The sequence below is a fragment of the Mustela putorius genome, unplaced genomic scaffold (assembly GCF_011764305.1).
Source record: "Mustela putorius furo isolate JIRA1106 unplaced genomic scaffold, ASM1176430v1.1 tig00003869_pilon_pilon_pilon, whole genome shotgun sequence".
Lineage (NCBI taxonomy): Eukaryota > Metazoa > Chordata > Mammalia > Carnivora > Mustelidae > Mustela > Mustela putorius.
Window position 1 is genome coordinate 12069073 of NW_025422021.1, and position 140186 is coordinate 12209258.

At 40.1% G+C, this 140186-nt stretch overlaps 2 protein-coding genes and 1 pseudogene across 2 annotated transcripts; 1 reads left to right on the plus strand and 2 right to left on the minus strand.

Annotated features, from left to right (window-relative positions):
• Positions 1-3850: 3850 nt before the first annotated feature.
• LOC123387981 (26S proteasome complex subunit SEM1-like) lies at positions 3851-4093 on the minus strand (the record flags this gene model as incomplete). Its single annotated transcript, XM_045066733.1, has 1 exon — positions 3851-4093. A coding segment is annotated over one exon (243 nt), but the record flags the coding sequence as incomplete, so codon positions are not given.
• A 47870-nt stretch (positions 4094-51963) lies between these two features.
• On the plus strand, positions 51964-118407 carry LOC123387982. Its single transcript, XM_045066734.1, has 9 exons — positions 51964-52221; positions 90030-90143; positions 92340-92462; positions 99796-99912; positions 113235-113345; positions 113678-113791; positions 115219-115335; positions 116752-116904; positions 118294-118407. Exons 2-9 carry the CDS (start codon positions 90120-90122, stop codon positions 118315-118317), a joined length of 783 nt encoding a protein of 260 aa, XP_044922669.1. The 5' UTR covers positions 51964-52221; positions 90030-90119; the 3' UTR covers positions 118318-118407.
• LOC101692303 lies at positions 56456-57039 on the minus strand (annotated as a pseudogene).
• Positions 118408-140186: the final 21779 nt, after the last annotated feature.

Here is a 140186-nt window from a genome sequence, read left to right on the forward strand (position 1 = left end):
CTCCTCTCTCTCCGTCTGCCTCTCTGCCTACGTGTGATCTCTGTCTGTCAAATAAATAAATAAAATCTTTAAAAAAAAAATAAATAAAATAAAATAAGAAAGTTGAAAAGGAAAGAAGAAATATTTTTTTAAAAAGAAAATTTAAAAAGAGAGAAATTAAAATTAAAATTAAAAAAAGAAAAAAAAGAAAACATTTTAAAAAATTAAAGTTTTTAATTTAAAAAATTGAAGTTTTAAAGACTAAAGAATCATGGTGGAAAAAAGCATGAGTTCTATTGCTTGCTATATTCCCCTTGTGCTATAGCTTTGTAGTTCTCATTGATGGATAAACTTGGTGCTGGCTGGACTTTCTTGCTGATCTTCTGGGGCAGGGTCCTGTTGCAGTGATTCTCAAATGTCTTTGCCCCAGGCAGAATTGTACTGCCCTTGCCTGGGGACAGGCTAAGTAATCTGCTCCTGTTTGCTCCACTGCTCTATGTGGCTTTTGTTTCCTGAAGGCTTTCAGGGCAGCTTTAGAGGATGAGAATGAAAATGGTGGCCTTCTAATCTCCAGCTTCAGAGCTGAAAGCTCTGAGCTCCACTCCTCAGTGTGCCTCAGACAAAAACAGTCAATCACTGCTGTCTTCCTGGTCTCTGATTGCGCTCTGTGCTCACCTGGCGTGTGACCTAGGGTTTCTAGCTCTGGCATGTGACCCCGTTTGGAGTCTCCAACCCAGTAGATTACTGTGGTACGCTTCGGTGCTGCTCTTCCTGGGGGAGGAAGGGGAGTCTCCCCAGATCTGCAGCTTGTTGGGCCCCTATTCCAAAAGCAGTGGCCTAACTGTGCCACAGATCTCGGTTTATGGCAACCTGAGCTGAGAGCCCACTCCTGGGCAGCTGACTTCCCTGCTCTGATACCTGGGAGCTCTGCCACACTCAGGCACCCCCGGTCTTTATGTGACCCTGGGAATATAGCAAGCAATAGAACTCATGCTTTTTTCCACCATGATTCTTTAGTCTTTAAAACTTCAATTTTTTAAATTAAAAACTTTAATTTTTTAAAATGTTTTCTTTTTTTTCAGCCTGTCCCCACACTGTCCCAGTAAGGATTTCATAAACACGCCCCCCCCCACCCCTGCTTAGCCACTGGAGCAACATCCCTTCGTGGAGCAGAATTCTAAAAGTTCCAATTTTGTGCTCTGCTGCTCTATCAGTTGCTGGTAGTTGGCTGACAGAGGCTCCCTCCCCCAACCCCAGGTCTATCTTCCCATATATTGCCTCAGATTCATTTCTCTGTGTGTTCCACCTTCCAGAAAGTGGTCGCTTTTCTTTTCATAGAGTTGCTGCTGTTATTCTTTTCTTCAATCTCCTGTTGAGTTTGTAGGTGTTCAGAATGGCTTGATAACTATCTAGCTGAATTCCTGGGATGAAATTTAGATCTCCTACTCATCTGCCATTTTGCTAGCTCCCCAAATTAATGATATTATTAAGATACTCCTTACCGTTTAACTTTTATTAGAAAATTAATGGCGGGGTGCCTGGGTGGCTCAGTGGTTAAGCCGCTGCCTTCGGCTCAGGTCATGATCTCAGGGTCCTGGGATCGAGTCCCGCATCGGGCTCTCTGCTCAGCAGGGAGCCTGCTTCCTCCTCTCTCTCTCTCTCTGCCTGCCTCTCTGCCTACTTGTGATTTCTCTCTGTCAAATAAATAAATAAAATCTTAAAAAAAAAGAAAAGAAAATTAATGGCTTTAGGTGGAGGTAGCTAGAAATTTTTATTGAGTTGACATTTTCTTATTCAATAGTAAATTTTTGATGCCAGATTACATTATTTTGGTAAGAAGTTTCCATATTCTAATGACAGGTCTGTGGCTCAGGTATACTTACACTCTGAAAAGCCTCATTCAATTTGGCAGGAGTGTGGCTGAATGCATATGGTGCTTGGCAGTTCTCTCACTAGGATTCCAGACATGTGAGATATTTTCTCCCATGTTGTGTACTTTTTGACTTGTAGTCTGATAAAATTAGATCTTTAGCTTTGACAGTGCATCAACTTGCCAACAGTTGTAACTGTCTCACATAAGTCTTAGTTTTCTTAATAATGTTTAATGTTAATAAATAAGATTTCTTGATAGTATTTAATTTACTTTCTTAATATTTTTAAAATAGCATTTAAAGCCTTTTAGAATTTATTTCATAAAATAAATAAGAATTGTATAATTCTTATAAAATGCATGACCATAGAAATTTAAAAAGATTTATTATTGTGAATGAATGAATTAATATGGCTCCCACTTCAAAAGAGAAATGTACCTTCCATATTAAATGAAGACAATTAGGTTATAGCTACTTTACAGACTCTCTTTAGCAGACATTTTAAAAAAAGATTATATTTATTTACTTGGTAGAGAGAGAGAGAACACAAGCAGTGGGAGCAGCAGGCACCAGGAGAGGGAGAAGCAGTCTTCCTGCTAAGCAGAGAGACTTTGCGATGCTTGATCCCAGAATCCCGGGATCATGACCTGAGCAAAAGGCAGACACTTAACTGGCTGAGCCACCCAGTTGTCCCAGCAGACATTTATTACTTGTCTGTGTTTAGAAAAAATTATTAGTGATATGAAAAGAGACTTTTATTTTAAACAGAGACATATAATAAATGTACATTAAGGAGTGCATCTTTTTTTAAAAAAAGATTTTATTTATTTATTCCAGAGAGAGAGAGAGAGACAGAGGGAGAGAGGAGCAGAGGGAGAGAGACAAGCAGACTCTGTACTGAGTGCAGAGCCTGATGCAGGGCTCAATCCCAGGACCCCAAGATCATGACCTGAGCCAAAACCAAGAGTCTGATGTTCAACTGACTGAGCCATCCAGGTGGCCTCAGGAGAGCATCTTCACAATGACTTAAATCAAAATTAAGTCGTCTTACATATTTATAATTGCAAATTGATTAAAAGATCTAAGTGGAAAGACTATCTGGTCTAGAAAAATATTCCTTCAAGAATTAGATTTTTAGGGTGCCTGGGTGGCTCAGTGGGTTAAGCCGCTGCCTTCGGCTCAGGTCATGATCTCAGGGTCCTGGGATCGAGTCCCACATCGGGCTCTCTGCTCAGCAGGGGCCTGCTTCCCTCTCTCTCTCTCTGCCTGCCTCTCCATCTACTTGTGATTTCTCTCTGTCAAATAAATAAATAAAATCTTTAAAAAAAAAAAAAAGAATTAGATTTTTAGGGATGCCTGGGTGGCCTAGTCAGGTAAGTATCCACCGTCAGCTTGGGTCATGATCCCAGGGTCATGGGACTGAGTCCCTCATCAGGCTCCTAGTTCAGCAGGAAGTCTGCTTCCCCCTCTGCTTGCCTCTCCCTGCGCTTGTGTTCTCTCCCGGTCTCTCTCTGACAAATAAATAAATTTTTTTAAAAATTAGATTTTTAAACAAGCGGTTATATTTAAAAATGTATTACAGAACATGCTAAAAATTTGAGTAGTTCAAAAAGCATAAGTGAAAAGAAAATCTTTCTTCGTCCTAGGTTCCAATTTCCCAGTCTTCCAGCTCCAGAAGCAACTTCTGTTGCCAGTTTCTCGTGTAGGTTCCCAGATATATCCTGTATGCATGTATACCTCCTTTTAAAAAACACAATAAAGGGGAATATAATCCAAACATAGTGTTGCATTTTATTTTCTCACTTATGTATCTTAGTCATTATTTTTAATCAGTATAAAAATATATAATTCATTCTTTCACTACTGTGTAGTATTTTGTCACATGGTTGTATCCTAACTTATTTATTTTTTTTTTAGATCAAAACATTTATTTTTTGTGTTACAAAACAAAAATAAATAAATAAATAAACATATTTTTAAGGTGTCCCATCCTGGGTTCTCTAGAATTTGGTAACCAGTTCAACCTCAGTTTGCTTCAACACTTCTGGATGCTTATAACCTTGTTTCTCTGGTTCACCGCAGAACTGACTGGAGAAGTTACCTTCTACATTGTCATCATCCAGGTTATTCTCCCAGAGGTTTGCTTCTTCATCTTCATTTAAACCAGACCAGCCTTCGTCAGGGAACTCCCTGAACTTGCAATCCTCCTCCTGGAGACCCAAGGCCACCAGCTGCATTTTCTCTTACACTGCAACCTTCCATGCCAAAAACCTCTTAAGCCTGCGGCAAAACTGCAACCCTCACTTTCCCTCACCACTTGCTGCCTTCGAGGAGACTGGTTCTACCTTAGAGATGTGGGATATTTCACTCTCTATATTATATGGGTCTAGGATTCTTTTCCTAGTCAAGGAAAATCATCATGAGCATCCTTGTAGAGGTGTCTTTGAATAGAAATGAAAGCATAATGGTACAATTAAATTTTAAATGTGAAATTATTTGGTGAATTGGTATATGTATTTAAGTTTTGAAATATTTTGCCTACTTTCTTTCAAAGAAACTGCCAATCTACAGCACTCCCCACAGGGGCCAACTGTCACACCTCACTCTTGACAACACAGTGTATTATCAAATTTTTTGAATTTTTCAATTCGATAAGTAGAAAATAGTATTTTATTGATATTTTCATTTTTATTTCTTTATGAGTAAGGCTGAACATACTTTAATATGGATAAAAAACATTTGTTTCCCCTTTTCAATTATTCATTAAATATTTATTGACCATGTACAATATGCCATGCATTGTGCTAGATAATATAAAACTAAAACAAATACACACAACCCGTGATTTGTTGAACTTCTGTCTAGTTAGGGAGGCAGACATAAAGCAATACATTACAGAAGAAATTATTTGATTACTGTTGTGATAAGAGTAGGATGTTATAAGAGGTTATAAAAGGGGGCCTATCCTAGTCTAGGAGGATAAAGAGGATTTCTGGAGAAGTAAACTGAGACTTAAAAGGCAGGCTGGAATTAACAGGATGCTAATAGCAACATCTCAGTGCCTTGGTCCCCCTTACAAACTCTTCTAGACCCTAAGGAATGACTGTGTTTCCTTTTTATAGTAGACTCAGGCCCACCTCACCAAGAGGTGATCAGGGAACAAGATGGGAAAGCAAATCTGACTCATATTCATTATTTGATCTGGAGAGAAGTTTGGTGGCTAAGTGGCTGAAATCTAAGTGGCTAAGTGACAGGATTTTGTTTAAAAATATATGTTAATTTTGGGCACCTGGGTGGCTCAGTGGGTTAAGCCTCTGCCTTCGGCTCAGGTCACGATCTCAGGGTTCTGGAATCGAGTCCCACATCCCGCTCTCTGCTCGTCAGGGAGCCTACTTCCTCCTCTCTGCCTACTTGTGATCTCTGTCGAATAAATAAATCTTTAATAATATATATATACGTTAATTTTAATATCCTATTTGTTAATTTGTCAAAGATCAAGAGATAAATAAATTGAGTTCTATTTGATAGAACAATAAATTTTTCCTTGCTCCACCATCTTACATTTCTATATACTTCTATATATTTTATGACTATCAAAAATCAGATTGCTGTACTGTATGTTGGGTAATTGAATTTAAATTAAAAAAAAAATCAGATTCCTTCACCTGACCTTAATGTTGTCCAACGGTTGTAAAATCTTGGAAGTTTGCTGAAAAGATCTCTTTTCCCCAGTTATAGCCCTTTAAAATATTGAGATCTTGAGAGTAAAATTTCATATTTGAATTCTAGAGAAATGAGAGTTGGAAGACTTTTAAAAAAAATAATAATCAAAAGAATGAAATTGGCTGTCAGCAAAGAGCTGGAATATCATACTTCTGGGGAAAGAATACTGGGAAGTCATGTGGCCTCAACCTAGCCCTCATCATGTCACCTTGTAATCATACCTTTTTCTAATCCTGTCTGAAACTATCTGAGGATTGCATTATGTAATTAAAAAGATTCAGGTTGCTCCCCACTATGAGCCCTTGGAACCTAGGCCTGTAGGATATACATGGTTATGACTAGTATATTAGCTTTTTGAAGACCACCTGGTTTGGCTTTTGGGGGATGTCAGTAGCTACTTTGATAGCTATATGAAGTACTTAACCTTTCTGTATAGTTCCCTTGCAAAGTCACCTTCTGTGTTTGTGTTTTGCATATTTATTTATTTATTATTATTACTTTTTATTTTTATCAAAGTAATCATCCACATAATGAAATGATATTACCTTGCTTCTCGGCAACTCTTATTCCTACTCCTGAAAACTACCCACTATCTACTATTTTTAAAAATTTTTTTAGTTTTTTAAAAAAGACTTATTTATTTATTTTGAGAGAGAGAGAGTGTGTGTGTGTGAGCGAGCGCAGGAAGAGGGGCAGAAGGAGAGGGAGGAACTCAAGCAGATTCCCAGCTGTGTGTGGAGCCTGATGTGGGGCTCAATCTCACGACCCTGAGCTGAAATCCAGAGTCAAACACTTAACCTAATGACCACCTGACCACCCCAAATATCTACTATTTTAACAGTTTTCTCAGGTATTTGCCACTTTGTTTCTAAATGTGGAATTTATATTGCTCTATCTTGATTTAATAATTTTAGATAGTATATTATATATGTCCTGTTACAGTAGATGTGGATTTAGCAATTTAGTACTCTGAGTATCAGGCTACACCCTCCATTCCCTATTCCCCCACCCCATAAAAACCCCAAAACAATTAGAATGCTTTCAAATGAGGATTACAGAAGACCCTGACTCTACTGGCTTGATAAAGACATTTGTTATTTCCATTTAACAGAAATCTAAAGATAGTATCTCTTAAGGTTGCATAATTCAGTGACATCATCAAAACCTGAGTACTTCTGATCTTCGCTTTCCTATCCTTGGGGTGTTGACTTTGTCTTTACATTAGCCTCATGATTGCTGGATGGAGGCAGCAAATTTAGTTGTCTTTAACATATATTCACAGAAAGGAGACTAACTCTTCCTTGCATTTTAGTTTAAGAAGCTCCTCAACAGAATTGAACCTATACGTCTTTCTAAAACTGCCATAACTGAAGGGATAGATAGGATAATCATGATTGGGACTAATTAGATTTACCTTTTGGGGCTGGTATTGGGATCAGCCTACCCCAAAGGAGAGAGAAAATGGTAGATACCTAACAAAACCTGGGTAGAAAAAGGTGGGTCAGGGAGGGAAGGAATATTGGGTAGACAGCAACATTCCACCATCATAAAAGAGTCATAATTTTTAGTTCAATCTGTAGTCATAGATAATATCATACTGTATAAATATTGTTTATTTGAGCCAAATAATTTATTATGATTTAATTTCCTTGCTTTTACAGTTCTTGTGCTTATTTTTCCTGGATTTGATGATTATAACATTCGTTTTACTTGCATACCTTCAGTATTTATCTTTAATTTTTTCCATGAGATTTGTCAAACCCCTCTCAATTACTTCCCCAATGGTAAGGAAGTCAGGTGGTTTATTAACTCTCTTGTTTTTTGGGGAACTTTCCTCTTGGGGACCTTCAGGCTGGTTGTTCTCTAGGTCAGCTGTTATCCTGTAACTATTCTTTGACGCATTCCTGAATTAGACACCCTGGTTTTTGGAATCCATGATTTCTCTTTTTCTTGATTTAGTTACTTAATTTGCGGGACACATAGTAATTTTCTAAGAAAGGAGGTAAATTTATTTAGCCTTTGTGTGTTCACAAATGCTTTTTAGTGCACTCTAAAGCCTAACCACATAGAAATTCTAGGTTGAAAGTCATTATCTTTAAAAATTTTTAAGACTTCTGATCTTTTGGGGTGCCTGGGTGGCTCAGTAGGTTAAGCCTCTGCCTTAGGTTCAGGTCATGATCTCAAGGTCCTGGGATTAAGCCTTGGATTGGGCTCTCTGCTCAGCAGGGAACCTGCTCCCCCCCCGCCCCCACCCGCCTCTCTGCCTACTTGTGATTTCTCTCTCTGTCAAATAACTAAATAAAATCTTTAAAAAAAACACTTCTGATCTTTTGCCTTCTGTCATTTAGGGTCATTATTGAAAAATTCAAGGCCATTCTCATTTCTTTTATTCTCTCTTCTGAAGACTTAGGGATTTTCAGCTTATCCCCAGTAGTCGCTAATTGTGTGAAGTGAAGTGGTCCTGGGAATGGAACTTTTGAAATTAACCCTGCTGGGGATGCCTGGGTGGCTCAGTCGGTTAAGCCGCTGCCTTCGGCTCAGGTCATGATCCTGGGGTCCTGCGATCGAGCCCCGCATCAGGCTCCTTGCTTGGTGGGGAGCCTGCTTCTCTCTCTGCCTCTGCCTGCCACTCTGCCTGCATGTGCACTCTCTTTCTCTCTGACAAATAAATAAATAAACTCTTAAAAAAAAAAAAAAAGAAAGAAATTAATATCCTGCTGGTCATTTGGCAAGGCCTTTCAGGCTATAGGCTTATGTCCTCAGTACCACTAATTGTCTTGAATTACTTCTTAGAGTATCACTCTTTAGTTTTGTCTTTTTCTCTTCCTGGTATCCAGATCTAGTAGATGTTGATGGCCAGGACTGATGATCTAATTTACTTATTGTTTTGTATCTTTCTTCCATTCTCCTGCTTTCTTTTTCTCTACTTTTTAGGAAGACTTTATTTTCCAACCCTTCTTTCACTTAATTAAAAATTTACTTACTGTATTGATTTTTAAATTCCAAGAAGTCTTTCCTGTTCTTGGGTTACCTGTTTTCTTTGCACCTGTTCTTTTTTTTCAGGATACATCTTCTCTTAGTTCTCTGAGGCTATTCTTTGTAAGTTTTTTTTTTTTTTTTTTTTTTTTATCTCTTCTCTCTATTGTGTTCTTCTTTTCCCTCCCATCCCTCAAAATTTTTAACTTTCCTTCTCCCATTCTTTTCATACTGTTTGCTTGTTAGGTCTCTCTCTTCCATCTTGTTATTGTCCAGCAATATGTTAAGTCTAGGGTCCAAGTTATATTTAAGCCCTAAGCAGTTGGTTGACCACTTCTTCTATGAGGTTTTTCATGATTCTTCTAACCTATGTGTTTTTACCCTTCTAATCCCCAAAGCACTCTCCATCTTTTCTATGGCATTCACATTCTGCTTTACATCAGTTTCCTCTAAGCTATAAATGTAGACTCTCCTATGAGATATGGATTCATATTCCTGGGATAAAGACTTCAGCCGAAGCTGGATAACCCCAGAGAATTTTGGGTTTCTTCCATTTCTCTGTCAGTGCTGTTTATCACTGTCCATTTTGGAACATGGTTGAAATTCCTGGATTATCCTTACCAAGGATAGAATAGTTTGATAAATTTACTAAGTAAAAGTTATAGGTATTTTCTTTTTGTATTTTTATTGATCTTTGGGCAGGGTAGTTATCCTTTGAGTTTTTGGGTTTGCCAAGAATCAGGGAGTAGCAAATGATACTCCAAGAAGCCACATAAGAGGGCTTGCTAAAAACTGGAGTGATTTGTGCATTCATTGTATCAAACTGTGGTGTATAATATATGCCTCTCAACTCAAAATGAAAATATGATGAGAAAAAGTGTTTCTCTGAAGGATGATGGAGAACTTCTGAGCAAAATGGTGCTTTCTAACAACAGTTTTGATTAAAGAGAAAATATTTCAAAATGAATACATTTTTCTCAACTCCCTTAGCAATAGTCATTGCTCACTTGGTTTTATATATATATATATATAATTTTATTCTTTAAAAACATTTTATTTATTTATGGGGGGGTAGTGAGCATGAGAGAGAGTGAGGACCAGCAAGAGGAGAATCAGAGAGCGAGGAAGAAGCAGACTCCCTACCAATCAGGGAGCCCTACATGGGGCTGGATCCTAGGACCCACAGACCATGACCTGAGCCAAAGGCAGATGCTTAACCGGCAGCCACCCAGCTGCCCCAAGGGGGGTAAAAGAAAAGAAGATAAGAATGATTTCAGTACTAATGGATTAAATACTTAACTTCTCTGTTAAGGACTAGAAAGAATATTTACCTTGAAACATTGTTTATATAATTATGTATCATGGAGCAATGGCTAGTGTGAAAATTAATGATGTTTTAATTAATGAATTAATGAATGAATTAACGATGTTCAAGTGGTATAAAAGAGTTGATAGAAAGCTTGTTAAGATTTTCTGAAAGACGGGACGCCTGGGTGGCTCAGTTGGTTAGACGACTGCCTTCGGCTCAGGTCATGATCCTGGAGTCCCGGGATCGAGTCCCACATAGGGCTCCCAGCTCCACCGGGAGTCTGCTTCTCTCTCTGACCTTCTCCTCACTCATGATCTCTCTCACTGTCTCTCTCTCAAATAAATAAATAAATAATCTTTAAAAAAAAAAAAAAAAGATTTTCTGAAAGATGGGGGCACCTCGGTGGCTCAGTGGGTTAAAGCCTCTGCCTTCGGCTCAGGTCATGATCCCAGGGTCCTGAGATCGAACCCCGCATCAGGCTCTCTGCTCAGCTGGGAGCCTGTTTCCCCTTCTCTCTCTGCCTTCCTCTCTGCCTACTTGTGATCTGTCTGTCAAATAAATAAATAAAATATCAAAAAAAGGAAGATTAATAAATGGAAGCATATCAGACATTAGGAATCTAAGTTCACACAAAATCTGTGGGACTCCAAGCTGTACAACTCATTTATCTAATTTGCAAATAATAACACTTAACTCCTCTTCTAGGTGAGTATTCCAGCTCATGGGCACACTTAGTCTCTGCTGTCACCCAGCATTTCCTGAGATGCCCAGCAAGCCACAAATCTTGTAAATCAGAATGTATTCTTTCAAGCTCACTCCATTTCTTCAAAGTTTTTATTTATTTATTTAACAGAAATTTATTTTTATTTATTTTATTTTGTCTTATTTATTTATTTATTTAATAAAAATGTACATGCAACATGTGGCTCAAACTCACAACCCCCAGATCAAGAGTTGCGTGCTCTTCCAACTGAGCCAGGCAGGCACACCAAGCTCACTCTGTTTGAACCATCATTTATTTCTCTTGATCACTGCTCTTGACTTGGTGTCTTTGTGGGGGGGTTTTTGTTTGCTTGTTTGGTTTTTTGTTTGTTTGTTTTTGGCTGTGAGCCTTTTTACCCCTTGCTTCCATTGAAGATACCGATGGAGCAGTAGGCATCAACTCACTACATTATTCTCCATACATCTTTCTGGGATTGCAGACCTATGGGTACGCAAGCTCTTTTGATGCTGATAGGGGAGAGGACCCCTGGTCTTTTTGCAGATGGAAGAGCCAACTTATTTACCCCTTCATTCTATTGCTTTTTCTCCAGAGAGTTACATCCTGTTTCTATTGGGCTTTTTGTAGACCCCTGTCTTCCAGGACTCACTTATACATGCATGTATTATACTGAGGGTAAATAAGAAAAAGATGGGATAACATTGAGTCATAACTGAAATGTGTTAAGATTCAACTTTCTTTACTGCCCCCCATCCCCCGCTAAACATAAACCTATGTTGTTCATGAGTCCTGCTTCCTCTAATAGTAGAAAACACTTGTAATAGGATCCATAAATGGAAGCTAGGCTGGGATCCTAAAATGACAAATGCCAGATGGCAGAGTAGATTGTGAGATCGCAGAGTAAAATCTGTAAAATTTCAAAGGAAGTTTCTATACTTTTTTGGTATTGAAGTTCTAAAGGATAGCTTTGGAAATGGGAAGAGAAGGTTGGCTAGAGGATGTCTTTGAAGAGAGTTCTGTTGGAAGCTCTTCCTGCCTTGTTTTCCCTCATCTCAAACCTGGCGAGAAGAGTTCCTTAGAGATCTTGATATGTGATTCATGCACAGGAGGGTGGCAGTGTGGACTGGTGTTTGACTTCTGACTATAAAATGTAAAAGGCAGGAATGTGGACTATCCAGCTGATCCAAGGTGGGAGCAAAGGATGTGTGTGTGTGTCTGTGTGTGTGTGTTTATTCCAGGAGATATGGTCATTGGGAGAAAGAACAGACCTGGGGCTCTTTTAAATCTTGTTTAAGCCTGGATGGAGTGATGGAACCCAAAGGAGAGAATGGGCTATGGAATGCTGAGGTGGAGCAGCAAGGCAGAGAAAAATGCATCCACTAGGAGTAGAAATGAAACTAAACATTCCCAGTGAGGATTTCTGAAGGGGCTCATAAAAGCGCCTGTAAGTTAGAGCCAGTTTTAGCCATCTGTCAGACCGGAGGGCAAGGACCATTGACAGTCTTGATCACATACTAACTTTCCTATTCCCTCTTCCCTGCTCCCCTTTCCCTTTTCTCTTCCTCTTGCTATGACCATTGAGGAGTCAGGAAACACAGCCAGCAAGGCAGCAAGATGGGGGTAGAAGCCTATGGTAGGGAAATAGCATCATGTTCCATTCTTTGGGTCTACCTACAAACACTCCAGTTGAAAGAGGGGAGAAGTTAAACTGTTAAATCAAATTAAATTGGTAATTACTTGAGGTCGCACACTCTCATTTCCTGAATTGAGACTTTGTTTGCAAGTTGATATAACCATTTGGGCTTTTTACTACCCAACTATGATGGAAAAGTCTGAGACTGCCTGAATTTCATCTAGGGTGGAAGGAGGGAACCAATGAGCAGACTCTTCTTTTGCATTTGAACTTCCCTCCTTCCCCCAACTGAGAAAGGTCTTTTATCTTCCTTGTGGAGGTAAATATCTTCCCTTACTTTCTATATGGAACTGTTGCTATGGCAAATATAAAATTCTTTGCTTAGTCTTTTGGGCTTTGGCTGATACCTTGCAAGTCAAACCTTAGTGCAATTCAGAACAAAACCATCACTGTATCTTATCAAGCACTTGCAACTTAGTCCCTTTACTTTTTTATTTTTTCGAAAAAGACAAAACGTTTTATCTTAAAAACTGGAAAACCATTGAAAACCAAAAATGTCTGTTATATAACCATGAACGTTAAATACCTGGAAACTAAATCTTTTAAAATGTGGTAGGCACTTCTAAAGAGTTAAATATTGCAAATCATTCCACCGTGTGTGGAATGAAAAATACCAAGAAGATCCAAATAATTATTCAAAGTCACCATCATAGGGTTCAACTTAATTACACAAGTAAAAGTTTTGTCCAAGATGCTTCTGACACATGAAACTAATGGTGAACTTCAGAAATGTCAACAAAAGTATTTTCCTTTTTTGCCTCTGAATGTTTAGGTATTGCTGTATTGTTGGCTAATATCCGCTATAGATACTGGCTGTAGGCCAGCCCATGGGTCTTCTTCAAGCACCGAAGGCTTGAAATAACATTCCGAATGAGACATCCTTTTTTCTCTACCACACCGGGAGCCAAATGGTGCCAATGTCCTTGGAAAACCCTGGGGGTGGGTCTGCTGCTGTCCTGGGGAGTAGCTGAATGATGGCTAGGACCTCGCAGGGTACTTGGAGTAGGAGCCAGAATAGCTGCCAGGGGAAAAACACCCGAATTAGGCCCCCCAGGGAAGCTGCCGCCATCTGGTGGAGAGTGGCTGCTCCGGTAAGACTGAGACCTGGCCATACCGCAGGTGGGTGGTATGTGATAGGAATGGTCTTGGGAATCTCACATTGTCCTGAGGGGAGGGCAGCCATGGTCCTCCTCTGCTGGCGTGCCCCAGAGACTGCTTCGCTTAGTCCCTTTCCTTTTGCTTTGAAACACTGGTGTCTTCTGAGAGCTGATAAAGCAACTCCATTGGGCTCTTTGTTCTAGGCTATAGGTAGGAAAGAAGCCTCAGGGAAACTAGGAATTACTAAAGGTTAGGAGAGCAAAACTGCATCAGTTTAATATTTTAAAAATATGATACTGCGACCTGCCAATATGAGGCAGGCCAAAGGCATATATTTTCACTGGTCTTGATTTTGGCTTCTTCTTTTTTTTTTTCTTTTTTCTTTTTAAGATTTTATTTATTTATTTGACAGACAGAGATCACAAGCAGGCAGAGAAGCAGGCAGAGAGAGAGGGGGAAGCAGGCTCCCTGGTGAGCAGAAGCAGATGTGGGACTCGATCCCAGAACACTGAGATCATGACCCGAGCCGAAGGCAGTGGCTTAATCCACTGAGCCACCCAAGCACCCTTGATTTTGGCTTCTAATGTCAAGGAAGGACATGCCATTTGTAAGGTCGTCTTTGAGCTATACAAACAGGCATAGGTATATCAGCTAATTCCATTTTAGCAGTTGTGACTAGAGAGAATTATTGCTTCCTTCACTTTGTGGTGTTGTGAGATCTTGGTTGGTGGAACGGAATAGGATAGAATAGAATAGAATAGAATAAAAGTAAGTAAAATCAAAGCCAAGTGACCCAAGAGGAGATGCTGGAGGAAAATGTTTATTGTCAATCAATATTCTAAATTCTAAACGCTCATCTGAACTTCAAACATCGTACATAAGAGTCATTACTATCTCAGTTATGATTCTAGGAGCCAGGAGCTCTTTTTTAATTCAATTCTAAACATCCTACTCTTGTGGTTAAAAAAATTTTAAAAAAGAATGAAGTGTAGGTGCAGATAGAGCAATGTCTCAAACAGTTTTGGGCTGTAGCTCCTCAAGGAGCATGGAATACAATGGTTCAACCAGCATTCTGGAACTAACTATATGTACCATTAATCACATAATAGTATTTATTACTATTGTAGAACATGGAGTGACATCTTAATGGTACGAAACTGGGAAAGTCTTACTGGTCAGGCTCCTTGAAAGATCTTTGATAATTTGTACCATTCTTTCAGACTGTTTACTTGGATAACAGTTACCTAGCTGTTACTTCATTAATCTCAAGTTGGTATAAATATAGATGTTGTAGGAACAATTTTGTGCTTCATTGAAAAACTGTGCACTGCGCACTACGCACTACGGAGGGGGCCCCTTCTATGTTATCTCCTTCTGATTGTATGGGAACTTTTTACAATTCTATAAATTTTAAGTAACTGATAGTCATGTAAACAAAATTCTTGTCTATAGACATGTAAATTTTGTCTTATCTAGTAGAGGTTCCATGGACTACCCTCCACTGTGGAAGAAGCGAGTTTTGCCTTCATTTGCTCATTCATTTCTCATTTCTTTAACTCCATGTATATTTGTGCTTTTTTGACTTCTGCTTGGAATTGGTTATAAAACCTCCTCAGTTTCCTCATTGAATTCAATAAAAGCTTTAATACACATTCATTTTTGTGTCTGTATGAGAGTCATGGTTTTACCCTTTTTTGAAAGTGATCTTTTAACAGTGAATTGTCAAAATATTAGTACCTAGAAATCCCTGTTTTGCTAACTAACCAATGACATGGAGCTGTGATTATTGTGGCAGAGGTTTGATACAGAACTATGAGTTTTTTGTTTTTTGTGTTTTTTAAAAAAGATTTAATTCATTTATTTATTTGTCAGAGAAAGGGAGAGAGAGAGATCAAAAGCAGGGGGAGCAGCAGTCAGAGGGGGGAACAGCAGGCGGAGGGAGGAGCAGACTCCCTGGGGATCAGGACCTAGCTGAAGGCGGATGCCTTAACTGACTGAGCCACCCAGGCGTCCCCAGAACTATGAATTTTTAATCAAAATTTATTGGTCATTTGCCTTGGAAAATCAGTGGCTTTGGTGATTATGCTGTGCAGCCTGTTATTTATGGGCAGCAGGGCAAAGATTGTGCAGCTCTGGACCAAGAGAATGGTCCAGTCACAGGAATGACTGCAAAACTACTATGGGATCCCTCAGGAACTTTCTCTGCTCACTCTCCCCTTACTGAACAACTGGACGAGCACAAAAGAACCAAATACCAACATCAAATTACAGTAGGTCAAAGCCACCTGTCCTCCCTGTGCTTTAGGACATCCAGAATTACTTCCCTTCAGATAACATCAGTAGAGATCATCTCCTAGGGACTTAGGAAAATGTAAAGCCCAGTTTCTGATTTTTTTTTTTTTTGATGGCAAATTAAAAAGAATCAGAGTGGTTCCTTGGCATGAAAATCTTCTCTAAACATACAATATCATTATAGCTGTAAGTCATGAAAAAGGCCTGATACCAGTTGGCCTCCATGACCTTGTCAACATTGATGGGAACTTGTGTGGAAACCAACTTTTGTCTCCTTTGAAGTCTGAGGTTTCCAGTCAGCTCTAGCTGCCTTGCTAGGGCTCTGATGCTGATTATTTCTGATCTCTACCCTTTAGGATTCTCTTAGCAATTTGGCTGTTTCACAAGTGTGGCCAGGGGCAGGTTTTACGGGTCCTCACAGATAAGGTAGAATACTTGGCTGTGCAGTGTCTGACATAGAAGGAAACAATGTCAATGAAACTGAAACACTGCCACTAGTTGAAGTAAAAACATATTCTAAGGGAGTGTGTTATCCTTATGTACCTGGCCTCACAGACTCATTCTGCTTCAGACAAACTCCACTTTCCATCCTTGACACTGGGTGGGTCACCACAGGAACAGAGAAACTGTGTGTGATCACCTTAAAGTCTACTTAGAGCAAAGATGTCATATGGTTCTGGTACATTGCTCTGCACACTTTTTTGGTGATGGGAACAGAGTTTTCCCCCATCTAACCTCGATGATAGTTGTATAAAGAATTGTTGCACAGTTGGCTCAAATGAAACATTCATATTTTATTTTTGAATTTAGGAGTGGTAGCCACTTTGCAAGAACCTTGCACTTATCTTCTGCTATGGGTCTGAATTTTCTTAAGCTGTTTCCTAAATTTATATAATTGGGATCATAGCTAAAGCTCCAACTTTGGAGATAGCTTCGTTCACTAGAGCGAGTGCTGGATATTTCTTTTAAATTAAGACTTTAAAGCTACAGTAAAGTAAACTGTTGCAAATGTATGGTGTGATTCCCATTCTGTAAGATCTGCAAGGTTAACTCTTAGAACATCATGGTTAATTTATGCTTTCTATGTATCTTTTTAAAATGTCTGTAAAAGCGGGATTATGGTGCTTTTTCCATTTCTCTGAATTTAGAGAATTAGGGTGAGCTCATTAAAATTTCATGTGAATTATTGCCCTCTATTGAGGCTTTATATCAATGTCTCTGAATTTTACAAAGCAAGGAGGGAGGGATCGTCCCATTCTGATCCCTGGGTATCAATAGAGATTAAAAAGATTTTTGCTTTCTTGATGCTCACAGATGTTTTCAATTCAAATGACTGCTTTGTCATTCAAATATAGCCTAAATATCTGTTGGAGTTTTTTGTTTTTTGTTTTTTTCCCCTAATGGTGAATCACAATTATCCATCCAAGGGGTCCCTGGCTGGCTCATTCAGTAGAGCATGTGACTCTTGATCTCAGGGTCATGAGTTTAAGCCCCATGTTGGATATAAGGATTACTTAAAAAAAAAAATCCATCCAAATTAAATATGGTATTTTCCAAGGTAGTGAGTAATTTGTTTGTTCTTTAAGTCGTTATTTTAGGGAGATAATAGGGTACTGTGTGTGTTGCAACTAAGGCAGGCTTAGATGTGAAACATGCTGGAACCTCAGGAACATGGGCTGGCAAGAAACAAAAGCTGGCATTGAGATGAGACAGAAATGAAAGTGTGCTGGGTCTAAAGGGTGTAGCAATATGAGCTTGTCAGGCAGTTAGGGAATTAAGGTACATATATGTGTAGCAGAGTGCTTCTGTGGGCTCTAATATGTGCTCTACTTAGTAAGTAAGTCTAGAAGCAGGAGGCTGTGTGTGTCAAGCCAGTGGTTCCTGGCAGGACCCCTGCAAGATTATAATAAAAAGGATCCAGAATCTAGGGATAGATTAGGCAGGAACTAGGCAGGAAATCATGATGTGAAATATTTTAGATTTGGAGCCAGACTCAAATGGTTACCCAGGCATTTTCCCTTCTTAGCTGTGTGACATTAGCAAGTTACTTAAGCTCTCTGAGTCTCAATTTCTGTACAGTGGAATAAGAATCACCACCTCACAGATTATTGTAGGGATTGGAAATGCCACCTGTAAAACACCCAGCACAGTAGTAGATCCACAATATGGCATCCATTCTTAATTGGTTAGGATATCAGTCCTAGTAAGGGATGAGAGCTCAAAACAGTTGAACCTAGGCAGATGCTCAGTCTTAAGGACTGAGATGACTTGGTTAGGGAGAAGTCAGGTCAGAAATGCTGTGACCTGGCTGTCTGGGATTCCAAGGCTCATTCCAAGCAAACCATACATCTTTTCTACAGGCTGAAGGGCCTGGGGCTGCTGATAAAGAAGGGCTCAAAATGGGCTGAGGACAAGGGCCAGCCCATGTCATGGTCAGAGGACAAAAAGGGCAATCAGTGAAGGCAGAAATGTCAATTATTTTTGTTGGCAAAACCTGTAGCCTAGTGGAATTGTCTATGGTCTTGTCTCTAAAGGGATCAGATCTTTCTTTTGGTCTGGGAAGATACCGAATTCTCGTGCGCGCACGCGTGTGTGTGTGTGTGTGTGTGTGTGTGTGTGTGTGTGTGTTGCAATTTTACTGTTGCAGGAGGAGAGGGCATTAGCAACAACGATTGTTATTCATGGGATCCTTTCACTAACTTGTATTATCATTTATTGCATGCTATCCTTGTAATAAGTGTGAATATTATCATTTTTGCTTAATACATGAGGAAAACAAGATATAGGGTGATCAAGTGATTTGTTCACATCCCATTTGGAACTAGAATCTAAGTAGCATTGCTTCTAGATCAAAGCTTTTCCCCTTGTAGAGATCTAAAAAGATGTTTTGGAGGGATTTTTGGCACTGGTAATTTACAGGACATATTTTCCTCTCTAACTTGTGTGTGTGTTTGTGTGTATGTGTGTGTGTGTTTTAAGCTGTATAATGAGAGTAGATTAGTAATTGTACCTTTAATTGTAACTCTATTTAGATTACAGGTGGGTACAATTTATGGGGAATTTTATGGCAGAATTTAAATTGCCAATCCCAGAGAAAACTTTCCTGACAGCACACTTTTTGAGGTAGTTAACAGCTCAGTAAAGAGAACAGGATTGTTCTGGATTTGTCTGTAGCTAGCCGGGTCCCAGACTTAAAAATCTGGTTTTGGACTGTGTCTTCCTAGCATTAGTGGCCTAAGTGACCTTTTGAAAGCTTCTTTCACCTCTAAGGAATACTAATACTGTGTGCCAAGCACTGTGTTTTATGGACAGTCTCATTTGTGGGTATAATCATGTCTTTGATGGAAGAGGATCTGGAGCCTCAAAGAGATTTGCCAAGGCCGCACCAGCCATAAATGGAAGAGCAGTTTCCAATGCAGGAAAGGATTGGGTCTTCAAAGCCCTTGCTTGTTGCACTGTGCCAGATCACCAATCAGTTAGTTTCTGTCCTCTTTACTGGTGAGAAAACTGTTAGGGTAACGTTCTCCAGAGCAGCAGGGGTAGGGGGGTGTCCCCCTCCCAGGTATGTGCAAAACACTCCATTGTGAAATGAAAAGAATGTCTCCACTTTGACTGGTATTTATCTCATACTTTAAGCATGTTTTAATTCGGGCATATTTTATAGTGTCCGTAAGTCATCATTGTATGTCTCTATGATTTATAAGTAATTTACATATATCATGTATGGAGGTTTATAGGATATGAAGTACACCTGTTTCTTCCTAGAAGGAGAAAAGTTTGGAGAGCCCTGGTTTTCAACTTAATTTAAATGCTTGATTTAAAAAGTGATTGTGAGGGTAAATAGTCCATAAAATAATTGTGTAATAGAAATCCACTTGTAAATATATTATTTAGATTATTTGATCTTTTGGGTTATTTATACTTTCAGCTTATCTAGGGCCACTGTTCACCTGCAGCAAAACAGGTAGCTGGAAAATTGATTCAAGGAGAGATAACCTGCTTCACATGGGTTTGACTTTAGTCACCTTGCTGTTTCTGGTATTCTGATAGTAATAATAGATACTGTTACATGTTTACTGTGCCAGCTACCATGACAAGTATTTTAAGTTGTATCTCATTTAATCCTCACAACAGCCCTGCAAGGCAAGATTAATAGCTCTATTTTATAGATAAGGGATTTGAAGTTCAGCAAAACTCTTAGACTTGCCCAAATTACCTTGCTAAAATTTGCACTTTGATATTTCTGACTCTTAAATTCACAGTTCTCTTGTGTGGTAATCTGTGTTAAACACGTCATATGTATTTGCTAAAATATTAACTTCCTAAAAATCAAGTTTTTTTTCTTTCTCTTCTTTAGAACCATTAAAATGGATACCACAATACACATCTTACCTAAACTGTATCACAAAACTGCTAAAGTGCTCATGAAGAGATTCCTCTACAAAATTATATATTTTATGCATTTTAAAAATCCTTCTCTTTAAATAGAGGTACAATTCAACTTTGATAAGGCTCCCTAATTAGCATATTTTTAAACAATTATGTCACCCTCAAGATTTCAAAATTAAAAACATTAATGTTTAAAAAATCATTAATGTTTAATTATATAAGTAACTTACTAATCAGAATAGGTATTTTTGCTATTTGATACAGAAAAAGTTAAGGACATAAATTATCTTGTTGTCTAATTAGGTTTGCTATATATTTCTAATTTGTTCCATTAGTTCCTACTAGAAATTGAATACATTGTTTTGTCAGATGAGGGCAAATTGCTTTTCTTTCTTTAGTTGGAGTATACTTTACATTGGTGTCAGGTGTACAACTTAGTGATTGGACAAGTCTATATGTGATACTATGCTCACCACAAGTGTGGCTACCATATGTCATACATACAGATGACATACATGATGTCATCTGTACATCATATGATACATCATACAATACAATACATCATACAATACATACATACATCATACATCTGTTACAATACCATTGACTATATTCTCTATCCTGTGCCTTTCATCCCTAAGACTTATTAATTCCGTAATCGGAAGACTGTACCTCTCACTCCCCTTCACCCTTTTGCCCATCCCTACACCCTCTTTCTCATTTGGTTTTTAATGTTAGGTATAAAAATGCAACAACAGGGCGCCTGGGTGGCTCAGTGGGTTAAGCCGCTGCCTTCGGCTCGGGTCATGATCTCAGGGTCCTGGGATCGAGTCCCGTATCGGGCTCTCTGCTCAGCAGGGAGCCTGCTTCCCTCTCTCTCTGCCTGCCTCTCCGTCTACTTGTGATTTCTCTCTGTCAAGTAAATAAATAAAATCTTAAAAAAAAAAATGCAACAACAAAAAGAGGATATAAAAATAAATCTATTAATTATGTAGGAAATAAGACTAATTTAATCTGGCTTTATAAGTTACAATACACTCTCAATAAACAAGTCATAGATTTCAATAACATTTTCAAATGAAAACAGATAAAGGGAGATTTTAGAAAATGGCAATTTACACAGAGAATTTCAGTGGAAAAAAAAGGACAGGATTAAATTTGGCCACTGGGTGTCAATCTTGATCCATATTCACAAGCAGTTAGGGAAAAAGAAATAAATCTTTAATGACTTCAGATTTTCTTTGTAATTCTCCATCCAGAGAGTAAGGGGAACAATTTTATTTAATAACTAACACAATAACACGCTTTCTCTTTCACCACCATGAAGATTTTAATCTTCAGAAAATCGAAGGAGAAAATAAAGACTAAAAGCAAAAGAAGCGGGTTTATTGAAAATGGACTGACATTTGCACTTTTAAAATCTTCTTGGGCTAAGCTTGACTAGCTGTGTAAGACCTCTTTGGGTGACTTCATTTCTGCATGGTACTTTGTGTGAAATTTCAAAGTTCTATTGGTCAAATATTGGTCTGAAAAATACAGCTCTCAATTAAATGTTGCATTTTATTTCATGAATACCTTTTCAAACCAGAAAAAAGATAAAACTACAAAAGGCATAGAGTGTATAGGTGGGTATCTCAGTCCACTGATCCCCTTATCTTTACCTTCCAATGTATCCTTCTAGAATTTAGACATATGTATGAATACAAAAGCATTTATGTATATGTACCTTCTCCCTTCTTAAAAAATATGCAAATGGCACAGTATACACATGAAATTCTGAAATTTTGATTTTTTAAAATGTTTTGATAATGTATCTTGGCAGTTGCTTCATATCAGTCAACATAGATCTGCTTCATTTTGAATTGAGAACATCCTTTTAAAAATATAATAGTGCTCTGATGTTCTCATGTCTTAGGATTTTAAAAGTGGCACCAAAGGCAAGAATTCGGTCACACATGCCAATCCAGATTAGGGGAAATGGAGCGCAGAGAAGTTGGACTTCCTTACCTCTGATGGTGTGCAAGTCTTTGATGCACCTTCTCCCCCTCCTTCGAAACCCATCCAACAACTGAGAACATACCATTGACTTCTGTTTATCTTACACTCCCTGATAAATCTCCTTAGAAGCTCGTGGTTCACTTAAGCCAAGCCAGGGCCATATTATGGCCCCTAAGACAAACCGTAGCAATGTTAGGGCCCAGAATAAAATATACCATAAAATTGGATAAAGTTAGGTATTTGTGACTAACATTTTGAGAACCTCATTTGGACAGAGACAATGCAGCTTGATTTCATGCATTTCTGAGCTACTGACTTGGATTGTGCATATTTTCATTTGTTTGAATTTAGCAGTTTGAGACTTAACTCTGTCATAAACAGAACGGTCTCAGGTGAGTCTCTGTTATTATTGCGGGTGTCTGTGGTCCCCAAATTTATCCTTCCATGATGTTGAACTGAAACCGAAACCATTCTGGACAAAATACCAGTAATCTTTCTGAAACCAGTGCAATCATCACATGCTGAGATACAACTTCAAAGAGTAGCGAATGATCCCTAACTTTCTGGAGTTACTGCATTCTGCTGTGGGATTCAACATCCCCTCCCATTCCAAGCACTGTGGGAGGCTGTACCCAGGGTTTGAACTCATTTGGGTTTGAGCTCTTTTAGAATATTGCTCATAACTTTTGGAATCCTGAGGCATTAGAGATGCCCTGAGGGTTAAGTGCCAGGAGATACCTGTTACCAAGCTCGGTTCTCTTTCTCAGCATTGAGAAATGCTGAGTAAATGGCTCTTTGAAAAACCTCAGGGCTTTACTATTCTACCAACAGTGTGAAACAGGCCCTTTGGAGTGTCTGCGATATTTCCTTCTAAGAACTAGGAGACATGGTTGGTGCTTGTGTTCAGAGGGGAGTGCTGCAAGTTTTTTGCCCTGTTAGGATGTTCAGAGATTGCTCTTGATTTGTAGCGAAGTCCCTGCTCAGAAGGTTCTTTAACACATTGGCTGGGAATGACTTAAAGTTAGGGCTGCCTAGCAGGTTGATCTGTAGGCCTCTGGGAGCAGTATTTCAATGCCCCTTTAGAATCTTGTGGCTCTTACTAGGGCCTTGAGAGCATTAATGCAGCTTTGGAAAGGATCTCATACAGAGGAGGAAGGCCAGAGCTGCCAACAGCACAAAAAAGAGTGGCTGTATTTCCTTGCCTCCCAGGCCTTCACCACCAATGATCCAGAAGAGTGAATTCCCTTCCTGGTACTTGCGCCGAGGAACTTTGGCCTCTACTTTTGCCTTTGGCTGCTAACTGCTGCCAAACCCAGGGTCAGGCTGGCCTTTCATAAAGGCACATGTGGGATTTAATGCCATTTCTTATGTGTTGTTGGGGTAGGTACTAACAGGGTTTTCATCTGTGAAACACAAACGATAATGATGTCTGTGGAAATAAACGAGAGGATGTATGTAAACAGGCTGATGCAAGGTCAGTTTGTTGTGAGCACCCAGATGGCGGCCACTAATATTAAGAGAGAAGGTTGCTTTAGTGACTCCCGGAATAGGGTGATTTTAGTTGTTCCTTGTCTTCGAAAGGTCCTGCTCTCCTGACTCTCTGATATGTGAAATTCTGTAGCCAGATATTCACTCCTTAACATCAAAATGTCTTGGTCAGTGTAAACACTTCTGTGAGAGAGCATATTCAGGCTTGGCAGCCATTTACACATTACAGGGAATAAATTAATCTTAATAACAGGTTTTGATAGGGAGAGATAAGGGCACTGAGCACTTTGGGAAAGAGAAGAAGTTTTCACTGAGTAGAGAAAAAGCAAAGATTATCAAGACTCAGGACACTATAGGTAATTTCTATGTAGGGCTCTCTTATTTTCTTGAATTCTGTGTCCCTTTGGGAAGAAATGACCCATAAGTATTTAGTCCCATGGTTCCTTCTTTTTGTTTGTTTGTTTTAAGATTTTATTTATTTATTTGACGGACAGAGATCACAAGTAGGCAGAGAGGCAGACAGAGAGAGAGGAAGGGAAGCAGGCTCCCCGCCGAGCAGAGAGCCCAATGCGGGGCTTGATCCCAGGAACCCGGGACTATGACCTGAGCCGAAGGCGGAGGCTTTAACCCACTGAGCCACCCAGGTACCCCCTCCTTCTTTTTGTTATTAATCACTCATTAACTTCTTTGCTTAACTCAAAGTAAGACTGGAACCAGCATGAGAGCAGGGACCCTATATATGTTCTTATCCATGTATACTGCCATAGTGCCATGATAAATAATTCTCTTTGAAGTAAGGTAAAAAGGCACAGTATTTTATAAACCTCTCTCTATAAAATTATGTTATGTATATAATTATATACAATTGAATTAAAGTATGTATTTATAGTCATATATAATTGAATACATGTTCAACTGAAAGTATATGAACATATTTGAATATACACACACACAAACACTTGAAATTGATACGTCATTGAAAGTGTATATCCATATTTCCGTTCTATTGAATATATTCTTTCAGAAGAGATCTTATATCTTTTCTAGTTAAATGTACTTACTTTACGAAGAGGAATTAAAGGGCCAAAGTGGAAAGTTATTCCCTCTAGATTTCACCACTAATTAGTGGCAGAGCCAGGATGAAATCTGGGGTTCTTTGTTCCAGAATGGTATTTACTATGTAGTACTCAGAGCAGCTGAGCAGTCAATGAATGCTTAAGATAGCTAGATTGGTTCAATACATATGTGCAGATTTTATCTGGAGCCAAGTACTCAAAAAGACATAATTTAAGTTCATTAAAATATATACTTATTAAAATGAACCTATGTGGTTAGAAATCAGAACAGTGGTTACCCTTCGGGGAAGAGAGTGACCAAAAGGGTCGTGAGGGGAGCTTCTGGGATGTTAATGATCTGACTCTTGATCTGGTGCTGGCTACATAGATTAATTTATGAAAAATTCATCAAACTGTATACTTAGTGATTTGTGTATATATTTTACTCTTTTAATTTAAAAATTTTACTTAGAGGGATGTAGATTGGCTAGCTGCCATCTATATGTAAGACCCTGAATAATATGTTTTACGGATGTTAAAGTAAGAGTTGAAGCAAGTAGTGATGGGGCAGGAGTTCACCTCTGCCTCCACCTCTGTCTTTCATTCTCTCCTGGTTTCTCCAAAATAAGCAAATTTATTTAAGAAATGTCACAGATAAACATCTATCCTGCGGGTATTGCCCGAATTATATGGAAAAATACGGGGCGTGTAGGTTTGTGATTATTGCCAGGGGCCCAGGGTTAGAAATGCCTGTCTCCTGTTTGGTCACTCTATAACCTTTTTATGTGCCCTTATCTGATGTTCTTTCCACCCCAGGCAGTTAAGAGGATGATCATTTTTCCTTTGGGCTTTCCAAGGACGTTGCTCGGAGATGGAGGCGGGTGACAGATACACAGCCATGAGCTGAACTGAGCTATTTCAGATGTTCTGCCTGTTTCTACACTTCTGTTCCTCTTCGCTGTGCAAGGCAGGTCCAAGCATATTTTTCATGAATGTTAGCACAGAAGGGAGTGGGAATTAATGGGTTTTTATCAAGAAATAGGAGGAGGAAGTGGCTGAATGCTATTGATGTAAAACTGACTATAACCTGCCACCTATTTCTCATCCTTTGATCTTTTGCCATGATTTTCACCTTTAAAAGTTTTATTTAAGGCTTTGCCTTAAATAAAGAATGCCATGGAAATATGGCATTCTTATAGGCCCACTGGCGCAAGTACAGCTCTTGCAGTTTTATAGATTTTTAAAATCTAAATTAATTATAGAAAATCTGGGCCATTTTATATTTAACATAGCTAACAGTGTTCTATAAATATAGTAATAGCTGTCCCAAGGTTCTGTATTCCCATTCATTAGCCACTTTTTTTTTTTTTTTTTTTTAGATATGACTACGCACCATAGGAAGCTGCTCTTTTTCTTTGCATCCAAAGTTGCTAAAAAATTCTTTTGAAGTGCAAATTCCTTTGATTTCACTCTCCCTTTTTGGTTGAAATAAGAAAAACATTAATTTAAAAAAGTATATATGCCAATTTTAGCAATGAAAAATGTTCTCTGTACATAATCTGAAGCATTCAGAAATAGGAAGACCCTTGTCAACATTTTAACTTGGTTCATATAAGCATTCACTACCTTTGGCTCTCTCTTTTTTTTTTCCAGCTTTATTACAGTATAACTGACAAGTAAAACTGAAAGATATTTAAACTTTACAATGTGATGATTTGATATACTAGACATTTAAAAAATATTCCCTCCATGGAGTTCATTATTACATCCCTCACCTCATGTATTAATCTTTTTTTTAAGAACATTTAAATTATACTCAGTGGATTTCAGTTATACAATACAGTGTTATCAACTAAAATGATCATGTTCTACATTGAATCATTACATCCTCAGACCTTATTCATCTTATAACTGAAAGTTTGTATTCTTTTACCAAACACTCCCTATTTCTCTTATGCCCCAGCCCCGGGCACCCACTTTTCTGCTTTGTCTTAATGAGTTTGGCTCTTTTTTGGATTCCACATATAAATGATTTCATGCAGTATTTGTCTTTCTCTGTCTGGCTTATTGCACTTAGCATAGTGTTTGAATCCCTACTTAAGGTGTGCTAAAATTCCTAGGTCTCAGCTCCGTGCATCTCAAGCCAGACCAAAGATACCTATGAGTAAATAAAAAGACAGAAGTTCAAAGAGTAAACATTTGAATTAAGGCTGTTTAAAATTCAGATTTTATAAAATATTTGCTATATAGTTGCTCACATAGTTCAGCAATTCCACTTCTGGTCAACTCAAGATGTATCAAGCTCCATGTTGGGCATTACACAAAATAAGGACTTTCAGAGTTGCATTTCTGTAGAAGGGAGGTCATTCTCGACTTGAGAATGAAATCTTTGCATTAAATATAAATCCAAAGAGAAAATGGATCTCGGAAACTAATTTTGTTCTGCACTTTTAGTCTTTCAGTACATATTATTTGAAAGCCATGTCTTCATGAATGTAAGGCTGCATCCATGATAATTGAAATTACAAAGCTTCAAACACATTCACTCTTTTAAAAATTATATAAGCTGAAAGGGGAAAACAAGAAGAGACAAATGAAAATATTATAGTTACTAATGTGAATGTTGTTGAAAATGAAGTGGAGACACAGAGTATTGGCTCAGTATTTATTTTGAGGCCCAGAGATTAATTTTTTTTCCCAATTGGGTGATAATGGGAAACTTCTTTTAAAAATTTTGTGCTTAGAAGCACATCCATTGAAAGATTCTGGCACTTCTACTCCCATCTACATCCACATTCCAACCCTATCTCTAGTTCAGAGATCTGAGAGTCAGAGTTAAAGAGAGATTTTAGAAAATAGGTTTTTTTTTTTTTTCTTTTTTGCTGTAATTCAACCTGAGGGCTTTTCATTTAAGTTGTTGTTCCTGGGGGAAAACAAAAACCTACCACCAAACCTGATAATGCTCTCTTGGCTGGCTGCAGATAAGAGAGTTTTTACCATAAAGGAATGAGTTGATTTGGATTTGGCTTAACATTACTCCAGTGAATTTGTTGTCAAAGGAGATATGCATGAATTTAATATAATTTCCAGTAACTGGTACACAACATTTTTATATGTTTACCCTTGCTGTCAAGGAATAAAATCTGATTTAAGATCACTAAAGGTTATATCATATACATATATCTCCAATTAAGTAATGAGCTGTTTTTCTACTACCATATACTTGTGGGCATTATTCCTTTCTCTTACTGTGTAGATTAGAAAGCCATTTACTTTTACCTAAATCAGCAAATGTCTATCAGCAATTAAAATGTAAGAATACTGAACAAGTCTTCCTTTTCTCCCTGAATCATGGTACACATAGTTTAGCCTGTGCATATTGTCCCATGTAGTGTTCTTTTTTTTTTATTAAAAAATTTTTTTTTACTTCTTTATGTAGTGTTCTTTAAAAACAAGTACATGTCGGGGACGCCTGGATGGCTCAGTGGGTTAAAGCCTCTGCCTTTGGCTAGGGTCATGATCCCAGGGTCCTGGGATTGAGCCCCGCATCGGGCTCTCTGCTCAGTAGGGAGCCTGCTTCTCTCTCTCCCTCTGCCTGTCTCTCTGCCTACTTGTGATCTGTCAAATAAATAAATAAAATCTTTAAAAAAAAAAAAAGTACATGTGGGGCACCTGGCTGGTTAAGTTGGTTAAACGCCTGCCTTCAGCGCAGGTTGTGATCTCTCAGGGTCATGGGATCAAGCCACGAATCGGGCTCTTCTTTCAGCAGTGAGTCTGCCTCTCCCTCTGTGCTCTCTCTTGCTTTCGCTCTCTCTTAAATAAATAAATAAATACAATCTTTTAAAAAAAATAAATAAAAAGCACATTTATTGCCAACATTTGAAAATTGGGTGTTTTTCATAAAAAATCCAGATTACTGGCTTCTGTTATAAAATTAGGGGCTGGGGTAATACTAGGAATTACTTTTTTCAAGACAATGATTGACTGAAGCTGAATAGTAGCCAAGTTATACACTGTGGAACAACGTGTTTTTTTTCTTAAATATGACCCATATTAACTTATTTGTGTTACCAGCCTGGGCCCTGTAGACTTTGAGTTTGAGACTCCTGTTTGAGGGAGGAATTGGATTAGGTTAGATAAGAGTTTAAAGAGGGCAAAGGATATTTGGTGCTGCTGTTCAGAAAGCCCGAATGACCCTAGAGCTTCATTACTGAGTCTAGACTTTGGTTCAGACAGATGTAGGTCCCAGTCTTGCCTTGCCATTTCCTATATCTTGGAACTTGGGGCAAATTCCTTAAATATCCCTAAACTGCTTCCTCTTATGTAAATGGAACTAATAATATCTCCCACTTAAGGTTCTTGTGAGGACTGTTAGAGTGATTATTTCCAAAAGTCTGGCAAATCAATAAATCCCCTAGCTATTTTTAAGAAATTGTTTACAGACCATTTACTAAAATTCTGAGAAAGGTGGTACATTTTCATATTTTAGTTGCTCATCTAAATATTATCTATGTTATCTGATTATCACTTTTAATCTCCAAGTTAGAATTTTATTTTTTAAAAAGATTTTACTTTTAACTAATCTCTGCACTCAACATGGAGCTCAAACTCACAACCCTGAGATCAAGAGTCAAATTGTCTATCAACTGAGCCAGCCAGTTGCCCCTCCAAGTTAGAATTTTAAACCATTTCCCCTGCAATATAATTCTTTCCAGAGAATCGTAGTGATGGCTTTTAGGCTGAATAAAGCTTTCTACATTGTTTGGCTAGATTTCTGTATTCACAATAGCCATGCTTAAAAGTCAGCATGCAGTGAAAGTCATTGTAACTTCAAAGGTCATTCCTAGAATGGATAATAAGAGAAATGTTAAAAACAAGACAAAACAAAACAAAAACTGAAAATAAACTCACAGGAAAGGGGTAAGGATCTTTTGTATGTGTGTATGCAGAAAAGGGTTAAATCAATTTTCCTGGACTAGAAAAATAGACTTGACCTAGGAAAAAACCCTTTCATAGGTACATATTTTACAAAGGAAACTTATTATTGCTAACATTCATGGAACTATTCTTATTCTTGCTGGCTGCAGTGAACTGAGCCTTCACTTATTTAAGTGAGAGAGAGATGATGTTGGGGCAAGTGGTTAGTCAACTCTCCAGCAAGGGAAGTGTTTAGTTAACACTCTAGCAAGTCTATCCTAAACATGGCTAAGAGTATCTACAACAGTATAAAACATACTTGAGGGGCGCCTGGGTGGCTCAGTGGGTTAAGCCGCTGCCTTCGGCTCAGGTCATGATCTCAGGGTCCTGGGATCGAGTCCCGCATCGGGCTCTCTGCTCAGCGGAGAGCCTGCTTCCCTCTCTCTCTCTCTGCCTGCCTCTCCATCTACATGTGATTTCTCTCTGTCAAATAAACAAATAAAATCTTTAAAAAAAAAAAAAAAAAAAAAAAAAAACATACTTGAAATGCCCTTCATACTTTATATAGCATATCTCACTTGGTTATAACAAATATCTCTGAGACAGATGTTATTATTATTTCCACTTTATGGATTAGTAAAGGAACTGAAAATAGGAATGAGTTTTTCCTAACAACTTATCATGTTGTTTTGATATTCAAAAGAATATTGAATCTATTTCTGAATTCTTGTTTGACAAGGTCAATAAACAATTCAGTAAAAATCACTCACCTGCTGTTGGTTTGCATAAGAACTTTGGCCTTATGGATATGATGGGGAGGGTTGGGTCTTTGGACTATAGTGGTCACCATTATCAATCTACTTTTTTTGCTATCTGATGCCTCTGTCACAACCTGGACCTTCACTGTTTGGTTCCAGGTAGACCATTGAGCAATCCTTTCCTGAGGCCCTCTCTAATTTCTGCAGACTTGGCCATGGAGATCCCCACTGCTGTTCCAAAGCTCTTGTCTTCCACAGGCATCCCTCTACCCAACCACCTCCTTCAACATCTGAACTACTGCAGAGAAGCTAGTGGAGGTTTCCCTTCCTCATAGAACTCCATCCGTCTCCCAGTCTTGTAAGAATCAAATACCTGGGACTCCAAACAGATCTTCTCTTTTCCTTGGAAGCATAGAAGCCTTAATTTCATTTCCTTGCATGGGCCAAGCCTTCGCAAAAGAAAGCTTAGGAAACACACAAAACACTATTATCTCTCCTGAGGCAAAGGAACCTAAAACTCAAACACAAAGACTTGGCTGTATTTCTAGACTAGAAAAAGGGATCATTTTTTTTTCCTTTTCTTTTTTGTTGATGAATTCACAGCAACCCAAAAGACAGAGATGAATGATTTATAATTCACACTGGTGCAATACTAGAAAGCTTCCAAAGCAAGTGAGACTGCTTTCTGGATGCTTCTGTTTTCATCAAGATTAATCCATTGACCCTAATGAATTTTGATATTTCATGAGTCAAAAAAAAAAAAAAAAAAAAAAAAGAAGAAGAAGAAGAAGAAAGAAAGAGAAAAGACATCTTCGGTGAAGATATTTGAAATTAGACACTATATTAGTTCTTTGATATGTAAAGACAATACTACTTAGCTCTTAATGAAGCTCTTTTAAAACAGCTGACTTTTCACAGACAATTCTTTTTTTAAAATTTTTAATTTTTAGGGACGCCTGGGTGGCTCAGTTGGTTAAGCAGCTGCCTTCAGCTCAGGTCATGATCCCAGCGTCCTGGGATCGAGTCCCATATCGGGCTCCTTGCTCGGCAGGGAACCTGCTTCTCCCTCTGCCTCTGCCTGCCATTCTGTCTGCCTTTTCTCGCTCTCTCCCCCTCTCTCTCTGATAAATAAATAAAATCTTTAAAAAAAAAAAAGAGTCGGGCGCCTGGGTGGCTCAGTGGGTTAAGCCGCTGCCTTTGGCTCAGGTCATGATCTCAGGGTCCTGGGATCAAGTCCCGCATCGGGCTCTCTGCTCAGCAGAGAGCCTGCTTCCTCCTCTCTCTCTCTGCCTCTCTGCCTACTTATAATCTCTCTCTGTCAAATAAATAAATAAAATCTTAAAAAAAAAAAAAAAGAGTCTAAATTTTTAATTTTTAATTTTTTATAAACATAAAATATATTTTTATCCCCAGGGGTACAGGTCTGTGAATCGCCAGGTTTACACACTTCACAGCACTCACCAAAGCACATACCCTCCCCAATGTCCATAACCCCACCCCCCTTCTCCCAGCTCCCCTCCCCCCAGCAACCCTCAGTTTGTTTTGTGAGATTAAGAGTCATTTATGGTTTGTCTCCCTCCCAATCCCATCTTGTTTCATTTATTCTTCTCCTACCCCCTTAAGCCCTCATGTTGCATCACCACTTCCTCATATCAGGGAGATCATATGGTAGTTGTCTTTCTCTGCTTGACTTATTTCGCTAAGCATGATACTCTCTAGTTCCATCCACGTTGTCGCAAATGGCAAAATTTCATTTCTTTTGATGGTTGCATGGTATTCCATTGTGTATATATACCACATCTTCTTTATCCATTCATCTGTTGATGGACATCTAGGGTCTTTCCATAGTTTGGCTATTGTGGACATTGCTGCTATAAACATTCGGGGGCACGTGCCCCTTTGGATCACTACGTTTGTATCTTTAGGGTAAATACCCAGTAGTGCAATTGCTGGGTCATAGGGCAGTTCTATTTTCAACATTTTGAGGAACCTCCATGTTGTTTTCCAGAGTGGCTACACCAGCTTGCATTCCCCCCAACAGTGTAGGAGGGTTCCCCTTTCTCCGCATCCTCGCCAGCATCTGTCATTTCCTGACTTGTTAATTTTAGCCATTCTGACTGGTGTGAGGTGATATATCATTGTGTTTTTGATTTGTATTTCCCTGATGCCGAGTGATATGGAGCACTTTTTCATGTGTCTGTTGGCCATCTGGATGTCTTCTTTGCAGAAATGTCTGTTCATGTCCTCTGCCCATTTCTTGATTGGATTATTTGTTCTTTGGGTGTTGAGTTTGCTAAGTTCTTTATAGATTTTGGATACTAGTCCTTTATCTGATATTTCCTCTGCAAATATCTTCTCCCATTCTGTCAGTTGTCTTTTGGTTTTGTTAACTGTTTCCTTTGCTGTGCAAAAGCTTTTGATCTTGACGAAGTCCCAGTAGTTCATTTTTGCCCTTGCTTCCCTTGCCTTTGGCGATGTTCCTAGGAAGATGTTGCTGCGGCTGAGGTCGAAGAGGTTGCTGCCTGTGTTCTCCTCAAGGATTTTGATGGATTCCTTTCTCACATTGAGGTCCTTCATCCATTTTGAGTCTATTTTCTTTTCTTTTCTTTTTTTTTTTTTTAAGATTTTTTATTTATTTATCAGAGAGAGAGAGGGGGAGAGAGCGAGCACACAGACAGAATGGCAGGCAGAGGCAGAGGGAGAAGCAGGCTGGCTCCCTGCCGAGCAAGGAGCCCGATGCGGGACTCGATCCCAGGACGCTGGGATCATGACCTGAGCCGAAGGCAGCTGCTTAACCAACTGAGCCACCCAGGCGTCCCTTGAGTCTATTTTCATGTGTGGTGTAAGGAAATGGTCCAATTTCATTTTCCTGCATGTGGCTGCCCAATTTTCCCAACACCATTTATTGAAGAGGCTTCACAGACAATTCTTAAACAACAATCACCCCTATTCCCATCCCCCTTTTAGCTTTGTTTTTATGACATTTCTTGAGTACTGAAAGTTAGTGGTTTTTGTCATTGATTCTTTTTCTTTTTAACTTTTTTTTATAAGATTTTGTTTATTTATTTGACAGAGATCACAAGTAGGCAGAGAGGCCAGCAGAGAGAGAGGAGGAAGCAGGCTCCCTGCTGAGCAGAGAGCCCACTGCGGGGCTCCATCCCAGGACTCTGAGATTATGACCAGAGCCAAAGGCAGAGGCTTTTACCCACTGAGCCACCCAGGCGCTCATGTCATTGATTCTTTTTTTTTTTTTTTTTTTTTTTTTTAAAGATTTTTTATTTATTTACTTGACAGACAGAGACCACAAGTAAGCAGAGAGGCAGGCAGAGAGAGAGGAGGAAGCAGGTTCCCTGCTGAGCAGAGAACCCGATGCGGGGCTCGATCCCAGGATGCTGGGATCATGACCCGAGCCGAAGGCAGAGGCCTTAACCCACTGAGCCACCCAGGCGCCCTGATTCTTAATAGTCACATATCCAACTTCTGAGCCAGAGGAATATCTTTAATCAACAAGGGCTTACAGATTTATGGGGACTCTTGGATGACCTGAGGGTATTTTTGGCCCCACTCTCAGCTATAAATATAATTCAGACAATCGGTAGCTCGACTATGCAGTAATAAGTAGAGACCTCTCATAACACAGTTCTAGCCTCCTCATCCTTCTTGCAAATTACAAGGGCAGGCCTTTTCTGAGGTTGATGTTCCCATCTCGTTAAGGACCTCAATAGGTTCTGATGAATGGTGGTGAGAAAAGAAGGTGCACAGAAATGGCAGTTTACACTATATGGTGAAAAATGGGGGGCTGTTAATAGAATGAGCCCTGGGGAAGACTGAGGACTCTGACAGGAAGAGAAGAATGAGTCTGTTCTATCTCTGAGGAACTCAAACAGGAGCGCCATTAATACTGAGTAGAGATGGGATTTGAAGCAAGGCAGTGTAGGTCTTGATTGTGACGGTTGCCTGTGATCGGCTCATCAGCTTTATCACTGGGAGGATCTGGGGGAGCTTGCTGAGAATGTTTCTGTAACCCCCGTAAGGCTTCCCTGTGAAGTTCTGGCAGCGTATGGCTAAGCAAAGCTTGTCCACGAAGCCCCCAGTGCTCTGAATGCCTATAAGGGCAGCCGCAAGAGCTCAACATTTCCTTCTCTGACCTCCCCCATGGTTTATCAAGTAAAACAGTTACCTTAATCATCTCAAGTTCCAAAGGTTGGAACTTTGCTTTTCCCTAAGAGATGATTTTCTGAGAAGATTCTTAACTAAACAAACACCTTGGTGAAGGGGTAAAAAATTGACTACTTAGTGACCATCCATCCAGGGGGCTCAGGACCTTTGGATTACTGACACAGTTCATCTACTTTGGCAGTCATATAGGATTTCCAGGGACAAGCACATTTTTACAGTCTTTTGAGCCACCAGATATGCGGTTGTAGACTTGAGATATTAAAAAACAGGTACAAAATTCTGGGGCATTTTTTTGGGTCCAGTGACACATCTGAAGAACACATTCATAAAAGTTCATGTCTGTTTTGTTCAAATTACCAATAATGTGGCTCTTTACTAATCCAATGTAAGTCCTTCTATTTCTTGGAATATACATTTATTTTTTAGCACACTTTGCTCTACACTGAATTCCACTGCAATACACTGAATTCCAGAGAAGAGTGTGGAGTCAGAATTAAAATGCTACTGTATTTAAAATTTGATGTTTGTGACTGTTAATGATTGTAATAAAGAGGGAGCAACCCCTAGACTATTCACATTCTTCCTTCCCAGTAATTCCTTCCGGTTATAGAGTTGGACTGTCTTATCTGCAAAGCCTTTTTTGACTGCACACTCTTCCCTTTGTTTGGAATTTTCTTTCCTAAATGATCACTTATGGAAACCCTTTGCCATTCTTCAAGGACCAGTTTGAAAGCTCCTTCTGTCCTGATATCTTCTTTGATCACCCTCCTCCTTTGCAAGCTCCCTGAAATCAGCCCCTGGTGGGTGTCACTCACAGGGTGTTTACCCCAGCCTGCCTGAACTTGCTGCTGTTTCCCTATGCATTTCATGTCACTTCCCAGAGCAGGGGGTTGGCAAGGTCTTTCTGTAAATGGCCATAGAGTAAATACTTTAGTCTGTGTGGGCAACGTGTTCTTGTTCTCTGTCAGAGCTACTCAACTCGAGCACTGTAGAGTGAAAACAGCCACAGGTAGTATGTAAATGAACTAGTGTTCTAATGAACTTGATTCTTGGACACTGACATTTGAATTACACCTAATTTTCACATGTCATGACATACTGTTTCCCTTCTGATTTTTTTTTCAACCATATCAAATTGTAAAAAATTGGGACGCCTGGGTGGCTCAGTTGGTTAAGCGGCTGCCTTCGGCTCGGGTCATGATCCCGGCGTCCTGGGATCGAGTCCCACATCGGCCTCCTTGCTCAGCGGGGAGCCTGCTTCTCCCTCTGCCTCTGCCTGCCATTCTGTCTGCCTGTGCTCCCTCTCTCTCTCTCTCTCTCTCTCTCTCTCTGACGAATAAATAAAATCTTTAAAAAAAAATTGTAAAAAATTCTCCTTAGCTTCTGTGCTATACAAAAACAGGCATCTGGTAGCTCTGGCCTGCAGTTTGAATCTGTACAAGATTGTTAGTCCCTGGAAAGCAAAGACAACAACATTAGACAGTTTTGTGTCCATCTCATACAACGCTTGCCATAAAAGCTTTCAGTAGCCAAGTCTGTATTATTTACAGAATTAATGTGGAATAAAAGAAGGCACATCTACATCATTGAAAAAAATCAGAAAACTTGCATGGTTTTGTGACCATTTCATTTATTCTCTTATTCTCTCAGCTACAAGGAAGTGTGGAGAAAAAAAAAGTGATCGATTTTGCTCATGCAACTTGGCAGAAGCAGAGTAAAATGCCAAAATACAGTACATAAAGGGCCCCATGGGTAATGTGGCAATCACTTCACCCTAAGGTTTATTAAAAAAAGAAACAGCACTGAGTTCATTTGGAGTATGCATGCTTTAAATTACACACTGGCTTTTGAAAAGTGGATGTGGAGGCGTTTTTATCAGTGTGCAGAAAAAGAGCAAGAAATGCTCTTGAAAACATTATGCATAGTGAGGCCCCTCAGGAGGATAAAAACTAGAGTGCCTACCTGGCTTAGTTGATAGAGCATGTGACTCTAGATCTTGGGGTTGTGAGTTCAAGCCCCATGTTGTGCATGGATCGTACTTTTAAAAAAATTAAATGTAAGGAGGACAAAAGCACAGAAAGCTCTGAGATACTTTTCAGTATATGTTGATTGCCACATAGATTTTTACAAAAAGCTAGTAGAGTAAACTGGCTCTCTATTGTTGGCTTTTCATTTCTTTTTCTCTTATTGACTTTTTAAAAATTGTAGTAAAATATATTTAATGTAAAGTTTACCATTTTTAGTAACTTAAAGTGTACAATTCAGTGACAGTAAGTACATTCACAGGGTTATACAACCAATACCACTATCCGTTGCCAGAATTTATCATCATTCCAAACAGAAACTCTGTACATGTTAAGCAATAACCCCGCATTCCCCTCTCCCCACAGACCGTAGTAAAGGCCATTCTGTTTTATGTCTCTCTGAATTTGACTTCTGTATGTAGGCATCTCATATATATGGATTCATATAGTATTTGTCCTTTTGTGTCTGACTTATTTTACTAAGCATACTGTTTTCAAGGTTTGTCCATATTATAGCATGTATCAAAACTACATTCCTTTCGGGGTGCCTTAGTGCAGAGTCTGATTGAGACACTCTCTTCCTCTGCCTCCCCCACCCCGCCCCAGCTCTCTCTCTCTCTCTTTCTCTCTTAAATAAATAAATAAATCTTAAAAACAAACAAACAAACAAACAAACCTTTCTTTTTGTGGCTGAATAATATTCCATCATATGTATATATCACATTTTGTTTTTTCATTCATCTGTTGATGGACACTTGGATTATTTCCACTTTGGGGTATTGTAAATAATACGGAAGTGAACACTGGCATACAAGCATTTGTTTGAGTCTCTGTTTTCAGTGTTTTTGGTTATATCCAGGAAGGGAATTGCTGGTTGTATTACATTTCTATGTTCAACTTTTGACAAAACACCGTACATAGTATTTTCCACAGTGGCTAGGTTGTTTTATATTCCTGCCATCAATATACTAAAGTTCTGATTTCTCCACATTGTTAATTTCTGGGTTTTGGGTGTTTTGTTTTGTTTTAATTATGATCATCCTACTATGTATTGAAGTGGTATCCCATTGCGGTTTTGTTTTTCTTTCCCCTAATGACTAATGACATTGAGCATCTTTTCATGTGCTTTTTGGATATTTGAATATCTTCTTTGGAGACACATCTATTTGTGTTCTCGGCCTATTTTTGAGGTGCTAGTTGTCTTTTTGTTGTAGAATTGTAGGGGTTCTTTATATATTCTTTATCACATGTATGATTTGCAAATATTTTTTCCTATTCTGTGGGTTGTCTGTTCACTCTGTTGACTGTGTTCTTTGATGTACAGAAGTTAAAAAAGTTTTTTTAATTGAAGTATAGTTGACCTATGGTATATTAGTTTCAGGTGTGCAACATAATGATTTAACAGTTCTATGCTTACCACTATAAGGGTAGTTACCATCTGTCATATATGTTATTATAATATCATTGACTAGATTCCTTATGCTGTACTTTTCATCCCCATGACTATTTACTTTCATTTATAAAATAAATAAGAAATTTCAAAATTTTTGATGAAGTCCACTTTATCTATTTTTTCTTTTGTTGCTTGTGCTATTGGTGTCATATATTATTTTATTTTATTGTTACTTTTTAAAGATCTAGGTGGTAAAGCACTTTTATAACAGATCTTTTAAAAAATATTTTATTTATTTATTCATGAGAGACAGAGAGAGAGAGAACTGGATTCCAGGAGCCTGGGATCATGACCTAAGCAGAAGGCAGATGCCTAACCAACTGGGCCACCCAGGCATCTCTCCATATGAATTTGAGGGTTGACTTTTTCATTTCTGTGAAAAATATCAGTGGGATTTTGGTAGGATTACATGGAATCTGAGGATTAATTTGGGAAGTCTAGCCATTTTAACAATATTAAATCTTCCAATCCATGATGTCTTTCCATTTATTCTTGTCTTTTTAAGTTTGTTTCAACAGTGTCTTGTAGTTTTCTTTTTTTTCTTAAAGATTTTATTTGTTTATTTATTTACTTATTTATTTATTTAGTGCAAACAGGGGGAGGGACAGGGGAAGAGGGAGAGAGAGAATCTCACAGACTGCCTACTGAGTGCAGAGCCTACTGTGTGGCTTAATGCCACAACCCTGAGATCATGGCCTGAGCAGAAATCAAGAGTTGGACACTTAACCAACTTAGCCATGCAGGCACCCCTGTAGTTTTCAATGTACAAATGATTTGTCCCCTCTTAGTTAAGTGTATTTTTTTAATTTATTCTTTTTGATGCTATTATAAGTAGAATTGTTTTCTTATTATTTTTGGATTATTCTTTATTATTATTTCTTTTTATTAATTTTATTATTTCTTTATTTAATTTATTTTAATTTATTATTATTTCTATATATTCTTTATTATTATTTTTTATTATTTTGGATTGTTCATTGCTAGTGTACAGAAATACAAATATCTTTAAGTGTTGACTTTGTAGCCTGCAGCATTGCTGAAATCACTTATTAGCTCTGTGTGTGCATGCTCATGCACGAGTGTTATTCTTTAGGGTTTTCTTTTTTTTTTTTTTTTAAGATTTTATTTATTTATTTGAGAGAGAGACAGTGAGAGGGAGCATGAGTGAGGAGAAGGTCAGAGAGCGAAGCAGACTCCCCATGGAGCTAGGAGCCCGATGTGGGACTCGATCCCAGGATTCCGGGACCATGACCTGAGCCGAAGGCAGTCATCCAACCAACTGAGCCACCCAGGCGTCCCTCTTTAAGGTTTTCTATATACAAGATCATGTCATCTTTGAACAGATAATTTTTCTTCTTCCTTTCCAATTTGGATGCTTCTTATTTCTTGCCTAACTGTGTTAGTCAGAACTTCCAGTACTATGTTAAATAAAAATGGTGCGAATGGGCATCTTCGTTTTGTTCCTAGTCTCAGAGGAAAAGTTCTCACTTTTTTCACCACCAAGTATGATATTAGCTGTGGAGTTTTCATATATGATCTTTATCATGTTGAGGAAATTTTCTCCTACTCTAGTGTATTGAGTACTTTTCCAATCATGAAAAATTGTTGGATTTTGTCAAACTCTTTTTCTGCACCAATTGTGATTATTATGTGGTTTTTATCACTCATTTTACTAAGGTGATGTATTACATTAATTAATTTTTATATGTTAAGCCACTCTTGCATTCCAAGGATAAATCCCATTTGGTCATAGTGTGTAATTCTCTTATTATGTTGCTGAGTTCAGTTTGCTAATATTTTGTTGAAGAATTTTACATCAACATTTATAATGGATATTGGTCTATACTTTTCCTTTCTTATAGTGTCTTTGGTTTTTATGTCAAGGTAATTCTGGCTTCATAGAATTAGTTAGGAAATGTTTCCTCCTATTCAATATTCTTGGGAGAGTTTGAAAATGATTGGTGGTAATTTTTCTTTAAACGTTTAGTAGAGGGGCACCTGCGTGACTCAGTGGATTAAAGCCTCTACCTTTGGCTCAGGTCATGATCTCAGATTCCTGCGATCGAGCCCTGCTTCGGGGTCTCTGCTTGGCGGGGAGCCTGCTTCCCTTCCTCTCTCTCTGTCTGCCTCTCTGCCTACTTGTGATCTCTGTCTGTCAAATTTAAAAAAAAATAAAATAAACGTTTGTTTGATTTCACAAGTGAAGTTGTCTGGTTCTGGGCTTTTCCTTGTTGGAAAGTTTTTTTGTTTTTTTTTTAAAGATTTTATTTATTTACTTGACAGAGAGAGATTACAAGTAGGCAGAGAGAGAGAGGAGGAAGCAGGCTCCCTGCTGAGCAGAGAGCCCGATGCAGGACTTGATCCCAGGACCCCGAGATCATAACCTGAGCCGAAGGCAGCGGCTTAACCCACTGAGCCACCCAGGCGCCCTGTTGGAAAGTTTTTTACTACTGATTCAATTGCTTTTTTTAAAAAAGATTTTATTTATTTATTTGACAGAGAGAAAGGCAGTGAGAGAGGGAACACAAGCAGGGGGAGTGGGAGAGGGAGAAGCAGGCTTCTTGCTGAACAGGGAGCCTGATGCAGGGGACTTGATTCCAGGACCCTGGGATACTGACCTGAGCCGAAGGCAGAAGCTTAACAACTGAGCTACCCAGGCGCCCCACTAAAAGGGTTTTATGAAAAACAAATGAACTTGTTTGGGGTGCCTTGGTCGCTCAGTGGGTTAAAGCCTCTGCCTTTGGCTTAAGTCATGATCCCAGAGTCCTGGGATGGAGCCGCACATCCGGTTCTCTGCTCAGGGGAAGCCTCTTTCCTCCTCTCTCTCTGCCTACTTGTGATCTCTGTCTGTCAAATAAATAAATAAAATAAAAAAAAATGAACTTGTTTTATTAATTTTAATTTGTAGGGCCCTATTTATAATACCCTTTCTCTTCTGTTGTAAGCAATTACCTAATTGTTGGTTGAAATAACTATGTGAACAAGAAGGTACAGGCACCTGGGTGACACAGCCCAAGACTTTTGGTTTCAGCACTGGTCATGATCTCAGGGTCATGAGATTAAGCCCTGCCTAGCACTCTGCACTCAGCCCAGAGTCTGCTTGGGATTCTTTTTCTCCCTCTCCCTTTCTCCCCTCAAATAAATAAGTAAATCTTAAAAAAAAAAAAAAAAAAAAAAAAAAAGAAGGTATAGTAGAGAGAAGCCTTCCCTTGACTGGTGAGTGAAGATAGGAGCCCAGATGAAAACCAGCCAACTCTGAGGCAGCAGAGGCAAAGGCACTCAGGTATGGAGAACCCCCTTCTCTTTATCTGCCCACTGGAAGAGGCTGTGTTGGAAGAAAAGAATTTGCAGTTCTCTTTTCCAAAACCTGCATTACCAAGGTAAACTTTCCTTTACAAAGGAAAACCTCCGATTTTCCCATTTGAGAAATAGTGAGGATTTTTATTTTAAAGAGTTGTATAAGTAATAAAGAACTTATTCTTTAAAGAAGTTTTTTAAACAGAAAGAATTTTCAGTTTAAAATTAGATTTAAAACTGAAAGAATTGTTCGGTTTTAAAGAACAATTCTTGGTGCTCTTCTATCAAAAAGTTTTCTGTCTCTTTACCCACAATTACGAAGATCACTGGGATGAGATGGGATCAGGGGCAATGTCCCTTTGCAACTCACCCTCTCAAACATTATTAATGGTAGGTTTTATTTTTATTATAATTTTTTTTTCAATTTAGGGAACTTTAGCTGATTTGGGGGGATGGGTAAGCAAAGGTCATTGCAATGTGTTTCTTTCCAACGTGTTTCTCCCATCAGCTATCTGCTTCCATGTCACAAAATTCAAGTGGACTTCATCCAAATATAGCCAGTGACAGTGTAATTTATAATGGATATGGGGAAAAGTAAATGGCCTTTCATAAGATTTCAAAAAGACCATATATAATTGCTATGCTTTTACTATAATTAAAAAAATTTTATTTGCCTATTTTTCCTTTCAGTTTGAAATATTTCTAGACTTAAATATTATTTTAAAGTTATCGCCTTTATGATGACCAAATGTACATATTCTGGAGCATAAGTACATTTTTACTTATACCTTTTCTGGTATTTTATCCAACTGTTGTCTAATAATATATTCAAATATAGTGTGTTTTTATTTTTGTGACATATTTGTTAATAAAATGGTTCCTGTTAAAACAGGAAGAGAGTATACTACAATTATTAGGCAAGACATCTTATGCATTGAATTGAAAAATTAGAATTTTGGAAAACTTTATCTGCCTTTGGGAATGTGATAGCTTAATTATACTCAAAGACTTTTTTTTGTGTGTGTGATGAGTTTTGTGGTAATTTTAACCAATGTGATTTAAAACATTCTATAATGAAATACATCAATATTTAGAAGAGCTGTATAACAGTGAACTAATATTTTTCAAATGACTAGAGTATAATGTTACCAAATCCATTCAAAGTTAAAGACCAGTAGATTTTATATAATTGAGGGTGGGACGTTCATTGATATGGTTTCAAATTCCTTATTGTACTTAACTCTTAGAAACACCTTGTTGAGTTTTGGTGTAGTATCATAGAATAGTTACAATTATATATGAAGAATATATTTTATTTTTTTTTTTTTTTAAAGATTTTATTTATTTATGGGGGGGGGCGGAGAGAGCGAGCACAGGCAGACAGAATGGCAGGCAGAGGCAGAGGGAGAAGCAGGCTCCCTGCTGAGCAAGGAGCCTGATGTGGGACTCGATCCCAGGACGCTGGGATCATGACCTGAGCTGAAGGCAGCTGCTTAACCAACTGAGCCACCCAGGCGTCCCGAAGAATATATTTTAAATTTTAAAATTTGAAATAACTGTTTAAAGGCATTCGAGAATAACAGCACATTCATCATTTGAGAAAACAAAATCCAAGAAAGGGAAACACTTGAGAAGGCTGGAAATTTTCTGCTACTTTTTTCCTTATAGCATTTCCAGTTTGTAAGCTCAATTGATCTGAGAAGTCTGATATAAAGTGGATGCTAACATGTTAAGAGTTTAATGAGAGTTTTTAGGAATATCCTGCTGCTGCTGAGATACACTGGAGTTCCGAGCCACTAAGAAGTAGTATCCTGGAAAATGCTCAATATTTTCTATTGAGATATTTAAAGAGGTTCGGGCTAGCAGTAGGACAAACCAGGACTAGTTCAGACCTTATAAAGACTGAAATCCAGTCTTGAGACCCCTCATTCTGGTTAGATCAAAGATTTACCCCTATCCTAACTGTTACTTGAAGGAAAATAAATTCTCTTTGGAAGAGAAAGCATCATCTATAGCTTACACAATTTGTTATACTCACATGTATTCAATTAAAATTTGCCAGGCATACCAGGAGCTAGGATGAAATGACTGAAAAATAAAAAAGATAAACAACTGATAGTTTTAAAAGATATAATCCATATATTAGAGATGACAAAATAGACAATTTCATGTGAAAGCAGGGCTCTTTTTTTTTTTTTTAAAGATTTATTTATTTGACAGAGAGAAATTACAAGTACACTGAGAGGCAGGCAGAGAGAGAGAGAGAGAGAAGGAAGCAGGCTCCCTGCTGAGCAGAGAGCCCGATGTGGGACTTGATCCCAGGACCCTGAGATCATGACCTGAGCCGAAGGCAGCGGCTTAACCCACTGAGCCACCCAGGCGCCCCAAAAGCAGGGCTCTTGAAAAAAGATTTGTATGGAAATTCTGGAACTGAAAACATAACAATGGAAATAAAAAATGTAATAAATGAGCTTGACAGTATATAAAATCCAAAGTCACCAGGAAGAAGAAAATAGTGAAGAAAAGCGAAGATATAAAAAAAAATGCAAAACAGAAATAAAAATATAACTGATTCAAAAACAAACCCAAAGTTGGCTCTTTTAAAAGACCAGCAAAATTGGCAAAACTAATAAGGAAAAAAAAGAAAAAGGAGGAAATAATCAGTACAGTAATAAAAAGAGGAATAATACTACAAATCCTGCAGATTCCAAAAAAGATAAGAGGATATAATGAACACATTTATGCCAATATATTTGAAAATATGGATGAAATGGAAAAATTCCTAGAAAAGCAAAATTGCCAACACTGACACAGAGAAAATAGAAAAATCATTCCCTTGGTGGCATAGTGATTATATTGGACCCTTTATATATGGCGGGAGAAGCGATTTGTTCTTTCTAGAATCCACTGACACACAGAATGTGGGTTTTGTCTGCCTTCTCACAGTGCTTCTCTCAGCATCATAAAGCTTACAAAATGCCAGATTTACTAACGTGGGATCTTGAATAGTGATGTCTTCAAAACAAGCAACTTATTTACAAGTGAAGGGGGTTTGATACTGGGTATTTGACCTTGGAATAAGCTTTAGTTTTATTACACAGATTGTCCGTGACTTATGATTATGTGACTTACAATTTTTCAATTTTATGATGGTAGAAATAGATATGCATTCAGTTAAACTGTATTTCAGATTTTGAATTTTGATTTTTTTTTTTTCCTGAGCTAATGTATGTAGTATGATGCTCTTATGATGCTGGGAAGTGGAAGCTTCAGCTCCCAGTCAGCCTCAGCTCCCAGCCAGCCACAGGACGCTGAGGGTAAACAACTGATTCATTCACATGCCGTATTTGATACTTTATTGCAAAATGGATGTTGCATTAGATGATTTTGACCAACTATAGGCTAATGTAAGTGTTCTGAGCATGTTTAAGGTAGGCTAGACTAAACTATGCTGTTAAGTAGGTTAGATGTACTAAATGCATTTTCGATTTAGGTTATTTTCAACTTTCGATGGGTTTATCAGGAGGACATAACCCCATAATAAGTTGAAGAAGATATGTTTACCTTATCACACAGGAGGAGCTACCTTAATAGTATAATAGAATGATCTATTAAATTTTGATTTAAATTACCAGCTCAAGGACAAAACTGTGGGGTGGGGATATTATCTTCTAGGATGTAGTATGTGGCAGATATATGATGCTCTGTCCCCACAGGGTGGAAGAAAGACTGGTGTCTCTCATCATCACCTTAAGAATTTGCTGACAAGAATGTCATTTAGGTTCTGCTGATTACTAGATGGAATGATTCTACCAGGGGACACAGTAAAAGTACCACAGAACACTAGAGTATGACAGCTGCCTGGTCACTTGACTCCTTATACAGGCTTCATCTTACCTTATACTGGAATCATTATGCTTCTGGTGTCCTTGGCATATCTTTTACTTTGTGCCCCAGAGCTTTTCCATTGCTGTAGACTCTGGTGCATTCAGCAAGCACATGCCTACCCCAGGTGACAGGGAAGGTAATGCCCCTGATGATAACTTTTTTTTTTTTTTTGAGAGAGAGAGTGTGAGAGAGCATGTGTGCGTGCACAGGGGGAGAAGGGCAGAGAGAGAAGAGAGAGAATCTCAAGCAAACTCCATGCCCTGTGTGATCTCATGGCCCTGAGATCATGTGACCTGAGCCGAGATCAAGAGTCTGACAAGTGAAGGGGGTTTGATACTGGGTATTTAACTAACTGTGCCATCCACAGCCCCCCGCCTGATGATAACTCTTAACCAACAGGGTATGGAAGCTAAAGGATAAACACTTCTCTCGGTTGATCCACGTGGATTATTCTGAGACTCATTCTAAATTCTCCCTAGAGGATCTTGGGATAACTAAGTGCCAGATACTACAGTGGTGACACCAATACAGCACACCCTGAGGATGCTTCCTATAGTGGACAGGATCTCAAGAAGAAGTTGCATCTTGTAATGTCTCATTTGAGTGGAATGCCAGAAGCCAAATGCAGAGTTTATGGTGTCCTATTCCATTCATTCCTTCATTCATCAAACATTTATTGAGGGCCTGCTATGTATCAGGTCCAGTGCTAGGTTCTGGGGATTTGGTGATAGAGACAAATCCAGCTCCTTTAATGGGGATCCTGGTTGAATTCTGGTACAGTCCCCAAACTTTTGTAAACTGAAGACTGGATTTACATATAATTATGTTCCTGAGTCCTGACTTTATATAGGCCTTTTCTTCATGCAAATACTGCTTCTTAGCACATATTTTTCTACAACCTCCAGCCCTTTCACAATCTCTGAGATAAGAGATGGACTGTGAGACTGATGGAATTGTATTGAAATTCTGGCTCTCAAGAGTCATTATCCAGGCAGATGTTTTTCACTGACCTTTACCTGCAGGAATTGCTCCCAAGAGAGAGGAATTCAAAAGCAGTGAGGCTAACCATTTTGACGTGGCTGCTGTATTCCTAGCCTTCCTCACAAGGCCCTGTGAGGTCCCCCTGCACAGACTCTTGCCTCTGGGACTTGATGAGAACATTTACATATGATCAAGTCTTTAACTCCTAACATTTTCAGCAGAGTCCTAATTTTACTGAACGTTTTTATTCAGTCGGTGAGACTTGCTAGATTCCCTGTTGTTTCTTTCAAGCTCTGCCAAGACTTTTCACGTGACTGTATTTGCAAATCAGGAGGATTCTCCTGTCTTAGTCTATCTGGTGTCTCCATGTTTGTTTTGGATACCATGGTTCCGGCATTCATTGTCCCTTTAGATCTTGCTGTAGCTTTCCTGGCCCTGGCTACCTACAGGCAGGCTTATGGCTTCAGGACTTGGTGGGGGAGGGTCATCAATACAATGTTCTTCCCTTTTGGATTGCAGTTACTACATCAGAAGCATACTGGTAGGCAAACTACCTTAAGATGTCTTTTTGGTGCTTTTTGATGGTTTCATTCTGGCTCTGTTTTGCATGTGGCAGAGATCCACTCAAGCTGCAAGCAAAAGGATGATTATTTCAAGGATATACTAGGTTAGGAGCTAGAACTGGAGTCAGGAATTTAGGCAGCTTCACGAGCCTCTGCCTATCTCTCTCCTAGGCCTCTTAATCTCACCCTCGAGGCTGGGAAAGCAGATAATAAGTTTGAGGAACTAAGAGGAGGCCAGTGTGTCTAGACTGTCATATGAGAGTCAAGAGATTGCCAGGGGCCAGATCATGCAGAGGCTTGTAGATTATGCTAAAAATTTTGAATTTTATTCCAGAATAATGTGAAAACTACCAAAATGTTATAACCAAGTGATCGATGCAGTCTGCATGACTGCGATATATTATTCTGGTTGCAGAGGGAAAAGCTTTGAGGCAATCATGGGAATACAAGTGGGATTAAAGCTGGGTGAGGGAAATAAAGAGAGCTATGAGGACATGTGGAAGGGACCCCTAAGTCACTATCAGGGGTTTTGGAAGTCTTCCTGGAAGAAGAGATATTTTAGATGAGATTGGAAAGTTGAATAGGAATTAACCAGATGAAGGAATGAAGGGAAAGCATGTTCTAGACATAGGGAATAATAAGAGTAAACACAGGAGGCAAGAGAGGAACTGTTGATGTGGAACTTCAGATTTTTCAGTTTCTCAAACTTAAAAATAAGTCACTTGATTTTAATATAATTTCAAACTCACATCAAAGTGGCGAGAATAGGGCAGGAAACTCCCACATACTTGTGGCCCATTTGTGCTCTCTCTTTGTACACATGCACACACACACCTTTTTTTTTTCCTGAATTATTTCTCTCTCACATGCACACACACACATTTTTTTCCTGAATTATTTCAGAGTAAGTTGCAAAATCGTATTTCTGTACCCCCCAGTACTATAGGATATATTTTCTAAGAACAAAGACCTTCTCTTTCCTAACCAATGTCAGACAACTTAACACAACGGGATACTATTAGTATCTATAGTCCATATTGAAATGCCTCTGCTTTTCCCAATAGTGTCCTTCAGAGCTATTTTCCCCCAGTCCAAGTCCAACCCAAGGCCATGTGTTGCATTTAATTGTCATACTTCTAAAAAATTCTTCAGTCTTTGTCTTTCATGACCTTGCCATTTTTGAAGAATACAAGTTGGTTATTTTATAGAATTCCCACCTCCCATTGGGTTTATCCGATGCTTGCTTATGGTTAAGTTACACATTTTTGTCAATAATACCATGAGGCATCTGCCATATTTACCAAGTTTCTAGCTTCTGTAATCTTAAAATGCTTTTACATCTGCCCTGCAGGGATATGCTAGATACACCTTGTTCTGGACAACCTGATAATATGACCCAGTCACCTTGCCTTGACCTCCTTACTGCCTCCCTCCTTTGAGAGTTGGCCCAAGGGAGGGCTTTTCAAATACAAACTGGTCAATCCTAAGCCAGTTTACACTGTTCCTTCCAGCTGGAACCACAGTAAAGGTGCTTGTGCACTTTTCCCTCCTCTCTCTGGGAGGGTTCACTCACTTCTGTGGCCCCCCAGTGGTGTGACCTGTATTCCCCTCTCTTGGGGATCTGTAAGTGTAATAAATGATCTTTCCAGTGGCAGCCATCTCCTGATCTATTGACCTTACTATACCTAAATAGTAATAAAACCTATTAAGATACCTGCCAGATTCCTCCATGTTTCTTACTACTTTCTCTTTTCAATCAAGAAATAATTTGTAGAGAGCTACTTCAAGCTTTTTTTAAAAAAATATTATTTATTTATTTATTTGACAGAGAGAGAGATCACAAGTAGGCAGAGAGGCAGGCAGAGAGAGAGAAGGGGAAGCAGGCTCCCTGCTGAGCAGAGACGCCCCCCCCCCCATGTGGGGCTCGATCCCAGGACTCCGGGATCATGATCCAAGCCGAAGGCAGAGGCCCAACCCACTGAGCCACCCAGGCACCCCACTTCAAGCTTTTTTGACTGAGATCTATATAGGGTTGACACAGCACACAACACACACACAGACGCGTGTGCTAGACAGGAGTTTTATAAAACAATACATATCCTTTCCACATGGAAGTTTCTATTCTATTTAATTTGAAAATAATTCTTGTCTAAACTACTAAATTGATTTCTTACTCTCTAATTAGTAATGACCTCTGTTTGAAAGCACTAGTCTAATGTAAATATCACTTTGGATCATCTCATTGCAGAATGGAAAAGAGATGGACAGATGGTAGGGGCTAAAACTGACAACAAGGAACTTGGGAAGACTCTTGCCACAATTCAGGTGTGAGAGTCTAGGTTGCTGCGGGCAGTGAAGTTCAGAGAAATGGGTGGGCTTGAGAGAGAATAAAGTGGATTTAAGTTTACAGAAGGTCATGATTGATTGCATATAGGAGTAAGGAAGAGGGAGGGGTCAAAATGACCATTCAGGCCTTGGCCCCTGGGCTGGAGGGTGGTGCCTTTTTCTGAGATAAGGAATAAGAAAGGTTTGTGGTTCAGGCTCCCTGTGTTGAGTTTGAGGTATTAAGGACAATGGATTGGAGCTGTTCGGTGGGCAGATGGCTCTACCTCTCTTAGGAAGCAAATCTGGGCCGGATTAATAGAAAACTGAAGTTGAATTTTACTCAAGCAGATTTTACAACTTCATACCCACTGTAGGAAGCACAAGTTGGTTCAACACAGGAACAAATGCTCTGAAAACATTTTTAGTAGTTTGTTGTTGTAGCGGAAGTAAAATAAATATACACAAGTAAAAAATGTAACAAAGTAAATTACATACATTTACTAGGATAAATTTCACTTTTCAGCACTTTCCTCTGTCTCTGGTTAACTGTGAAGTCTTTTACGCATTTATGTAGAGTGAAATGCAAACACTCGTGCAGTATATAGAAAAAGTCTGGCTTAAATCACAACTGTGCTAACTTGGGTTTTCCCAGATTCTGGTCCTTAGATTTAATCCTCCAAAACTAGCAGCAAGTTTTCTCAGGTATGGATCGCAGATAAAGAGGCGCATGGTACGGGCTGCAGAAGATGCTTGTTTTCAAGAGACATGCGTTTGAGGTTGAATCTCATTGAAAAAAAAAAATGAGATTTTTCCAGTAGAAAAGAGTGTGGATGTGCGAATTTACATCCACAGTGCTGGGAATAAGGGACCGGACTCCGTCAGTGGACCCTCATTCCCAAGCCCACCCTTTATCTGCTCCCCTCCCTCGCGTTCTCCCTCCATTCTTCCCCTCTTCACCCGCGTTATTCTGGGATTAACGGCGGGGTCGGCCTCAGACACAAGCGCAGCTGGCTCCTACGGTCAGCCTGAGCCCTGCTGTGCAACCACGTCAGGAATTCCAGTAAGTTGGCAACACTGGAGCACAAAGACAACAACAATGAGGAAAACCCTTCAGTGCAGAAAGGAATGTTTGGAGCCCGGGCTGCTACAGTGAAAGGACACACGCACACACACGCACACACACACACACACACACACACACTCACGCCCGCACGCCGGCGCTCACCCTCTTGCACTCCCACGAGTCCACGAGCGCATTGGGAGCCGCCCAGCCCCTCCCGCGCAAGCCTCCCCCGCGCCCGCCGCAGGTCTTTGTAACCCGCGGTGCGGGGACGCTCATTGACTATGCAGCGCGGCCTGGGCGGGCGTCGGAGCCGCCTGACCCCGGCGCGGTCTTGTACCACCGCCCCGGCCGCCCGGAACCGGCATAAATCAGTCGCAGAGACTGAAGTGCCCCTTCTCGCCCCCTCGCCTCTTCCCTCCTCCCACCCGCTTCATCCTCTACACTTCCAGACTTCTCTGCCCCTCAGTCCCCAATCCTGTCTCCTCCTCGGCGCCGGACAGCGCTGGTGTAGTGCAGGGGAGGCAGGTAACCTGCCAGTGACTCCGGTCAGAGCAGAGCACTTTGGATTTCCAAATCCAGAAATCTCGGAAAGCAAGCCGCGAAGTAACTGTCGCCCTTTCGCACAGCTCTGCTTTTTTTTTTTTTTAAAGTCTAAGTTTTCTCTCTCTGCGTCTATGTCTGTTTCTTTTTTTGTCTTTCTAAAGTAATACCTGTCTTCCCCCACCCTCTTCCCCGCAAAGCTTCATCAATCACCAAAGCCCATGGAAGGTACGCGCGATCCGTACTTTCAGGGGTCGGTCAGCAGAGCCCCAGACGGTCGGTGCTCCAGGACAAGGGGTGGCAGTAACGGGCAGGTTCTCGCCCCTGGAAAGGGCGAGGCGGTGGGCCCCTGCACAGGTCTAAGCGCGCCCAGGACTGTCGCCTCTGCTGTTACGGCCCCTCTGGCTGGGGGAAAGGACTCCTGTGGTCCTGCTGCCGGGTTAATCCAGAGCCCGGGACCTTAGATCTGGGGGCGACACCGGTCCGAGAACGGCCCCTTCTCACAGACAGGTATCCCAGGGCAAAGAGATAAGTTGCATCATCCTCACCATTTTTTTTCTGTCGGCTCTAGCGTCACGTACGGTCCTAGGACGATGTTCTGAGGGTGAGTGTAAGGTTCATTCGAAGGGCTCTTGGGGGCCGGAGCCCCCGGCAATCCGTCTAACGCTGCCTTATAGGAGGGAGCTGTAGGGCTTTCTGAAAACACAGAGCACCCCATCTCAGCGTCTCAATTCTATGGGAGATACCAGGCTTTCCGAGAAGCTTAGGGATTTCAGGTGGAATGGTCACAAATCTCTCCAGGAGCTCTCATTCCGTTCATTTCCTTTTCCCTTCCCTTCCATCTCTTATTTTTTCTTCCTTTTAAAAGACTATCAATGGCAGATTTTTCCCGCGGACTGCCTTGCAAACTTCGGTGCGGAGGCAAATCCCACAGAGAGGCTAGGGCAGAGCACGCCTGTGCCTGTGTCGGGCAAGTGTTCCCATGTGAGTGTGAGACTGCGAGGAGTGTGTAAATGTAGGATGTGTAACTGAAAAGTGTGCGTGCACATGTCAGTGTTTGTGTGAGTGTGGACTACGCGCACGCGTGTCTTAGGAATGTGTGTGCCGGCGCGCCTGTGAGCGTGCGAGGCCGTCAGGTTGTGTGACAGTGAGGAGTTGGACTGCGTGTGTGAGGCTGTATGAGGACGAGTGTGAGGCCGCGCGCGGGCGTGTGAGAACGGTGCCTGTGTGAGCGCACGTGTGTTCGAGTCCCTACTCCTCCCCGCGCTGCAAAGTGCAGGGGGCGGGCCCGGCGGCAGGGGGCCTGCCCCGCTGGATTCCCGCATGCTAGTTCCGGGGCGGTCGGGTCTCCAGGGCTTTATGCACGGTCTGGAGGGTGGGGACTGGCGCGGCTAGAAAACGGGATGCCTCGGCGCCCGGCTCGGCTTTTCCCCACTAGGAGCCTGCCGAGGTGCAGGCTTCCGGGAGCGCGCGCTAGCAGAGGCGCGGCGGGTGCTGTGTGTTACGCGCGCCCACCTTCTGGGGAAGGAACCGCAAGGCCCGGGCCGCGGATGGTCGCGGGGATGGAGCGCGGGGCGGCGGCGGTGGCGTGCGCGTTGCTGCTGGCTTTTGCCGCCTGCCTGGGGCGGGCCAGGGGCCAAGGTAAGCACTCACTGTCCGGAATTCCGCGCGGAGCTCCGGACTTAAACCGGCAGTGGCAGGGGTCGGGTCCGTAAGCGCACTGAGGGGACCGCGGCCGGACAGGGGCCAGGGCAGGGTGGCGGCACTGGAGCGGCTCCCGGCGGGGCGCTCAGGTTGCTCAGCGAGGGGCGAGCTGGAGCACCCCTCCTTCGTCCGCCCGGCAACTGAGCAGCCGCAAACTTGAGAAAGTAGCTCCGCGGGTTTCGGTGACAGCGCACAGACGGGGACCCCGTCTTTGTTCCCACGGGACTTTCTCCCGACCCTCCCGAAAGCACTCCGCAGTTGGAACCCGGAGACTAAGGTTCTCCCAGCCAGTGCGCAGTCGGCCTCCCATACTGATTTAGTTTCTGGGTGCCTGCGGGGCTTCGCCGCGGTTCTCCGTGCGCGGTGTTCCACCTGCAGCGCTCAGCCGGGGAGATCCCTTGGCCGGGCTAGAGCACTCCCCCCTTCTCCTCAGCGAAACTTGGTCCCACGTTGACCCTCAAGAGACCGCATCTCGATACAGATCATTTACGAGCCGAGATAAGGCCCGGAGGCGGGATTGGCCGAGAGAACAGCAGATATACTGGGGCATTTTCTTTGAAGGGTTTTCCTTTTCAACTGGGAGGTGGGGGCTTTTGTGTTGATGAATGAGGCCCCGTCTGTGCGGCCAGAGTTTTGAGGGCTCGGATGGAGAAAGTTTCTGGGATGAAGCACTTAAAATTTCTCTCAGGTTGCTAGAGTTTACATTTTTACAGATACAGGCAGAGAAGAAAGGGAGGAAGAAGTGGAGGGGATAAAAACAGTAAGGGGGAAGAGGAGAGAGAAGACAAGTAGCAATGAAAAGGGAGAGAAGGAAGGGAGAGAGGGAATTTGAAGACAGATAGAAAGTAGCGCGCGGACTGGGGTGGGGGTGGGGGGGGAGACCGACCAGGGATGAATGGGAAGGGCGAGGAGGAGGCAGGGGAACCCGCGAGCTCTCTCCAGGCTTTGCGTTGCTAGGTAGCAGCCCGGAGCTGCGTGTGACCGACCACCAGACAGACAGAACGGACACGGCTGCCTCCGCAGGGACTAATCTGTCTGTGGGGACGGGAGAGTTCTCCCCCCCACTTCTTTCGCCTCCTGCTCCTTCCCTCCCGTCGGACAACTTAATTGCTCTACAATGAAAATGAAACCCCTATTGTTGTAGGATTAGCCAAAGCAATAAATTGATTTCCCTGGATCACATATTGGGGTTGACGGGTAGGGACTGTAGAAGCCCCCATTTACGAAGGAGAGGGAAAAGCCTGTGGATGGGCCATGGCATGTATTCAAATGGTTAATCTGCTTTCTTTCCTCAATTCTTAGTGTAAGCTCCTTAGAGGGAATCAACTAAGTAATTATACAGCAACTCCTAGCAGTACCCATTTCAGACTTCCTGAGAAGAAGTTTGGAAACGCCAACAAACCCCACTGGTCTTGTAAAAATCTTTGGAAAGGGAGGGGAGGCAGGGGGAGACTTAATAATAATTCTTGTTTTGAACACCTTTTCTCAGTGTTGTTAACACAGAAAGAGGATTTATTATTATTGTGGTGGGTTTGCCGCAGTGCTTAGGGTGATAACATCTTACGTCCTAAATATAGTCTTAGGATTTACTATATGCTCCTGTCGGTGCCTGGCAAAAAGAAATCTTGTCGGGGTTCATCTGGGATACATCTGGATTGTCCCTGTATAATCAAACAGATACTTTATCCCCTGGGTTGATGGTTTAGTCACCAAATAAACTGTATTTACTCTTCTTAGTAGGTTACATCCATACCTCTTCTTTAATAATATTATGTACAGTAAGAGTTAACATATCATAAACATACACATGTGGCAGACCCTGTTCTTAGTGCTTTATACTTACTGATATTTAATCTTTATAATGATGCTTTGATATCAGTATTCTTAAAATCCCTATTTTACTAATGGGAAATGGAGGCACTGGGCAATGAAGTAATTTGTCCCAGGTCATACTGTGGGCAGAGTTGTGAGGCCAGTCCAAGAGAGGGTATAATTTCACTGCTTATATAGTATGCGACTCTCTCCTCTATTTCCCTCTTTTCTTTTGTACTAAAAATGTCATGCTCCCTAGGTTACTACCCATGTGTAAGGTTTCTGAAGAAACTGACTGGCATTTTATGTCTTTGCCACAGAAGGTAAAATCTACCTGCTTTGCCATAACAAATTTTTTCAGAAATTCTTTTCAGGTTTCTATCACTTTATCCCAGGAGTCCTCATTCTCAGTCTTCCTACTTGTCCTCTGAATATCCTCAGCCTGGAAGGTTAAGGAGATTTCTAGATTCCTGTTGTATTGACACTGTTCAGATAGAGTGTGATGACCTTGTAAATGTCCTTATACCACATTTTAGGTAAGCTCTTCCTGCAAGGTTTGCATCATTAGATCTTGGAAAAGAACTCTGGGTATTTTATGGTTAGTGTTTAGAAAAATTATAGCATATCTATAGCTAAGATTATTTGTGTATTCATCTTTTGCATAATGCTTTGAAGAAAAGTTTGGAGACCCTGACAAGCTCTGGGGCCAAGCTGACAGGATTTCAGCAATGGCTCTCCACCTTCTGGCTGTGTGACCTTGGGGAAGTCAGGAAACTTGCATGGCTCAGATTGCTGATCTGCCAAATTGATGGGATAACAGGAGTAATCTGTTCTGTGGCATTTATTAACATAAAGAGATAAAAGGGCGGAACGTGTAAGGCCTATAGACAATGATCGTAACTAGCAGCTATTATATTGACCAATACTAAAGGTAACTTTTTGGGAGGGGGGTTACTATTCATATTTCTAATTTCTCAATGTGCATAAGGAAGTCTTAGGCATGTTTCACTAACATTTATTTGAGGAATTCCCAGCTCTCAGGATACGACTGGAAGGTTTTTTGAGAAAATGGTATTGATCTTAAAGTTACATTCTTTCCTCCAATAGAGGCTTGGTTATGCCTTTTACAGTTAGTATCAGCTTTATGACAATTACATCTTCAGGTGAAGTTTACATATTTGAAAGGATTCTGAGGCCGGTAATAAGCATGCAACATTTTGTGTCTGCAACATTTTGGTTCTATTACATCTCTGATACCACTGCTGCTTTTACTTCCCAGCAGTTGGCTTTTTTCCCCCTCTGCTTGAAGTTCTTACTGTCCAGTTTTTATAGGGCTTCTGCTCAAACTCCCTGATGCAATCTTGTGCCTGTCCTGTTCTAATAGAAACTTACACTTTTACAGATGGAGGAAATTTTAGCTATCAGCTGGTCTACTTGCATTATTTTATAGATAAGCAACTAAACCCTGGAGGGAAGAAGAAGGGGCTGAATGGAGTGAAAGGGGGGTGGTGAAGCCCTTCACCTAAGGGCATGTTGCCAAGGTTAGAACTAAGATCTAAACCCGTCTCCTCTTTGTGACCTCCTAATTGATCATTTTTAGATACACGTGCTTGGACTGTCCTCAGCCTGGTTGGTTGAGGAGGCCTGTAGATTGCTTTTCTGTTGATTCTGACCTGACATACGAGGAAAGTGTGATGAAAAGATCACCTTGGTCAATCCCTCTTAAAAAAATTGGATGGGTCACATATCTCAGTTCTAAGAGAAATCTCAAGTCTAAGAGGATAGGTTACTATAGCCATGTCTTTTCATCTTGGTCCAGAATTTATTCCAAGTTGGTGTTCCAGCTTCCAAAGACCATATCTGTAGATCTATTTTTCAAAAATCTTGGGTCATCAAAGCATATTCCTAGGTTTTCAGGTTTCGTAGTATAGACTGCTACATGAATAGGTTTTTAGTCTTAATTCATGGTAATTGATCATTGTCCATGTTCTCTAAGCAGGTACTCTAAGAACACTGACAGGTTTTATTTTATTAAAAAAAAGTATTTAATAAAAAAATTTACAATAATGGTGTCAAGTTCTAAGAACCCCCTGGCCAGGATCTCACCAATGTTAGAAAGATTTGACCTGTTTCAGCCTGAGTTTTAAAATGGTCAGATTGGTGGTTGTTCTGAAATATCAAGAGACATTTCTTTCTTTCTTTTTTTTTTTCCCCTAAAGAACTTTATTAATCTTGATTCAAACTTTATCCCTAGACTTCTTCAGCTTAATTAGCTACAAAGAATGAATTGTATATAAGCAAAAACTGAAAAGAGCTGCAGTGTCCAAGGTTCTTAGGCTTAAAAATATTAGAGATCTAGATTTTATCAGATCCATGCACAAAATTTTAAAGAGCAGTCATAATATAAAATAGCGGCTCCCAGTAACTTCTTTAAGTTTTATCTTCTTCAGAAGTTGACCCAATTCAGTTTGCTTCATTCTTGGAAGCTTCATCAAAATTCTCCACAAGATCTGGAACTTCATCATCCTCCTCTCCAGTAGCAAGTGGTGCTTTTCCATCCACAGATTGTTTGGGCAGAGCTTCAGCCAGTCATCTTCAGCTAGTTAGACTGTCTGCACCAAGTTGGTTTAAGATACAGGGTAGCATTTCTGTCAGCTGCTTTGTCTCAGCATGGCCTGTAATGGTGAAAGTGTTCGCTGCCAGCAGTGCCTGAACTTTGGGGTTGTTAAAGTGGATCACTGTTCCTTGGTTTGTGAACATACTCACTTCTTCAGAACCAGAGATACTGTTTACCCCTAACTTCTTTAAGGAGAACTGAAGTTTATCATCTGCTGTAGCTGTTCTATGAACCACCTTCTTTTGGTGAGCAGTTCTTTTCCCACCAATGCACACTTGTGCTTGCAGTTTGGTGAGTTTCTCCTGGTTCGTGATAGTTTCTTTCATCTTGTTGGAGTGGAAATGGGACCATGTTGGGGGACGAGGGGTTGATGCTCAGGGGGTCTCCTGGCAGACCAGCTGAGATTAGGTGCACACATCTGGGGAGGCAAGTGGCAGCTCCAGAGACATTTCTTTGATGCTTCATGTGTTCTGTTGGGGTCCATGGAAATGTTTCCTAAGCAATTTTTTCACAATCTCAGCATTGTGAAATGAAGTGGGAAGAGTGTGAGATTTTAGAGTTAGAAGATCTGGGTTTGAATCCTGACTCTGCCGTTTACTATGTGGGAAATTCAGGACAATACTCAACTGTTCAGGTCAGTTTTCTTATTTGTAAAATGGGCACATATCTACCTTAAAGGGCAGTTATGTCAATTAAGTGAGATTAGTGTGAAATGTTTTACAGATTGTGAGGTCTCACATATATATTTCTATCCATCTTTATTAACCTCTTCAAGAATTTAACTGTTTTTCAAATTTGAGAAGAAGATAATGTAGTATCTTGTGGGTTTGTTTTTGTTTTTTTTTGTTGTTTTTTTTTTTTTTTGTTGTTGTTTTTAATACAGGTGGTTCTTTGCATCTGTGCATGCTGGTTTATCATTTTATTTTATTTTTTTATTTTTTATTTATTTATTTATTTATTTTTTAAAGATTTTATTTATTTATTTGACAGAGAGAAATCACAAGTAGATGGAGAGGCAGGCAGAGAGAGAGAGGGAAGCAGGCTCCCTGCTGAGCAGAGAGCCCGATGCGGGACTCGATCCCAGGACTCGGAGATCATGACCTGAGCCGAAGGCAGTGGCTTAACCCACTGAGCCACCCAGGCACCCCTGGTTTATCTTAGTGGCCACAACTTGACATATTAGTCTAGACACTTAGGTTTGTAAATGACAGAACTCTAAACTGCTTGGAGCCAAAAGGAAGTTTATTGAAATACGTAATTGAAAAGGTAAAGCTCTTAGATTGAACTATATGGGATTGCTGTTTTTCTAGACAGCCGAATATTGGCAATTTCTTTTGACTCAACATAATATAAAATGGGGGCTCAGACTATGTCAGGCTGATTTGTTTTCACTATCTCCTAACTCTGGGATGACTCTGTTCTCGAATGTTTTCTTTGCTGTTCTAAGATGGTTGTCAGTGGCTCCTGGAGCCACATCCTTTCATGGAATGACCACTAGGGAAAAGCAAGAGTTTTTGTCTTAATTGTTCCCAGCAAAAGTCTTCGTTGCATCTTGGACTCTTAGGTCCTTGGAGAACCAGTCACTGTATCTATGGTATGAAGTGTGGTCATGGCTTAGGCTTGGATATATGCTTGGTCCCAGAAGTCATGCACTAAGGTTGGACTGTAAAGGGAAATTGGGGAGAGTGACCAGGTGACCAGAGGCTGGGCTCCAAAAACAACACGTGTCTAGGACACCTCATCAGGTATAACCAACTGATGTTATTTTTCATGTAGTTTTTTTTTTTTTTAATTTATTTATTTGACAGACAGATCACAAGTGGGTAGAGAGGCAGGCAGAGACAGACAGAGGGGGAAGCAGGCTCCTGAGCAGAGAGCCGGATGCGGGGCTCGGCTCGATCCCAGAACCCTGGGATCATGACCCGAGCTGAAGGCAGAGGCTTTAACCCACTGAGCCACCCAGGCGCCCCTGATGTTATTTTTATTTTATACATGAGGGCAGACTTACAAGGCTATAGAAATTTCTCAAGAGCACACTGTCTTGGGATAACTCAGTGAATTGAAAGGGGAAAAGTATTGAAAATATTAAGGCAAAAGACATAATGCTCTGTGTTCCTGTGATCATGTTACAGCTTTAAGTTTAGGAGAACAGGGGAAAGAAGGACTTTTAGAAGGTTTACCTGTAGAGGTTTACTTGTAGCTTAAAGTAGTGTTACTTGGAGCAGAACTTGTGGTGGACAGGAAAGTTCTGGAAAATAAACTTAAAGAGCAGAGTACAGGAGCTCTTGAGTCCACTGTGTGATTTCATTTTTCAGTGAATCCTAGGCCCTTTCTCCTTTCCCAACTAACTCTGCTCTCTTGTTTATATTCTTAAGACTTTGTCCCTTTTGCAGGCAGGAGGCCTTGGCTATGAGAATGGGGTGGAAAGAGAGGAGAGGAGGGTCTGGAGACATACTGAAATGCTTCTATGGAGACAGAATACATCTTGGTGCAAATCCAAGGGTCTTTAGCATTTAACCTAAGGACTGCTTCTTTAAATGGTAGAGCAGGTGTCTTTCACACCTCCTTGGATTAATTCAGAAATGCCAAATAGATGAATTCCATGCCAGTGGTTACTTTGCTGGTCTTTTAAGTTTTATTTCTGATAGCACGGGCTGAGAAACATTATCATTCAAAAAGTAAGATATGGGTACTTTTGACTTAGGACAGTGCCAAAACACAGTGTAAGGAAATAATAAGTCTCTCCAAGAAAGGTGACAAGTTAGACAATGAAGTTTCATGTTGAAAGCTCTATGCTTTTAGTCATTAGCCCTCAGGTCATGCCTGACTCCCAAGGTTATTGGGAACAGGGAGAAATGAATGAAAGGAGGAAATGTAATTACCATTCTGTGCATTGAAAAGTTAAGCCACTGTTACCATGGATACAATGGCTTGTTTATTGTCCAGATCTCCAGATCCAGGTTTGTAAGCAATCCTAGAGGTCTCCTTTAAGTTCATGTACTATCAGTCAGTAACAGATGAAGATTCTTTCTTAGTAACTTTGACAATAAGTCTTGACTCACTGATTTACTGATTGACATTAAGTAACAACATACCTACTTTTGACTGCCCAGCAGGTGTTAAGGAAGCATGAAAAAGGGGAAGAAGAAGACAGTAAACTACAATTCTGTTATGCTAGACTTTCTTGAATTCCTATATAGAAACATCCTGTCCTATCTGTCAGATTTGCTTGCCACTTTGGGCCCAGTTTTTGGTTTTTATCTTATTAACAAGGAGAAGCTTGGTCGAATAAAGGCTGAAAAATCAAAATAATTTGTTTCATAGGAAAATCTTCAAATAAAGTTGAATTAAGAATGGAGGTTGTTGTTATTGCTATTGTTGTGGTTGTTTTTTAATCTGAAATATGTCAGTCTTAACCACGATATAATCTCATTAAAGGAGAGGAGAAAATGTCAACATGTGCTTCGACACTGGTTTTAATTTTGATGTGGGGAAGGGTGTGGAGGATACTCTTTTCGTTGTGAGAAACCAGAAACTGAAAACCCACCTCAAACTGACTTAAACAATAAAGGGTATTTATTGGCTCATGTTAACTAGAAAATTCTGAGGCAGAGTGGGGTTCAGGTGTGGGGCATTCAGGGCTCCAGTTCTCTTTCTTTGTGTTTTTCTTGACTCCACTCTCTTCTAGGTTTCAGCTTTGTTTTCAGTCTGGCTTCCCTATTATTATCATAGCTGCCAGAGCAAATGGGGCTACATGTTGTCTGGATCATATCTAAGGGCAGTTCACCTGTGAGATTTTGGTTATGTTCGCAAAAGCATTATTTCATAACAGCTTACGGAATGCTCTAACTTCTAGAGACCCTAGATAGAAGTCGTCAGCTCTCACAGTCACCTAGGGAGCTTTGAAAAGTAGATAGATTCTTAGGCCAAAACCCATACTTACTAAAGCAGGAGGATGGACATGTTTTTAAAGAGTTTCTGGTTGATTCTGAGGACAGACAATTTGGGAACAACTGATCTAGGTAGCCTTTCATTTTTTAGGTTTGTAACTAAAGGTATACTAATGTGCCACTGAAAATTTCTTCCAGTGGCAATTAAGGACACTTTGTTAAATCCGTGCTTTCTTTTGGGTGGGATGTTACAAGGTAGCTACAGTAAGAAGGGAAACTAGTCTTTCGTACCTAGAGCCTCCCCCATTCCTGGGCATCTCCTTTCCTGGCTGACATGACTGCTGCTCCCTAGAGCCTCTGTTTGTGTCTTAATTGTGTTCTTTGCTCTTTCCCTGGACACCCTTGAAGTCCTTCCTTGCACTCTAAGAACCTTAGATTCTTTTAGATGAACGGCAGCGGTTGGAGGTCTTCTAACCCTTTCTTACCCAAATCAGACAGATTTCTCTATAACCACTGTAATCGCTCTTCAATTTATCCCAGAGTATCCCAACAGAGTCTGCTGGCGTCTAAAGCAGCCATCTATCCAATGGTTGGAATGTGAGTGTCAGAAAACCTTGTAGCTTGTTTCTTTTATATCCTAAGCCCAATTCTTTGTTGACCCCACTGGGACTTAGAGTCGGTGATCCTACCACGTCTATGCTATCCCTCAAATCCTGCATTTTATTTATTTCCTCGGCTTACATTTTTATGACTCATCATTAACATCACTTCCTTGCCTAGAAGGCCCCCTTGTCTTGCTCTCCTGTGCTCTGCAAAAGCCCAGTCCTGGTTAAATCTAATATTCAACATCTGCATTGCTGTAGCTAAATGTGGCAGGAGAAAAACACAAAACTGTGTTGACTGGTCTCACGATAAATTTATGAAACTAATCTCAGCCTCAGACTTGCTTCCTGGCTAGGACATTTGCTTTCCTACTTCCTTACATCTCTCTCTTCAACCTTGCAACACCACCTGCTCAGATGACATTGCTTCTTATAAATGTGAAAGTAGAAGCAGCCAAAGGAGAATTCCACAAGCTCCCATAACTCAGCCATCATCACCTGCATGCATTCTGTCCATCTATTCTATCTTCCCGCCCGTTACTGTGGATGAAGTTTTCCATGCTCTGAAGTTCAAGCCATTTATTCATGTTTTAGATTGAATTCCATCTCATCTCACTAATTGTCTCTTCTCTTTGACCCACATTCCTTTCTGTCACCCTGTTTTCTTTGTTGAACTTTATGGCAAAATTCCTTCCCAGATTTGTCCATATCCACTATAATTTCTTCCTCCAGTTTTTCTCAAATCCCATACCATTCAAGTTTTAGCTCTCACTTTTGATAGATAACATCTTTCGCCATGGTCACTAATGATCCCCATGTCGTTAAATCCCAATAATCCATTCTCAGTTCTTGTTTTATTTAACTGATCAACAGCATCAGACACAGTGTATCCTGCTTTCCTCCGCAAAACATGGAATTTGGCTTTTAAACTATATTCTCTTGGTTTCCATCTTTCCTTGCTTGCCTCTGCTTGCTGTCTTTCTGGTATCTCACGCTTGTTCCTGTCCATCTCCCTGATTACTTTTCATCTCTATCTACCCTGCTTCTTTGGAAACTCATCCTGTCTCATGGTTTTATCATCTGTATGTTGACAACTTCTAAATTTATGACTCTCATCCAGACCAGTACCCTGTATCCAGACCCATATATACAACTGCGTATTTGACATATCCACCTGGCTGCCTAATAGTCGTCTTAGATTATACCTAAAACTGAACTCCTGATCTTCACTAATGCCCTAAACCTGCTTTCTACATAGACGTTTCCATCTTAGTAAATCGCTGCCCCATGCTCAGGCTAATTCCAAACCTTGGACTCTGGTTTAACTCATCTTTTTCTTTTATGCCTCACATCCAGTTCATCGGAAAATCCCATTGTTTTCATCTTCAGAATGTATCTGGAATCCATTCACCTTTCACCATGCTGATCCAAGTCACAGTCAGCTCTTACTTAGATTATTGCAACAGCTTCCTTACTGATCACCCTGATTTCCTTCTGTCCCTCTTCTGTCTACTCTCAGCACCTGTTCAGAACATCAGTTAGATCATGTTACTCCTCTGCTCAAAAGCCCCAGTAGCTTCTGTGACACACAAACTGGGTTGTTCAGAAACAGATGCTGATGTTTATTAAGATCATTACTTTTGAAGGGAAAGAAAGAAGCAGGAATAGCAGAGGAAGAAGTGAAACTGGAGAAGGCTGCAGTCTCAACCTTGTGGGAAATCTGGAGCAAGGGTTGGCTCTGAGTGTTCTGAGAACACTCAGAGTGTACTGCAGAAGGCTGAAATGGCCTTCTGCAGTTACTAGATGTGGCCTCCCCCTATAAGAGCATAACCTTGGACAAGGTGCCCTTCTGTAACTGAGGTGGACCCCAGCGGAGCTGAGTGAATGTAGAAAGTTCTTGAAGGGGACTTTGGATGACCCAGCTCTGGGTCTTTGTTTCTTCCCATCTCATAAAGAGTCAAGAGTTCAAATCCTTAGAGTGACCTACAATTCCCTAACCATCTATCCTTCACATCAGTTCCCTGACCTCACCTCTTCTCTTCTCCCTCACTCACAGTGCTCTAGGCATGGAGATAATTCTTGCTTCCCACCCTCCCCCCCAACATAGGGCGTTCCTTACTTACAGCTTCTATACTAACTTTTCCTCTTTCTGAACCCTCTTGCCTCAAATTGTGCATGACCTGCTCCTTGCCTCTTCCAGGTGTTTGCTTGTAGGTCACCTTCTCTGTGTGGTTTTCTCCAGTCTTTCCTGATTAACTCTCTTCACCATCTGACATAATGTATGTAATTTACTTGTTTACGGATTTACTTTTGTCTTTCCTTCTCTAATATCTCAATTTCATGAGGTCAGGAACTTTTTTTTTTAATATCTCTTTTGTTCATTCTTTTATTCCTAGTATCCAGAATAGGGATAAATAAATAAATATAAGTTGAACAAATGGATAAATGCCATCATGGACTCTATGAAGGGGCATTGTCAGCTCCTGGCCATGTCCCTGGTATTGTCAGCCCTTAATTCCCCCAGGCTCCTGGGGGCCTCATCAGAGACCCAATGGAGAAAAAAAAATGCTATCTCCATCAAAACAAGTGGCTTAGCAACGCTGTTTCTCTCCATTTGACTCTTCCCTTTCCTCCGCCTTGCTGACCCCCAACTACTGATGATTCCAATTCATTTGAGAGTAGCTGTGCAGCAGTCTAACTTTTCTAACTTTCACTTAGACACTTGGTTACCCTGTGAGAGTCTCCGGTACACACAGAATGGGTCATGCTAGTTTTAGAACAGATTTGATACAGTAACTTTTACACAAAGATAAGCCAAAGTTTTTAGACATTATGTTAGTGGACTGTCATTCTGTGTTTAAACAACACAAAAGAAAGCTGTCTGAGACCACAGCACAGTGAAAACAGCCTTGATCAGACAAAAGGGCCTCTTTGAAGAGGGGAGTGATTTCCCAACTCAGGGAGGCAGCATGGACTACTGTGGAAAGAACATTGCATGTCAAGCCAGGACATTCATGGGCCTTGTTCCTGATGAATGAAGGAAAAATGAGCTCAACCAAAAAAGGCTCAGACTGCTGAAAAATGCCCATGGCTGCTTGTCCTGTGGGCACAACCTTTCTCATTCCAGATCCCATTCTTTTGAGGACTCCATATGCAACCATGACCAAGTAAGTTAGAGGCAGAGGAATGGCTCAGTTACATCCCTGAATGGGTAGTGAAATTGCAGGAATGAGCTAAAACAATTATGGATAAATATTTTGGAGTGCTTACGTGTCTTTCACTGTCCGAAGGGTTTTATAGGTATTAATTTACCTACTTTGCCATTAACAGTCTGAATTTATGGATAAAGGGTCAAGGCAAAGACAGGTGTGATAATTTACTTAACGCCTCCAGTTACTAAGTGGTGGAACCAACTTTTGAGCCTAAAGCCTTTATTCTTAGATATTGTGACTGTGGATAAGTTGGAGCAAGTAGAAGATAGTGCCTCTGTACACAAGCAAACAAAGCCTCTTTTAATGGTTCATATTATATTAAGACGATGTCATTTCAGATGCTGCTACCTTTGCAACCCAGATGTGGACATTTCTTGCTACTTTGGCAGTCATTCATTCAATACATGTTGATCAAGTGTTATGCTTCAGGCATGATGTAACTAGTTATATATTGCAGGATAGAGAAGAGAGCCTGGGTGGCTCAGTCAAGTATCTGATTTTGGCTCAGGTCACGATCTCAGGGTTGTGAGATCAAGCCCCACGTGGGGCTCAGTGCTGGACATGGAGCTTGCTTAAGAGTCTCTCTTTCTCTCTCTTCCTCTGCCCCTGCCTCCTGCTTGCTTGCTTTCTCAAAAAAAAAAAAAAAAAAAAAAAAAAAAAAAGATTCCTGTGACATAGGCCTGTCCAAAAGATCTTACTGTTCAGAAGAGTATGTTTCTAGTTAAACCTACTTTTTCCTCTATACTCTTTAGGTACCCCTTGATTCTTTCCTGCTGGCTTCCTCCTCTGCTACCATTTCTTATCTAGTAATATTCTATTCTCTGTAATTACTTGTCTTTTAACTCAAAAGATGACACCCAATTAGTTCTGTACTAACTTCCTTTTAGGGGTGGCAGTGAAGTACAGAGTTAAAGGTTGTTGTTTTTTAATATGGATGGAAAAAGTTCTTACTAAGTTCTCTTATTCAAATCCTAGAAGAAAGGAATGAACAACCAAGTGAGAATGGAGTCTTTCTGTGTCTGAGGAGGCTGCTCCTGTAGAGATGCGGAAAGCATTTGCCTGTGGCTGGAGGTGCTGAAGGTCTCTTGGTCCCCAAGCATCTCTCACCCTGGCCAAAGACGTCTACTCAGGCACCGTTACAACCAGTCCTTTGGAATAAGACATTGTTTCCCCCTGAAACTCTTCTTTATTTTTATTTAAAAATTTTTTTTTTTTTTAGATTTTATGTATTTATTTGACAGAGATCACAAGTAGGCAGAGAGGTGGGCAGAGAGAGTGGGGGAAGCAGACTCCCTGCTGAGCAGAGAGCCCGATGTGGGGCTCAATCCCAGGATCCTGAGATCATGACCTGAGCTGAAGGTAGAGGCTGAGCCCACTGAGCAACCCAGGTGCCCCTGAAACCCTTCTTTAAAATGCAGAAATGTTTATACCTATAGGTAAAGACTTGGTTTAGATAGCAATGCACTGTCAAAGTTTTCTAGAGCAAGGTTCAGTGAGAATGAGACCCAAAGCTAGTACATTATGATGTGGGAGAAAGAAAAGGAAGAAGCTGTCAGAAGGTGAGAGATAGTCTTGAAAGGGAGTCAACTTCATCTCATAATTGGGTTGCCTAAATCACCTTTTCTAGAGAAAAAAAAAATATTATTGCTTGTGCCTTTTCTTAGGACGACTGTATGGAGATTTCTGCTGTCAGTCTGTAAAATGGATTTCAAAGATAGAACTTCTTAACTTCTAGTATGGTTCTCCTTCCTCAAGGTAGCTCTAGTTGAAATAGGATTGTTAGGAAGAAAGGAGAGGTTGACCCTAAAAACAGAGCTGTAAGACTCTCTTAGTCAGTCATTCCTTAGGGATCCATCAGTGTCAGGTAAGATGGAGAGGAGGCCTTTGGGTTTAACGTGCATGGTAGTTCTACTTTTTGTAGACAGCATGATGACTGCTGATAGGAAATTCTGGTTTTGCTCTTAGTATGCAATCAATAAAAAGAATTTGCAAATGAGTGAGGTAAAATACAGAATTTTTTTCAAGTCAAATTGCCAAATAGTTAATTTTTATGTACCAAAACTGAATTTTTTTTTTCCAGCTCACTTCTGCCATAAAAATTTACCTCTTTCTAATATTTGGTGCAGTGAGGTGTTGAAAGAATTTGCAAAGTAATCATTGGAGGCTGAGATTCTGGAGAAAAACAAAATTCATGGTTTAAAAATTGAATGTACTAACTGGAAGACAGTGGAAGTTAGAAGATTCTTGCTGTAAATAATTAAACCCAGCAGTGCAGACAAGAGAAAGCGTGGGACTCAAGCCAAGGAGGGTGCATCTTATATTGAATGCATTCACTTCCTTGTAAGGGAAATCAAAGAGCTCTTTAATAGTTGTTGCTGATTGTGAATATGTGCAACAAAATCTTACTGTAATCCAGATTTATTTTTCAAATACTTGGCAGTGATGGAAGGAATGAAAAAGTGAAGGAAGGGGAACGTTGTTTATGAAGGCCCTTGCACTCTTTCACTTGACCGAGTGCAAGCATGATTTGTCACCGTGACCTGGGACTTTGGTTCCCTCCAGAGCCCTCTTGTGCTGTGGGTGCATTGACAGATCAAAGACAATTGGCTTTTTTAAAGATTTTTTTATTTTTCCGAGACAGGCAGTGGATCTACTAATTGAGGACTGGGTAGCCACAAGACTCAAGGGATGTATTCTTTCTGATCTTCTCTAACAATGTTGGCTTTCTTAGATTCCTCCCCATCTCCTTTTTATTGAGGCATTTGGGGTGAGTGGTTGGCCTTAATTTTTCTATCTGTGAAAAGGGGAATAAGGTTTCCCAGTTCTCACAGAAGTAGGCTTGAATATTGGCATTATGAAGTGCTTTGCTTTATTTTATTTAAAAAATTTACATAGACTAAAATGGACTTTGTGTAGTATACAGTTTTATCAGTTTTCTGCATGGATGTATTTGTGTAACCATCACCACAATCAAGATTAGAACAGCTCAGTAAGGGATGCCTGGGTGGCTCAGTTGGTTAGGCAGCTGCTCAGGTCATGATCTTAGGGTCCTGGGATCAAGCTCCTTAGTCAGCCGGGAGCTTCTCTCTCTCTTCCTCTGCCTGCTGCTCCCCCTGCTTGTGCTCTCTCTGTCCAATAAATAAACAATCTTCAAAACAAACAAACAAACAAACAAACACCAAAAAGCTCAGTAAAACCCTGCTCTCCTCCACCCCTCCTTTCCCTCACACAGTTTTTGTGGTCACGCCCTCCAAATAAGTTTTAAAGTTAGTTTTTTGAAAACTCACTTCTCATATGAAAGTTTCAGTTGCTGTTGCTTTGTTTATTTTTATTCAAAAAGTGTTCTTAGTTCATTTTTGAAATAATTCAAATGTCATGGATGGTAAAGTTGCAAGGCTGCTTTTTCTTTATTATAAAAGGAAAAAAACTCTGGAAAGATGGCAATTCTTTCAGTATACCTATATAAACACACACACACACACACACACACACACACACCCAAACTTGGCTTGTTGCTAGATTGGAATCTGCAAAGAAAACATGCTCAAGAACTCTCCCTTGAAGAGGGGTACAGAGGTTTATTTTTTATTTAACGGTTTACCCCTTGGCACCTGGGAAATGATTAGTTGATGTTTTCAAAGAAGATTAAGTCAGTGTGGTTAATTAACTGTGGTAATCAGGTGACTCAAATCAATTAACTCCTTGTTAACAATTTCCATCAATTTTGTAAATAAATGGCAAAATGTACTCTTGAGATTAAAGGCTGTTTTCCTGATTTATTTTATTGATGACAAATCAGAGATTTTCTCCTTCTCATCTCTTTTCCTCCCTGCCCACCTTACTTTTACAAATGAGAACTCTCAAGGTAGCTATAGTTTGAGAGGAACATACCAGGGTATCTCTTAATATATGGTTTAAAGAATAGTTAGGCTGAACGACAGCTTTGCTCCTTCATCTTAGCAGATTTTGAAAGAATCATTTAGGGAAATGAAACTTATAAGTAAATGTGTATATAGTAACATTAAGGGAGAATGCAAATAGCAAATGATCAGACTCACTTTAGGATAAGCTCTTACTTTTAAGTTCTTTAATGTTTTATTTTCTTTCCTTTTTCTAACTTAAAACTGATAGGTATAATAAGATGAAAAACTTTGGCTTTTAGCTAGAAGTAACCATTAATGGATATCTTAGGTGCTCTAATATTTAAAGGGAATTTATAAAAAACACTGGGATTTATCAGTTGTATTAGTCTATAAAACTTGATTGCAGTTTTATTTTTTATTTATTTTTTTTTAAAGATTTTATTTATTTGATAGAGAGAGATATCACAAATAGGCAGAGAGACAGACAGAGAGAGAGATGAGGAGAAGCAGGCTCCCCGCTGAGCAGAGAGCCCCATGCGGGACTCGATCCCAGGCCCCTGGGATCATGACCCAAGCCGAAGGCAGAGGCTCAACCCACTGAGCCACCCAGGCGCCCCTATTTTTTATTTTTTTAAAAGATTTTATTTATTTATTTGACAGAGAGAGATCATAAGTAGGCAGAGAGGCAGTCAGAGAGAGAGAGAGGAGGAAGCAGGCTCCCTGCTGAGCAGAGAGCCCGATGTGGGACTCGATCCCAGGACCCTGGGATCATGACCTGAGCCACCCAGGTGCCCCTTGATTGCAGTTTTAAAATATCATAGAAATATACAACTAAATGTTGTTTTTAGACTCTTTGTAATTGAAAATTTTCTTCCCCGCTTACATGATTTTGTTGGTGTGGGTCTCCAGTGAAGCAAATGAGCTGGCACATTAAAAAATGGTTCCCCCAGGACTTAAAATATGCCATCACATTTTTTGAAAGGCATTGAACAGTCTGGGGATTTGTACGGTAGGACGGATGATTTAGTGTTGCTTAGGATCGTTTCAAAAAGGAATATTTGGCATCTTGAATAACTTCTGAGGAATTAGTATATATTTTTAAAACTTCTGTCTTAAAATAACCCACATTTTATGATGAGAAAATTCTTACAGTTTCCTTGAAGGTGTAGAAGGTAGCCTAAATTTGGGGATGAACCGAAGCCAGTGATAAAAACTTAAAGCCAAAGTAAAACTTTGGGCAGCCCTCTGGCCATGCCCCCACTGCCCCTTGTCCACCTACTCAAGGATTCTTAATCTCAAGGGCCTCCCCTGGACATGGTTAACCTGCAGCCAAATCCTTTCAGGTGCTAGGACACTGCTTGGAGTTGGAGTTCAGAGCATTAACTTGGTCACCTTCCAGATGTGTACCCCTGGACCACTTGATCTCTGTGAGCTTCAGTTTCCTTAGACTCTGCAGTGGGTGTTAGTGATTTCTACCCTGCAGGCTCCTGAGAATAGTTAAAAGATGTTGTGAACATGTAAGGTCTTGGCACTTGGTGAGCATTCAGTAAACACTTGGCCCCACAGGGAACCTGGTGTGAAATCATTCATAGTTGACCAGCTCTTGGTTAGGTCAGTGCCGCAGAACAGTGACCATGCTGTGGTCTTTTGAAATAAAGGAACCACTTGTCAAATAATCTATCCAAATAACTTGCTGGGGAGAAATATAGCCCTTTTTTTTTTTTTTCAAAGTAGGGGAAACTATGAGACAAGGAAGCATTAGAAGACAGGCCTTAGAACCTGTCTTTCTACCCCAAGAACATTTTGTTCTTCACTTCTCAGGTCTTCAAAGCACCGACCTAAAATGTCATGTTATGGAAAATTCCAGACTTCTTTTTTTTTTTTTTAAGATTTTTATTTATTTATTTATTTGACAGAGAGAGAGATCACAAGTAGGCTGAGAGGCAGGCAGAGAGAGAGAGGGAAGCAGGCTCCCGCTGAGCAGAGAGCCCGACGCGGAGCTCGATCCCAGGACCCTGAGATCATGACCTGAGCCAAAGGCAGTGGCTTAATCCACTGAGCCACCCAGGCGCCCCAAATTCCAGACTTCTGAAAGGATGCATATTTCCATTTCATGTGTTCTGTATCTGCTTCCTGTAAACCTGGCCCCATGCAGAGTTTACACAGGTGGAGAAAACATGTTAAATTTTTGTGCCACAATGACGGCAACAGGTGCTATAATAGAGGTTTGGGAGCACAGGAAAGGAGTGATGAAGGCAAGTAGACCTCAGGGGGCCAAGAGGAGATCACAAAGATTGCTCTTTGAACTGAGTCTTGAGGAGGGTGCGTCCGCAGGAGATGGAAGAGTGGATCTGGTGAGACTTTGGAGGACTTTCTATGTCACGAAGTTTGGTGCCTTTGAAGAAATGTAAGGTGTAAGGTGGGAAGTGCAGCGATCTGGCTTTGTTTTGTAAAGATGATGCTTGCTGCAACGAGGGAAGGCATATCCACCAGCTAAGTTAAAGGACAGATGGTGAGAGTGGAACTAAACTTGTGGACCAGGATGGGATGAGAAAGGTAGAGAACCACCATGGAATATAGAGAAAGCTTTTATTGGTGGCTCTTTTTGATAATTCCTATTATTTGTTTTAGAAGTTGAGATGCCTTATCTATAGGAATATTAGACATATCTTTTCAATGTATATGCATGCTATATACATTCATAACTACCCCCATGTCTTTTTTTTTTTTTAGATTTTATTTATTTGACAGAGAGAGAGACAGTGAGAAAGGGAGCACAAGAAGGAGGATGGACGGGGGGCAGAAATAGGCTCCCCACTGAGCAGGGAGCCCGACATGGGCTCGATCCCAAGACCTTGAGGGATCATGACCTGAGCTGAAAGCAGAGACTTAACAACTGGGCCACCCAGGCACCCCTGAATCCCTGTGTCTTAAGCAGTTCTAGCTTATTGGCCATCTGGGCCTGCTGTGTATGTCTTAGGTTTAGCTCATTGATTCCTGGTTGGTACAGCTCCCTTAGGGAGCATCTGGAAATGTGTAGCCTTTTTTTGGGGGGGGGGTCATCATAATGCCTGAGTGTCACTGCTCGTAGCGTTTAGAGGATTAGAGGACAGGAATGCTAAATCAGATGTTATATATAGGACAGTTCCATGCTACTAGGAGCTGGCTAGCCTTGAATGCCAATGTCTCTGTGAGGGTCATTGTCTGTATGGAGGGTCCATCTTGGTTGACAGCTAGTGAAGGAAGGCATAATACTACTACTAAGAGCTGACATTTATTGAAACCTACTATATGCTTGTGATATAGTCAGCATAGCTCTAGTGTTCTAGTCCAGGGAGGTTCTATCCCCATTTACAAATGAGCAAACTGAGGCTCTGGATCTTACATGCTTAACTGTAATAGTCTATTAATTCCACATGCCTTACTCTCTCAATTCTGTAACTTTTATTGACTACGTACTCAATACAATCAATCAATCAATTATAGGAGGAAAAGGAGAAATACATCTGTATTGTGTGCTTATCATTTATTAAATCTCAGAATACGTCTCTTGGAAACATTTATCTAACTTAGTAGAATATGGGCAAAGTATCACCTCTGAGTGTTTTTTTAAAATATGGAAAATACTTGATCACATTTACGGGTTAGGAGAAAACTCTTCATGAGAAACTCTTACTTGATGGCCAAGCAGTTGGTGCTCTATAGATGTCTTGTGAATTGAACTGATTCCGTGGAGGCACTAAGTGGCTTTAGAGGGTAATATGATCTTGCAGATTTGTTTTTTTACTTCACATAAGAGGGAATCTGCTTCAGGCACTCAAGATCTTCGTAATTTGAAGGCATATGTCAGTGATATAGGATGAAGGATGTGTCTCTTTCTTGGACATGCCTTCCACCTTCTGGCCTCTGTGGCCATTTCAGCTTGTTTCATCTGCCAGGCGTGCCCTCCCCTCGACCTGCGTATCATAGCTTCTATGTTCCTTCCTCCACAGGGCCTTCCTCCATCTCATCTGAATGTTCTCTAAACCTCTCTTATCATCGTACAGTGAATTACAATTATTTATGTGTGTATTTTATTGCTTCTTCTAGAATAGGACCACTAATGCTGAGTTATGCCTGCCTCCTCTGGTATCCTGTGTCTGGCACAAAGCCACATGGAAGCAGGAACTCAAGAAGGCTTTGTTTTAGTGGAAAGTCAAAAGAGCCACATGAGCATAGTAAAGGGACTCCGTCACCGAGGGAAGGTGATAGGACTGTTGTTGTAGAGATTTTGTTTGGCTTGAACAAGACAAAAACGTTTGTTCCTCTCATACCTAACTAGTAGCAGAAGGCTGGTTTGGTACTCCTGTGGTCTTCCTGCTCCACCATCCTGTGGTGGTGGCATCCATCCCTAAGGTCACCTCATTGTCCGAAACAGCTGCTGTAGCCACAGCCATCCTAGCTCCATGCTAGTGGAAATGGAGGAGCAGAAGGAAGGGTGTGCTTTCTGTGTTTAAAGGAGACTTCCTGGAAGTCCCGTACAATCCTGCTGCTTACATTTCATCTCATTGATTAAGACTTCTAGTCTTGATTGTGACCACAGTTAAAACTGACTGCACTTCGCTGAGGTCTGGGCAATGTAGCTAAAAAACCGTGTTCACCTGAATCAAATGGAGATTCTGTTTCTGAAGAGGAAGGGGAGTGAATCCTGGGTTAGGCTACTTTGGTCCAGGTGACACTGAGCATCTGTTCAGCTTTGCGGATCACATTTTGGGAGGGACATAAGACTATTTCAACTGAATTTGGAGGAGAGAAACAAGGATGATGAGAGAACTGGAAACTATTCATAGGAGGAATGATGGAAAAACTGGGGCTGTTTCTTTTCTTTTTTTTTTTTAAAGATTTTTATTTATTTATTTGACAGACAGAGATCACAAGTAGGCAGAGAGGCAGGCAGAGAGAGAGAGAGAGAGAGAGGGAAGCAGGCTCCCCGCTGAGCAGAGAGCCCGATGTGGGGCTCGATCCCAGGACCCTGAGATCATGACCCGAGCCGAAGGCAGCAGCCCAAACCACTGAGCCACCCAGGCTCCCCAAGGGGGGCTGTTTCTTTTGGAGAGCAGAATCAAGGGAACAATGGTTAGCGCTCTCTAAATATTTGAAGGACCATCATGTGGATAAGCCTACTTTAAAATCATTCTAGGGGATAAGAGGGAAAATTGCAGTCACATAGCATGCACCAACAGAATGTTGGAATTCAACTTTAAGGTCTTTTTTAACCTTCAGCCTTACACAGTAGAGATCTATTACTGTGTTATATGCATCCATGAGTCTCTGATTTTGCGGCCAGAAATACTCGTGTTCTCTGGTTTCTTTACACCAGAATCCCCCTTTCTTAATGGTTGAAGTGCTGATACAGCCAGCGGTATATGTATGATGAAAAGCTAAGGATTTTTCCTCGTGTCACACGTGGCCTCTGTGTCCTTCACGCTTGACTTTTTTCAAAATGTCATTGAGTCAGAAACGATTTCCACACTGTAGGCAAAGTGAGAATTTTTAGATTGTAGACACTTAAAATGAGGGTTTAGTAGTTCCATATTGTGTAACTCCATCATTCAAGAAATATTGTCACTGTCAACTTCTTTGGACTGAGATATCTGTGTATAGGTATGTGGTATTGAGTTAATAAACAGGATTTCTTTTTTTAAATTACTACTAAACATTTTAAGTACCCCTAAAATGTAATTGTTGAAATGTCTTAAAAACAGTTATTATCAACTAGAGAAATAAGCTTGCAGAGAGTTAATTTATTTCACTAAGTAGTAATGTATTTTTCAAAGTGCATGGAATAGATGTGTGCCTGAAAACTTGCCTATCTTTGTGATTTAAGTTCTATTTCTCTAGTTCAGGTTCATTTTGAATACGTTTTTTCTTCGGTATAAAAGCCACCCAGGCACCCCAGGAGAGAGTATAATTTAAAAATAAAACTGATAATTTAGTAATAAGATAATATTTAAACTTTTGTATTAGATCTGATTTTTAAAAATTTAGCTATTATAATCAGGTTAGTTTTAAAAAGATTCTCAAAATGGGTTGCAGCTATGAATATGGATATGCTAGAGTATAAACAATTGTGTATGAAACAGAAACTATAAAATTCCAAGGGAGACAGTACAGAGTTTTTTTTTTTTTTTAAGTTTTAATTTATTTATTTGACAGAGAAAGATCACAAGTAGGCAGAGAGAGAGAGAGAGAGAGAGGGAAGCAGGCTCCCCGCTGAGCAGAGAGCCCGATGCGGGACTCGATCCCAGGACCCTGAGATCATGACCTGAGCCAAAGGCAGCGGTTTAACCCACTGAGCCACCCAGGTGCCCCGAAAATACAGAGTTTAAAGGATCAGAAAACACTTGCCTGAAACTATAACAATCACGAACATTTGTTGAACATTTAGTAACGTGCCACGCTCATACTCCTTTCTCTATCTCCATATTAACCTTACGAGAAGAGCTCTTTATTATCCCATTTTTAGATGAGGAAACTGAGGCATAGATACTTAATAACATGCCTGCCACATTGTTGGTAAAGAGAGCATACACAGGCTGTACAACACCAGGGACTTAAGCTCTGGAATGTTTCTTGGCTTCTAAACAATCTTCCCTTCCTCCCTCCTTTTTTACAGTACTATTATCAAGCACACTGCTCTCTGGTTATTCAGGCTTTGTCTCTTAACCTTCTATGGAATAGCTGTTACCTTTTAGACACACTGGGTTGGATGGAAGAAAGGAAATATACTTAGATTTGATTCCTTCGTCAGCCAGTTTTGTAACGCTGGGCCTCCCTGTGTGTACGTATGTGTATGTGTGGGTACATGGACATGTGCACATATATTCCCCATTGGTGGAATTGGTAAATCGTGCATTTCTAGTAGGAGTTCCTTGAGTTACAAATAGTAGAGTAAGGGGTTTCAGTTTACAAAAGAATCCAAACAGCAGTATTTCAATAAATCATGCTCATTTGTTATCTGAGTCTCTCTAGGCCTTTGGAGTCATTGCTTTTGTAATATTTCTTTAGGACCTTTTTCTTTTTTTTTTTTTTTAAAGATTTATTTATTTGTCAGAGAGAGAGCGAGCGAGAGCGAGCACAGGCAGACACAGGGGAAGGCAGAGTCAGAGGGAGAAGCAGGCTCCCTGCGGAGCAAGGAGCCCGATGTGGGACTCGATCCCAGGACGCTGGGATCATGACCTGAGCCGAAGGCAGCTGCTTAACCAACTGAGCCACCCAGGCGTCCCAGGACCTTTTTCTTTAGCCAGAGTAGTTGAAGACACATTTACTGATGCAAAGATGTCACCAAATTCTCCTGGGAAGCCCTTTGACTGTATTTTAACTGGCCTGTGCATTTATGGAGAAATGCTGTCTCACTGCTGAGAATTTTGGCACCAGCAAAGATGGCGGCGGACACGTACCACCACCTGTGTGGTACGATATTAGGAGCCCTGATAAGATACTTTATCCTCCAAAAATCTGCCCCACCAAGCTGGTGAGGAAGGTATTTGTGCATTAGAGAATACTTAAAATGCCACAATTAGAAAATTCATTCCTTCGAGGGCTTCCTACTTTCTGCTGAGAGTGCAAATACCCACGGAAGGGCTTTAAAAATCACTTAAACTTTGCTGTTAATAAGTCACTGGGAGCAGATTTTGGGGTCAGGGTCGAGAACCATGAAAGCTCTAGCCATGTTATGGGAACCCAAGGGACGGAGAAGGAAAGGATTTCTAGAACAAGAGTGCGGGAAATGAAGCAGAGGTTGGGCCATTGAGTTAGATAAGGCCCTAATTGCCTCATTCCTGGACTATCAGAAGAGCCTTTCAAGTTTAAGTTGCTTTTCCCCCTTTGTAACTTTACCCACTGAGTTTAGTGAAGTGTTGAGTGCCCTTAGTAAACAGTGAACAGAACCCTGCACGGGGAAGAACTGGCTTTGCCTCGTTTCTGGCTGGAGATGGGATGGCTGTTTTGGTTTGCTTGAAGAGAGCCAAATTGTTGTGGGCTTGTCTTTAGTGTGGAGTCCCGACAGCTGTTAAGTTGACTCCTTAAGAGCACGCAGATTCTGTGAGGTGGAGGGTACTTAGGAAGGTGATAAGGTCTGAGGGAAGCCTAAGGCTGGGGTCATGACACCACGATATTTTATTCTTTTTTTTTTTTTTGGAAGGGTCAGATACTTAGGTTTACATAAAGCCCTTCCCATTGAACTGGAAGGTAACAACTTTATCATCTTAAGTTTTCTGTGAATGCAATATAAAGGCACAAATTATTTTAGTCAGTGTGTTTGCATTTTGAAGCATTTATCTATTATACAGGAGAAAGTCTAGAGAACTAGGATAATGAGTATTTCAATACTTTTAAGAAAAATTTAAAAGATCTTTCTTTCAAATTTAGGACGTAGAAAATTTCTGAACCTTCTTAATGGAAAGCTTTTTAGTTTAGTTTCAGTTGGTTAAAATCCTGAATTTATTTACATCTTCCATTTCTTTATGTCCACATATAGATGCAAAAACTGAGGTCAGTAGGAAAGTTGTATGAATGACTCTAAAAAGATAGTTCAGGGGCGCCTGGGTGGCTCAGTGGGTTGGAGCCTCTGCCTTCGGCTCGGGTCATGGTTCCGGGGTCCTGGGATGGAGCCTCTCTGCTCAGTGGGGAGCCTGCTTCCTCCTCTTTCCCTGCCTGCCTCTCTGCCTACTTGTGATCTCTGTCTGTCAAATAAATAATAAAAAAAAAGATAGTTCAATGTGTAGTACAATGATTCAAGGTCCACTGTGTGGAAGCCTTTATATTTATCATCTAGTGGGTTTATATGTATGTGTTTGTGTGTTGAGATTATAACCTTAATAGTATTCCACATACAAATTCCAGAGACTCACCGGAACCAGTGATTTTATAATAGAAGAAATAATAAAAAACGTTCATTGTTGGAAAATAGAAAGATGCATAAAGAGAATCAGTGGCAGGCTTGGTTTTGGGTCTACCTTGACCTTTATTTCCTAGAATAAATCTTGATTTTCAGTCTTGTCCTTGACTCCAGACTGGGCCAGTGGATATTTGTTCTTGTGCAGGAAGCCAGGCAACCACTGTCCAGCCTTGCTCTCAGTGCTGAGCTTCCTACAAGCAAGGTGGGTCAGGGTTTGGAATGTTTCTCTCCATCAGAACAAACAGCTCTTATCTGGTGGAGGTATTGATCCCCGAGTATTTTATTGCTTAGACTTTTAGAATGTTCAAGTTGGATGATGGGTCAGAGTACCCGAGGGGGAACCAGCCCTCATGGAAGGACTGCTGTACCTCTAGCATTGTGCTGGTGGTTTACAGGGATGTCTGTAGTCCTCACCAGAACCTGATTTGCAGGTAAGAAATTTTGCAGGTAAAGGAACTGTGTATCAGAGAGTTTAAATCCAAGTCCACCAAGCTCAGTCAGTTAAGCAACAAATATTTATTGAGTGAAGAGTCAATAGTCAATGAGACAAATAGTTCCTACCCTCACAGAACTTAGAGTGATGTGAATACAGTCAGTACTATTGCAAGGGTTGACACCCATGTGTGTCTCTTGGCTCTTAATCTAGTATTTTCTTTATTAATACCTTATTTTAGCTCTTTCTGGTAAAATCTGAATTTCTTATTAAATTTAATTAAAATATTTTTAAATTATCTTAGTATCTTAGGACTCATTCTGTATATCGGCTCATTCATTCATTGCCTCAGGACTGTAACCATAGATACCCGATTTCTAGAATTGAGACAGACAACTAAAAACTGTTAACTATTATTATTATTTTTTACCAAATCCCTAATACCAGTTTATTTTTTTGTGATTAATATAGACAAAATTCCAATAAGTGATGGATTTAATTACTTGTGTGTCAGTAAAGGTTTTGTTGTATATATTCTCTAGTGTAGCTTATTACTGGAACCATTACTTTTTTCCAGCATTAAAATTCCAAGATTTTATTTTAATGCATAGTTAAAAATTTATAATGACAGTAGCCTTTTTTTTTTTAACTGTCATTACTTAACAGTATTTATCATACAGATTAGGTAAAATCTTAGGAAATAGCTCCACATTGTTTTTCCTGCTTCTGACAAACATCACAGATGGACTTAAGCTGCTCTTAATATTATTTAAGCTACTCTTAATATTAGGACATTATAAATTCACCATATGTAATCAGAAACCCAGACACCATTTTATTACACACGAGTATCAGTTGGAGACAATATAATAATGCTGATTCTGTGTCAATAAGCTATTGAGTTGTTTCAAGTCATCATAATCACATAATAACACAAAGTGATGACATTTATAGAGCCTGAAAGTGATTTGGAGATCTGTCAATGCTCCTTGAGCCCAGGCATGACAAACTAGGGCCAGGAGACTGCTAGCATAACAGATAACCTGCTAGTGAGGCATGTCTTCAAGTTCTTTTTGCTCAGTCTTTAAGATCAGTATAGCAGAGGAGACAGGATATTTAGTTCATTCAAACATGCAAGTCTTGGGGCACCTGGGTGGCTCAGTGGGTTAAGTCTCTGCCTTTGGCTCAGGTCATGATCTCAGGGTCCTGGGTCCTGGGTCCTGGGATCCCAGGGTCCTGGGATCAAGCCCTGCGTCGGGCTCTCTGCTTGGCAGGGAGCCTGCTCTCCCCTCCCCCCCACGTCTGCCTCTCTGCCTACTTGTGATCTCTTTCTGTCAAATAAATAAATAAGATCTTTAAAAACAACAACAACAACATGAAAGAAAGTCCTTGCAAATGTAATGGATACTATTTTATAGATTGCCAAGTTAACAAACTCAGCTCTACCTTTGACTCTGTGTAGGGAGACCGAAATCATGGTTCTGTTGTATTAGCAAATCTTATAATAAAAATTACAAATTTTGATTTGTGGAATCAGATGTTCTTGTTTTTAGCCTTTTTTGGGGTAAGTGGTGCGGAGTACTTTTTTCGCTTCAGAGTAGTGCTGGATGTAAATGTAATGTTTTATATAACGTGGGGTCCCATCCTTTACTGACTAAACAGAGAATGACCCAAACATACACATAGGCTCCCAAGGATTTGGGGTTGACTTTGAATCTTTCTGGTCTCTCATGCCAGGTCAATAAGGGAGATGATTGTTGAATTGTTAATTAGATCAGAAGAAACAGTGATAAATAGCGGGATCCATTATCAAAGTCCACAAATCATCAAGATTTCAAGCCTTTATCATTTTTTGGAAATCATCTTGGATTTACCCATGTATTATTCTAATGCCTCACATATTGTTTATTTATTGAGCAGCATCTGGGTACTAGCAGGTACTTTACTGCGCATTAGGATTACCGAGGTATTTATTCCTTCCACTAGAAACTCACAGTTTAAAATAAGGGCTCTGTTGATGGTAGAATCTTTTATTTATTTATTTTTTTAAGATTTATTTATTTATTTGACAGAGAGATCACAAGTTAGGCAGAGAGGCAGGCAGAGACAGAGGAGGAAGCAGGCTCCCAGCCGAGCAGAGAGCCCGGTGTGGGGCTCTATCCCAGGACCCTGAGATCATGACCTGAGCCGAAAGCAGAGTCTCAAACCACTGAGCCACACCCAGGCGCCCTGACGGTAGAATCGTCATCGAATCCTGCCACCTTGCCATCACTCTTCTTTTGGTCACTTAATCTCATCTACTTCTGTTTAATTTTCGTGTATCAGGTTATGGTGGGAGGATTTTGAACATCTGCTTATAAACTTCTTTCTGAGCTATAACTTGTGATTAGAAAGGGAAAAAAAACAAAAATATTGTGTAAAACCAATTAAAAATATGTTTTTATTAAAAATATTAACTTCAGTTTAGCAGATGATTAATTAACAGCACTTCTTGCCCAAGAACAGGCTTTTAAATTAATTGGTAGAATTATTTTTACATTCTTGATTTTCACTATTTAAGAGTTTAAGAAAATTCTTTATGTCAGAGATCATACATGCCCATAGCTACGTCATCCCTCTGTGTACCTCAACTGGTCTCCTAACACATGAACTGTGATGAAAGTCAGTGTTTGTGTAAGTAACAATGTAATGAGCCTTATAGAAGCATCAACATTCCAGATCATAGTTGTCAACATACTTGCTTATTGACCTGGAAACATTGGTTACTTCAGAGTAACCTTTATATAAACTGATCTTTGCTTTCTGAAAGTTTACACATTTAGAATGAGAGGTAATTTAGGTCCTAGCATGAAATTTGTGACCTATAAATCCACTTAGCAATCATGTACTAGTCCAGTCGGGGTTTGGACCATAACTAAATAAGAACGAGTTACCATTTTGTATCAAATTGAGATTAGGGTGCAAGATGCTAGGTCTTGTTAAGTTCAGTGACTGGACACTGTTTTTTTTTTTTTTTTTAAGATTTTATTTATTTATTTGACAGAGATCACAAGTAGGCAGAGAGACAGGCAGAGAGAGAGGAAGGGAAGCTGGCTCCCTGCTGATCAGAGAGCTGGATGCGGGATTCGATCCCGAGACCCTGAGATCATGACCTGAGCCGAAGGCAGAGGCTTTAACCCACTGAGCCACCCAGGCACCCCTGGACACTGATTGTTAACCTTAACACCTCCCCTTGATGTTCCTAAGTAACATGGAATAAGGGAGGAGGAGTAGAGTAAGGCGTTGGTATGATTCAGTCAAGACTGATGTAATTGTTACAACTGATTCAGTCTGTGACTTAGAGAATCACCAGTTGAGAATCAGTTTCTCCTTCTGCTGCTAATTGTCACAATTTCCAGTATCAAATGCCATTGTTCATTTGATAACCTGGTGATCTCATCTGCTTGTTAAAATGATCCAGTGGACATCGATGTTTGCGGCTTTAACACATATGTATCAATCTGATTTATGGTTCAACACTTGGGCCTAATGAATCAGAAAAACCCGGATTCCCTGATACGATGCTGTCTGTAAACACTGTGTTTGGGTTGAGAGCAGGTCTGTCGCACCTTTTATAAGTCTTAGGCGGGAAAGCTGCCTGCTCGCACATGTGCGTAGTCCCTTAACTTCTCACAAGGGCTTGTTTTCTTTCTTAGTGTTTGATTCCATTCAGCCAATTTCCAGTAATTTACATTTGCTAGTCATATAGGAGTACTTTGGGCTGTTGGGGTTGGAAATCAGTGCTTAAATCAGGGTGATTTATAGTTTTTGTACAAGGCCTGTTAAATTATTAAGTGCTGAAAGGTGTTTTACTCTTTTCTTATGTATAGTTTGATTCATTAGTTCCTTATTTACCCGAGAGCAGGTGACTTAAATTTTCTTCTGTTTGGATAGTGTTCTTGATAGCGTCCTGTAAGTGTTGCTCTTTGGCCAGTAAAGAGGTAGATAACCAGTCAGGCCCTTCGGAGGGAGTGGGGATGAAGGTCTTGGGCTTAGTTTTCCTCCACGTGGAGGAGTCGTCCCTCCACAGCAACCTCAGTGTCTTAGCTGATAGAGAAAGCACTACATGAATTATTTGGGGAAGTACAGAAAAGACTAACACAAACACAGCGTCCGGATTTTGGTACTGGCTGACAAGTTTTCATGGCTGAGTGTTCTTGGTAAAAACTTGGCAATTCTTTTGAATGTTTTAGGCATTCATGGGCTTGCCAGTTTATTTTGTAGTTAGCAATTTTAAGTGTGTGTGGCAGGGGTTGGGAGAGGACAATGGAAGAAATTATTTCTTGTTATGATCAGTGTACCGGTGGGAAGAGTTTGCCCCATAAAGCAGGTGGGTCAGTGACTTTGTTTTTCATGACCATGATCCTTTTACATTAATGAACTGCTTCAGGCTTTCAGATTTTTGGCTTGGTTTTTTTTTTTTTTTTCTATGGGACTCCCCCTCCACCCCTGAAGGGTAAGCCTGTGGACGCATTGTGGAGCATTCCAGGGGGAAGCAGGCCTCCCTGGAACTGAGATTCTTTATCACACTCCCAGGGGAGTTCGTTTCAAGTTGGTGGTACTAGGAGCTGCGGCATGATATTGCCCAATCCCAGGCTCCCTTATTGCTGGGTGGGAGGGAGTGGGATTGCTGTTTAAGAAATTTTTATTATCTTTAGGAGGGAAGAATTTATTATAGGGGTTTTCTTAGAAGATCTCTTTCATGTGGGTTAAGATGTTTTGAACTCTGAATCTCCAAGCTGCTTACAGATTCTAAGTTGTTCTCAACCGGGGGTGGTACCACCACTCTCCAGGGATGTTTGGACACGTGTGTGGCTGTTCTCTGCTGTCACAGTGTCCCAGGCAAGGGCACTACTGCCATTCCACATATGGGGGCCAGAGATGCTATACATCCTGCTTTGCCCAGGGCAGTTAAGTTACTCTAAATGCCAGCTGTGTCCTCTCCAGACCCCCCGAGAAGTCTGGTTTTATTTGTAAGCCTTTGCAGTGCTGATCCAGAGTCTGGTTGTCAGGACAGGAGGGGCTCAGTGAAAATGAAGTGGAACGTGAGAGACCAGGGGGAAGGAGAAGAAGGCAGGTCGCTCGTGTTTACGTGAAAATGGGGAATTGTTAGAACAGGTGGAAACAATTTCCCACTTCTCAGATTGAGAGGCTACTCTGATGGCATGTCACATTATTCTGCAGGCTTTCGGTCATTGAAAAGGAACTTTTTTTTTTTTTGAGGATTTTATTTATATCATAGAGATCACAAGTAGGCAGAGAGGCAGGCAGAGAGAGACGAGGAAGCAGGCTCCCCACTGAGCAGAGAGCCCCATGCGGGGCTTGATCCCAGGACCCTGAGATCATGACCCGAGCTGAAGGCAGAGGCTTTAACCCACTGAGCCACCCAAGCGCCCTGAAAAGGAACTTTTTAAAAATTATGCAGCAGTTTTTAAGATCAGCTGTCTTGGAGGCTGACTGATTTCTTTAGGCTGGCTGCTCAGAAATATTCAGCTTGGTGGGGAAAGGACACTAGGGTACCTTGGGTGTACCTGTAGAACCTGCTGGTCATTTGTCATGCAAGTGGACTAGGCCTGGGACCACTGGAGGGACTGCAAGATGAGACCCGTCATTGCTAGCAGCTTTTTTTTTTTTTCTCTAAGACTGATTTATTTATTGGAGAGCGAGAGCATGTGCGTGCATGTGAGCAGGGAGAGGGGTAGAAAGAGAGGGAGAGAATCTGAAGCAGACTCCCTGCTTAGCAGAGAGCTGGTCACCGGACTTGACGTGAGGCTTGATCTGATGACCCTGAGATCGTGACCTTGAGATGGTAACCTGAGCCAGAATCAAATCAAGAGTCAGAAGCTTAACCAACTGAGCCACCCAGGTGCCCCATCTGGTAGCAACCTCTTAGTGAATCACTGACCAGCTTACTCAACTGAGCTCATTCATACTATGTGTACAGACTCAGTTTCTCGGGAATGAAGTGGAGCCCCAAGCCGTTTTCATGACCAGAGTTTGTATCCTCAGGCTTAACGTTTACCCAGAGCCACTGGTGAACTCTAAGCTTTCTTAGAGTCAACCCATTCTTTTGCTTCATATTTATGGTACTTTATTCTCCATCTCTCCAACCAGGTCCTCCACTCACAAAAGGTTCCTTGCACTTGTCCTGCAGAGGCCTGCCCCTTAGGCCCTCACCTATGCTGGGCTTTTCTCAAATTGTTCCGACCCTAAACAAAGCGCTGGTCCCTCTTCTTTGCTTATCCTGCTCATCCACAATGGCCCAGTGCGGTTTTACCCTCCATCCGGAGCCTTCTCTAATTACTCCAGCTTGTGATGGTAGTTTTTTTTCTCCTTGAGACCAGTTGATTCTTTCTGTCTGTGCTGCTTATTTGGAACCAAATCATCTATAATCTTATGGCACGGCTTCAGAGCCTGACTACCAAGGTCTGAATCCCTATTCCTCTGCTTACTAGTTAGTTGAGAGATTTGGTCAAGCCTCAGGCTCCTCATCTGTGAAATGGGGCTATTAATACTAGTCCACAGAGTTGTGGGATTATAATGAAGAAATTTTTGAAAACACTTAAAATACATGGCTAACTTATATAATAACTTCCGTCCTCAATAAATTTGTAAGCTCTGTTAAAAAAAAAAAAAGGACCATATCTTTCTTTGTTTCTTCCACAGGCCCTAGAACCATGTTTTGCTCATAGTAGGTATACATGTTTTTCTATGGCTTTAGTGAATCTGACATCATATGCTTTCGTTTTTTTTTTTAAGCTGCACTTAAGTGATGTGTGTACATGATCACTCATCAAGTGGCTTCGTGAGTTTTGCTTCAAAGTCCTTGAATTCTTGAAATGTGTCCTTAATGTTGGTTTGCTCTAATCAGACATCAGGGCTCTGAGATAATAATTTGGGGAAAAACAGTCAACTCAGTGGTTTGTAAACTGGCTTAAAGAAAAAGAAAAAAAGAACTCTGGCCTCCTGTGTGACAATCTTTTAGGAAAACCGGGCAGCTAGAATGATGTGCAGAAAGAGAGGTTTGCTGCATATGTCTTGCTTGGGTTCCATCAGTTGGTCTTGCCGCCCATCAGTCTGGTTGATACTACACAGAACAGGGTCTTCCGTACCATTCGTTACGCTTGGCTATCATGACTGCAGTGTGAAGTTTGGGAAAAAAGCAAGTGACTCTCAGTCTTTGAAGGGAAAAAGGCATTGTGGGTATGGATAAGGTGTGAGAATTGTACGGAATCTTCACCCAACTTATAAACATCAAAAGTATGTCAAGGCAATAAAAATCAAGTACAGAAAAAGTGAAGTAAGAATTACGGATGAATTAAGGAATTGCCTCTTGCATTTGCTTCTTTGAGCTCAGTGAAGGTAGGACTATTAAAATGTCATGTAATTGAACATGACACATCTTAAAAAAGGCACATGCGCTCCTCAGGTAGACCAACTGTCTGGAAGGACCAGCACATGTTAAGAGGATCTAATGGGAAAATAGGATTTGCCATAGAAATTACCTTACTCTGTTAACTTTGGACAATGTTTCATTGACTATGACTTGCCTTTCCCTTTAGAGAAAAGAATTTATGAGAGAAGAAAAGAAACTCAGCTAGAAAAGGGTAAAAGAATCAAACCTTTCACTATGACCCAATATTTTTCTTTTTCTTTTTTAAACTTTTGGGGCATTCCTTTTTCAAAGTAATTTCAAATTATTCCAGATTTTATTTTCCTTTCTGTGGATTTAAGATAGCAAACAAAGTCTTAATAAAGTATTACTGTTTGCCTTGATGGTTTTATCTATGTAATGGTTTTATCTATATAATGATACCAAGAGGCTGAATTTTATGAAGAGAAATTTTCATTATCTGATGAATATGTGTTGACTATCTGCATGTGCCTAGCACTGTGCTATGGGCTATGAAGAATACAGAAGTAGTGTACTTAATTCAGTACTGTTACCTGCACTGGAAAAATGAATGACTTCCTCCTTCCTCTAGGCATTAATGGTTTTCTTTAATATCTTAACACATTCTTAGATCAGGAAGCTTGGGATATGCTATTTATGCTAGGATTACTCTCGTTTTTCTCCATTTTGGGGCTTTAATATGTTTGGAAAACAAGTTTATTCCTGTGTCTAGTATAATTTTTCTTGAAGATTGAACCTCTTTTTTTTTTTTTTTTTAATTTCCCTGGGTTGGTTTTGATTGCAGCAAATTTTCCTAAGCCCAAGAATTATTATGTGCAATCTTAGTTGCCAGGTAGACTACTCTTCTCCAACTGAATTATATGAGCATATGGGATGAGATGGATTCCACACCAGCCAAGTTCATGAATTCAGTTAATGTGGATAGCATCTTTGGAAAATATTTTTACATTTATTCTTGAGCTTGGTGAAATCCTTTCTTTTTCTTTCTCTTTTTGTTTCTTTGGTGTAAGGGGACACAGAGCAGTGGTCATTACAGCACAGATACCAGAACTAGAACTGTTAGGTCCAAAGCTTGGCTGTGCATGTTTGCTGTTTGATCTTGGGCAAGTTACTGAACTGCTCTGTGTCTCAGGTTCTTTGTGTGTATAGTGTTCATAATAATGACATCTATCTCATAGGGTTTTTGTGGAAGTCAAATGACTTGAAGTTTTCCAGGTGCTTAGAATGGTGCATGCCATTTATGTGCCCCATGAGTATTCTTCATCTTTGTACCATCTGTTTTGATTCTTAGAAAAGGCCAGGGCTGGTGCTGGGGAAGTAGGGTGTTCATTTGTCTTAATGGTTTCTTGTCAATGCCTTCCTGGTTCTTAACAATATATACATATTAGGGTGGGGGTTGTGAAGAGGGGGAGAGAGAGGGAGAGAGAGAGAGAGGAGAGCCCCAGAGGTAGAGAGAGAATCTTAAGCAAGCTCCACTCCCAGCATGTAGCCAGATGCAAGGCTTGATCTCACAACTGTGAGATCATGACCCAAGCTGAAATCAAGAGCTGGACGCTTAACTGAGCCACCCAGGCACCCCTTACTTAACAAAAGATTTTTTATTTCAGTGTGGATTATGATGTTTTCCTCCTTGGCTCTTACTAGAGGGAAACTATTTTAAAGTTCTGAAAGTTATTCTTCGCAAAATTACCTCTAGGTTAAAACTGGATGGATTGGATATAGATGTTTAGAGAACACTTGTTGAAAAACAATTTTCATTTTGCTCTATTTAGATTTTTTATTTTCCTCCATAAACTGTTTAGCTCCAGTGTGTGAATCCCTTTCCCTGCTTTTTTGGATTTCAAATTATTAAACTGTAAGGAGTAGATAGCTTTGGTGGGGTTAGGAATAAAGGCTACTTATTTAAAGCAAAACAAAACAAATACGGGGCATACAGATCAAGTGAAATCAGGGCCACCTGCAATTGTTATCAGACCTGACCCAGAGCTTTTCACTAGTAATTTGCTTTTAAATAGCACATACTCCCTTTGTAATAAAATGAATGACAGGCTTCTGACACAAGTGGAGCATTTTGCTTGATTGCTGGGAGGCCACCCAGCAATGATGAAGCATTGGTTTGTTTTTTCTGGAGAGGTATTTCCAAACAATAGTCATTTGGGAGTTATAACAGGCGTGGAAGGGAATATTGAAAAGGTGAATTTGACAGATGAATTATCATGGATCTGTTGATAAATTGAGTAAATCCAGCTTGATATATTACTGTAGATAATTGATTTGGGAGATGAAATGTGAAAAAACACTAACGAGGAAGAGTTAATTAAAAAATTTCCCCCATCAACTTTATTTTTTTATGTGTTTTATGTAATTGGCTTTGAAGTGATGTAAAAAATGACTTCTGGGTATCAATTTTGTGTTCTTTTTATGATGTGTTTAACTTCATACTTTAGGAAAAATAAAATCTGACTTGTAATAAAAGTTGCTTAAGAATTGTATTTATTTTATAACAGGCAATAGATTGTTTTGAGAAGTTATTTTCTTCTCTCTACTCAGTTTCTAAGTTTATGTTTTTCTTTTTTTCATAGCAATATGAAACTTTTTGTAAGTAGACTGACCTTTAGATTGGTACAGTTTTTCAGCCAGATATTATTTGATACTAAGGGAGACAAATGTACTGAACTTACAAATGTATTACGTTGAATTACTAACAATAGACCTAATTGATAAAAATGATTTAATATATGTTGTGTTAATAGCTAAACCTCCAAAGCCCCTAATCTCCCATGGAAATATTGCTTTGTAGAACAAAATCCAATGAGAAGTTCTGGGATTCCAGAGTGAATTTGTACATTCCTTAGGGGCATTTTTGCAAGGGAGGTTGTTGTGTTTTGAAGGTAGTTGATAAGAGACCTGCACCACCAACCCCAGACCTGCACCACCAACCACCATCGTGCATTAGTCTCTACAAGGTATTTGGGTGTATGTATTCCTGTACCACTCGGTACCACCATTTAGCCACGGGAAGTTTCTGACCATTTGCAGCATACATTATAAATCAGGATGTCACTACCAGACAATCAGATTTGAACATTCCATGAACAAAGGAGCCTATATCCCCTAGGAATAGATCACTTAACTGTGTTTATGTCATGCTGTTGATATGCCTGCATTTACACAAGTCAGGATAGCACATTGTTTATTTACTTTAGGAGTAGATAATTGATTTGTCTATTTACCTAATTTTGGGTTAATTAGCCAATAACTGAAATAGGTAATTTAGCACGATTGCTTAAAATACATAGGGGAAAATAAGTGTATTCTTCCAACCCCTAGATGACTCCTCTACCACCTTGGGCTTGTGAAGGAATGATTTTGAGTCTTCTCCAAGTTGGGCTGATGTTGGCTGCTCTCTTTAAAACAATTTCCTACTTGGCACATAATACATGGGGAAGTCGCTGGTAAATATTGGGGAAACTCAGAGGATTTCCAACTCTCGAATTAGTCCTCTGGGGGACCTGGGAAAATTGCTGGATATATTGGTTGAATGAAATAAAAGTATTTAAGTTAGGTTCTCTTTCTGGTCTCACTATGGTCTCACTAGGAGATATCACTGCTACTTGGGAATGTAGTAACTTTGGGGGCCAAATTTGTACACTCTGGTTGGGTGCAGAGATTTTTCTTTTCTTTTTTTTTTTTGGCTTTAAAATTTTTTTTTGTTTGCAGAGATGAACTGAGAGATCTGGCGTCTTACAGAGTAGTTAAACAAAACGCCAAAATACTGGTCTAAATCTAAGAATAAAGAGCCATAATTGCTATATATTATTAAGTATTAAAAAGGCACTTAAAAAAATAAAGGTCAGGGAACTGAAAGAAATAAAAAAGCACAGTCAAGCAAATGAAAATTACTCACGATGTTATCAATCAGAGATAACCAGTTAACATTCCAGTCTTTTCCTACACTTTTTTCTCAACATGTAACTCTGTTCTAGGTAAAGTTATATATCCTCATCTTTGTTACATATTATAAATATTTATCTAAATCACTTAAAAGTACTACATAACCATTTTAATGAGTTCTTAATATGTCAAAATAAAGATACAAGAAAATTTTAATCCTTTCCTTATTATTGAACATCTAGAAAGTTTGCAACTTACTGTGATGTTGTGATTAAAAACTCCAGACATAAATCTTTGTCTAATTCACTGATTAGTTCCTTAGGAGGGGGGGAATATCTAAAAACAGAGGAACTAAAGGGGATGCCTGGGTGGCTTAGTCAGTTTAATTAAGCATCTGCCTTTGGCTCAGGTCATGATCCCAGGGTCTGGGATCAAGTCCCTCATCCAGCTCCTTGCTCAGCAAGGAGCCTCCTTCTCCCTTTTCCTGCTTGTGCACTCTGTCTTTCTGATAAATAAATAAATACATAAAATCTTTAAAAATAAAGGGACTAAGAATAAGCAAGATAGGGGCGCCTGGGTGGCTCAGTGGGTTAAGCCGCTGCCTTTGGTTCGGGTCATGATCTCAGGGTCCTGGGATCAAGCCCCACATCGGGCTTTCTGCTCAGCGGGTAGCCTGCTTCCCTTCCTCTCTCTCTGCCCGCCCCTCTGCCTACTTGTGATTTTAGATTAAAAAAAAAAAAAAAAAAAAAAAAAAAAAAAAAAAAATTATATGCTGTCAAATTTCTTTTTAGATTGATTACATCTAGGTACACTCTGTAGTCAGCTGTGTACAGAAATGACCTCTTCCCGCAGACCCTAAAATGGATAAAATAATAATCATTATAAAAACATTTTCCTGATTTTGTAAACAATTCACATTCCTTTGATGACTAATTCATTGCATAGTTTTTCATTTTATAAAACATTTGTATTTCTTTGGTTAAATATCTGTGTGGGTAAGTTTTTCAACTGGTTTTCTTTTGCTTGTGAAGTTGCAGAATGTGGAAGTGAGCATTTCCGCTGTGAAGATGGGCAGTGTATCTCTGCATCCTGGAGATGTGATGGGACCAAAGACTGCTTAGATGATTCGGATGAATTTGGCTGCCGTAAGTGAGGAGGGGCTGGGCTAAGCTCTTTCCAAATAACAGAAGTACTTCCTGGTGAATTCAGCTGTATCAAAGGCAAAGAACTGTGCCTTTAGTGATAGATAGATTTGGGACTGGGCTTAAGTCTTTTGAGATCTCTGTGGTTGAAGAGAACTGATGGCATTAAGCATTCCATTAGTTCCTTTTGAGGGAGGGGTTCAATTCACATCAGTTTCTCTCTTACCCATGACCTTGACCATGGCCATGACCATGACCATGACAGGAAACAAATTTGTGAGTAGTTTTCTGAAGCCTATAAGCCTGTTTCAGATTATTCACTCTGGAAATTTTGTGGACCAACTGTGATTTGTAATGCAAGGAGGAGTCTGGTTTTGTATAAAGGATGTAGTATAATTTAGGTAAATTGCACAAAAAGATCACAGAAGAGGCCAGTGTGATTTTAGGTTTAAAAAAATTATAGTTCTCATAACTGGAGGAAACGGACTGAGGGCTGCTGGAGGGGAGGGGGCTGGGAGAGATGGGGTAACAGGGTGATAGGCATTAAGGAGGGCATGTGATATAATAAGCACTGGGTGTTGTAGATGAATCACTGAACTCTACCTCTGAAACTAGTAATACATTATATGTTAATTAGTTGAATGTAAATAAAATAAAATCTAAGAAGAATGAAATTCATTGAACTTTTCAGAACCTCAAAAATTATAGTTAAAAGCATAGTAGTATTATAAACCCAAAGTTTAATGAAAAAAAATCACTTTTTTTTTTAAAAAAGATTTTATTTATTTATTTGACAGAGATCACGAGTAGGCAGAGAGGCAGGCAGAGAGAGAGAGAGGAGGAAGCAGGCTCCTGCTGAGCAGACAGTCCGATGCGGGACTCGATCCCAGGACCCCGAGATCATGACCTGAGCCGAAGGCAGCGGCTTAACCCACTGAGCCACCCAGGCGCCCTGAAAAAATCACTTTTACATGTATTTCTTAATTTAGTTCTCTTAATATTCCGGGGTAGGTTTCAGATTAGGAAACAAAGGTATAGTGAAGTTAATTCATCCATTGAAGGCTTCTTTCCTGCACAAATCCCAGCCCTTAATATCTGTTGCTTTCTCAGCTTGCTGTATGTGATTAGTTGTAGTCCTGTAATTTCTTTCATTCTGATTTTGTGAAAGACAAGGGTTATCATCCAACACTCAAGAAATCAGGTGAAAAATTTATTAGTTTTGAATTGTTGGTCATCTAGTGGACAACGGAACAAACTCTGGTGTGTCGTTTGGATCATGATGCATTTGAAAATGAGAGAAGGATGAGGAATAGGTCTGTACAGTACTTCTCAAACTTCCATGCACAAATTGAGTGCCTGGGGATCTTGTTAAAGTGCAAGTTTTGCATCCATGTTTGGAGTGGGACCCGAGAGTCTGCATTTCTACAAGCTCCCACGTGATGCTAGTGCTGCCAGTCTGTGAATCACATTTTGAGCAAGGGAATAGCTCTATTTGTAGAGACATGGTTATGTGTTATCCATTCACTTCCTCTGGGCTTCCCAGGTTCATTTTTAGGTTAAATACTAAGAGCAGAAAAGCAAGAAATGCGTATTCTGGGATAGAGGAATAAATGAATAGGTATACAAACATTACTTTAGAAATTGTTAATGTAATAACTATGTTCCGTAATAATGACCATAACAATGGTGCCAATGACAGTAGAGATAGCAACTAACATTATACTGCACTTCCACGTTTATTATTTAACTGATTTTTTATAGCAAAGAATGAGACAAATATAGTTCCCATTTTACGGTGTGTACATGGAAGCTCAAACTGCCAAAGATCATAAGGCAAGAAAATTGTAGAAATAATAATTATTCAATTCAAAACATTTCACATAATTTAACAATAACTCATGGTTAATTTTTATTTAAATTTAATATAGTTTGTCATAGCTTTGTATGGATATGTTTTGGCTTTTTGTTTTATTCTTTGTAGTTGTGTGTTGCTTTGGATTGTCAGTTTGTTGTGAGGCCATTGCTGAGATTATTTGGCATTGAATGCAAGAGTCCACAGATTCTTGCAGGGGATTGTTTATTATATATAGCAAATAGATTAAGCTGGAGTTAACATAGATTCTTTTGAAATAAACACTGCTTGTTGGTATAGTAGGGTGACTGTTCGACATAATGAGTCCTTTTCTTAATTTTTTTTAGCTCCCCCTTCTTGCAAGTCGAACCAGTTCCTGTGTCAGGGTGAAGGTCTGTGCATCCCTAACCTCTGGGAGTGTGACGGTGACCAGGACTGTGAAGATGGCTCAGATGAACATCAGCATTGTCGTAAGTGTTTATAAGAGGGATTTTGTTTTGGCCTCCTAGACACCTAAAATCTAACCTGTTATAAAAGCAATAACAATGGGATGATTTAAAAATGCTGAGTTGGAATTTAATCGACAGAAGAACCTATGCTGCCGTCGCACTCAGGGTTAGAGGATACTGAGAGTCTGAATGTGCCGAGGAGTTATAAACGTACCCCAGCTGTTTGGAAATAGGATAGGTTCCCAATATATATATATTTTTAAAAACTTTATTTATTTATTTGACAGAGAGAGATTACAAGTAGACAGAGATTACAAGCTGAGCAGAGAGCTGGATGCGGGCCTCGATCCCAGGACCCTGAGATCATGACCTGAGCCGAAGGCAGTGGCTTAACACACTGAGCCACCCAGACGCCCAGGTTCCCAATATTAAATTAAGATTGTGTTACATTCAATAAAGAGACAAAACATTTCATGGTATCTATAGGTAGGGTCTTCCTTTGTGTGGTTGGCAGTGGGATGGATCCTTTTGCTCCTGCAGTGCACTCTCCATTGAAATCTCTCCATTCTGCCTCAGTGTTAAACTATCTTCTTGGTGATCAAGTGGAAGTGGAGCTAGTACTAGGTCTGTTGGAGGCAGTGTTGGTTATTGCTTCAGGAACTGCTGGTAGAGTCTGCATAGGATGAGCCGCAACGAGAAGGAATGGTAGCCATCGGGATGACCTGGGCAGTTGCTGCATTCCGGGGCACTGAGGAGGTTTAGGGCAGCAAACTGGGAGAAACTCTTAAATTCTGATTCCTTTGGGCTCAGACTGGAAAAGGATTTGACATGGGCGTAAATAACTTGGATGAGAGAGTCATCTTGGGGAAGCATTGTGAGAAATAAGCCATGTGTATCATTCTTTTGCTTTCTCTGTTAAGGATATTTATATAATTTAAAATTATTCTGTATCAATAGGGATGTTTTTAGATGCAAAGAATTAAAAACACTACTCCAAAAAGTTAAGCAAAAGGAGAATTTATTATCTCACACAGCAAGAAGCCTAAATCTAGTGTTGTTCCAGGGTTGATTAATTCCCAGTTTCAGTAACATCAGCCAGTTTTTCTCCCACTTTTCTGCTCTGCCTTCTTCAGTCGGCTGGCTTTCTGTGATTGCGTGAAGGCTGTGGAAGTCCTGGATTTTACATCCCTCTAATTCTAATCTGAACATCTAGAAGAGAGAATATGATATCCTTCCTCCATGTATATTTTTAAATGATACTCCCCTCCCCAACAAAAAAGAAGACCCCCAAATAAAAAAACCAAAGCCCTTTTAGAAGTCTAGGTTGGACTGAGGTGGAAATTGGAGAGAAGATAGCACTCTGTCAGGAACCACCTCAGGCTCTTGACCCCAATTGTCCTGTGAAGGAGTCCAACTCGTCATTGTGTGGTGTTTACCTTTGAGCCTACTGCACATTCTGTTACAGTACATGCACACCTCACAAAATCATGGACACTTGTTTTCACTTTGTGTTGATTTTTAAGATGTCAGCCAAGATCCTGTTGGCATTTTTATAGTAATTGCTGACAAAGATCAAAGAAGAAACATGTTTTTGATGACTGCTTCATGTGAGAACTTGTTCAGTTGTTATGTGACTAGCAGTGGAGATTCTGTCGCCTTAAGTAGGGCCTGGATAAATTTATAAAAGCTTGGAATTTAGCCCAGGCCTTTGGACTCCAGCATTGAGTGTGAACTCTTTTCAGTCAGGCCGAGGGTCTTTTGAGGAAGAGACTAGAAATCCCCAAAAAACCCATGAGTTCGACTTTGATTTAAACCTAAAATGAAAACTGTATGATTAAGCAGCCTGTTAGGGCTTGTCAGTAGTGGTCAGGGGGTCTTTAAGCAAAGGGATGGTGATATTTGGGACAAAATGTTGAAGGGGAAACTAGCAAATTATGTAGGGCAGTGGAGGTGACAAATGACAGTTCCGAGGAAGGCATGGGCAGGAGCTAATCAAGGCCAATCAGGAGCATGGCATGTCCAGATGAGGTCCGGTTGTGTGTCAGGATGTGAGGTAGAATGGCGAAAAGAGAGACCCGATCTGAAAGAGGGAGATGGGGCATGGTATCTCAGAAATACTGACCAGTGGAATCGAAATTGTCAGGCATAGTAGGGCAACGGAAAAAAAACCCTGTGTTTGTAGGAAACAATTTTCCTACCCCCTCAGTGGTCCTCCTGGGAAGAAGGGATCATCTGCAGATAGTGAGTACTCAGTGGGAACAGGATGGGGCTAGATCGTGAATGTCAGGAGAGCAGTGACTATGCTTTATTTAGATTGCATCTTTAAGACTTGTTATTTTGTCTAGCGGATAGTAGGTTCTTGATGGGTACTGAATGAATTAATGAATGATGGGTTACTTATCGTTTGGCTAGATAGGCCATTTTGGTTCCATTTTTCTCTTGCTTCCCACACAAAGTAGGAAGAAAGCTGAACTGTAGATAGTGATACTATGTAGTGGATGACCCCTTGCTAATAATAATACTTTTCAGAGGGGATACAGATTCCTAAGTTAGGACAACTTGGAATAAAGATATTTGGGAGTAGAGATGGAGAAAACTTGATGGCAGTAATTTATAAGCAATGTTACATACCACTTTAAATGACTATGGATTTCCTGAGATAAATCTTGCATTTTTTTTTTAAAGATTTTATTTATTTATTTGACAGAGAGAGAGATCACAGTAGACAGAGACACAGGCAGAGAGGCAGGCAGAGAGAGAGAGAGGGAAGCAGGCTCCCTGCTGAGCAGAGAGCTGGATGCGGGCCTCGATCCCAGGACCCTGAGATCATGACCTGAGCTGAAGGCAGCGGCTTAACCCACTGAGCCACCCAGGTGCCCCAAATCTTGCATTTTTTAAAAGAAGATTTTGTATTTATTTGGGAGAGAGAATGAGAATGACTGTGGGAAGGGGTAGAGGGAGAAGGGCTTGATTCCAGGACCCTAGGATCGTGACCTAGCTGAAGGCACATGCTTAACTGACTGAGCCACCCAGGTGCCCCTAATTCTTGCATTTAAATTTTTTTTTTTTTTTAATTTGACAGACAGATCACAAGCAGGCAGAGAGGCAGGCAGAGAGAGAGGTAGAAGCAGGCTCCCCGCTGAGCAGGGAGCTCGATGTGGGGCTCCATCCCAGGATGCTGGGGTCATGACCTGAGCCGAAGGCAGAGGCTGTAACCCACAGAGCCACCCAGGCGCCCCGTAATTTTTGCATTTTTAATGATAGAAAATTCTTCATTAGACATCCATTAGCTACAAAATATGCCACTGCTGTATTCACTAAGGTCACTAGAGAACTCCTGATTATCAAGCAGAGTGTATACTTTTTCCTTTTTCATCATTGGATGAACTTTTCTGTTGCATTTAACTCTGGCAATCACTCTCTCCTTCTTGACACTAGTACCTTGACTGTCGTGACTCCTCACTCTCCAGTTCTTTCCTGAACTGCTTTGATCTGCTACCAAATCTGTGAGTATGGCTGTTACTTAGAGCTGTGCACTTAGCAGCTCTTCTTACTCTCCACTTTTCCAGGATAATTTCAACCAATCTTACGATTTCAGTGACTCTGGATAGGCTGATGTTACCCAAATCTATGCTAATGACCTAGATTTCTTGCCCTCACTTCAGTCTTGCATATTCTTGTATAGCTACCTGTTGGAGATCCTCAGGATTCTTCAAGTTCAAGTGTCCAAAGGAGTTAATCATCTTCTCCCCTGGCCTGGTTTTTCCTTCTATATTTTCTGGTCTACGTGAATTATCTTTTCATAGAAATTAACTTCAGAAAATACAACATCAGCCTCAAACTATTAGAAGTAGGCAGATCTAAGCCATTTTCCTTGTTAATCTGGAATATTATAAAACATATTTCATAATGAAGGCATCTTATTGGAGGAAATATAAAGATGGCTGTCAGTGACATTAAAGATGTAATCAGTTAGCATGGAAAGGATATCCTAATCCCTTAGGCACCTGAGCTAGAAATTTGGAATTATTCTTCATTCTTTTACCCATATTTAGTCACCAACTCTGGCCTAACATCTCTAAAAGTTCACCTCTTTCCTATTTTTATCATTACTGCCAGCAATCTTTTTTTTTTTTTTTTTTAAAGATTTTATTTTTTTGACAGAGAGAGAGAGAGGAAACACAAGTAGAGAGAGGGAACGCTCAGCGGGGAGGCTGGTGCAGAGCTCCATCCCAGGACCCTGGGATCATGACCTGAGCCAAAGGCAGACGCTTAATGACTGAGCCACCCTGGTGCCCCATTGTCAGTTATCTCTTATCTGGGCGACTTCAACAGCCTATGCATTGGCCTCCCTGCCTCTAACCCTGTGCCTTCTCGGGTTCTCCCTGACAATGATGCTAGAAAGATTTGACTAAATCCCTAAAACATTTTTGTGTGTATCACCTCAAGAAGAAACCTCCAACTCCCTAACTTGGTTTATGGTGGCTTCTAAGCTACAGCTGGTGCTTACTTTTCCATGTCTATCACTTGGCCTTTCATGCCTTGAAATTTCCATGTGGGGTCACGTCAGTGCTCGTAGTTCCCATGGGCATGTCATGCAGTGTCCCTCTTTGAGCTCTGTGCATGCTGCCTGAATGCTTGTTGCTGGAGAGTCCTTTCCCCCTTTTGACCTAGCTAACCTAGCCGCCTCTCCTGTAGGACCCAGGTACGGTGTTACCTCTTAAAGACACTGTCCCTCTTCATGCTCTTATCTCAGAGTGAATTAGGCGCTCCTCCCTGATCCTTCTATAATTAATTCCTTGGATGCCTGTACTTCACTTTCATCATTGTTTTCTCATTAAGTCTTTGAAGTGTTTTCTAGAAAATAATGAGCTCCTTGAGGGTAGGGACTGTGCCTCATTCACCATTGTATTCCCATTGTAGGTATACTTTGTGGTGTGTAATAGGCCCTCAGTAGATGTTTATGTAACGAGTAAGTGACTCCTAGCCTCAGACTGGTTGATGGATCCATATAATTTTAATTTATCATTTCTCTATGTTTGAATGAGCTTTTATTTTTTATTTTTTTTAAAGATTTTATTTATTTATTTGATAGAGAGAAATCACAAGTAGATGGAGAGGCAGACAGAGAGAGAGAGAGAGAGGGAAGCAGGCTCCCTGCTGAGCAGAGAGCCCGATACGGGTCTCGATCCCAGGACCCTGAGACCATGAACTGAGCCGAAGGCAGCAGCTAAACCCACTGAGCCACCCAGGCACCCTTGAATGAGCTTTTATTTTTATTTTTAAAAGATTTTATTATTTATTTATCAGAGAGAGAGAGAGCACAGGCAGACAGAATGGCAGGCAGAGGCAGAGGGAGAAGCAGGCTCCCTGCTGAGCAAGGAGCCTGACTCGGGACTCGATCCCAGGATGCTGGGATCATGACCGGAGCCGAAGGCAGCTGCTTAACCAACTGAGCCACCCAGGCGTCCCATTGAATGAGCTTTTAATTACTCCCTCCTAAACTTACCCTTTGAAAGTGTAAGCACAAAGTATAGAATTACTTTGGGCTTCAGTTTAAGAAGAAAGCCAAGAGACTTCAAATAATATTGGCACTTGATTTAGTTTTTCTTCATATTTTGTTTGAAAAGCTGTTTGGGAATAAAAAAAAGTTCTTTAATTTTATGTGGAAATTGGCAATATACACTTAAGTATTATAGGGGCATTTTATGAGGAAGTATCCATCTTTTAGCCTTACTTAGATAAAACTGCGTCTACTCGGGGCAGAATCCAGATATGTAAGTGACTTCTAGAAAAGTTGCTCCATCCTAGTTTTATTAATACAAGGTACTGGGAGAAAATACGAAGTTGCACTGTCAAAGTGTCAGAAGTTGACTAGAAAAAATCTTGTTTGCTATTAAAGAATTACATAACAATTTATAATGAACTAATTTTATTAAACAAAGAAGGAATGAAATGACACGAAAGGTATAATCAGTTAAGCGTGGGAAAGGGTGCTAATTATGGATAGTTTTTAATGTCTTACTTATCACATGGTAACCTTTATATGTTTGAATCTTCAAGTATCAACTCTAAAGCGGTGATTGATTATCCACCTGTCTTTTACAAAGGTTTTTCTTAGAGTTAGATGATGGCATACCACTTAACTCATGCTTAATTTCACCAGAAAACCAATTTTTTTTTTCAGAAAAACAAATTTTGCTGAACTTGAGTATCATTTCTCTTTAGAAGTATAGGAAACTGTGTAAAAATTCAGGGGAAAAAAATTTTACTTCCATTTGATGATTGTAATTTTTTTTCAGTGGAACACATTTTCCCCATTCCCCAAATCCCATGATAATTCCTGCCCTGGGCTCACAGAACAGCATTCACATGATGCTTGTACACTCAATTCCTTAGATGTGATCTGTTTTATCCAGAGGCAAATTTGTTAAACTACCGATGACTTGCTTTTGCGTAGTGTGATCAACATAGGATAAAAACAGGCTAGTTAAAGTTGTTTATAGAAGTGATACACCTCCAATGTAGAAAGTACTCTAAAGACTACTAAAGTACTCTAAAGAGTACTAAAGAGATTTTTAGTACTCTAAAGAGTTCTAAAGAGTAGAGAGAACTCTAAAGAAAAAAATCACCCATATTTTTATCACTCAGAAATAATCACTGTTATAACCCTTTGGCATATATCCTTTTTGTTTAAACAAGTATTTCAGTGTTTTAGTGGGGAATCTTACTGATCCCCAGCTCCTACGTATATATGCAAAATTTTTTCATTCCTTTTATCATATAGATTATTGTATTCTCAACACATGTTGATAATATAATTGTCTACACTAACATGCCTAAGTGTTGATGGGATTCCATGAGCATTTTTTTAAAAAAGATTTTATTTATGTATTTTAGAAAGAGTGAGAATGAGAGTGAGAGAGAGCACATGTATGCATGGGTGAGCCCGAGTGGGCGGTGGGGGGCGGGGGGAGAAAAAGGAGAAGGAGAGAAACAAACTCCCCTCTGAGTGTGCCCTCTGAGTATGGAGTCCCTGCTTTGGGGCTCAGTTTCAGGAGTCTGAGATCATGACCTGAGCCAGAATCAAGAGTTAGATGTTCGACCAACTGAGCTACCCAGGTGCCCCAATTCTGTGAGCATTTTAATAGTATCCTGATGATACCTTTACTTTTGCATTGTGAGCTGTCTACCTTGGTGTAGCTGGGTAACCTGCTTCCTGAGCCTATGAATTTTATGCTCAATATATTCTCCTGCCTTTGCTTTCACATTTCCTCACTCATCTTTGGTAAATGTCAGTGGATTGGTCTGTCTTTGGCAGTAATTATAAAGTAATATCTTTTCCCCTTCACAGCTGGGAGAACATGCTCAAGCCATCAAATTACATGCTCCAATGGTGAATGTATCCCAAACGAATACAGGTGCGACCACGTCACAGACTGCTCAGATGGAACTGACGAGAAAGACTGCCGTGAGTCCCTTACAGTCTTTGCACTGTATTTGCTTTCCCCCTTTGTCCCTTTGGCATTTTAATCAATTTGTTAGATTTGTTGATGGACAGAAATGCCTACAATATGCCTCTTGTTATTGAAATCTCTTGGCAGATTCTTTTGTGGATTAGAGGTGATCTTCTGATAGGAGGCTATTTTTAGCAAGATATTGTAAGTGTGTCCTGCCTTAGCACATCAAATTTCTGTATTTTTTTGAAGTAAGGGACTTTTAACATTAACATAGAATCCTGAGAGGTCACCGAATACATTGAATATAAGATCCAGTTTTGTCAGTTTGGGTTTTTAAAAAAATTATGATGGTGAATTTCTGGGTAAAACGTCTCATTAATTTTTCTGCTCTTACGGACTCAGCAATTTTTCAGTTTGGAAAACAGTTACATTTTGAAAATGGCTTTCTCCATTGGCGGCTTATTACATCAGTTTGCAGCTGATCACCACAAGATAAGGCATAGAAATCCCAGTATTCTATGGTCTAATGTTGAGATTTTTATCATAACCAAAATACGAGAATGCAGTCATGGTGTACCATGAACATCTTAAAAATTTTAAGTAAGGAGTAATCTGTCCCTCTTGAGATTTATGTGGAATTGTTAGATTACAAGAATATAGAAATGATTCTACTGTGTCAGTAGACCTTGTAGTCAGTCTAATCGAGGTCCATCAGTCCTGTGGTCCATCTATGTCTTTAGCTTCAGACATACCCAGTTTTGCTTAAAAGCCCTTGCAAACATATCACTTACAAGTTTATCCAGAACTCCCTTGAGTTTTTATGCATTTTTTCCCTGAATTTCATTTGACAGGCTGCATTTCATAAGTTTACCATGAGCTGAGTGATGTTACTTTCTTTTGCTCTTAAATTTGTGCTTCAAGCTTAGGGAGTTGTCTTAATATTTGGTATTCCAGTAATCAGTGGCTAGACTTTGTGTACCTCAGAAAACTTGATCACAAACTTCTTAGTTATTATGTCTCCCACTGAGATTTTAGTTTTAATTCATCCTTACGGGACACCTCCTCTACTGTTTGGTCATTTTGATTTGATTTAGTTTTCTGGCCTGTTCCTAAATTTCTTCCTTTGGTTCAAATGGTTTATTTTGTTTCTTTTTTTTTTTTTTAAAGATTTTATTTATTTATTTGACAGACAGAGATCACAAGTAGGCAGAGAGGCAGGCAGAGAGAGAGAGAGAGAGGGAAGCAGGCTTCCTGTGGAGCAGGGAGCCCGATGCGGGGCTCGATCCCAGGACCCTGAGATCATGACCCGAGCCGAAGGCAGCAGCCCAAACCACTGAGCCACCCAGGTGCCCCTATTTTAAGTTTCTTGATGAGAAGACCATCTTCTGTATATTTTGTTCCATTTCTCAGTCAGGTGCTATGCCCTTGGGAGGGAGCTAACATAAACTGGTTATGAGCAAATCATTCCACTATACTGTTCAAACTGTACTCTTCATGGAAGAAATACTAGTATATGTGAAAAGGAAAGGTCTGGGTCCAAACAGGTCCAGATTCATGTTGGATCCACATCATTATCACAGAGTGCATTTTATTTTATTTTACTTTTTTAAAGATTTTATTTATTGAGACAGAGAGAGAGAGTGAGTGAGAGAGAGAGCACTAGGAGGAGTGGGGAGGGGTAGAGGCCAACTCCCCGCTGAGCAGGGAGTATGATCTGAGTTGAAGGCAGTCACTTAAGCAGCTGAGCCACCCAGGCACCCCAGCACACGGAGCAGTTTAAGAAACACCTCTTCTCCTTCATGCTTTCTTTCTTTGAGTCTATTTTCCTTTGAGAGGACACTGTGAAATTTGTCTTTGTGTCTCCATTTCCCAGCAGAATTGCTGGTACAGTTGTATAATTTCCAACTTAAATGTTCTCTCGGAGAGAGATTATGTTGCCTCTAATTTGGGTCTCTTTTCTTTTTTTAAGATTTTATTTATTTATTTGACCAAGAGAGAGAGACTGCAAGAGAGGGAACACAAACAGGGGTAGTAGGAGAGGGAGAAGCAGGCTTCCTGCTGAGTAAGGAGCCCAATGCTGGGCTCGATCCCAGGACCCTGGGATCTAAGCTGACCTAAGCTGAAGGCAGGTGCTTAACAATGGAGCCACCGAGGCGCCCCAGGTCTCTTTTCTTTTTTCCTTCCTTCCTTCCTTCCTTTTTAAGCTTTTATTTATTTGACAGAGAGAGAAATAACACACAGGTAGGCAGAAAGGCAGGCAGAGAGAGAGAGAGGGGGCAGCAGGCTCCCCATGGAGCAGAGAGTCTGACAGGCGCTCCATGCCAGGACCCTGAGATCATGACCTGAGCCGAAGGCAGAGGTTTAACCCACTGAGCCACCCAGGTGCCTCCCCCCACCTTTTCACTTTGAAAATTTAGACTTAGTACTGGCTGTTATAAAGATGGTAGTGTCTGTCTGGATGTCACAAAATAACAAGTCCATGAGTCAAGGCCTCTCAGTACTTTGTAAAGCAAACAATAGGTTCTTCATTGTGGCAAGTGAAAAAATTATTTTTGATTATTAATAGTTGGGTTGTCTGGGTGGCTCAGTGCGTTAAAGCCTCTGCCTTCGGCTTGGGTCATGATCCCAGGGTCCTGGGATCAAACCCCGCATCAGGCTCTCTGCTCAGTTGGGAGCCTGCTTCCTCCTCTCTCTCTCTCTGCCTGCCTCTCTGCCTACTTGTAATCTCTGTCTGTGAAATAAAATAAAAACAAAATCTTTAAAAAAAAATAGCGATGGTTCACATATTTTATAGTATTTTATAAACTGCTAAGTGTTATATGAATTTTGGTTATTATTCTTAATTAGGTTCCTCAATGAGGACAATAGGGCAGGTGTTAGTATACTCTCACAAATAAAGAAACGGAGACTGAAAAGAGCAGAATGGCTCGTTCAAGGTTGTACAATGTGTGGCAGTGCTAGGGCTAAATCCAGCTTCTGGTTCCAAGTCTGGTGATCGCTTTTCATGAAGGACTTTATTTACAAAAGGAGAAAGTTCTAGCTTGTGCAAGTTTAAGAGAGAACCAGAGGCTGTGCCACAAGCCAACAGTCTGTGTCTTTATCCCTAATTTACAAGTGGATAAAAATGAGTGCTTTATTGGAAATGCAATGGGAATGAAGGAAATACTACTTTGGGGAAAATAAAAGGCAGCTGAAACAGACTGTTTGGATTTATTCCATGTGAACACCCTGCAGCCAAGTCTAAAGTCACCAGTACAACTGCCCCACGGCTTTGCCAATAGACCTTCCGGAAAAAAGCTGGCAGTGTATGAGTATGCCAGCAGCTGGTATAGAAAGGAATGAAGAAAAGGAAGTGAGTGAGCTTTATAAAATATCTGAGCAGGAATTTTTAATCAAGTTTTTATTTGTTTTTTTTTTAAGTACAAGGAATAGGTGAAACAAGGATTTGTTATTAAGGAAAGAGAGCCAGATTTAGATGATAGTTAATTGCTCCTAGAATCCTACAAGTCATGAATCCTTCAGGACTCATAACCCTGAGATGAATCTGACACATGTAAATGGGTTTTATAATGAAGTATTCTTTCCTGTTTCTCTTCGCCTTGTTTATTTATCACTATGTGTTACTGATGCAGGAATACCAAAAAAAGTCTAACCAATCAGGAAATTAAGAAAAGAATCTTCATACTTCTTTGTGCTTTGATCTCCTGGCCACAGCCAGTTTGGGACAAGAAAGAAATGAATGGCCTGGGTCAAAGTCTTCAGAAAGTGCTAATATAGAGAGACAGATTGGCCTCATTTTGTTTTCCCTCTTTGTTCGGAACACTTGTGGAAAATGGGGAGGGGAATTGCCATGCACTGGGCACCAGTCCCTGGTTTGTACGATTTTTACATTAATACCACAAGGTGGGTGTGATGACCATCTCTTTTACAGAGATTATAAAGATTGTCAAGAATCAAGTGTGGAGGAGCCAGGCTTTTAACCTAGGTGTAAACCCTATGCTCATGCTTTTGTAATACTTTCTTTAGTAATGGGAGTTTACAGAGTATTTTTGCCTGAATTACTGTTGAAAGCTTTTTATTTTGGAAGGTTTTAAACAAAATCAAAAGGTAGGGTGAATTGTAAGATCAACTCCTTTGTACTCATCACTCAAGTTATATCAGTTACCAACTCTTAGCTAATTTTGTCTTATCTATAAAACTCTCTATTCTTCTCCCCATTATTTTGAAGCAGTTCTCACAAATCACCTTAATTTTATCTTTAAATGATTATTTATCTCCAAAACATACGGACGAAAACCTAGCATAACATGACAATCTCATGACCATACCTAAAAGTTAACAACTGTTCTTTAAAATAATTAATTTTTAAAATTTCCCCAGTGGCTTGTTATTTTTTATAGTATTTTAAATCAAAGTCCAAATAAAATTTATGCATGGGAGTTAGTTGCTGTCTTTAGACTTGAAAGTTTGCCTTCCATTTCTGTTTTTAACTCCTTGCAATGTTTTTGTTGAAAAAAAAACAAGCTACTTGTCCTGAGTTTCCCACAGTCTGGGGTTTGCTCATTGCAACCCTTGATGTCCTTGAACATGTTTATCTGTCCCTTATATTTTTTGGAAATTGGTAGCTAGATCTAGAGCAAGGTTTGTCAGCCTTGTTGCCCATGGCATAGAGGCCAGATAATTCTTTACCACCGGGCGGTGTCTAACACATTGTATAATGTATAACCGTAACGCTGTCTTCTGTCCACTAGAAACCAGCAGCCCTCCCATTTATGACAATCAAAAATGTCTCCAGACAAGGCTAAATGTCCTCTGGGAGCCAAATCTCCCACCACTGCTCCAGCTGAAAGTAACATTGGTTTAGAGGCTTGAAAATGCAAGGATTTCTCCCTCTCTCTCTCTGTGTGGAGGGGCAGAAATACTTTGAATATAGGCACATACTTCCACTGGGAGGCACATAATGTCTAACTCAGCCATTGAGGATGGTTGTTAAGACTCCTTTGGTCATAGAGATACTTAGCTATTTTAAACATCCCTTCAGGTATCTAGTAGCTGTTTATTAGTTTTAAATTGGAATGTTAGAATATGATGGATTAGTTAATCCATCATTTTTGTGAGACATGACACTTTATTCTGTTGTTTCTGTGTCCTGATACATGGGGAACATTACTGGTACACAAATGTACGATCAGCCTATGAGGGCGACTTTCATTTTTCTATTGCTCAGAAATTAGGTTGTCTATAGGAAGGGGTCTAAATATATTAGCCACCTAGAAACCACTTAAATATAGGAATGGTGTTGGAAAAACTCCAAAGAAGGACTTAATTCTTTTCCCCCAATACTTGAAAGGATCAGGAAGCTTAACCCTATCGTTCATAGTCCTGCCTGTCAGATCAGACCCCTAGGTTATGGTGCCTACCCTTTCAAGCTTCTAAGATCAAGGCCTTGAGCTCCAGCATAGAGCACCTTGTGTCTGTCGCAGGCATTCCTTGAACAGAACAAAGAGGAGTGTGTAAGAGCTCTCTCAGAGAGGTAGGGGGATGGGAAGGAAGAGAATGGGTGAGACTGCCAGGAGGGCAAGCATAGTGAGAGCCCTCTGAAAAGATTATCCTTGAGATAAATTTTGGGTCGTACGAAAGCTGCTTTTATTACGTGTGATCTTTTTGTCTGCTCTGTTCCTAAATGCATAGGATATTTTCAGTTATTCTCGTGTTTGAGAACTATTTCTGAATGTGTAGATGTGAATGGGTGTGTGTGTACATATATATTATAAAAAGCTGTGAAACAGGTAAAAGTTCATTTTCCCCAAGTTATTTTATACTTCAGTCCAGCCATCTCTAAAATGGTCCCTACTATGAAATAGCTTGTCAATTAATTTTTTCCCCCAAAGAACAGGAGATTCAAAACTGCAGTCCATTTTACTTCTAATGGGATTAGCATCAAGGAAAAACCACTCATGCGGAGTCCAAGATAAACATCAGAACAATGCAGCAATTATGGGTCATTCAGTTAATATATTGCAGTGACTTTCGGTTGCTCAAAAATTGTACAGTTTCTTCCAGTTAAGCGAAGAGATTATTTTGCTTTTATCAAGTACCACATTAGAGTGATTTTGGTGTGAGTAAAACTATAGCTAATTATCACTGGTTTGCAGTCCTTCTCTTTTGATACTTTGGAAGGCCAGAGAAAGGGTAAATAAAATCCCTGTTAACAATGAAGGCTTTCTGGCTGGTAATCAGCAGTATTTGGTCTGCCTGCAACTAGGGCTGCTTTGTCTGTGAAGTTTTATTTCTATTGACTTTCTGTTCTTTAGAATTCACACATTTGCCTTTATATATCTAATTGCTGAAAACTCCAGCCGGGGAAACAGAGGAATAAAGAGTCATTCTGTGGACCAGGATGGCTTGTGAAGAATGTGCTTTTCCTCAAACTCAGTTACACATTTATGCTGCCCAGGAAGCCTTGCTCCCCCTTGTCCTCTCTGTACCGCAGGTGAGAAAGCAGAAGCAGGGAGACTGACCCTGTCTTATCTATCATATCATGTCCCACATGTACCTTTCTAGTGTTCTTACAGTTCAGGTAGAAGTCAGAGCCCAGAAACCTTCAGGAAACAGAAGTTTCCTGTTTAGATCCCCATCATACAAGCACATTGTTTATTCAGAGACCCTAAGGCCCCTCTCAGCTGTTGTCCAACTTCTTGGCCCCCTTGTATAACCAAGTTCCATAGAGTTGTCTTTAATATCCCTGTCTCCCGTTTCCTCTCCTTTTTCTTTCTTAGACTCACTGAAAACAGCCCTTGGCCACCAGTCTCCTGAACGCATTCCTGGCAATGCACCTTTGCCACCAGTGACCTTCGCTTCACTAACCCTAGGGGCTCCTGTTAAACCCTCACCTTATCAGAGAGGGACTCCCTTGTCATGCTTATCATTCTGCCCTGCTGTATTTTCGTAACATTTTTCTCTATGGGACATTTATTTTAATGTCTGTCCTTCCACTCTCCCAGAGAAAATGTTGGTTCCATGAGAGCAGGGATTTGATGCAGTTCGTCATTTCTCTGGGACCTCGTACTCCTGTAGGCGTGCACTAATTATTTGTTGAATAGAACATTTTTTGAAAAGCTGTGGGAATTTCTGCTTCACTCATACTTACCTCTTCAGCCAGTTCTTAGCAAAGTGTCAAGGAAGGTGGACTTCAATAAATATATGTTGGGTAGAATGAAATCCTATTGAAAAGGAAGGTAGTGCTCTGTAGGATAACTGGTTTTTAGCACAATGGCTTTCACCCAGCAATGATTTGCCAGTGAGTCCTAATCTATCTGGAACCCGGTTCCTGGTAGGAGAACTGAGCCACACCATTTCTTTTTCTTTCTTTCTTTCTTTTTCTTTTCTTCTTCTTTTTTTTTAAATTAACATACAATGTATTATTTGCCCCAGGCATACAGGTCTGTGAATCGTCAGGCTTACACATTTCACAGCACTCACATAGCACATACCCTCCCCAAAGTCCATAACCCAGCCACCCTATCCCTACCTCCCCACCTCCCAGCAACTCTTAGTTTGTTTTGTGAGATTAAGAGTCTCTTATGGTTTGTCTTCCTCCCAATCCCATCTTGTTCCATTTTTTTCCTTTCCTACCCCCCCAAACCCCCAACCCCCTGCTCTGCCTCTCAGCTTCCTCATATCAGGGAGATCACATGATAATTTTCTTTCTCTGATTGACTTATTTTGCTTAGCGTAATACCATCTAGTTCCATCCTTGTCCTTGCAAATAGCAAGATTTTTGTTGTTTTTGATGGCTGCATAGTATTCCATTGTATATATATACCACATCTTCTTTATCCATTCATCTGTTATGGACATCTAGGTTCTTTACATAGTTTGGCTATTGTGGACATTGCTGCTATAAACATTTGGGTGCACATGTCCCTTTGGATCACTACGTTTGTATCTTTAGAATAAATACTCAGGAGTACAATTGCTAGGTCGTAGGGTAGCTCTATTTTCAACTTTTTGAGGAACCTCCATACTTTTCTCCAGAGTGGCTGCACCAGTTTGCATTCCCACCAACGGTGTAGGAAGGGTCCCCTTTCTCCACATCTTCTCCAACGTCCATTATTTCCTGACTTGTTTATTTTAGTCATTCTGACTGGTATGAGGTGATAGCTCACTGTGGTTTGGATTTGTATTTCCCTGATTGAGCCACACCATTTCTGGTTATGGTTTCAAAGTGGCCACCCTCATAAGTCCGTGGGGCAGGTAGTCTTCCTCATGTTCAAATTTGCTTGTTCGTTCTGCCTAGATGAGTCATGCAAGTAACATAGGGAAGAGATAGGTGTTGTGTACCCCGAATGAAAACCCACAGTCTCATAGTTCCTTTCTAGAACCAGTACCACTAAGTCTGGTGCACATATAAACATTCGCTCACCCATGAGAAGACACCATACTTCTTTGCCCTATTCCTTGGAGGGTATGGTACACAATTTTCCATCCATCTTGTTGTTCAGTCGCTCTTATATTAGGGCTAAAGTACAATTTTTATTATTTTTTTAAGAATTTAGAACTATAGGGGCGCCTGGGTGGCTCAGTGAGTTAAAGCCCCTGCCTTTGGCCCAGGTCATGATCTAGAGTCCCGCATCGGGCTCTCTGCTGAGCAGGGAGCCTGCTTCCTCCTCTCTCTCTCTGCCTGCCTCTCTGCCTGCTTGTGATCTCTGTCTGTCAAATAAGTAAATTTAAAAAAAAAAAAAAAAGAAGTTAGAACTACATAAGTCTTTGCAGATTTGGGTGGTAGTTCTGTGCATGGGAAGGAGGAGGTAGTGTAGTTCAAAATCTTTGCAGAATGTGCCTCTGAGGCACATTTCTAATTTCGGTGTAAATCAGGTCCCTGTGGATAGAGAGGAGATAGGGATTTGGGACTTAAGACCTAGCAGTTCAAAGAAAGCAGGGTAAGGAAAACTAGATAACTTAATGCGTTTCCTTTTTTTGGCTTGGGTTCCTCAAAGTGGCGTAATCTATCCTTGCTGTTAGTCCAATTATTGTAGCCCTTGGGATGACTGTGTTTGCTTTTTGTTCCTAAGGTGTTGAATGGCTATTTCCATTTTATAAATCTTACTATGTCTATGCCTTTAACTGAAAGCCATTCAAAATTATTTTTGGGAAGAGACTTTTCTCTTGAAAGATGCTTTACTCTTGTTCTCTTGTATATTACTATAGTTCCTTGGTGCTAGTCTGTGATGGCACTCACTTCAGGGACTTGAATTTGACTGGGAGGGACTAGAGTGGATCCCCTGCTATTTTGTGGTCTGTTTTTTGGTACTGACTCTCTTGTTTGTTCTGGTCCTCCCAGAAAGCTCTGTTTCCCAGCAGAGAGGTTCATGGAATTCCTAGACCATACCAGGCTAAAGTCCTTTGTAGACTATAGCATAAATCCAAGTTGGTCTCACCTCTCCAGACCCCGAAAGAGGAATGGGAAACTAAATGGAAAAAGGGAAAACTTTGTTTTTTTCTCTTGCTTTATTTCTCTTTCTTTTTAAGCTACATTTTTTTTAAGAGTTTCTATTTCCTTACATTCAATTTCCTTTTGTTTCTGTAACTTTTTTTTTTTTTTTACATGCATTGTGTAACCAGATTGCCTGAATTTGAATTCTGACTCTCCCATTTACTGGTTGCCAGAACTTTTTAAAATTACTTAACCTCAGAAAGACACGTATATGAAATCTATAAAATGAAGGTAATAGTACCGACCTCAGAGGGCCGTTATAAGGATGAAAGGGGTTCATATACACTGAGTACATAGAAAATTTCTGGCACATAGTTTTCAATATATATTATTATTATTTTTTTTAAAGATTTTATTTATTTGTCAGAGAGAGCGAGCGAGAGCGAGCACAGGCAGACAGAGTGGAAGGCAGAGTCAGAGGGAGAAGCAGGCTCCCTGCGGAGCAAGGAGCCCGATGTGGGACTCGATCCCAGGACGCTGGGATCATGACCTGAGCCGAAGGCAGCTGCTTAACCAACTGAGCCACCCAGGCGTCCCTCAATATATATTATTGATGACTGTTATTGTCATTGCTTATTTTTGTGGCTAGTACCTGCAGATAAGTGCTGGTTGCCACACTGGCAGACTTTTTTTGGCAAATCATTCTTTCACAGGATTAGCGCTCCTTAGACCCAGAGTAACTTAAAAGGATGAGGCTAGGACCTTGTAAAGTCTCGGGTATCTCAAGCAGGACTTTTATCAGTAATTTCTGGTTTTCCTTTAAATCTTGGCTTAAGTTTCATAATCTACCTTCTAGATGCCTTCCCTTTCTTTGTAATCACTTTGTCGTCTTTTCTATATGCTTTTTGGCCGTTTTGCTGAGTTCTGAGCATAGAATGTATTTAAAGACTTCTTGTCAAGATAATAGAGAAGTAGTGTTAATATTTATATCTTGCTTTGCTGTGAATGATTTCCATTCTGGAAGGTCCACGAGGTCTTCAAGTCACTATGTTCTCCTCGGTTATCTAAACAGAATTATGGCATGGAACTTTCTTGCTCCAAATAAAGTCATTAGTAGAGAAAAAAATCTTTAAAATCTTCAAGCATTTGTCTTGTATATATATTTATGGGAATTTCCCAACTTGGGGGAACAAATATGTACATTTGGAATGTGGAGAAAGTAAGGAAAGGAGAGGGAAGAGATGGTATGAGCAAGTGTGTTCTTGCATTTAGATGAAAGTTTAGAGTTCTGGGGCTAATTAATAGTTACCTGTCAATCTTTCCATTGAGACAGAACTTAGAAGAGCAAGTTTCTCTCTCTCTGTGTGTGTGTGTGTGTGTATTATCTCTTCTGTTACGCTTCTCTTTACTTAAACTCTTTCAGGACATTTCACCTACCTGATGGATTTGCTGCATGGGAAAAGGTTTACAAGGTTAGACTCTGACCTCCTCAGCAAATAAACCAAAAAAGATTTTAGTTATCTCCCAATCCCAAGGTATTATGACTTCTTATTTCCTGGGGTAGATGAAAACTCATTAACCATTTTGTAATAGAAATCTTTGAGGGAAATAGAATCTGTTCATTTCTTATTTTGCTTAGTGTGAATGATGTGGAACCATTTCCTCTGTGAACCCTTTGGAGAGTTCCAAATATTTTCAGTATTTAGTCAAGTCAGGTAACTCCATGCAGTGTTTCCTATGGGCATATACCTGAGTTAACTACACGTAGAAGAGACCAGAAAGCTTGTAGGAGTTGAGACAGGTCCTTCTTTGGCTGATTGAGAAGAGATTCATTATCAGCGTGGACAGAGACAAGAAAGCTATTTGCTCCTCATTCCGGGTGTCTAACTGCTGACCTCTGACCATAACAATACTCTCCCTGATGACACCAAGCTGGCCTTGTCGTTTGTTGGGGGGAATGAGGCGTGTCAGTAAACTTTTATCCTGTCAGTGGATACTGCTGTGGTTCTTCCCTTCTCAGTTTTATGGCACTGGCTTTCAAAAAGCAGAATGGGGAGAACAAGTGATCCACTTTGTGTATTTGTCCCAGATCCTTTGTATCTACCGTAATAACCTCAAATGAGGTAGTCAGCATCCACGCTCAAATAAATTTTCCTCTATACACAGATACCTTACCTACTGCAAAAATGGTTTTTTCTAAGATCTCTCTCCTGCTTGCTTCTGCTCTTTAAAGGCTAGACAGCATACTGACTCTAGGAGCTATCTGGCTCATGGGGGAGGGTGACTGCTGGCCAGACTCCACTGGTCTCTTGCATCTCTTGAAGTGAGAATTCATAAACAGAGTTGTGTGACCCTTTGAAGGCACATTTGTAATGCATACCATCTCAGTGATGAAAAGACAGCAATAACCCTCAGCACTAGCTGGTTCTTGGACTTTTAAAAAATAAAATTCAGAAAAAATTTAAAACCTTCATCAGCTATTTTTAAATGCATTCCATTTTAATATATGATTGACTAAATATAACTGGCAGTTTAGGTATTTAAAGACATAGTCCAGTTGAACTTCTGGAGATGAGAATAATTGGGCTGCTTCTTTAAGTATACAAAAAAATGGAAAAGTATCATTTGAGAGTCCATCTTTTAGTAAAGTGTGAGTTAACACAGTACAAGTTTAACATATTTTCAGCACAGAATTTTTTATGCACTGCTCCTACTTGAATGCATATTTGAGACTTTCCAAGAAATTACCCTCTGTGTCTGTGAAACCTCAGAGTAGGTTCTTCAGTGCAAAATTGAGCCTTGAAAGTGAGACTGTACTGTCTAGTTTTTGAGACCTTTTCCTTTTCCTCAGGTAAAGAGGAATTTGAAGATTTATGAGAATCGTTATGAGAACAATCTTGAATGACAAGAAAAATCGGGCCAAGAAAGTATCAATTTGTGAGGAGGAGGATGTTAAACACCATAAAATGCAGAACTTAAAATATTTTGAAAGCTTTTTAACTAAAAAGTTCATCTGTGATAAGTCAGTAACAGTATCTAACATTTCAAGAGTACCTTGAGTAATGGCATCCATTCCCCACACTAAGGCTTGGGGACTCTAAAGTGGGTAGGACAGGATCCTAGATCTTTAGAGGATGTCATGTGTGGTGGGGGAAACATAAACAACCAACAGAATGAAGCCTTTATTTGGGATCATGAGAGATACCCACTTCAAGTCTGGGGACCCATGAGGGCGGGACTTGAAAGGACATCCTGATTTTTCCACTGCCACTTAGAAAACCCGAGTTAAGCATCTGTTTGGTAGCATATATGTATAATGTGCTAACAGTTATTGGTGCTTTTGAGAATGCTTTAAGAGAAATGGTCTTTTGAGGTTCTTCTACCCTGTGAAGTGAATTACCCAAATGTATGGATAAAGAAGTGGTCACCGAGAGGATAAGCAGCTTGAGTAAGAATAAACAGGAACTAAGTGCTGCCCCAGGTCCCAGCCTTCCTGACCTACAAGCCTGTTTACTTTCTACAGCCCTCTAGCAAAAGAAACAGCCCTTCATTTCTCAAAGCACGTGTGGTGGCACACTGGCTTCCTGCGATGTTATCTGCATTATGTAAAAGAAGGTTCCCTTTGGAAATAAGTTAAATTCCTTCTCATTCCTCAGCTCTGAGCTCATAGGTCACTTCTTCAAGGAGACTTCCCTGGGCTCCAGTCTCCCTCCACTATGCATTCTCCTAGAACTCCCTGCTTCCCGCATTAGCATACCACCCCCTTTGTAATTTTGCAAAAGGGTCATGTTCAATATATGCTCTGCATTCAGTGTCTCGCATGTAGCAATCACTTAAGAAGTGTGTGCAGAAGAAATGTCTTTATTTAAGATTTGTGTGCTGTTTCCATTCTTTTAGACTACCAGACGTGTGAACAGCTCACTTGTGCCAATGGAGCCTGCTATAACAGCAGTCAGAAATGTGATGGGAAAGTTGACTGCAGAGACTTCTCTGATGAAAACAATTGCAGTAAGTAATGTGTACAGATCGTGCGGTGGTGTGCTGGGGCTTACTCATGCTGGCAGGTTCCACAGCCTCTTGCTGAATTTGCGTTCAGTGAATTCATGTTGGTAGCTTGAAGTCAGCCACGGTGGGAGTATTTGCACCATGGAAATTGGCAAACACTCCCAAGTCAGGGCCTTTTTGTTCCTGGAGGATTGGTGGTTAAACATTTACCAGCATGCTGCTGCATAATAAAAATCGCTTTTCAAGCTTGAGATAGAAATCTTCCCGGGAAATGAAATGACTGCAGTGGAACTGAACTTCTCTTTCTGCTCTCCCTTGCTACCCTTGTGACACAGCTAAGGTATGTGCATACCACGAGTTCCAGTGCGACAGTGGGGTGTGCCTTCCTCACTCCTACGTCTGCGACCATTATCTGGACTGCGAAGATGGCAGCGATGAGCATTCTTGTAGTACGGTGATTTCCTTACTCTGGGTTGGGTTGCTAGGAGTCCTCCTGTTGTTACTTTCTGACGACTGTACTACTCTTTTTGAACAAAAGGGTCACTATGTCTGATGGCAGATGGAGCCAGAAGATCATTTAGGGCCCGTGGCATGAGCTTCAGTAGCGAAGCGAGACCTGGACTCCTTTACTGTCCCAAGAGTGTGGAAAGTTGAAGGATTGCTGATGGATAGTGTGCTTTTTTTTTTTCCTTAGACCACAATGGGACAGGGTGAATTGTGTCACTCGGCTCTCAAATTACCCATACTTCAGGAATGGGTCTGATAACCTTGATAGGAGAGTGAGAGAAGGACTTGGAAGGGAGGGGAAGTTCCCTAAGATATGTGGTCCCAGCTCTCCCCTTTACTTTGAAATTTCTTTTCTTTTTTTTTTTTTTTTAAAGATTTTATTTATTTATCAGAGAGAGAGAGCGAGCGAGCACAGGCAGACAGAATGGCAGGCAGAGGCAGAGGGAGAAGCAGGCTCCCTGACTAGCAAGGAGCCCGATGTGGGACTCGATCCCAGGACGCCGGGATCATGACCTGAGCCGAAGGCAGCTGCTTAACCAACTGAGCCACCCAGGCGTCCCTACTTTGAAATTTCTTACCACACTGAAATGGGAGGGATAGGCAAGTCAGTGTGGGTACAGATGGCTTTCGTTGCCTCTGCTTTTTAACTCTGACCCAACTTTTTTTCCCCGCAAGTCGTTGCCTGCAATGCAGCCCACCTCTCACTGTTGCCAGCTCTGGACTCATTTTGCTGGAATCCGTAGTTTGAAGTCTCTGTGAGAGAGTTTTACTAATTTCACAAAATTAGTTGGCACCTTTTTGTGGTCATTTATTTACTAGTATATTATGATTTGTCACCACACCCGTTTTGATTGGTTGGCACCTCTGCCTTGTTAAATATTTTCAACATCACTCTGAACTTTTTATGAGCCATGCCTGATTTCCCTTCTGGCCCCTGGGCTTTTTTCAGTGAGAGTATTAGAGAGAATGTGACAACATGGAACGGGTGACTCAGAAGCGTTTGGTTGTGGATAGCAGTTCACTGCTTGTGATAAAGTAAGGGCGCGCTGGGCATCGCCATGCCTGAGGCACGTTTATCAGTCTGCGTTCTTGTGTCAGCCTACAGCAGACCACCTTGTTTGTGATCTTGAGAAGAGCGTAGACAGGCACCTGAGTTTATTTCCTCGACCCACAGGTGCTGTTCTATTTTCTTCCTTTTCTCCCCTTCTTTGTCCTTCTCCTCCCCCTTTTCTTTCCCACGTCTTTCTGTCAAGATACTTGACAGAAGTTTAGGCCGTGAGGTTTGACAGAAGTTTAGGCCGTGAGGTGAACTCTTTGATTTTTCCCAAGCAGTTTTTGTCTTTGGAGTGCAGCTGTTGTTTCTTTCCAGGCTATGAGACCTGCAGAGGCAACCAGTTCACTTGCCACAGCGGCTACTGCATTAGTCAAAATGCAGTTTGTGACGGAGAGAACGACTGTAAGGATAACAGCGATGAAAACGGATGCGGTAAGGAGGAGAGATTCTGACTGAAAAGCATTTTCTTTTTCTCTCTCTGCCTCTTTTTTAAAAGTATTACTTATTTGTCAGAGAGAGACAGAGAGACAGAGAGAGAGAGGGAGAAAGCGCAAGCAGGGGGAGTGGCAGGAAGAGGGAGAAGCAGGCTCCCCTCTGAGCAAGAAGCCCAGTGTGGGACTTGATCCCAGGACTCTGGGATCATGACCTGAGCAGAAGGTAGACATTTAACCGACTGAGCTACCCAGGCATCCCTGAAAAGCATTTTCTTAAAGTGTTTTCCAGAACTTGTATTCCTACTTCCCTTGTTAATTTCTATCTGTGTGGATTATCTATGTTAGAAATTATCTATGGATTGGCTGTAGGTTAATTAACTTGGTGGGGAAGAAGGAGGTGACTTCACCAGCTTTTCTTAAAAAGACCGTGAACTCAATTACAGTATGAAATATAATCTCTTCCTCTTACCAATGAAGTAGAGTAGGTGGGGCAGTCTGTCTGCCTTCTACAACACATGTTGACTTATTTTACCCAGAACATGTGAGGAAGAAGTAGGGACTGGTAGTTGCTGGAAAGGCAGCTACTCAGGGAATTGTTTCAAGATTCTCTGAGAAGGAAATTCCAGTAGTATCACCTCCTTCACCAGTAGTGCCTTGAACAGTTCAGAAGTTCCTAATACCCACACCCTAAAGCAAGTATAGTAATGGGAGTGATGCTTGGGGAAAATCCATTGGTATTGGTTGTTCAAGAAGTAGTCTCCCTACAGTCAGTCACAGGTTTTCTTAAATTGTTGACATTTCACTAAAGGAAAAAAAAAAAAATTAAACAGCCCCACCCCCACCCCAACCCACTACTGCACATCCTGGTCCAAAAAGATGAAAACAGATGAAAAACTCAGGAATCTTGGCATCACCTCGATAAAGTCTAGTTCTGTAATTCATGATTTAAATAACTGAATTTTCTTCTAGGGTTTATTAATCTAGTTTGATAATTCAGGTCCATGTCTCTTCTTACTCCTGTAACCTGGCTGAGAACTCCCCACCTCAGAAAGAATGGAACTTAATATCATTCATCACTTCTTTTTTAAAAACATATTTTGTTTATTTATTTGATAGACAGTGAGAGAGGGAACACAAGCAGGGGGAGTGGGAGAGGGAGAAGCAGGCCTCCCAGAGAGCAGGGAGCCCGATGTGGGGCTCGATCCCAGAAGCCTGGGATCAGGGTCTGAGTTGCAGGCAGGTGCTTAATGACTGAGCCACCCTGGTGCTCCCCATTTGTCACTCTTTAGAATCCCAGTAAAAGATCAGTGTTAGAGTTAGCACGTACCAGTTAGGTCATTTGTAGACCCATGGATCAGAAAGAGCTGGCTCCACCCGTGATACGGCCTGTGATTCTTTTATTTCTCCCCTGCAGAAAGCAGTAGTCACCATATTCGTGAATGCTACCCAGGTGAATGGGCTTGTCCAGAGTCTGGAAAATGCATCCCAATCACAAATGTTTGTGATGGGACTTCAGATTGTCCAGGAGGAGAAGATGAAAACAATAGCACGAAAGGGCAACACTGTGGTGAGTATGGAAATTTATCTGGGTGGCTTTCAGATCAAGATCTTTCTCCTTTCTTTCTTTCTTTCTTTCTTTCTTTCTTTCTTTCTTTCTTTCTTTCTTTCTTTCTTTCTCTTTCTTCCCTTTCTTCCTTCCTCCTTCCCTCCTAAGATTTTGTTTATTTGACACAGTGAAAGAGGGAACACAAGCAAGGGCAATGTGAGAGGGAGAAGTAGGCCTCCCGGCTGAGCAGGGAGCCTGATGTGGGGCCCAGTCCCAGGATCATCCCAGGACCATGCTCTGAGCTGAAGGCAGATGCCCAACTGACTGAGCTACCCAGGTGCCCCAATGTTTCTGTTTTTCTATAATAGATTCCCAAATACAGAGAGTATCAGTATTTGCATATCTATCCATCCTGAGGCTTACTGGCTTACACAAATGCTTACTATTTATTTCTCTTAGTTCTGTGGGTTGGCTAGGAAGTTCTTAAGGCCTAGACCAGCTCACTCACATGTCGAGGATGTTGCAGTAAAAGCTCAGGTTGGTATCTTTCTGCAAGATAGTAGAAAAGGTGAACCTTAGTGTGTAAGCTCTTTTAAATCTCTTCTTAGGTCATGTTTGCTAAAAGCGTTATTGGCCAAAGCAAATCATTTGGCCAAGCCCAGATTCAATGGATTGATGAAACAGACTCCATCTCTTGATGGGAGGAGCTATAAAATGTTCATGGTGTTTTTTCCTAAACTCAGACAGAGTGGTTTTAATGGCAATTTCCATGATTTTAAAGATATTGTGGAGATTTATTTCCTGGCTTATACTTAATGGAAAAGTCTTAACCTGGCTGCACTCAGTAAAGAAGCTTCTGGTTTTTGAGACATACACCTTGAACTAGTTTTTATTTTTTTTCTTCTATGACTGTACTCCATTACTCTGTCAACTGTGTGGACAAGTGACTGTCCTGTAAGGGAATACAACTTAAGACCTTGACTTCATCAATAGTGCACTCTGTAAATTATCTAGAAGTTGTTTAGAAGTAGCCATGATTAACATGTTTAATGTTATTCTCAATCTAGTCACTTGAGAATTCTTGACTTTTTCTATTATGTAGACAAAAAGATGGACTTATGATCTGATTTTTCAGTAAAGAGCACTTAAGATGGCTTATACTTGCACAGTTAAAATTTTAAAAGGAGTTGTATTTTTTTTTTTTTTTTTTTTAGGGAGTTGTATTTTAAAAATATGAGTTGAGCTTTTCATGCATAATAAAGAAGGAAGGCTTGAAGGCTGATAATTTCTGTGCCTCTACTACATGCTTTCTTGGGTTTTAGGTTTGGTAAAAGACACTCTTACATTATAGGTACATCAGTCTTGTCCAGAGGTCACCATTCACTTAACAAAGTGTTTTTCTCTGTTTAGATGGGAATTTGTGTTCTCTGCTGAGCTGTGAGTACCAATGCCACATGTCACCAAATGGAGGAATGTGTTACTGTCCCCCAGGTTTTATCGTTGACCCGAATAATACCCGCAGCTGTGTTGGTAAGTGACAAGTGGCAGTGTCGAATGTTTTGTCACCGTGCTGTGGCACTGATGGCTTCTGTGATCTCTAATATCAAGGTGTTTGTGCTTGTGGATGGGAGTGGCAGTCATTATAACAAAGAGGGACATAGTCCCCATAGAAAACCTGGACAATATGAAGTTTTAAGTTGGAGAAACTTGCAAGGGGCACAAGGCAAAAAGAGTGGTTCTTTTGAGTGAGTTGACCAGCTCCATGGATACCTGTGTACAGCCTGATGAAGGAGGAAGTCTTTGATGTTTCCTTCTTAAGTGTTTGGAAGCAGGATTGGTGTGGCTCTACTGGTTTTTCAATATTGGAATACATCCATGTGGTTGGTAATAACTGCTGCCTGAACCCATCAGCTATCCTACCCTGCTCGCCTGGTCTCTTCTCCAGGGTGCTCTAACCTCCAACAAGCAACTAAAGAGTGGTTGCCTAAGAGGAAAGGATCATCAGCTCACTGCCCCGCTGACCATAGTGGCCAATCAGTGCCCATGCCATGCTGTTTGTTAATTCCCCTGATTTTGACCTCTACTTGAAGCTTCTTGAAGCTTTGTTCAAGGGAAAACACTATTAGTTTGGCTGGCATTGAATTGAATGCTGGTGTACCAAATAGTTCTTACATCTCTCTTATCTGAATTATAAGAATGATTTCTCCCACTAGGAAATTTTTGATTGTGATGTGAGCTGGCATTGTGGCCTTCTGTGATCAGGATGGGATCTTCTGATGGGAGAATTACTATGGCCAAGTATCAGTTTTTACTTTTTTAGGATTTGAACAATGAGTTTTTAGTTCTCTTATTTCTTTTTCCTTCTTTCTGATTTTTTTAAGGAGTGGGGGAGGGGCAAAGGGAGAGGGACAGAGAGAATCTTAAGCAGACTCCATGCCTAGTGCCAGCTGGACATGGGGCTTGATCTCATGACCCTGAGGTCATGATCTGAGCTGAAATCAACAGTCAGACTCTAAACTGACTGAGCCACCCAGCTGCCCCTGCTTCTTTCTGATTTTTGATATGTAAACAATAAACCTATTAGTAGGAAGTGTCCAAAAGGGTTAAAAAAAAACAAAACTTCATTTTTTTAAAAAAAGATTTTGGTTATTTATTTGACAGAGATCACAGGTAGGCAGAGAGGCAGGCAGGGGTGGTGGGGTAGAGCAGTCTCCCTGCTGAGCAGAGCCGGATGGTGGGGCTCAATCCCAGGACCCTGAGATCATGACCTGAGCCCAAGGCAGAGGCTTAACCCACTGAATCACCCAGGTGCCCCGAGACAACTTTGTTTTTACTGGTGCTGTCAAAAAGGCATCTGGAAGGCAACTGTAATAATTCATTAAAACTAAATTTGGTAGGGGTACTTGGGTGGCTTAGGTGGTTGGTTAAGTGGTGAATTTGTGGTTTCACCTCAGGTCATGATCTTGGTTGTGGGATCAAGCCTCAGCAATGGGGCTCTGAGCTCAGTACAGAATCTGCTTGAGATAGAGAGAGATAAATTAATAAATAAATCCTTTAAAAAAAATTCAGTTTGGTAATCATCTGTGGATTTCCAAAAGATAGATGATTCAGATTTTTCCCAGGGTATTTGTGTTCTTTCGATATTCCTTAGAAATAAGCTATTCTTTAGGGCTTTCTGAACAAAAGCAGACATGGCATACATAATAAATTCACAAAAGTGCTTCTTCTGAAGTAATTTCTAAAATGTTAATAAAACTTCGTCAACAATATTGAATTTGGATAAATCTAATGAAGTTATTCGGTCTTTAGTCTTAGCTCATGGGTTCCAACTTGATTATCAAATATCAAATAACTATTCACAGCCAGAAGAAGGTTTCATGCCACAAATTAACTCTGGTTTACAAATTGGAACTTCTGAGAAAGTTTATTCCTCAGTGTATTGAGAACCATAATAATGGGGCTCATTATATGTCATATGCCAAGAAAAACGAGACTTTTATATCTAGTAAAGTAATCCAAGTGAGGTTGTCCTTGTGTTGGAAGGAGGCAGTTTCAGGTTTTTGGTATCCGGACCAAGCCCAAAGTTCTCTCAGGATCTGATTGCTCCTCTCAAGTAACAATACAGTTACTTTTTGGATGGAAGACATGTTACAAGACAAGACATGACTATGAGACACGACATGGGCTTTATGTAAGATACCCCAAGAGATTCTGAAGCCTCCGAGACAATTCTGAAATACTTAAGGAAGCCCCCCAATTTCTAATCATTTGAAAACTTCTGTAAATAAGAGTGTGACCTGCCACAGGCATTGAATGAAATCAGGACACTTTTTGTGTTTATTACTAATATCATTATCGTCACCATCATCACATTGGAGATGCATTTAAGTGATTTGAAAATACTTTTCACATGAATATCCTCGGTTGTTAGGCGGTATTCTGACGCCAGGACCTCTGCCTGTGCTGCCCCGCATTGCTGCGAAAGCAACATCTCCTTTTCTTCCTAGTGGTGCTTGTCAGTGGGTGTGAGCCTGTTCCTTTGTCTTTGGCAAATGTCAGGCTCCTCCGCTGCCCCCCTCCCCCCATTGCCACCCAGCTGCCAGTTCGATTTCAGTCTTTTAGTTCTCCAGGCATTTCTCCTTTCTCTTACTAGAAAAGGAATTCCAATAGAAATACCAGAAGCCACATTCTCAGTATTCCGTCAGCTTCTCTTTTTTTCCTTTCTCAGCCCTGAGAGAGGAGATGGGGCTGGGCTGCCTTGCATTTGGAACTTGATAGGCCGTGAAGTCTTTTCAGTAAAAGTGATGGCTCTTTTAGAATCCCCAGTTTAGTCTTGTGATGCCCTACAACCTGTTCTTAGCACCCCCCTCTTTTGGGGGGGCACTTTAGCATCTAGATAGCACATTTTCCAACACTTTTTTCCCAAGGTCTAAGTCAGTGATGAGCTTTGGGTTAAAAATTCCAAGTGTCTAGGGCTACTTGTATGTCAGAGGTCTGGGGCACTTCGTTTTGCAATCTGAAATAAATGAAAAACTGTCACCACAAGTTTTTTGTACATTTAGCCTATTAATAAATGTAATATAGAAAATTCCAGTATTATGCTGCGGCATAATTTCAGGACTTACAGAACACACCCAGTTCACATAAGAGGTGGTGTGATCTGATACTGTGTCACTAGTTTTAACTCTCATAATGGACATTTTTAATCCCTGCAGTATGTGCCTGGGACGTTAGTGCATTAGCTTCATTTGGAGATGAGCTCAAAAGTCAGCGATTTGAGGGCTTTTGTGTTAGGCCCCTTGCCACCTACAGAGATTTCTTCTGTGATTCTTCCCTGTTTTCCAAAGAAGTGTTCTTTGCCCCTGAGTTTTGAAGCTGGGTTAGAGTTTATTTCGCATTTATTTCAAAGAAGATTATCTTTTGCTTTCTAGGTAAAGAGAACTCGTTAATTTTAATAGGTGACATTATAAAACTGGTTACACTTGTTTCAGCTGGGGTTTTAGGGGAAGTAGTTCTTGTTTGTTCTTCGAAGCATTTCAGTTCTACAGATACTCTCACTATGCCTGTAATACTCTACATGGCTTCAGGTGTTGGAAACCTATGCGACATCTGTCATCTTAGACATGGCTCCCCAGTGAATGCCTCGGTGGTAATTAAGAATAAAATTGAGTAATCCCGACATGAAGTCTTGTTTCCTTCTACCATTCCTCTGCCTCTGGGAGTCTTGACCTGGCCATGGAGCCTCTGAGGCGTGCCGAAGCAGTTTACCCAGGGTTATTGTTTCTGATTGACGGGACATGCTGTTTGGTGACGGAATGACATCGTGATGCAGAGTTAGGGCAAGGAGGTCATTCAGCATGGGGGGATTTCAGACAGCCAGAGGGATCAGAGATGTCCAAGGGGGTCCAAGCTAAAAAGGGTTTTTTGAACTATTTTCAAAGTAGTATCTGTTGGTGCAAGGCAACAAAGAATGAAAAGGAAAATAGGTAAAGGTAATGGGATGGGAGTTCGTATTATAAAGTGGTGTTTTAGGGATTTATACAGTTTCCTCCACTACTATTCTGTTCTCAGGAAAAGCCTCAAGTCTACTTTCATTTTTCTTGTTTTCACTTTGGCTAGTGATGGATTTTAATTAGCCTTCATTTTCCTCCATAATGGAGAATATACTCTTACTCAGTAGTTAAAAGTGACAGTGATTTTATACTCATTCAGATGTTAAAGTACTTGTAGCCCAGGTGATAGGACGGGCGCTTGGACCCATGAATTCCTAGTTATGACTTCTTTACCTTTTGTTTTCTTCTGCTTGACATCAGAACTGCTGCTCCCAGGGTGGCTTCAGACCCTTTAGCATATTCTCATCAATCTTGCATTCAAAATGAGGTCATGACATTCTGGGAATTTGAGGATGAATATCCTGTACTTTCGTTTCTACTGAGGCGAATCCTCAGGTGGTGCTTTCTCAGGGCTGAGGCAAGGACACAGAAGAGATAAATCAGGAAGGGCCTTTTATTTATACCCATGTGCCTTTCACCTTGTCATGTCCAAATTGGATTAATTTTTTCCTTTGGTTAGTCACAGTTCTTGGAAAGAAAGATACGGAGGCCAGTGTTGTTACATCTGGTCTTGAGGGAAAATTGGAAGCAAGAGCTTGATCCCAGGACTTTCTTGAGCTTTGTAACTAGGGAGTTGTGAGGTGGTGGGCCATCCAGAAAGTAGGGTAAAACCCGATTCCCAACGCTGACATTTGCTGCAAGGGTATTCAGATTCAAGTAATGTGGAGAATTTTAGACCTGAGGGCACAGTGCTTTCAGAAATTATAATTTACTGAGAACCTATTGGTATAGACTGTGATGGTCTTCCTCCCAGGGAAGGCCACAAGGTGAAGGAGGGTGAAGAGTGGATGTGAGCTGGGAGGGTCAGTGAAATATTTGGCACCAGTCTACCAAGATAGGATATTCTTTGTACCCCTTAAGCTGTACGATCTCTGAGAAAGACCCTTTATATCTTGCGTTGTCCCACTCTCTCTCCCATGTTGTATTGTTTGTATGTTAATTTTACTGAACTATTTTGAACTGGAACTACTGTGACTATAAACACCCCGTCATGTAATGGCTTCTCAATGAATACTTACTAACTGAATGAATAATAAGTTAATGAATAAGTAGAAGAGGAGATACTTGTCATGTCTTAAGACTAATCTAAATTTAATTTTGGTTGTAAGTTTTGACATCAGAGGAAAGGCAGCTAGCTGGGGAAATGAATCTTTCCAAATACTTCATGGCAGTTACAGTTTGTCTTCTTGAAGGGTTGGATATAAGGCAGTTCTTAATTTATTCTGATGCAGCACTGTTCAGTAGAACTTTCTGCAGTGGTGGAAATGTGCTGTATCTACATTTCCAGTATGGTAACCACTGATCCCATGTAGCTTTTGGTCCCTTGAAATGTCGTGAGACTAAGAAACCGAATTCATTTCATTTTAGTTAATCTAAATACAAATTTAAGAAGCCATAGTGGACGAGTGGCTATTACACTGGAAAGCACAGTTTTGAAGGGAAGAATTTACAAATATTTTCATTCAGCCATTTTGTAAAGCATTGAAATAATTTTATATATTAATATTAATTTTATTAATTTATCACAGAATAAATAGTATTTCTATTAATATTATTAAATATTAATATTTGTATTAATATTAACATTTATTAATATGAATAAATCAAATGCAATACCATGGGGCTGTGAATCTAAGCAGTGCTGTGCATCTTCTGTAAAATTAATCCTTGTGTAGATTAAAAAAAAAAAAAGAACTTGAAATGCTTTTGGATTTTCTGTACTGTGAAGATGCCTGTTCTGAATTCCTACTTTTTATTGTATGCCTAGAATCTGTGCTACCTCCAGAGAGGGTGCTTATTTCGATATGAGCCTCAGCACATTCTTGTATAGCTGGTCAAAGGTTTTTGTCATAGTGCACTCAAAAAATGCTGGTAAAGGCAATTACAAATGTTTATTTTCCATGTGGCAGATTTTAATGATTGCCAGATATGGGGAGTTTGTGACCAGATGTGTGAAGACCGAATTGGCCATCACCAGTGCCACTGTGCAGAAGGGTATGTCTTGGAGCATCAACGGCATTGCAAAGCTAATACTTCCTGTAAGTAAATTCAGGACACTTGCCATACCACTGAACAGGAAACTTAAATGATAAATATCCTCCTTCCATAACAGATGACAAAAGAAATATCGGCATTTATGTGGATAGTAGGGTTTTATCATCACAGATTAGGAGTGGACCCTGCTGCCAGAAGAAAGGGTCCACATTAATTTTGTATTTTGATTATTAGGACCAATTTATGGATTAATCATGACCATTTGTCATTTTTTTAAAAAAAATATTGTTGCTTGTTCACTTTGTTTCTGAGCTTTTGTGTCAGCTGCCACATTTAATTGTGGAATATATTTCTTTTGCCGATTTTAGATGACTTGGACATTTACATTTTAATTAAATTACCACAAACATGGGTGACAAGTATCTATAGAAATAATTTTGGCATTTTTTATGAAAAATTTAGGATTGATTCAAAATAGACCTCTGAAATTTGGGTTGGAATTTTGAGGAATGCCTTCATTCTGGGTGTTTTGTTGGAAATAGTCTAAATACTGTAGTACCAGAAAGTCATGGGGAAAATCTGTTAAAAACTGATACTCCCCTCCCCACCCCCTTATTTTGTCATACATTTCTGGATAAGATGATCTTTGTTCCTTTTTTCCAGTTTTTTTTCCCTTTTTTTTCTTCTTCCTTTTGTCCTCACACATGATCTTGAAGTTCCTTTGGTGGCCTTCTGAAATTTATCTGCTCATAGAATTGATGAATGGCCCATTTCCAGGTTATTTTTGTGTTGAAATACCTGATTTACTGTCTATTAACTTTTTGGTACAAGTGATTTTTAACAAGTAAATGTATTTACTTTTGAAAGGATAATAAATTCAAATGTTCAAAAATTATAAATTACAAAAATGTCTTTCTCCATCTCTGTTCCTCTCTGATCAGTTGTCTCTACTTCCCCTCTCCCATGATTAACCATTGTTTATTTTAATTCTAGAGACTGTTACATTCATAAATAAGAATGTACAAATACAGGTATCTAAGTCTATTTTTTGTTTTTGTTTTAGTTTCTTTTTTCCCCCCAAGTTTTTCATTTAATTTTCAGTTAGTTAACATACAGTGTAATATTAGTTTTAGGAGTCTAATTCTGTTTTTCGGATTATGGGAGTATACGACACATGCAGTTCTGTATTTTGCTATCAGTGTGTATCCACATAGAGACCTCTTCCTCATTCTTTTTTTTTTCCTGGTGGCATAAAATTCCTTTTTTTTTTTGATGTACATTATTTATTTAACTAGTCCCCTACTGATGGGCTTTTGTATCATTTTATTTTTATCCTTTGCTATTGCAAATAAGACTGCAATGAAAACCTTGATATTCCTGCATCATTTTACATGCTTGTGAGTATGTAGGTAAAGCTTATTTGGATCCATCATTGCCATATTTTCACACAGTGATTTTCCCAGAAATCCATAAAATACGTTCTGTGCTTTATACAGTCTGAAGTTCCTGGGTTAGATGCCCATATCATAGAGGATTTTTGAAAATACCTGATGTATTCCTCTTTGTGTCACTGAAAGTATGTTGGACTAGCAGCCAGAGCACTTGAGTTCTTGGTAGACTGTTCAAACTTAACTGTGATTCTGGACACTTCATCAAGCATCTTCGTGCCTCTCTGTGCCCATCTGTAAAATGGGTAGAATGACATCTATATGCCTGCCTCAGAAATTCATTTTAAAATCAAGTAAGATAACATAGAAGAAGCATTTGAAAAGGCAGGAATGTATCCGTTCTAAGTTTGCCTGAAAGGGTGATACGCGTACGTTTGTTCTCTTGAAGGAGTGATAATGCCTTCCTTCTTCACATTTAGCTGAGCAGGCCTCCGTTATCTTCTCCAATGGTCGGGATTTGCTAGTTGGTGATATTCATGGAAGGACCTTTTCGATGCTGGTGCAGTCTCAAAATCACGGAGTGGCTGTGGGTGTGGATTTTCACTATCATCTACACAGAGTCTTTTGGACTGACACTGTGCAAAATAAGGTAATTAGAAATTTCAGGAGTATAGCTTGGGAGCTGATAGAACCCCAAGAACAAAGTGTTGATAGCTTTTCATTTTTGGGGGGAGTGGAAAGGAAAGTTCTTTTGTTTTCTAACAAAAAAGGCCCTTGAGATATTTTATGTTAATCAGCACCTTTTCCATGCTATACTGTTACATGTGACCTATTAAACAAAGCAGTCTCTTATATGGATTAGCCTTGAGCAACTTTTAATTTTATTCGAAATGGAGTCCAAAAGCCTAATTAAAAGAAAGAGTAGACATTCTTTCAAAACTGGATAGACATTTGGTAGTAATTTTTGAAACTTGATCATTTAAAATGTAAAAAGTGCTCTGCTTCCTTGGATGATAAAAATCAGATTTTACCTGCATCTTCTAAATGGAACTGTAATTGAAGATTGGGTAACAAATATTGATGGCATTTTGTTTAACAGCCATGTTTCAATACGCTGTCTTATTTGGAAAGTATGATAGATTTAATTGCAACTTGGAGTGATGCAACAGAGATTTTTAAAACATAAATTTTAGAGAACTGTAAAGGGTTATGACATTTTATTTCTTCCTCTTACATTTCCTTGTACTGTTAATAAAATTTTAATTCAAATAAGTGGTAACTTGCATAGAATTTATAAAAGTCGCAAATTTGGATTATTAACAATTCTGACTTGATTACAGCTAAAAATCAAACCATCATCACTTCCTCCACAAAAAAATCCATTTTCTTTAATTAAACTTTCAATAGCTACCAAGAATTAGAAATGCAATATTAAAAAAATCCAACCTTTTTTTTTTTTAAAGATTTTATTTTATTTATTTGACAGAGAGAGATCACAAGTAGACGGAGAGGCAGGCAGAGAGAGAGAGAGGGAAGCAGGCTCCCCGCCGAGCAGAGAGCCCGATGCGGGACTCGATCCCAGGACCCTGAGATCATGACCCGAGCCGAAGGCAGTGGCTTAACCCACTGAGCCACCCAGGCGCCCCAAATCCAACCTTTTATAGTTGCCTTGCATATTACTTTTAAAGAAACTCTTTTGGGGCACCCGGGTGGCTTAGTGGGTTAAAGCCTCTGCCTTCGGCCCAGGTCATGATCCCAGGGTCCTGGGATCAAGCCCCGCATCGGGCTTTCCACTTGGCTGGGAGCCTACTTCCCTTCTTCTCTCTCCGCCTGTCTCTCTGCCTACTTGTGATCTCTGTCAAATAAATAAGTAAAATCTTTTGGGGTGCCTTTGGCTCAGGTCATGATCCCGGGGTCCTGGGATTGAGGCCTGCATCAGGCTCTCTGCTCAGCGGGGAGTCTGCTTCCTCCCTCCCTCTCTGTCTGCCTCTCTGCCTACTTGTAATCTCTGTCAAATAAATATATAAAATCTTAAAAATAAAATTAAACTCTTTATCCCCCCCAGTAGCCCAGAATGTAAAATAGTTTTATTTATTTATTTATTTAGTCTAGATGACTGATTGGTACAACATAAATAGCTGTACTGAATGAATATAGGAAAACAATGCCAAAGTTAATGTTTAAGAAGTGTAATTTTGGGTTTTCTTTCAGGTTTTTTCAGTTAACTTTGATGGCTTAGACATCCAAGAAGTTCTTTCTGTTGATGATCCAGAGAATCTAGCTGTGGACTGGATTAATAATAAACTTTACTTGGTAGAGACCAAGGTCAGCCGCATAGATATGGCCAATTTGGATGGAAGCCATCGGATTGTCCTTATAACTGGAAACTTGGGGCATCCTAGGGGAATTGCTGTGGACCCAACTGTTGGGTAAGTGATGTGAAAACATACTGATTTTAGTATATTTGAAGCTTTGTCTCTTCCTATAGGTAAAACATCCATTGGATTAATTAAAGGTTGGTTCTGATTTCTTGTAGGGTCTGTACTCTCAAACCCATGATTATTTTATATCTCCATTCATAAAAGCTTTCAGTGAGCACATCTATTGGTGTACTAAGTATACATGATTTTTTGGGGTATGGATTTTATTTTTGGTGTTTGCCACATTTGCCTGGCCAGGAGACTGGACTCTGTGTTCTGACTCAACCTAGTCATATGGTTACAATTAAATGTTACTTTTGATTCACCATTATCAAGATGATCATTCTACCATGATTTAGCTGCATTTTTTTTTTAAAGAGGGGAAAGAAGATGGGAGCTATCCCTTTTATCACTTCCTATTACAAACTGGGATTGAGATGACAGTGAGAATACCTCATTACCTCAGTGTGAATCACCACATCAGAATTGATAATGGTCAGTCATCTCCAGGTGTAAATTCAGATTTTCCTAATGTCTACATTTGAGTGCAGTTACAGGAGACTTAGTTCTTTCCTAGATTTTCAAAGTTGGTTCTTAGAGTGTTTATGTGAACTTTAGGCTACTGAAGGGTTGGTGAATGGTGCTTATTCATTTCACCTTCATGATATCTTGCTGTCTTTCCTTGAAAATAATGGATATGTTCTCTAGACTATGTCTTACAATGGGGAATTAAGGAGGGAAATGATTTGATAGCTTATTTTAAAATTCATTTGTAAAATTTCCTGGATATAAAAAAGAGAATGAATGGCAGAGCCAGGGGTCAGGGGAGAAAGTTAAGAAGATGGATATGAATTTTGAGGTTGCTCTATTAGTGCAAAAAATTTTAATAGTTGCTACTTGGAGTTGTTGACTCTCCTGATTGGCCCTCATAGTTTCTGATTTTTTTCTTTGCTGTTCTATACTGCCATGTTCTCTAATCAGCTAGAGGAAATTTCCATTGATCCAAACATGCAACCTAAAAAGCAACATTTTCCAGATAAACTTGTAAAATAACTGACTTTCATCATTTGTTTGTCTTTTTTGTAGTTATTTATTTTTCTCAGATTGGGGGAGCCTTTCTGGGGAACCTAGGTTGGAAAGGGCTTTCATGGATGGCACCAACCGTAAAGACTTGGTAAAAACAAAACTGGGATGGCCTGCTGGGATAACTCTGGATATGGTATCAAAGCGTGTTTACTGGGTTGACTCCCGTTTTGATTACATTGAGACTGTAACCTATGATGGAATTCAAAGGTAAGAAGTACTTTTTAATATTAAGCTTTATAAGTTTGGGGGAAAGTACATAAAATTTATGGAGAGGGACACAGAGTGACCAGAATTAAAATACTGCTTTGTTGATTGACATTACATCTTGAATGACTTCCGTGTTGACATTTGTGTTAAGTGACATTTTTTAGGGGGGTTGTTGTTAACTTTCTTCGGGTCCATAATAGCATTCATTAAATATTACCTAGAGCATTTGTTCTTTGATTTCTCCTCCCCAACTTCTCCCCAACTCCCAGATAAAGCACGTTCTTTTCATTAACTCCTGAGTCCATTTATTTCTCTGGGTCCCTTATGGTTTATCTCCAAAGATCACTTTATCTTTTAGCTTACTAATTTTCTCCCAGTGAATAAATGTTTTATTATTATTATTATTATTTTTAAAAGACTTTATATGTTTATTTGGCAGACAGAGATTACAAGTAGGCAGAGAGTCAGGCAGAGAGAGAGGTGGAAGCAGGCTCCCTGCTGAGCAGAGAGCCCAATGTGGGGCTTGATCCCAGGGCCCTGAGACCATGACCTGATCTAAAGACAGAAGTTTAACCCACTGAGCCACCCAGCTGCCCCAATAAGTTTTATTATTTATTTAACATTAGCTGGTGGGAATTAATCGGTCTTTACGTATTTACAGTTTCAAAGAGAGGAGTACCTGGGTGGCTCTATTTTGTAAGGATGGTATCACAGCCTGCCACTGGATTTCATATTCTTAGAACAATTTCTACTTGGTTAAATGAAGTAATTGGGTATTAAGACTACCACTTCTCATCATTCAAACTGGTTCCCTGAATGAGACTGTGAAAAAATTTATTGAGAAAATACCAACCCAATAAGTCATACAAAAACAATGAGAAATTTCCTAATTTTTTTTCTCTTCCACAGATATTTTACATTATTTTAGATAGTATAAATGTTCTTATTCTAAGGTTAAAGTAAAACATAGAAACCTAACAGTCAACGGAATTTTAGAAATATTTGAGCGCTTTGCTGGTGTGAAGAAACATCAAAGAGCTCATGAGTACAGCTGAAATCATAAAGTCACTGACTATTGGCTTTGCCAGCAGGTGGCATTCAGGGTTCTGGAATTTGCTAACTGAAAAGGAGAAACCATTCTCTAATCTTAATGTACCATGTCATTATTAAGTGTTTTAAAGTGTGGGCTAACTTAGGTTTCTCCCCCCAACTCCCCATGTTTTTGATGTGTTTCCCAGCCTTAGTATCTTCAGTTCTGTTCTTAGAGGCCTGTTGTGCTTTTTAGTTTTCAGAGGTGTTCAGATTTTTCTTTAGGGTCTTTGTTTTTGCAAAGAGGAAAAAAAGAGTTTTCTTCTGCCAAAGCAGCATTGTTCACCCGTACCTCCACTGGAAGTAGGATGCGTGGACGGTTTTACCAAGCACAGGGGAGCAGTGGTAGCAGTATTTTTCAGTTTCCCAAAGTGACATCAGGAATAGGTCTGTGTGTTTGCTCTGGGTTCAACTCTTCTGCTCACTCTCCTGCTTCCTTGATGCTAAGAAATGGTTAATGGTACAGTGTGAGATATGTTGAAGTTACCTGCTACGACATTTACATTCCCTTGTTACCCTCTTTCATCTGTGGATTACAAAATGATATTTCACAGCTTAGCCATTGCTCGTTCTTTCTTTTCTTTCTTTCTTTCTTTCTTTCTTTCTTTCTTTCTTTCTTTCTTTCTTTCTTTCTTTCTTTTTCTTTTGGTGGGGTAACCTTACTAGAATGAGAAGCATGTAAAGAACAGTCATTTTTCAAAAAAATCTGGAACAAACTAGGACTGGGACTGAATTTTATTTTCAAGGGCTTTTCCCAAGAGACCACATGAAAATCTTTCTATCAAATGGAGGTCGAAATATACCCACATCTTAAAATGTATTTTTCTGTATATCCTTGTAACAATAAATTACTTAGCCTTTTAGGCATTTACTTGAATTAATTCCACCTTTAATCAGAATGAAGGAAAACAAAATGTTTGTGATACACATCTTTTGTAACAGGAAGACAGTAGTCCAAGGAGGCTCACTCGTTCCTCATGCCTTCGGAATAAGTTTGTTTGAAGGTCATATATTCTATACTGATTGGACAAAGATGGCTGTAATGAAGGCAAACAAGTTCACAGAGACCAGTCCACAAGAGTACCACAAGACTTTTCTGAGGCCCTTTGGAGTGACTGTTTACCATTCCCTCAGACAGCCCTACGGTATGGTATACCCAGGACAATGGAAACCCTGCTTAGTACTGACCTTGGTAGAAAGGTTTTCTCAGTGCTGTGGATGTTAATGATGAGTGATCTCATGAGATCTGGGTGGCATTTTCAAATACATGATGGGTTATCTAGAGTGTTAACCTCTGTGAAATTGGCTGCATAGATCATGGGGCCTTCTGAAAAAAACTGATGTATTTCAGAGTTACAATGCCAAATCTACAGGAAACTTAGAGATGTATTTTACATACATTTATTGGCACCTGCAATATGCCAGGTTCTGTCTAACTGCTGGGGATGGATAGCACATGAACCGAACCAAAATATATTATACCTTCATTTTACTGGGAGAAATCTTGTATTCAATCGGTTAATATTTAGGTTAAGGAAACTGAGGCCTAGAAGAAGAAACTAACATGCCTAAGTATTTAAGGTAGTGTCAGAGCCAATTTCTTCCTCTTCTTCTCTGTTGAATATGTATGAAACCTGTTACTTCACTTGCATCGGGACTGTCATAGCCGTTGGTGTTTGACGTCTCATAGGTTGGTGACTTATCAAAGTAAAGAAATACTTTGATTTAGACACCATTTAGTCTTCTATTATTTTATAGCAAGTCCTGTTTGTGTTTCAAGGTTTTAAATTGACAGGACTATTGCAACTGTATAGAACTCTTTTCTGTATTTGCTCATGCATCAAAACAAACAAACAAAAGAAATATAAACTGTATGGATAGAAAGTTCAGTATCATTAAAGAGTAATTCAGGGAAAGGCGGATTTTACTTTAAAACTCCCATATTGAGTGGTGGGGTCTTACTTTAGAATGGAGAAAGACCATAAATTAATTAGGTTGGTATATATATATTTTTAAACAGAAACCAACCACTAGAACTGATACACTGAACAATACTCATCTCAGTGTAGTCATCCTGAGATAAAGTGTTCTTCAGCTGAAAATCCGTACTACACCTGAAAACGTTTTGGTAGTCTCTATTTGGATTAATCAGTTCATGAGCTACTAATTCCTGTTTGCCCTTGACCAAAAATACTACCCAATTTTATCATCCAAATTATTTGTTTGTTGTTTCCCCAAATCAGTCCACCTGAGAAGGTAAAGAGACTTGTTTTGTTTTCATTTATTACTGTTGTTGTTATTATTATTTTGTAAAGAGACAATTTTAAGGAATAAGTCAAGGGCTAAGAAGACAGTTTTCAAAGCAGATAAGACTTTGTTGGCTGAGACAGGCTTTGTGTACAATGAGCTTTTTGAGTCCCGCTTTGAGAATGTGTTTTAGAAGTATAAACTGGTTTATATTGCAGGCTTGTAGGGTTTTGGATTTAGATCTGGATTTGAGTTCTGGTTTAGCTGCTGAATAATATTGGACAAGTTGTGTTACCTTCTGAAACTTTGGTTTCCTCTTTTATAAAGTTGGGATAATAATACTTTGCTCTTAGAGTCATTGGTTGTAAGTTGCTTTACTTAAAAAGCATGCATCCAGTGAGTTACAGCTACTTACTCTATCTCATGAATGTCCAAATAACACTCAAGGTTTTTTGGGGGAGGCAGTTGTTTTTAACCACTGAGGCTAGCAGATGTGATTACCGTGGGGAGAAGAACTCCCAGAGTTAAACAGCTGTGGGAATCCTGTGTGTTGCCACGACCAGTTTGAGGGTAGATGGGAGAGCTTAAATGGGGTGTTTATAGCAGCAGCCAGCAGGAGCGTTAGAGTTCCATTATTTTGTTTCATGTACCTGGCTCAAAGTGGTTTCAAGTATCTTGGGTAATCATAACATTTCTAATTGAGATTTAACCCTGTGTATTTTTTCCTCTAGCTAGCAATCCATGCAGAGATAACAATGGCGGCTGTGAACACATCTGTGTCCTCAGTCACAGAACAGATAATGACGGTTTGGGTTACCGCTGCAGGTGCAACCTCGGCTTCAGCCTGGATGTGAATAACCGCCACTGCGTTGGTAAGAAATCCTTCGAGGCTGTGTCTCTGGTAGGCAGCAGAGTAGTATGTGCAGCTTTTGGACTGGGTCGCCTTCCTGTCCTACTCCTTCATGGTGAATAACCATTTGGTAGCTGACAGCGTCTTCCTCTGTGGGGGCACCATTCCCTTGACACACAGGGTTTGAAGATGTAAATTTCTGTTCTTTGGGCCTTTCCTTTAATTGCACATTTAGGATTTCCTTGGGACCCCCTTTCCCCTTTTCTCCTTCCGGAAATATTTGTCTCCTTTCAAAATTATGCTTTTGAAATTCCATACAATTTAATTTTGAGTTTTCTCTGCTACGTATACCTTTTCCGCTTTAGACGTTAGCCTTCCCTTTATTGGGAAGTACTTCCCGTCCCTTCTGTTACCCTCTCCTAGTCAACTGCTTCTGCCCCTCCTGGGACGTGGTTGCACCTCCATCCCGCTTGGCTTTACTGCTGTGTGCAAAGTTTGAACTTACTGTTGGGGTGGCCCATTTCCTCATCCAGTTTTTCACTTTTCAGCTCAGATTTTCTCTTTTTATATCTGCCTCTGTCTCCAGGATTCAGTTATTCCCTCACGCACTTCTTGTCCTCCTCTTGGGTTGCCTACACATCTGCTCGGGAGTGGGCTATTGCCGTGCCTCTGCTGATGACGAAGTGCACACTCCTGCAATTTGGTTTTCTTTTCTTCCCTTTGAAAACTCTCCTTTTTAATGCCTTTGAAAACTTCTTGCTCCCCAGATGGTACTGCTTTGGGCTTGGTAATGTAAGTTCTCTAATTCTAACTGAAACTACTTTGTTCACTTTGTGGGTGATTCTAGATTCATGTAAAAAACACTGTCTCTGGCTACTATATGGACACCACATTGTCTAATAATTTTACTTTTAACTTTCTGCAGTTTTTATCTTTGTCTTGGGTACACCTCCTTCATCTCTCTCTCTCTCTCTTTTTTTTTTTTTTTAAAGATTTTATTTATTTATTCGACAGAGAGAGATCACAAGCAGGCAGAGAGAGAGAGAGGAGGAAGCAGGCTCGCGGCTGAGCAGAGAGCCCGATGCGGGGCTCGATCCCAGGACCCTGGGATCATGACCCAAGCTGAAGGCAGCGACCCAACCCACTGAGCCACCCAGGCGCCCCATCTCTCTCTTTTTGATTTCCTGACATACTCTTACTATCTCCTTCTTTGATTTTTAAAGTCACTCCTTTTCTCCTGTTTCATCTGTTTTTCCTTTCTCCTCCCATCTTTCCTCCTTTACCTATTTTTAAATAACTTAGCTGGTTGCTCTTTCTCGAGTCTTAGTACCTTAAAAACTACAGTAGGAGTCGTGATGTAGATCTCTATAAAAAAGTTAACCCCAGTCGAATTTTGAAGAAATTACTCTGTAGTTCATTTAATAATAAAATGGATCACAGGGACCATGTTTTATATAAATAAATTTTAAGGATAAATTTCTCAAGAAGAAGTAAGATTATAATCGTTGTATCACCTTCATAGCTGCTTATCTTTTCTTCCCTCTCCCCATGATTGCCCACATTATTTTTGACAGATTAGTTTTTCATGTTGTTTTCAGAATTACAAAATTTGCTTTATGGATATATAAATAATTTCTCTGGAATTGAGGGAGGACAAGAATCAGGCTATGGCCAATTGTGTTGTGTTCTTCTTCCTACAGCTGTTAAGCAATTCTTGATCTTTTCGTCGGAAGTGGCTGTTCGTGGCATCCCATTCAACCTGTCTACCCAGGAAGATGTCATATTTCCAGTTACAGGAAATCCTTCTTTCTTTGTTGGGATTGATTTTGATGCCCAGGAGAACACTCTCTTCTTTTCAGATACATCAAAAGACATGATTTTTAAACAGAATATCAATGGCACAGGTAAGAATACATTAAAATTTTTTTTGCATGGTTTGTGCATTTTTAAATAAGAGTACTAAGAACTTATGTAGCTTGCTAAATACTTTCAGTTCAGAAAAAATCCATTGCTTTTCCCATGACTTCAGTTAAAACAAATACTTCCTTTAAGAGTGTATTTTTAACAATGAGAAATAATAACATCAAAGAAGCTGACATTACATAAAAGAGTCAAGTGTATGAAAGTCAGTAATGGGTTAGTTGACTAGACTAGGGGCTTGATATTACAATAATAAAAAAACCCCATGTTTATATGGGAATACAGATTTACTATAAATTTTCAGTTGATTGGGATTCTGTTAATATCTTTATGATCATCACAGATAATTATGGAAAATCACTCTTTACTGCCTGATACCTTATTGAATGATGGCATACTCAGTATTTTGATTTTTTAACTTACTGGAGAATTCTACCAAACATTGAAAGAAGAGTTAGTATGATTCTTTTAAAATTCTTCTAAAATATTTAGGAAGGGGGAATACTTTCATAGTTATTTTATGAAGCCAGCATTACTTTGATACCAAAACCAGATTGGGATACAATAAGAAAAGGAAACCATAGACCAATACCTCTGATAGATATTGATGTAAGAATTCTCAACAGAATATTGCAAACAGAATTCAAGAACATATTAAAAGGATTATACACTGTGACCAAGTGTGATTTATCCCTGGGATATAAGGATGGTATAATATATGCAAATCAAGAAATGTAATATGTTACACCAGTAAAATGAAAGAAAATCACATGGTCATCTCAATAGATGGAGAAAAAGCATTTGACAAAATAAAGCATACTTTCATAATAAAAACTCTTAACAGAGTGGCTATAAAAGAAAAATACCTCAATATAATAAAGGCCATGTACTGTATAGACATAGCTAACATTATACTTAATGGAGAGAAATTGAAGGCATTTCACCTAGGATGAAGAGCAAGGCAAGGATGCATCTCTGTCACCACTCCTGTACCATATAGTACTGGAGGTCCTAGGTTGAGCAGTTAAGCAAGATAAAGAAGTAAAAGGCATCCAGATCAGAAAGAGAGAAATAAAAATGTAGGTATTTGCTAATGATATGATCCTATATATATATAGAAAATCCCAAAGGATCAGTCAAGAACTGTTGAAATTAATGAATTATTTCCACAAAGTGGCAGAACACAATCAATGTACTGAAATCATTTGCATTCTTTTACACTAATGATGAAGCATCCAAAAAAGACGTAAAGAAAAAATTCCATTCACAGTAGCATCAAAAATAGTAAAATACTTAGAAATAAATTTAACCAATGATGTGGAAGATCTGCACAATGAAAACCACAGAACTTAGGTAAAAGAAATTAAAGAAGACAGAAATAAATGGAAAAACATCCAGGTTCATGGACTGGAAGAATTAATATTGTTAAAAAGGTCCTACTACCCAAAGTCATCTACAATTCAGTACAGTTCCCATCAAATTACCAAAGGCATTCCTCATGGAAATAGAAGAAACAGTCCTAAAATTTGTATGGAACTATTAAATAGCCTGAATAGCAAAACCAATCCTGAGGAAACAGAACAAGGTGAGACATATCACACTTCCATTTTTCAAACTATACTATAAAGCCATACATAGCTACTGTAATAAAAACAGTATGGTATGGGCACAAAAATAGACACATCATAGAACAGTGGGACAAAATAGTCCAGAAGTAGACCCTAGCATATATAGTCAACTAATATTTGAAAGGAGATTCAAGACTAACCAATGGGAAAAGTTTCTTCAACAAATCGTGCTGGGAAGACTGGAGAAACACAAGTAATAAAATGAAATTGGACCCCTATTTCCAAAGGCCCACATAAGTCACAAAAAATTAACCAAAATAGATAAAAAACTTAAAAGACTGATACCTGATACCGTAAAACTCCTAGAAGAAAATGTAGGGAAGGAGTTGATCAGTTCTGGTCTTTGCAGTAATTTTTTGTGTGTGATGTCAAGCACAAATAACAATAACAGCAACGATGAACAAATGAGACTACCTCAAACTTAAAAGCTCCTGCATATTAAAAACAACGAAATGACCACCTACGGGATGGGAGAAGATATTTGCATGCTATATATTATATAAGGGGGTCAGTATCTAAAATACATAAAGAACTCAGTCTCGCTCAATAAAAACAACAACAACAAAAATCTAATTAGAAAGTGGACAGAAGAACCAAATAGACAGTTTCTCAAATGGAACATCAAAATGACCTACAGATACATGAAAAGATGCTCAGCATCAATAATCATTTAGGTAAATGCAAATCAAAACTATAATGAGATAGCACCGAAACCAGTCAGAACGACTAATGTTGAAAAGACAAGAAATAACAAGTGTTCATGAAGATGTGGAGAAAAGGGAACTCTGAACTATTGGTAGGAATGTCAATTGGTGCAGCCACTATGGAAAACAGTATGAAGTTTCTTTCAAAGTTTCTTTCAAAGTATTTCTATAACTGATATTTGTCTAAAGAAGATGAAAACATGGGTGCCTGTGTGGCTCAGTTGGTTAAGCCTTGATCCAGGAGTCTCAGGATCAAGTCCTGCATCAGGCTCCCAGCTCTTCAGGCAGTCTTGTTTCTCCCTCTGACCTTCTCCCCTCTCATGCTCTCTCTCACTCTTTTTTCTCTCAAATAAAAAAATCTTAAAAAAAAAAAGGATGAAGAGACTAATTTGAGAAGATACATGTACCTCTATTGTTGCAGCCTTATTTATAATAGCCCAATTATGGAAATGGCCGTGTCCATCAGTAGATTAATGGATAAAGAAGATGTCACACACACACACACACACACACACACACAAGCACACACACAGAGGAATGATATTCAGCCATAAAAAGAATGACATTGTGTGATTTGCAACAACATGGATAGAGCTAGAGAGTATACTGTTTGGTGAAATAAGCCAGTCAGAGGAAGATAAATACCATATGATTCATTCATATGTGGTATTTAAGAAGCAGATGAAAAAGGAAAAAAGAAAGAGACAAAGTAAAAAATAGACTCTTAACTATAGAGAACAAATTGATGATTACCAGAGAGGGGATGGATGGAGGGATGCATGAAATAAGGGAAGGGTAACCAGATAAGAGTGCACTTATCTAGATGAGCGCTGAGTAATATACAGAATTGTTGCATCACTATATTGTACGTGTGAAACAAATACAGCAGTGTATGTTAACTATACTGGAATTTAAAAAATTCATCTTCCTCTCTTTCCTTTTTATTTAAGTTCCTTTTTGAAGACTTTATTTATTCATTTTAGAAAAAGAGAGAGAGAGAGAGTGCACAAGCAGGGGAAGAGGCAGAGGGAGAGGGAGAAGGAGCCTCGCTATTGAGCTGGGAGCCTAGCAGTGGGGCTTGATCCCAGGACCTAGAGATCTTGACTTGAGCCAAAGGCAGGCACTTTAACCATCTGAGCCACCCAGGTGCCCCTCCGTCTTCTTTTTTAATTTCAACTTTTTTTTCCCCATGGTGGAAGCTTTCTTCAAATTTCTGTGATTCTTGTTTAATATCTTATTGCTTAATAAGGGCACGTCTATAAAAGCTACCAGAAGGTCTGTCTGTATGTATGAGTCTCATCAGTTGGTGAACTTCCTGTGATGAGGCAGCCTTTCTGTTGGGGAGCTTCCAAACATTGATATTAGTAAATGATGTTAATGAATCTTTTTCTGGAGATAGTCATTTGTCATTAGTAGATGTCTCCATTCTCCTTGGTGTGGGGAGTAAGAGGTGGTGAGGGTAGCTTGCAGTCTTATGTTCTAGAGAAGTACAGAGGACAGGGAGCTGAGGACCCTTCAGTTTATGAGTCACACAATCCTCCTGTATTCAGTTCTGTTCCATCCCAGCATTCCCTTGTGCACTGTAGTATCCTTGAGCCCACAGCATCTCTGCATCAGTTCCTCCAGAGAAGATGTCTGATCTGGTCAGAGAGGTAGGTGGAAGGGAGTGGCATAGAAGTTTAGGCTCTGAGAGGGATCTGGTGGTGTAATTGCTCTGGATACCAACTTCTAAATAAGCCCTTCAGTTCCTCACCCCTCCTATTCTCCTAATACCTCTGAGAGCCCATTTGCTGAGGCTTCTGCATGTGTGTGTGTGTGTGTGGGGGGGTCTTCCCTCTGCTGGCACTGAGTTTGCAGCTTTCTCCCCCAACTTAATTACTATCCCTCTAATCACTTTGTCTTCTAAACCATGGAAATCTCTTACCAGTTGTCCCTGTATTATCATCTTAAGAGTTTGGAAGGAAGGGGCACCTGGGTGGCTCAGTGGGTTAAGCCTCTGCCTTCGGCTCAGGTCATGGTCTCAGGGTCCTAAGATTGAGCCTGGGGTTTCTGCTCGGCAGGGAGCCTGCTTCCCCCATTTTTCTCTGCCTGCCTCTCTGACTACCTCTCCGCCTATTTGTGATCTCTCTCTCTCTCTGTCAAATAAATAAAATCTTA

Bases quoted from the DNA above. Each gene is read 5' to 3' on its own strand.
- LOC123387982 (XM_045066734.1), top strand. From the start codon at position 90,120: ATGATTCGGATGAATTTGGCTGCC. The intron at 115,336-116,751 runs GTAAGGAGGAGA...TCTCCCCTGCAG, and splicing joins CAGCGATGAAAACGGATGCG to AAAGCAGTAGTCACCATATT. The intron at 116,905-118,293 runs GTGAGTATGGAA...TTCTCTGTTTAG, and splicing joins CACGAAAGGGCAACACTGTG to ATGGGAATTTGTGTTCTCTG.